The sequence below is a fragment of the Muntiacus reevesi genome, chromosome 20, assembly GCF_963930625.1.
Source record: "Muntiacus reevesi chromosome 20, mMunRee1.1, whole genome shotgun sequence".
In the NCBI taxonomy this organism is placed as follows: Eukaryota; Metazoa; Chordata; class Mammalia; order Artiodactyla; family Cervidae; genus Muntiacus; species Muntiacus reevesi.
Genome location: NC_089268.1, coordinates 19522139 through 19666317, shown reverse-complemented (window position 1 = coordinate 19666317; position 144179 = coordinate 19522139). Strand labels below are relative to the sequence as shown.

The window sequence follows — 144179 nt, the reverse complement described above, 5'->3', positions numbered from 1 at the left end:
CCTCAGAGCAACTAAGACCATGTACCACAACTACCGAGCCTCTGCTCTAGAGCCTGTGCTCTGCAACAAGAGAAGCCACTGCAGTGAGAAGCCCTCGCACCACAACAAAGAGTGCCTCCCGCTCACCGCAGCTGGACAGGGCCCGTGCAGAGCCATGAAGACCCAGTGTAGCCAGAAATAAATAAATAAATAAAATTATATTTTTAAAAGTAATAGCTGTTAGGCATGTGTATCAATTAGGATGCATTTGGCTGCAAGTAATAGAAGTCTTACTTGGAGATTTAAATAATAAAATTGTAATGATCTCACATCATAATAGCAAACCGTTATGCAATACTTACTGCCTACCAGCATTTGTTCTCTATGTTTTCTTCAGTTTAGTCCTAACATCCTTCCTACAAGGGAAGTGCTGTATGGTCCCCAAATTACAGATGAGGAAACTGAGCTTCAGAAAAGTTAAGCAGTTTGCCCAAGATCAAGGGAGTGATAGAGCCAGGACTTGACTCGTTCCAAGGTGGTGTGGTCACAGGTTCTAGAGCCAGGACTTGACTCGTTCCCAGGCGGTGTGGTCACAGGCTCTACCCTCTCCTGCTGCTTTTCATGATGGAGGTTGAGGTCTGGGTTAGACAGGAGCTCAGCAACATCAGAGTGCTGAGTCAGCATCTCTACGATTTCCTTAGCCTTCCCCTCAAGGCCACCATAGCTCCGTGCCCCTCTCCCCTGCCCAACAGCTCCCGGATTAGAAAGCTGTGGGTGGAGGACACAAGCCTTTTCCTCATGCTACCTTCCCTTTTGCCAGGAAGGAAAACCTCTTCCCAAAGCACCCAGAGAGTTCCTCTTACATCTCATTGACTGTAATAGGGTCTCACAGCGTCCCCACACCAACCCTGCAAAGGGAAGTAGGGTGGCCGTGAAGAGCTGGTTTCAGTTGAAACAGTTTTTGTCTCTGAGAACTTAACATGCTGTCACCTAAATAAAACCAGCCTCGTCATCTGGAGGAAATGGGGATGGATGGTTGGTAGATCCCCCCAGGACTGGTGCAACATGGGGAAAATGGCAAAATAATAGCAAATTGCATTGAGTGCTATGGAGGACCCATGCAGGATGGTGTGGTACATATTTAAAGAAGGGATCTCACTTGGAAGAGTCAAGGAAGACCACCAATGGTCACATTTAAACTGAGACCTGGAAGGTGAGAAGGAATTAGCCAATGACCAAATGGGGAGAATGTTGTAGGCACAAGGAACCATTTGTGTAACAGGTTCTGAAGTGGGAAAAAAGATTCACTTATTTAGTGACGTGAAAGTCGCTCAGTCATGTCCAACTCTTTGTGACCCCATGGACTATACAGTCCATGGAATTTTCCAGGCCAGAATACTGGAGTGGGTAGCCTTTACCTTCTCCAGGAGATCTTCCCAACCCAGGGACCAAGCCCAGGTCTCCCACATTGCAGGCAGATTCTTAACCAGCTGAGCCACAAGGGAAGCCCTTCGCTTATTTAAGGAATCCAGAGAGAGCAGTGTGCCTGAAGCATAGGAAGGAAAGGAGAAAGCTGAGGGCCAGAGCAGGCAGAGCCCTGTGGGCCATGGTGAGGAGGTCAGCTTTTCTCCCAAGAGCAGCAAGAATCTACCAGTGGGTTTCCCAGGCTGCAGACAGCCAGCCTTTGGGTGGAAAGAAGAGGTGGTCTTTTAGCAGAAGGCAAACGTGTCAAGAAAGAAAATAAAAGCTAAAAGACTATATGGGATGGTCTCTTGAATTTTAACCAAAGAATTATTCATAAAGTGCTTAAATCTTCCAAAGGACACAGGAACTGTAATGACTGGGCTATTTTAAAGCCATGTATGTCTATGTCTGTGTCTTTGTGTATGTGTGTATATGTTCCAGAAAATCCTTGGTAATTTTAAGCACTAATAAAAAGAAAAGATACTCCGGAATTTTAGGAGACTTGAAACAGCTTGCACAGTTAAAATCCACCCTCAAACCCAACACCCACACACTTCCTGATAAATGTCTGCTGGAAAACAATTCATATCAAAGCCATACCTGAGTAAGAATGGGAGGGGTCAGTTGAGCTTGGATGGCCATCCACAGACACCAGACAAGGCAAACGACGGGGCCTGGGTGGCCCAGAGAATCATGCAGGAGGGCTAATGCTGCTCCCCAACAAACATGAATATAGAGTCCTCCACCCCATGACGCATGAAAAGTTCAGTGAGAGTTTGACGATATTACGCCAGGATTTCTGGAAGCCAAGTAAAAACGACCTTGAAAATAAACCACATGCTGCTGCTAATTAATCTTAGTTCCTGGCTCTTTCCAATCAGACCCTGAACTATAATCCATCTTCATTACACTTCTTTTAAAGCAAAAACGGTGCATTTCCGCATGTCTAATTAAGGAAGGAACATTATAAGGCCTTGGGTCATAAGTCTCTTTCTGTCATATGTGCACACATCTGCTACACACACACACACACACACACACACACACATACACATACAAATGTTTTAAGAACCCTTTATGGACTGTTTATTTGCAATCACAGGCAGGCCACTCTAGAGCCCAGGGATGAATGAGATAGCTAAACTGCGTGCCATCATAGTTGTGTCAGCCACTGAGCCCTCCTCACTCATGTCCCTACCTTGCACACATGTATCACAATATTGCCATGTACACACCTAGTGGGCAGCCTTGGGTTCAGAAGAGGGCTGCCTGCCCCCAGCTCCAGGAGATGAAGTAGGATTAGCCTGAGTTGGGAGTGGCAATCCAGGGCCCTTTGACACTGATTGGTTTTAAGGTGACGTTTAACCCACTTTTTCTGACCAATTAGACAAAAGGAGAGGTCTGTGAGAGTTTCTGGGAAAGATTCTTTTCTATGATTAAAAAAAAAAAAAATGAACCTTGAATGTAGTTGGGTGTATGAGAGTGAGATGCTTGTCTCTGCCACAGCCAGTATAGTGAAAAACTAGTGACCATAGAGAGAAAACTTTCCTACTTGTGTGGAACTACCAAAGATGTGACTTTGAAAGTTTGGAGAACTTGGGGAGAAAGTGTTGGGTATAAGTTGTGCTATCTCTGAGGACCTGTCTGGTTATCATTGTCTAACTACATGATTTTGACTTGGGATCCCAAGTCAGGTTAGAATGGTTCAAAACTCAGCTTTGAGTTGGACTACACCTCGTAGGTGGGAACCAAAGTCATGTTTGAGAGTCTAGTGATAGATGTTTCCCAGCTTGAGATGGGTCCTTTCCACTGACACATTCCTCACCCCCATTTCCATCACCTCCTCCACAACCCTAAATGAAAAATAGGTATGGTAAATTTTCATTTTCCCAATTGTTGATGGGATTTCCCAGTTGACTCAGTGGTAAAGAATCCGCCAACCAAGCAAGAGACCTGGTCTCTATCCCTGGTTGGGAAGATCTCCTGGAAAAGGAAATGTCAACCCACTCCAGTATTTTTGCCTGGGAATTCCTCTGGACAGAGGAGCCTGGCAGGCTACACAGTCCATGGAGTCGCAAAAGAGTTGGACACATCTTAGCAACCAAACAACTGTTGATGTTTAGAGGGTTCCTCCAAGCCTCACAAATATTTTATTCACCTAAGCCCATGTATCAATATCTATTGACCCTTAAGGGGCCTCTGAGATTAATTGAAGTCTCACTCTCATTCATCCCATCCTCTCTGTCTGAAACCCATCCACACCTCTTCATCCCCTATTTACTGCTACAGTTTGTATCCTGGAAGAACCCTTAATTCCAATCTGAGCCTAAATTACACCAACAGTTACACATCATGAAGAGAGATTCACCAGCCCTTGAATTTCCTGCCTGGAAAATTTAACAATCCATCCATACGACCCCCACCCCCATCACATGACCAGCTCAGCTCAGGACTAGTTCATTCACATTAAAAGAATATACACCCTGGCAGTTTAGAAGGTGTTGATGATGTCTTCTTAGAGACTATATTCACACACATATATTTGTGTGTGTTCACATGCACAGCATGGGATCTTCAAAGCCAGGCAGGAGAAAGGGGGCTGTTGAACTGCCAACAAGTTAAGTTACAATTTAAAGGGACGATCCCTCACTAGACAGATGAGAAGCTAAATCCCAAGAAGGCAAAGGTCTTGGCCAACATCCCAAATCTCCATGCTTAAAATAAGTGAAAACAAGTGAGTTAATAGTGGTGTTAAGGATGCTGGTTTCCTGTGTAGTAAAGTGGTAGGAATGACTTTGTACATTATCCAAGGTCAAGCCTGGCTGATGTGGCGGAATTTCACAGAGCACCATAGACACCTCTTGGGTGACTCCCTGGAACGCCCCTTCAGAGGCGGACACGGCCAGACATTTCAAGGCGAACCCCAAAGGTCATGACTCCGTTACGTGATCTGCCCACTGGTCACAGCCATGGAAGGATGCATGACGCAAAGTGGATCAGAGACAGTCTACTTCCCCAAAATTTGAACCTGTATCAGCACACACTGGCCAGCAATCTTTGAGGCTGGGTGATCTTAACGGGAGCCTACCGAAGAGAAGATCCAGAAACTCCAGCTGCTGAGCCATTGAGGGCAGCCCCATTTCATTCCAGATCTTAATTGTTCAAGTCTTCCCTTGAGTTGTGAAGTACCCCATAGTCCCTCTAAACAATTATCATTTTTCTTTGCTTAAGCTAATCAGAGGGAGTTTCTGTAGCATGCAACCAAAAATCAAAACATCAAAAAAGCTTAACTAGCAGAATGACAAGCTTAGTGTTCCATGGACAGAGCATCTGAGAGTTCCATGGAGTGGAATTACACAGAGTCACGTGTCTTTAAGTCCCCCAGGGCTGTTTACTGGGGCAAATAAATTAATTAAATGAATAAGGCTATAAAGCATCTCCAACTCAAGGTTTTAAAGAACAGCGTTGGGTTTTATTGAGAATACTTAACACTGTACATAAACAGTGTCCCAAATGGATGACATTTTTGTCTAGACAATGATTAAGTTCAGAAGGCAAACACTAGGGAATGGGTCACTCATTCAGAGACCTTGGGCCAAATGTCTGGACTCCAAATCCAGGGTTCTATCCCTGTCCCAAGCACTGCAGGCCCACAAGACAGGAGACTGGATCTTTGGTCTTTATTCCATCACAAACTCGCCCTCTAGCCAGAAATAAGCCATTCTGTCTCTCTGGAAACAATTTCCTCCTCTGTAAAATGGGAGTGTAGAGATCAATTACTTCTAAGTTCCCTCATAACTACAAAATCCCCCAGTTCTATTAAACCAGTCATTAGAAATCTGTTTATTCATATTTAGGTACTGATTCCAAAAGTGGCCTTTCTGGAGCTCATTGAATGGGTTATGTCTCAAAACAGATCATGGGTTTTTTTTAATATTTATATATTTGACTGTGCCAGGTCTTTGTTGCGGCATGCAGGATCTTTTAGCTGTGGCAGGTGAGATCTAGTTCCCTGACCAGGAATCAAACCTGGGCCCGCTGCCCTGGGAGCATGGAGTCTTAGCCAATGAACCACCAGGGAAGACCCCATCCTCAGTTTCTTGGTAAATTCCCATAGGTGAGTCTCGATGCTTGCTCTCAGCTGAACTGGGAAGAAAACAGAAAAGGAACTTTTTCTGCATTATGTCCAGAGGATAAAAGAGGGTGGTCTGCAATGTGATTCAGAGTGCGGAGATCTGGAGAAACCCAAAAGGAAGGGACGGGGACAGTCTCCTTTGCCCTCAGAGAGCGGGGTGACTTCTTGGAGGCTGGTTTCCTCACCACCTCAAGCTGCTTGTGCCAGTTTTATGAAAGAAAGAATGTCATCCCAGAGAGAGTGTGGCCCCAACACTCAGCAGGAGGAATTCTGGAAGGTTCTGTTGCTATGTGCACCCCACAAGGAAGATTCCACCAGGACACTCAGCGGGTGGCTCCTTCACTCACGTGCTAGGCTTCCTGCTCACACTCAGCCAAACCTGAAAGGCTGGAGCCCTAGCTCTGGGTACATTTGCACTGAGAGAAGCAAACCTGCCGCCATGAGGCAGACGTGCGGAGAGCGGGGCACTCCCTGCTTCTTAGCGCAGGAGAGAGCCGGTCTGACTCCCACCTTCCTAATGAACAAAGGCTGCCTGGGTGCACACCGTGGGCACGTGCTGTGCTTTAGGGTCTCGTGGGCTCGTGGTGGAGACAGGATGGGATGATGCAGCGGTAAGGCAATCAGGGGACGGAAGCTGTCTCCACATTGAGCGCCCAGCAAGGTGATGTCCCGTTACTCAGACAAGGGGAGCTGTACCTGGACACGTTTTCTTCTTCTGAGGTGGGCGGCGTCCTGGTCACCTGGCCCATGGGGACAGGAACCGGCCTGACCAGATACAGCTTCAAAGGGCATTTCCGGCAGGGGCCAGCCCGAATGGCCCAGAGGATGGGGAGCCCCAGGGCATAGAGATCCCCACCAGGGCCATCAAGTGCCAGCTCCAGCACTTTTCAGAAAGACCCCCACCAAGCTCCAGGGCGGGCAAGGACACAGCCCCCAGAGAGATGGTAACCACACCATTGCACTTCATTACAGAGATTTACGGGAGGCCAGGGAGTAGGCCTTCCACGTGGAGCTCTCTCCCCTATGAGTAATAAAAAACGCCCCAACACGAGAGTCAGCTGTGCTCTATGTTAGGAGTTTTCCATCTGCCCTCAGCCTCTGAGGCTCCGCCAAGTCCCATAAAGTAGACAAAGGTCTCCAGGCTCAGGAGCCACGGAAGGAGAGTCAGCAGCAGCCAGAGCAGCCAGCCCAGGGAACAGGAGGAATATAAGCAGCATCAGTCCGGCCATCCCTGAATCTCCCCAGCCTCCCTCAAGGGGATCTGGGGCCATTCAAAGCTCTCCAGGGTCGTGATTTTCAAAGTGTGGTCCCCGGACCAGCAGCTAGAAAGGCAAAGTCTCAGGCCTCGCCCCAGGCCTCCTGCATCTGTGACTCCCGGACTTAGACTGGCAATTTGGAGCTGTGTGTTAGTCAGCATAGGCTTACTCTGTGGTACCAAAATCTCAGGGCCATGAACACCTACAAGCTTGTCCCTCCCTCCTAGATCCTTCCTCATGGGACACAGAAAGAGAAGGAAAAAAGGAGTCTAGGAGAGAAGACACAATGGAGTCCTAATAACTGAAGCTGAATCACTCACTCACTGCTGGAACATGTGAAGGAGTAAACAAATGAGACAAAATAAGAAAGGGACTGAGGGGATGAGGGGAGGATGGGCCTGGCTCTCCTCTGCCTCCCTGGTGTCATCTAAGTCCCTCGGCAGCAAGGAGTAGAGAGATGGGACTTCCCTGGTAGTTCAGCGTTTAAGACTCCGTGCTTCCACTGCTGGGAGCACAGGTTCGATCCCTGACCAGGGAACTAAGATCCCACATGATGCTCAGGGAGGCCAAATAGTAGGAAATGAAACAAAAAAGGAGCAGACAGCCCACTGGACGCAGGGTCAGCGGGGCTGTGGTGGTGTCCCGGCTCTGCCATCAACCTTGCTGTGTGGCTCTGGACAGGTGTGAAGTAATAGAAACAAATATATCAGTGTCTGTCCCTGGTTCCTGGAACAGAGCTCCTAAAATCCTTGTAATTTTCTGAGCCACAGGAGCATCTTTTGTTCTAACAAGGTGACTGTTAGCCGTCTCCTGGATGGGGGCTGAACCCAGGAAGACCACATCGTTTGAAGGTTGGAACTTACAGCCCCACATCTCATCTTCTGGACTGGGGAGGGGGCTGGAAGTTGAATTAATAATCAATGTGGTGAAACTTCCATTAAAGTCCCGGAAGTACAGAGTTTAGAGAGCTTCTGGGTTGCTGAACCCATGAAGGTACAGGTGGGACTCCAAGTCCCTCCCATAATCCGCCCTGTGTATCTCATCTTTGAGAACCTTTATCATATCCTCTATTATACAATAAACTGATAAACATAAGTGTTTCTCTAAATTTTGTGAGCTGTTCTAGCAAATGATTGAACCCAGGTAAGGGGCTGTGGGAACGCTGATTTATAGTCAATTGGTCAGAAGTACAGGTGACGACCTGAACTTCGACTGGAGTCTGAAGCGAGCCCTTGCTTGTGGCTTTGGATGCTAACTCCAGGGAGAATATGTTAGAGCTGACCTGAAAGGTGGGACACTCGGCTGGAGTCAGAGACGTAGGGGCTGGGGAAGGAAACATCCACACATCTGATGAGCAGAAGTGTCAGTACTTGCCTGTGGCTCAGCGGTAAAGAATCCGCCTGCCAATGCAGGAGATGTGGGTTCGATCCCTGGATCAGGAAGATCTCCTGGAGGAGGGCATGGCAACCCACTCCAGTATTCTTGCCTGGAGAATTCCATGGACAGATGGGCGTGTCGGGCTACAGTCCATGGGGTCGCAGAGTTGGACATGACTTAGCAATGAGCACAGGGTCAGTGCAGTAGGAGCAGAGAGTCAAGGAAGAGACCTTTCTCTTTACAATAAATGGCTTCCCTTCCCCAGGTTTCTGCTTTCTTAACAGTAGACGGATACAGCTGGACTATCAGAAAACAAGCCCTGGCACTTCCCTGGTGCTCCAGTGGTTAAGACTCCACACTTCCAATGCAGGGGGCAGGGGTTCAATCCCTGGTCAGGGAATTAAGATCCCACATACTACATGGTACAGTCAGAATATACATACATATACATATACATATATATATATACATATACATATACATATATATATATATATATTTTAAGTGTTTGGAAAACAAGTCCTAACACTCTGTCAATCCACAACCATCCACAATCAGGAAGAAGCCACCAGGTGAGTGCACAGTTGGGTTTTCAGAGGAGTGAGTATAAAGATGTGTATTTGGGGAAAATGACCAAATTTTCTATATTAGTCATCAGTTATGACTCAAGAATTCCCAAGAATAATGGTCAATATGTTCTTTGCCCCAAAAGGCAGACTTCACTTGAAGGGATACTAGAAATTGAAGCTCTCCTGGTTCAAGCGCCTGGCAGGGGGTGTGCTTGGAGGGAGCTGGAGAGCGAGCAGAGGAGGGCCCCGGGCCTTCGTTTACTGCATCCCATGCACCCTGCACCCCTCCCCCTGCCCCAGGACCCAGGGAACCACCCCTGGGCTACCTCCATGCCCACGTGCCCTCTGGCCTCTGGTTGGGTTCAGCCACGAGAGGCCCGGGCAGGAGCAGAGCACAGGAGAGAGTGAGGCTTGGGGCCCCCCAGTGGTAACAGCGGGGCTGTCCTAACACAATCCCCATCACTCCCCTACACCCACACCTCCCCACGGAAACCCTCCCCTCATGTCCTATTCTTAGCGTGCTACCAGTTTCCCATGGGAATGATGGGAAAGGCCACCGATGATGCAGATGGACTAAAGAGAAGGGCCTCCCGGCCGGGGGCAAAAAAATTAGAGGGGCAAGTGGGAGAAGCATGAGGGTCTGCTGAGCTAGAGAGGGCTGATCCTGGGGGTCACAGACCTGCTCCCCAGGCCCTGAACCATGAGATCAAGGGGAAAGTCTCCATCAGCAGAACACGGGTCTGTGACCACCATGAGAAGATGTCATGCAGACAGGCCCCTGCCCTTGGAGCTGCCCCTCCCCAGGACATCAGCTGCAGACAGCCTAAGGGGGTACGTCTGGCTGTACAACCCGGCCCTCCCACCCTCACCGCCACCCCTGGACCAGGCATGGACAACTGACCCAAGGGAGCCAGTCGTATTTACTCCAACTAGGAATTGGAGACCCAGCTGATGAGACAGGCAGGAACCGACAGATCTGATAGGATGCAGGCTATCACCTCGGTTGTAAACTTATTAAAGTGATCACTCTGGAAGGGGATAAAGACCAAAAACACAGGAGGAGGGGTGTGTTGGGAGTTAGGGATTAGCAGATGCAAACTGTTACATAAAGAATGGATAGACAACAAGGTCCTACTATGCAGCACAGGAAACTATATTCAATATTCTAGGATAAACTATAATAGAAAAAATATGAAAAAGAATGTGTATATATGTATAAATGAATCACTTTGCTGCATAGCAGAAATTAATATGACAGTGTAATCCACTATACTGCAATTTGTTTAAAAATGTAAAAATAAATAAAATTTTAAATAAATAACTCCAAAAAAAGACCAAAATTATAATGCAAGACAAAATGTGAGATAGAGCCAGGATCATTTACTAGAAATAGTTGGGATTCTACCCATGTCCTTTTATAAAGAATAAAATACATATATAATTTTTAAATACATTATATTTTAATATGTTAATATTTCTGCATTATATAATTATATTTATGTATATAACTGATATATATAAACTATATAATTTGTTCCTAGACTTTCCAAAATAGATTCTCCAAGCAGCCAGTTGCTAGAAGTGAGTGGGTGTGCGGGGAAAGACCCTCAGGTTTACCAAGCACTGCTCTGCTCCAGGTTCGATGCCAGGTGTTGTATGTAAGTGTTATTATTTAGTCCTCACAACCCCCTGAAAGTGACAATAATCTCCCTCATTTTGGAGTCCAGAGTCTGGGGCTCAGAGAGGGGGGAGGCTGCAAGAGGTCGTTGAGCTCCTCCGGTGTGCCCAGCCTGGCTCTTCATGTCTGTGGACAAAGCTGACCAAGCCCCGCTCCCTCGGAATCCGCACTGCTGTGAACGAGGGGCAAGGACTAAACACCACGACCGTGTGACCCCCTTGGCTGGTGCCTGTTATGAAAAGGCATCCGGAGCGGCAAGCAAGGGGCATGGACTGGATGTGCCCAGAGTGGGGTGGGTGCAGCAAAAGAAGGGTTTCAGTGGTGCCAACTGAATCTGGATTGTGGGGAGGTGAGCATGTGAGCCACACAGCCCTCTGGGCAAGAGCATCCCAGCAAACAGGAGCCGGACATGCAGGGCCAGAGGCCGGTGGAGGAGCCACAGGGAAATCAGTGCATCTGGCCCAGAGCGAGCAAAGGAGGGAACTAGGAAATGAGGTCAGAGATACAGGGGCCAGAGCAGGGTGGCACCCTCGGAGGGTCCCAGAGCTGAGGAGCGACCGGGTCTAACAAGGTCCAGCTTGGGTTTTTCAGCATCCCTGGGCGGCTCTGCAGAGAGTAGATGGAAGGAGGCACATAGGAGGCTGCTGCAGCAACCTGGGAGAGAAATGAATGCGCTGGCAAGGCTGAGTGAGGGCTGGGGAAGCGATGAAAAGTGGTCGGATGCTGGATGCAGTCTAAAGACAGATGCAACAGGAGGTGCACACAGACTGGATGTGAGCGAGAGAGAGAGAGCAAAGTCAAGAATGAGTGAGGAGGTTTTGGTGTGGCAATTGGGAAGAGGGTGTCTCAGCTCCCCATTGCTATGAGACAAACAACCCCAAATCTCAGGGGCATGAAACAGCCACTTGTGTTGATTGTGGGTTTGTGAGTCGGGAGTCAGGAAAAAGCTGGTTGGGTGGTTTGTCTCTGCTCCATGCAGTCCAGCTGGGAGGCTGGGAAATGGCACCACATCTCAGATGGCTGCTTCACTCATGCTGACCGCTCCTTGGTCTGTCTGTCTGTCTATCTGTTTCTCTCTCAAACGTACACAGAGAGAGAGAGAGAGAGAGAGAGCATAGTAGACCCTGGGGAGTCTTCTTACATGGCAGCTCCCCTCCATGGGTTGTGAACTGCACAAGGCTATTTAAGGGCTATATCCCAAACTGGCACATTGTCCCTCCCACCCTATTCTATTACTCAAAGGGATCACAGGGCCTGGTCCATTTCAAGGCGATGGAAAATTAACTCTAGTTTTTTGGGGGGCAGGCAGCATGTGTGATCCCCAACCAGGGATCGAACCCGCCCTTCCTGCATTGGCCGCACAGAGTCGTAACCTCTGGACCACCAGGGAAGTCCTTAACTCTACTTCTTAATGAAGATCACACTGCAAAAGAACACATGGAATGGTAGATATCATCGTAATCATCTTTGGAAAATATAATCTGGCACAGATGGCGTTAGTATTTTCTAAGACTAGGAGGGCAGCACAGGTGAGGAGTTGTTATTTAGTCGCTAAGTCATGTCCAGCTCTTTTGCGACCCCATGGACTGTAGCTCACCAGACTCTGCTGTCTATGGGATTCCCCAGACAAGAATACTGGAGTGGGTTACCATTTCCTTCTCCAGGGGATCTTCACAACCCAAGGATAGAACCCTCACCTCCTGCATTAGCAGGCAGATTCTTTACCCACTGATCCACCAGGGAAGCCCATACAGATGAGGACATGAGAGCTCAGTTTCAGACGTATTGAGTTTGACGTGGCCGTTGGTTACCTAAGCAGAGATGGAGGCTAAAGCCCCAAATCTGCATTTACCCGCCCACCCAGCCGCCCATCCATCTGCCAGTGTTTGGGGAACAACTTTTGACCTTTCAGTGGCCGAGCAGTTTCACAGAACTTTCTCCTGGGGAGGACGAGAGATGGAGATGAAAGGAGAGACCAAGACAGCTTCCTCCCAGGCAACTTCAGGCCCTTCATGGTTATAATAAACCTTTCTGCTGGCTCCATCCAAGGCCCCAGCACCAAGGTGTTGTAAAAAAAAAAAAAGAAAGAAAAAAGAGGCTCAGAGTCAATGAGAGGCAGCTGGTTGAAGCATTTCCCAGTTTCTCATATGACTCATAAATTTGTTACATGGTGAGGAAATTCCCTGAAAGCTTTTTGGCAGGCTCATCCAGTCTGACCAGTAGCTAAGAAACACATAACCTTCCAGTTAAGAGAAGGAAAGAAAACATACAAGGCTTTGACACCAGGCTTAAATGGAGGGTCACTCTAAAAGCTTTCCTTCCACCGAGTTCACAACAGCTTTCTGGGAGAGATGGGAGATTTATTAGGAAGCTTGCAGTTATAACCAGACTTTAAATGGTAGATGGATCATGGGGAGAGGTGTGTGTGTGTGTGTGTGTGTATGAATGCATCCACATGCCTTAAAGTATAAGGCCTGGCTGAGATAGATAAAAAGAGAATTCGTTCCCTGAAAGACCTTTCTCCATTTACTGAGAATGCATAGCCCCAGGCACACAGACGTCCAGCCTACCCTTAGTGAAGTCAGGGCCAGGACAGAGGCAAATTATGAAGTCAGCCCCACCTCTCCTATCACTGCCCTCAGAGAAACACTGCCCTTTCTAGGGGCTCATATTCCAGTGGTAGAGACAGCATCAGTCTCTTTACCCAGGATGTGTTATTGTTGCTCTTAAGTCGCTAAGTTGTGTCTGACTCTTTTGCGACCCCATGGACTGTAGTCCACCAGGCTCCTCTGTCCATGGGATTTCCCAGGCAAGAATACTGGGGTGGGTTGTCATTTCCTTCTCCAGGGCATCTTCCTTACCCAGGGATCCAACCCTTGTCTCCTGCATTGGCAAGCAGATTCTTTATCGCTGAGCCACCAGGAAAGCCCACCCAAGATGGAACTTCAGGCAAACTGCCTCACCTATCTGTTAGAAGCCAGGATGATGATTAGCTTGGGGAAGGAGGGTGGGGCCGTGCCCAGAAGGGGCACGAGGGGGCGGGCATTCCTGGGGCACCGCTAATGTTCCACATCTTCTGGGTGGTGGTCGTCAGAGGTGTTCACTTTGTGCTAATCTATCAGTATTTTCAATCAAATCTAGTGACTCAATTATTTTTAGACAAGTAGCATACTACTTGATATCTGGCAGCACATGAGTGTCAACCGATCCCGTCTCCCAGTTTCTGAGGCAGAACTCTCTCCATAGAATGTGTTCTCTATATGTATGTTATACTTCTATTAAAAGTCAGTTTTTTTCAAATACCTTTTCTACATGCTCCTCTATTTCCTCATCTAGGGATAGAAATAAACACCTCTTGCTTTATGGAAGTGTGGCAAGGATTAGAGATATTGACAGAAAGTGTCTAGCATGATATCATCATGTAGTAGACACTGCAGATGACAAATTGTGCTCAGGTGTTGATCTCCTGTGATAGGAAAGGCTTGTCACAATAAACCATGGCGTCCACTGCCCTGCCCTCTCATCCACTCCCAACCATTAACTCCAAAGTGTCTGTCGATTGTTTGGCACTGGTGTTAGTTTCAGCAGAAGGAGAAGGGGGAGGCAGAGGATGAGATGGTTAGATAGTATCACTGACTCAATGGACTTGAATTTGAGCAAACTTCGGGAGATAGTGAAGGACAGGGAAGCCTGGCATGCTACAGTTCCTGGGGTTGCAAGGAGTGGGACACGACTAAGCAACCGAACAATAACAATTATTGTCAAGGTTAGATTTTCAGAATTAAAATCAGTAAGCCAATTATTAGGAATGAAGGGGAAAAATAAGGGTTTGAACATATTGGTTACTTACATTGTATTAAAAAAATAGGAACCTTTGAAAACCCAGTGGGTGTTGCCAATGTTGAATAAAAAACAGTGAAAAAGAGTGGATATAGGTATAACTGATTCACTTTGCTGAATAGCAGGAACTAACACAACACTGTAAATCAACTATACTCCAATAAAAAAAAATTTTTTAATGCAAAGAAAACAAAGGAAGCAGTGGGGATAGTCTAGTGGAAAGAATTTCTTGTGTAGGGACTTCCCTACAAATCCAGTGGTTAAGGTTCCATACTTCTACCGCTGGAGGTGTGAGTTCCATCCTCAGTCAGAGGAACTAAGATCTCACAAGCCTTGAGGCATGGCCAAAAAAAAAAAATTTCTTTTGCAAGGGCTTGGAGACATGGAGGCAAGAAAGGGCCTGAAACACACAGAGACAGTGGAAGAGCATTAATCAGAGCAGAAACTGATGGACACAAGGGTGGATAGGTGTTGTTGTTCAGTTGCTAAGTCATGGCCAGCTCCTTGCAACCCGATGGACTGCAGCACACCAGGCTCCTCTGCCTTTCACTATCTCCCAGAGTTTGCTCAAAATCATGTCCACTGAGTCAGTGATACTATTTAACCATCTCATCTTCTGCCACCCCCTCATCCTTTTGCCTTCAATCTCTCCCAGCATCAGGGTCTTTTCCAATGAGCTGGTTCTTCGCATCAAGTGGCCAAAGTATTGGAGCCTCTACTTCAGCATCAGTCCTTCCAATGAATATTCAGGGTTGATTTCCTGGTACAGAGTTTGGATTTTCCTCTGAAGGCAGTGGGAGAGATTCTGGGTTTTCAAATAAGTGTCAGGACCAGAGCTTCATTTCAGAAAGAAAACAGGGTGGTAAGTGAAGACTGAGGGGAGGGGGCAGGGTCAGGAGATGCTTAAATCACTTTTTTTATGTGGTAACATAGGCATATAAAATTTACCATGTTAGGTATTTTTAGTGTGCAGTTCATTACTGGTTCAGTGCAGTGCAATGCAGTTCTGTTGGTCTATTCACATTATTGTACAACACATCCCCAGAACTTTTTCATCTTGCAAAACTAAAACTCTATACCCATTGATCAACCAGTCAATCCTAAAGGAAATCAACCCTGAATATTCATTGGAAGGTCTGATGCTGAAACTCCAATACTTTGGCCATCTGATGCAAAGAACCAACTCATTGGAAAGATTGGGAGCAGGAGGAAAGGGGGCAGACAGAGGATGAGATAGTTAGATGGCATCACTGATTCAATGGACATGAGTTTGAGGAAACTCCGGGAGATAGTGAAGAACAGGGAAGCCTGGAGTGCTTCGGTCCATGAGGTCACAAAGAGCTGGACACAAGCTTAGTGACTGAACAATAAATACCCATTGAATGACAACTCCCCTTCCTCCCTCAGATCACTTTGATAAGACGTTGATTTACCAGATGTGGGTTAAGGAGGAGGGAGGCGCAAGGGGTGACTCCCAGATTTGGGGGTTAGTAGACTGGTGAGACAGAGAAGGCAATGGCACCCGACTCCTGTACTCTTGCCTGGAAATCCCATGGATGAAGGAGCCTGGTAGGCTGCAGTCCATGGGGTCGCTACGAGTCGGACATGACTGAGCGACTTCACTTTCACTTTTCACTTTCACACATTGGAGAAGGAAATGGCAACCCACTCCAGTGTTCTTGCCTTGAGAATCCCAGGGATGGGGGAGCCTGGTGGGCTGCCGTCTATGGGGTCGCACAGAGTCGGACACGACTGAAGTGACTTAGCAGCAGATTGGTGAGATGGTGGTGCCATTAACCACTTCCAGATACATAGGATACTTCAGTTATCTATCGCTCATAAGCCATCCCAAAACTTAGTGACTTAAAACAGCACAGATTCATTATTGCTCAGGATTTGGAGGGTGAGCTGGACGCTTCCTTTGCTGCTGGATCTGGGCTCACTGGCTGGGCTGCCTTCAGCTGGAGGGTCCGTTGGGCTGGCACATCCAAGCTGGCCTCACTTGCGAGCCTGGCAGTGGGCACTGGCTCTCAATCAGGGCACCTCCATTCTCAGCCCCTCTCATCCTCCAACAGGCTGGACTGGCTTCCTCGCGTGGCAGCTGGCTTTTCTTAAAGACTAGGCTTCAGAACTCTCACAAAGTCAATTCTGCCACATTCTATCCATCAAAGCAAGCCCCAAGGCCAGCCCAGATTTGGAGAAGGGGAGCTAGACTCCACCCTGGACAGAAGCTGCAAAGGAGGTGGGGCCATAAAAAAAAGGGGGGGCCAAGTTTAGCAGAGAAAACAAGTTTATGGTCATAGAGAATAGAAGAGAAATTAACATTAACGCAGAGGAAGAGAACTCCCAACCCAAAGGGAACCACAGCACTTAAAGGAATTGAAAAGATAGATAGAAGGGCCTCCCTGGTAGCCCAGGGGTTGAGAATCCTCCTTGCGATTCAGGGGACACCAGTTCGATCCCTGGTCTGGGAAGAGTCCACATGCTGTGGAGCAACTAAGCCCATGTGCCACTACTTCTGAGCCTGTGCTCTAGAGCCCGCGAGCTGCAACTGCCGCGTCCACACGCCACAATCTGTGATCACCGCAATAAGAAGCCTGCATACCACAACTGGAGAGCAGCCCCTGCTCTCCACAACTGGAGAAAACCCACGCGCAGCAGTGACGCTCCAGTGCAGCCAAAAAGAAAGTAAATAAATATTTTTAAATGAAATATACTTTCTTTAAAAAAAAAAAAAAAAGGAAAGAAAAGATGGACCCAAAGACAAAATAAGGTAACTTGAGTAGAAAGTCCCAAGGGAAATCTCTGTTCTAGAAGCCGAGAGGAGAGAGTTGTTGACAGAATCCTATGCTGCCAAGATATTGAGCTGCATGCAGTTTGCCTTTAAAAAAAAAAAAAGAATTATTAGGCATGGTGACTGCAAAGACCCCAATGAACATGTTGAGAGCCTCAAGGCAGAGTGAGAAGAAAAGACACGCGACGGCTCTGGCTGGTGAGCCCGAAGGCACTCTGTCTACACACCCAGGACATCACACCCATGCATGGAGATGCTGAGATTGACTCTTCTGGCAATAGGATTATTCTTCCCCGCCCCATTGACCAGTAGGCTCCTGACCGGCTTTGGCCAATAGGATGTAGACAGAGTCATATGTTAGGATGTAGACGGAGTTGTATGTGCCACATCTGGGCAGAAGTGTGAGAGCCACAAGGGGGCCCCAGTGCTCTCTTCCCACCCCCCACACCGGGAGTCCCGCACGGAGACTGCTCCTTCAGCCTGGATCCCAGAGGAACAGACAGTGTCACAGCCAACCTGCTGCTGACATGGGGGCTATTTCTGTAAACCACTGGGATGGCGGGGCTGTTCGTTAACATAGCATAACCTGGCAAAAGCTGACTGATAGGATACTCAGTGAATCCAATCAACTTGAGACAAATTGATGGGAGCCCAGAATTGGGAGTGCTTAAGTACAATTGCACCCCCAATTCTGGGCTCTCATCCATTGGACGTGTAATCATTCTTGATCACCCCAAATCCTAGGCTCTCATCAATTTCTTTCAAGTTGATAGGATTCAGTTGGTGACTCAGATGGTAAAGAATCTGCCTCCCAATGCAGGATACCCGGGTTTGACTCCTGGGTGGGGAAGATCCCCTGGAGAAGGGAATGGCTAACCACTCCAGTATTCTTGCCTGGAGAATTCCATGGACAGAGGAGCCTGGTGGGCTACAGCCCATGGGGTCACAAAGAGTAGGACATGACTGAACGACTAATACTTTCACATTTTTTTTCCCCAAGATTGAACGACTAACACTTTCACGTTTTTTTTTCCCCAAGTATGTTTGAGGTGATGGTCAAAAAGGAGCCCCAGAGAAGGAAACGTTTGTTCTAAACCTTGAAGTCTGGTCAGAGCTTAAAGAAGAAGCAGGACTTCCCTGGTGGACCAGTGGTTAAGAATCTGACTTGTAACGCATGGAACTCAGGTTCAATCCCTGGTAGGGGAACTAAGAATTCCACATGCCTTGGGGCAACTAAGCCTGTGCACCCATATGTCACAATGAAAGACCCCATGTGCTGAAACTAAGACCTGACTCACCAAATAAATACTTTTTAATAATTTTAATAAATTTAAAATTTAATAAATAATGAAGGAAGAGGCATGGGGGGATGTGGGGTGAAAATGTCCTAATAATCAAGACCACGGATACCTGGGTTCTTTTTTTATGTTATAACTTCTGCAGAAAAAGTTTCTACTTCCTACAAATCATTGTTTTATAGCATGCTTTGGTTCTCTCTTGAAATACACTTCAAAACCTGTAACCACAAACAGGGGCAGCGTATGAATGGCTTGGTCCAACCCAGGCAGGGCAAGAAGGTCCAAACAAAAGTGGGGTTTCAGAGCCGAGAAAACAGAGAGGGATATGAAAAGAGTTCCAGATTGTTGCCTGCAAAACAATTCTCCTTTTAAAAGACAGACATCTGACACCCAGGAGACATTCATCCATAGAAGCTGAGCCCCCTTGGGAATATAGAATTAAGGTCTTGCGGGGGTGGGAGGGTAGCTTGACAGGGCTTCCTATGGTTCCGCTGACAGCCTCTCCCTCCCTCCTCAGGGCCTAGATGACTTCAAAATGAAGCAGGAAAAGGCAAGCTGTGAACAGGTTGGGTTTAAGCCGTGTGGAATTCTGAGGCTGAACCAAACCCTTGGAATGGAGAGTATGTTCCAAGGTTTTGGGTGAGCAGCTTAGGTGGGGATGAATGTGAGCATGCGTATGTATGTGTGTACACACACACACACACACACACACACACACATGTTCAATTTAGCAAAGGAAGTCAAGGCAAATAGTTTAATCACAACCATCCCTGGGGGCAATTTGGAATAATTTTCTCATTAGAGACTATAGCGTGCAGCATGACTAATGTTCAATCAGACAGTAGCTTCCCGCCCCTCACTCATTGCCATTATTCGCTGGCTCTGATTAATGGGGGAGGAGAGTCTGTCCTTCCTCTCGGGGCAGGGATGGTGGTGATAGTCCAGTGATGGAGAGGGGGTGGTGGGGAAGGGGAGATTTTTTTTTTCGAATATAAACATGAGAAATAAAATAATGGGACCCCTCAGGGCTTGAAGCAGACCTGATTAAAGCTGGAGGCAGAATCAACGCCCCCCCCTCCCGGGGGGACCAAGATGCCAAGAAGGCAGGGCTACCCTCTGCACACTCCATCCCGATGGAGGCAGGGTTGGGAACCCCTTTCTCCCTTTGCCTCCATTATTCCTCTCCGCTCTCCTCAGCTGTCTCCCTCTCTGTCCCCAGGCCTCTCCTCCTGTCTTTTCCCCCATTCACAGCGTCCCTCACTGTGTCTGTTCCTGGCTGCATGGTACTCACTGTCTCTTTTCTCTGCCTACCCTGGTGGGATATGTGTGTGAATTCTGGGCCCGGGGCTGTTAGTTTGAGGAAGCCCAGCTTCCATGCTCTCCTTTCAAAACTGCAGCCCGAGGACATCCCTGACAGTCCAGTAGCTAAGACTCTGCTCTCCCAGGTTTGAACCCTGGTCGGGGAACTAGATCCCACATGCTGCAACTAGGCATTCACAGGCCGCAGCTAAAAACCCCACATGCCATGGGGTCGTGACAAAGATCTCAAGTGTGCCACAGCTAAGAGCTGGCACAGCCAAATAAATATCTTTTAGGAAAACTGCAGCCCGTGACGTTCTTATTAAAAGGGCTCTCGGTAATTTCTAGAACTTTGCTCCTCCAGGTGTTGTTCGTGGACCAGCATCGGCATCACCTGTTGCTGGTCAGAAACACAGACTCTGAAGCGCCTCCTCAAACCTACTGAATCAGAACCGGCACTTTGTCAAGACCCTCAGGGGATTCGTATGCACAGCAAAATCTGAGATGGGATAGCCTCACTCCTCACGTCAGAGGAGGTGCCTGAGGCCCAGAGTGACACGGCTCATCCAAGTTAAAGATTGTCACAGCTGCAAACCCAGGACCCCTGATTCACTGCAGTCCACACCTCCCCCCCGGTAATAAGAAGCTCTACTGTGGTCGAGGTGCCTCTCATTTTAAGATAAGCAGTTTTCAGATGTCTCCTTCAGAGGTCACTTTAGAGGTCTGCCCCCCAAAACACGGGCTTCCCTGGTGGCTCAGATAATAAAGAATTTGCCTGCAATGTAAGAGACGCAGGTTTGATCCCTGGGTGGGGAAGATGCCCTGGAAAAGAAAATAGCTACCCACTCCAGTATTCTTGCTGGGATAATCCCATGGTCTGTGGAATCTGGCAGGCTATAGTCCATGGGATCGCAAAGAGTCTGACATGACTAAGCACCTAACACTTTCACCTTCTTCTTTCCCTAAAACATTCACTTTGCAGGGGCACCTGGAGGTCTGGAGTTGCAAAGTCTCTAAAATATTTACACACTGCAAACATCCCTGTTCTCCAAGTGCACTAAGTTATGGGCCTTCAGAAAACCTAATAATGCACACATGCTCTGATGCCCCAGCGGAGTGCAGCACAGGCTGCACCTGTTTTCAGACCATGACAGAGACCAAAAAAATTCAGAGCTTGGTTCTTGTCCCCAAGAAATGTTCATTCCCAAGGCCGATCACCTGCCCCAAAAGATACGCAAGCCTCAAGTCAGGATGGCGGAGTCCCCAGGTGCCATACACACGTGTGTATAATTATGCCCATTTACAAAGGCTTGCCATTTCCTTCTTCAGGGGATCTTCCCAACCCAAGTATCAAACCCAAGTCTCCTGCATTGCAGGCAGATTCTTTACTGCTAAGTCACCAGGGAAGCCCCTCCTGGAAGTTGCCTGGGGGCCAACGCCTCCTTCCATGCCCCAGTTTTCCCAATGTAAAAAGGCATCAGGAGGGAGTGACTCAAGGTGGCATCCTCTTTCCTCCCTCCCAGGAATGTGAGGTTTAGTGCAGGGGTCCTCAAACTCCAGGCCTTGGATTGCTACCTCCTGTCAGATCCGTGATGGTATTAGATTAAAGTGCACAATAAATGTAATGCACTTGAATTATCCCAAAGTCATTTTTCCCACTCCCAGTTCAGTTCAGTTCAGTCGCTCAGTCGTGTCCAACTCTTTGTGATCCCATGAACTGCAGCACGCCAGGCCTCCCTGTCCATCACCAACTCCCAGAGTCCACCCAAACCCATGTCCGTCGAGTCGATGATGCCATCCAACCATCTCATCCTCTGTCGTCCCAGAGGCACAGGTAAACGCTGGGGTCTGCTGAGTTTTGATTTTCATTAAATAGTGCTCAAGGCCTCAAAGTTTTTCCAGGAAGCCTCTCTTCCAAGAATCAGAGGCACAAGAGCACAGCCGTAACCCTCACAGCCACCCCAGCTCCTGCAGGCTGGGGTGCGAGGTGAGACATTGATGCCAAAAAAACCACTCCAGACCACTGGTTCCCACCAAAGCCGCTGGACAAGTCCATACATTCAAGCTCAGATGCAAAGGTCGGGGGGGGCACCCATGAGGTGAGGTTAGCCCCCCACTCCCTTCACTCTCACAACACCTCGCACTCCATTTAAGCAGCTGCCCTTCCCCTCAACACACCCATCCAGAACCTCCAGGCCCCCCAGCTGCCTGGACACCCACCTGCACTTCATGGGGCGCTCAGCAGCCCTCACAATCCATCAGAGACTAGAGTAACCACCAGTTAGTGAGGGACTGCCCTTTTACCTGCCTCATTCAAGGTAATTACCGCAAAGTCACAACTTTAAAACAGCATTTCAGCTCTAAATGGAGAGTTGGACAGTGGGAGGCCAGTGGGAGAGGCGGGTGGAGCAGGCAGGATCCAGCAGGGACAGCAATCCGCAGCTGGAGGTCAGTTCTCAGGCTCTGAACGGGGCAGGGAAGTGGCCCTCAGGGGAAAACAGGCCCCAGTCCTGCCCTGCCCTCACTGGCAGCAGGACTTTGGGCAAGTATCTCCCCAATGTGAGCCCCAGGCTCCTTTCCTTGCCCAGAAGGGACTAGCAGGTTCTGAAAGGCTGTTCCCCCACCAGCCCCACACACTTCAGATCCTGAATCACCTGGGCTCTGAGCCTCCAGCTATGTGAACTCCCCACGGGAGCTCTGACGTGGCTTCCAGGGCCCCTGTGTCTCTCCTCCCTCCCAGGTACCCATCCACTCAATGCCTTTAACATCTCCCCTCACAGACCACCCCCAGGAACTGATGGAGGAGAGCAAAGTGGTCACCTGGATGCAGGTCACTCAGCTCAACCACCATCTCTCCCAGGAGTCCAATCTCTGACTTTGAAGACTAGATGAAATGGAAGATGTGAACATGACTGGCATCTTGAGCTATCTCTTCCTCTTCAGGGTAAGGACCCTCCTTATTCCTTCATCTTTTCATCCCCCTACAGTTTCTAGGGCCATTCCAAAAGATATTTGCTGGATGGATGAAGGGATGGATGGATGGGTGGACAGATGGATGGATGGGTGGACAGATGGGTGGGTGGGTGGGTGTATGGATGGGTGGGTGGGTGGGTAGATGGATGAAAGGATAGATGGATGGACAGGTGAATGACTGGATGGATGGATGGATGGATGGATGGATGAGTGAGTGAGTCAGTGGCCCCTAAACTGGGAGACTACAGCAGGCATGCTGCCAGGCAGAAGACAAAGAAGCATTGGCTGCCAAACCCAATGAGTAGTCAGGCCCACTGCAGACAAGGCCTGGCAGTTGAATCCAGATAAAATCTTCGATCAGCAATCTGTTTGGAAACCAATATGAATATTTGCCATTAAATCCATATCAATCTGTTTCCCAAGGCCTCTTTGCACAGTAAGGGGCACCTTTGCTGTCTGAGGCCCCAGTCATCTTTCCCAGTCAGCTCTTCAAATCAAGCTCTGCAGCCACAATGGTGAGGCACAGGAAGACATAAGAAGAAGGAACTCAGATGGGGGTGGGATGGGGGTTCAGCAGCCACTGGCCTCCTGGGGCAGCCAGGCCCCAGGCTCTCTGGACCCACCTACATGGAAAGGCCTGAGTGGGCTGCAGCATCATGGCCTCTGGCTCACACTGGTTCCCACTCTGAGCCTCAGTGTCCTGAACCAGCTGGCCTCTGGGAGCCCTCCGAGCTCTGACACTGGGTATGCTATGGGCACATCTGGTGCTTACAGTGATTATGGTCAAAGTGCCCACCAGACTGGAGGTCAGTGATGGATACACTGCAACTGTGTCCCCTTGACTCCTCCCATTCCCCTTAAAAAGCCTCCAGATACTCAAGATGCTAACTAAGGAAATCTAGCTGCTCAGGCGTGGTCCAGACCGTAGCATGGCCACCACCTGAGAGCTCGTTAGAAATGCAGAATCTCAGGTAACCATCCCAGACCAACTGGATAGGGCTCCCCCATTTTAACACAATCCCCTTGGCACATGCACACACAAAGAAGTGGGGTCTTGGGCACTCTGATCCCAGGAGGAGGCTGCCATGAGGATGTTCATTTGAAGCACAAATGTAACCAGGCATCCTGTTTGGTTTTATGTCATGTTGTTTGTTTGCTTGCTAAATCTGGCTAATCTAAACCCAGAACAACCTTTGGATGAGCAAGCAGTGAATATGTCATTATCCCTACTCTGCCGAGAGGAAAGAGAAGTCTGGGACTTTCCACTGTGCCCACACTCCCAGAGCCGGTGAGTGATGGAGTTGGTACAGGACCTTGGGTTTCAGATTCCAGCCTGTCCCTTCCCCACACCAACAGCTCCTCATCTGCCCCAGCAGAGAACTTACTAAAAATAAGAATGAGATGGAAGAGACAGGGACGCACCCAAACTGATGGTGGGGCCTTAAAGGGAAACAGGAAGGCTGTGTTTCTGTCTCACACACCTTCAAATTGTCTGACTGGTTCTCCTTGGGAATGCCTTGCTTTTGTGATTTTTTTAAATTATTTATTTATTTGCTTTTTGTCTGTGCCATGGGGCATGTGGGAACCTTAGTTCCCCGACCGGGGATCAACCCTTCCCCCTGCACTGGAAGTGCAGTCTCAATCACTGGATGGCCAGGGAAGTCCCACTTTTGTGGTTTTTAAAACAAAGGAAATAAATGAGCAAATGCACTCCATTGAGTCAGGGACAGGAGGTGGGTGGGTTTGGGGGAGTGGAACCCAGCACAAGAGAACAAACTATTTCAAAGTCTCCTCTGGAGCTTTTTCACACACCCGGGAACCCAGCTCAAGGAAGCAATCAGACATGCAGACAAAGATTCCTTTATGTACAGCCTGTACAAACCATGCTTTCAAAAAATATTGAATGTCACGAGAAAATGCTCATGATGCTCAAAAGGAAAAGGACACCAAAGTGAGTGTGTGTTACTGTTACTGTTCCAGAAAGGAATGTATGTATAATGCTAAAGATTAGAGTTGTGCAGAAATGTTCCGTGTGATTTGGGGAGGGAGAAACCATTACGGTTGATACTTTCTTAATTCTCTAAATGTTCTCAATAAACACGCAGCCTTCAAGATTTTTTGAAATAAAAATAAACATGCTTATTGGGACTTCCCTAGTGGTCCAGAGGTTAAGACTCAAAGCTTCCAATGCAGGGGGCATAGGTTCAATCCCTTGTCAGGGAACTAAGACCCATATACCTTGTGGCAAGGTCAAGAAGAGAAAAAGATACTTGAATCCGACCTCAGACTGAACCAGAATCACTGAAGGCTGTGAATCCCAGAAATCCAGACTTCTAAAGCATTTGGGTGTCCTCCATGCCTACACCATGCCAGTGCTTTAAATCTTCACTAACAGACAGTAAGGAGATCCAACCAGTCCATCCTAAAGGAAATCAGTCCTAAACATTCTTTGGAAGGACTGATGCTGAAGCTGAAGCTTCAATACTTTGGCCACCTAATAAGAACTGACTCACTGGAAAAGACCCTGATGCTGGGAAAGATTGAAGGCAGGAGAAGAAGGGGACAACAGAGGATGAGATGGTTGGATGGCATTATCTATTCGATGGACATGAATTTGAGCAAGCTCCAGGAGTTGGTGATGGACAGGAAAGCCTGGAATGCTGCAGTCCATGGGGTCGCAAAGAGTTGGACACGACTGAGCAATGAACTGAACTGAACAACCCAGACCAGAAAAGGTCCAGCTCCTACCCGTGCAAGACTCCAGCCACCTGACTCCAACCACCTCCAGGTGGTTCTCAGGAAGGAATGGCTGGGCAGAGAAGGGAGCCTGTGGGCGAGGACGTGCACCTCCCAGGCAAATGCTCACCAGCATGTGACTTCCTCTGACTTGAAAGAGAACAGAGCTCTGTGGTTCTATGGAAATCACTTTGCAAATGAAAAACAGGGCCTTGGAGGCAGCCAGCCCCACAGCACATCCCTGGAGCCCCTCGTTTGGAAACACAGTTATAGCCAAACAGGTGGCGCCACCCTTCTTGTAACTCAGTCAGAATCTTCTCTACAGTTCACACGTCGCTCGGTCACGGGGCCCGCCATTTTGGATTTTGGACGCCATTTTGGACGTCAGTCCAGGACGTCCTTGTGCTTCAAAAGTGGAAAGGTGCTTGGACACCATGATACCAAGTCGATGATTAGATCAGGAATCACGTTAGCCAGGGGTCTAGTGGCACTCAGACTGAACGGGAGGCGGAAGAGACCAGCTTGGCTGGCTGAGAACAGGTTGCCCGGGAGGTCTCCTCCCACCTTGGTGTTGCTTCCCTGCCCCTCTGTCTCCCCCTCTCCCTCCCCCAAAGTGCCCAGACCTCCTCCTGAAGGTTCCACCATATCTGGGCCCCAATGAAGATCTGTTTTAGTCAAATGCCCTTTCTTTTTTTTTTTTTTTTTTATTTACTTATTTTTGGCTGTGCTGGGTTTTCCTTGTTACATGCGGGTTTTCTCTAGTTTCGATGCTCAGACTTCTCATTGCATTGGCTTCTCTTGTGGACCATGGACTCTAGAGCTCAGGCTCAGTAGTTGCAGCACCCAGATTCAGTGGCTCCACAACAAGTGGGATCTTCTTGGACCAGGGATCCAACAAACGTCTCCTGTATTGGCAGGCGGATTCTTAAGCACTGGAACACCAGGGAAGTCCAAAATTCCCTCTTTCTAAATCAATCTTGTCCCCCAAACTTCTAACCCCTCAATGGGCAGGACTCAACTACCTACTAAACAGGCAGAAAGTGATTAGATGAATTCACCTGAAGGTGACGAACCAGTGGACTGACCCCTGTGAGCCACATGAAATGCATGAGCCGTGGAGAACGTCTTGGCTCCCGATCTCACTGGGAGTTGAGACGCCTGTGTCCCCCCGAAGGGGTTGGGAAGACAGTGAGGTCCTTCAGGATGACTTCCGCCATCAAGGAAGGATGCTGCTTCGAGGGCCTGCCTCTGTGAACACCAGCAGACCTGGAGCCCTGAGGAGCGACTCAGGGGGCAATTACATCAGCACAGGACGCCTTTGTTTTGAGCTGAGGCTGGTTTTCCCACAAGCAACTGAAATAAATTAGAGCGTTTTCAACGAGGGCGGTTGAAAGCGGCACTCTTGGAAAAATCTCAGCAGCTGGCCTTTATTGGATTATAACTAGGAGCAAAACACCCCAAACCACACAATCGCCTGCAAAGGGGGGAAAGAAATCAAATCAAATGCAACATTGTTGTAGGCCCTGGAAAATGTTTCCCCAGGAGAACCAGCTTGGGAACCTGGTCAATGTTCTCTAGCTGGGCTGCTCAGGGAGACAGACACTGCTCCGCGGGGGTCAGACGCAGTTTGTCTACATGCAGGCGGCCAGAGACACCAACAGACAGCCACACACAGGCTGGCCGGGGACGGAACAGGCGCCCTGGGGCAGGCTGCCGCCTTGGGGTGCGCAGAGGCCCCAAGAGAGGGTCCCCCTTGCAGAGGCCTGGGACAACACCCTCTTTGCCAAGTCTTTAAACACAGGTGCAACCGCCCTGCTTGTGGGGTGAGCAAATCCCACTGGGTCCTGGAAGCCATAGGTGGGTACATTCCCTATGGAAGCCTGTGGAGGCATTAAATCCATTGTTGAGCACCTGGCTGGGAGATGAGAAAGCTGGGTTGTTCTAACCCGGTGACTGCCTGGCTCTATGAGTTCAAGGAAGTATGTGCATTTCTCTGATCCTCAGTTCTCTCATCCACAAAATGGGTACTATCATATTTGTCCTTTTCTTTCCAGAGTGGAGGAGGAGGGTTGTTTAGAAACCTCTAGCAAGAAGCAAAGGGGGACAGATATGAGAACAGGTTGTGGGGGAGGAGGATGGGGATGGGTCAGGAAGGGAAAGAGGGAACTCTGTGGGACAAATGTCCTGTATTTTGATGGATCAGGGGAGCTCCGTGAGTACATGCATTTGTCAAAATTGACCAAAGTGTACATTGAAGATCTGTGCGTCCCGCTACACGTAAATTATACCCCAGTTATTCAAGATGAGAAGCAAAACTGGACAAATGAAAGCTACCATCAAGGGAGCGCTACTAGCCTGCTGTGTACAGGACAATCTCAAGCAAATAAAGTCTCACTTCGCCCTCGGATAGCTTATTTTGAAGTTCAGGTTCAATAGTTTCAGAAAACACATATGTTTGTGTCTAGTTCCAACTGGTTTGGTCGGTATTTAAGAAAAAAAAAAAAACATTAGTTCAATTCAGAGTTCAGTCAAAAAATAATAATATTTGGATTCGGTTTTGGGTTCGGTGAATCAAGGCAGTGTTTTTCCAATTCGGGGTCATGGTTCGGTTCAGTTGAAGTTCTTGTTAGAACAGCCCAGAGTGGGGCTCAGCCCCTGGGACATGGCCAGCCTGGCCCACTAGCCATTGTCCACACAACTTCAGCCTTTCCAGATCAGCATCGGTCAAAGAAGTCCTTTCCAGCCTCCTTGCTGAGCCTTCCAAAAAAGTGAAACTAGAACTGAAGAGAAAAAGAAAATAGCAAAATTTGTTGGCTCTGTAAAAACCAAATTTGGTCTACAGTCTGGCACACATGCAAACATGGGCAAGAGGTGGGAGCTGGCCCCTAAGACGCTGCCACCCAGCCAGAGGAAGAAAAAAGTAATCATGACATCCGGGCAGTTTATGTCCTCTGGCTGGGTGGGAGCTGCTATGCCTTCTTGCAGGTGGCAAAACCCAGGGCAGGGTGTGTGGCTCCCCCAGGTCCACACACACAGCAGGCAGGTAGGAGAAGTCTGTCCAGATCACCCCAACCAGAGGGACTGGCTCCTTCTAAAACCCCCACCACACCGTCTGGACTCTGTAAGTCCCAACAGACACACATGTGGGGTCAGGGCTTTCTTCTTCAGACTTAGCATTTTTTGCTTGAGAGGAAGGCTCCCAACTTCTGTTTCCAATGCGCTCGGCAGGAACAAACACTACGGGCAGAAGACAGAGCTCACAACACTGGCAGAGGTCTCCAGGGATGCTTGTCAGTGCTATGGGAATAAATATCAGGGGAGTCGACAAAGGCAAGGGCCATCTCTCCACCTGGCTTTCTCTTGCTGCCCTCTTTTCTCCAACCTGGCTCATCCCATCCAGGCTCTGACCACAGAACAAAACCCAGAAGCCCAGGCCCCTACCTTCTACCTTTTAGCCCCTGCTCACCTCGTCCCCCACTGTCTCCACCTTGCTCACTACTCCCCAGGCAGCCTGGGGCTTTCATGCCTCTGTGCATTTGCTATTTCTTTGTCCCTGAGGCCCTTCTTCCTCTTTATCTTCCTGAGTAACTTCTCCTGGGTGCTTCCCAGGCAGAGCTAACCCACTCTGTATACAGAGGGGAGCCAGGTGCAGAGAGCATCACCAGGTCTCAGATACTTCCAGCTTCACTCCTAGGCCCACTCATGCCCAGTACTCTCCTCCTTTCTGATGAATTCTCTCCCAAAGGGCTTCTCCATCCCTGACACAAACAGGCCTCTGTTGGCAAGACCGCCATGTACAGTTGTGCAGTTTGTGCACTGCACAAAGGGATCCAGCAGCAGGAGCTAGTGGGGACTTAACTCCACTTGCAAACTGTGCTGCTGAGAGCTGTGCCCACCCAGAGGGGATGCTTTTCTCTAACTCTTGCCTGAAAAGGCAGCAGCAGCTCCATTCAGCAGACACATACAGATCCCAGGAGCAGAGAGTTGACACCTTGAGCAACTGGTTCAATAAGCTTGTCGCTCATCCTGGGTGCAGTGATTTTCAAGAGGATTTTCGAGAGGACGAGAGAGCTAGGGCTTATCTCTGTAGCACTATCCTGAGCCCTGCACCCAGCCTGGCTCACAAGAGTCAGTTCTACCGAATGAATCTGCTGCTGCTAAGTCACTTCAGTCGTGTCCGACTCTGTGCGATCCCATAGATGGCAGCCCACCAGGCTCCCCTGTCCCTAGGATTCTTCAGGCAAGAACACTGGCGTGGGTTGCCATTTCCTTCTCCAATGCATGAAAGTGAAAGTGAAGTTGCTCAGTCGTGTCTGACTCTTCACGACCCCATGGACTGCAGCCTACCAGGCTCCTCCGCCCATGGGATTTTCCAGGCAAGAGTACTGGAGTGGGGTGCCATCTCCTTCTCCGACCCAATGAATCTAAAACTATGTAAATCACTTCATTTGGGTTTTCATGCTCAGGTTGAGTATTTCTGCAACTTCTGTGTCAGAATCTGATAGCATTTCAAGATGAGCTATGAAGGTGGCTGAGGCCGCTCCAGGTTGCCCAGCAAGGGAGACCACAGTGAGCTTCCATCAAGGGTCTGCTCCTTCCTGCCCACCCCACCCTTGCCCAGCACAGCCAGACAGGCGGAGTCGGAGCCCCTGGGTTCCCCTACCCAGGGCCTGAGCTCACCGGGCTTGGGGCTTTTATTCTTGTACTAGAGGATATTCTAGATAAATGTCTGGGCTCCAGGGAGGGTAGAGGAAGTCATCCCAGGGCCTTTTTGGTGGTGTGGCCTGGCCTCTCTCCATCTGGTGGTATCAAGCCTTGTCAGCCCAAACGTGCTTCCTCGGCCTGACTCCGTGTGCACTTCTCTGCTGCCTTGCGCCCTGCCTTCCAGAACCACCCAAGTCCCATCTCCAGCCAGTTTCCAAACAGGCTGCCTCCCCAGAACTCCAAGCCCTTAAGGAGCTCCTGGGCTGCCGCCCCAGCTCAGGCAACCACCGTAGCCCACGGTGTAATTATCTGTGCCCACGACACACGGCTGCCTACCGTCTGGGCCTCACAGACTGGCCAGTGAAAGCCGCTGCTCGGCTCCCCACCTCAGAGGCATCAGGAACCAGGGGGTGCAGAGAAACACGCCCATCAAGTGGACCTGCTTTCAAACACTGGTTGCTCCCTTCCCATCTGAGGCGTGGGGCAGCTTTTTTGGGGCCTCTCTGACCCTCAGTATCTTCTTCTGTACAGTGGGCATGATAAAATGACCATCGATGTGGAGTAAGAGAGATAATGCCTAAAAAGTAGCTGGTACCCAGTTAGGATGATGGAGTTGTTCCCGCTGCCCTGGAGTTTCCGGGTTTTAGCACCAAAGTCTTGCATCCTAGGAACTCCTCCCTTGCTAGACAAAGGTGGTCACCCTATAACCCCATTCAGGTGAACCATTTCCTTTTCTCTTAATATTCAGAGAAATGACTGAAAACCTGAGCAAGACCCTAGGGACCACCTCTGGAGACTGTGAAGGAGATGGACTCTGTCCACCAGACCTTGGCTGGGCCCCTTCGCTGTTACACTTACTAACTGCCCTTCCTGATCCCATCTGCCTTCTGGATTATCAAGTCCCAGGCCCCTCCTTCTGGGCACCCACCCCAGCGGCTCCCAGGGCAGAGCAGGCAGAGGTACCCTGGGGACCAGCCCCTGAGTGATGCCACACGCACTGACCAGTCTGCATGAAGTCCTCCTCTACCTGCACCTTTCCAGCCTTTCGGGGGAAAGAGGAGAGGGCATTTCACTCCTTTGCTTAGGCAGAAATTGTGGGGGAGGGATTGGGAATGCGAGCGGTGAGGCGCAGGTTTCTAACCCCGTCCCTTTAGAAGCAAACCCTGGGAGGCGGGCACAGAGCCTGCGCGCCCGGCCCTCCGCTGGGGCAGCAGTGACACCTACTGGCCGGGGCCGCGGTGGCTGCGTCAGCCCTGTGCGGCCCTCTCGGAATTTTCTGAGTGCCACTGTTTTGTTGCCCCAGGGAGCCTCCCTTGGACCCTCACTGGCCGCAGAGGGGAGGCTGAGCCCGCCTGAGTCCTGGCCCTGGGACAGCATCAGGGCACGCAGCCCCTGGGGTGAGGGCGCCACAGCCAGGCAACTGGGCTGCAGATGCTCACAGAGCCGGGGCCTTGCGGTCTTGGGGAGGGAAGGACCAGGGGTCTGGGGAGACCAGCTCTCAGGGGCCGGGTCTCCCACAGCCTCGAAGCCACAAACACCCTCCCCCCATTCACCCATTTCCTCTTCAAAGCTCTCCCAGTGACCCTAGACCCTATCTTTTCTCCCAGGACACTTCTTGTGACAAAGAACCTGCACTGTCCCCGAATCTTCATTTTCTCTGTGCCTCAGTTCTAGACCCGGTAGCTGGTTTTCTTCTCAGGGCTTCCTCCAGAAATCATCATTTTGGCTGTTCATGAGCGGGCCGGGAGGGTGCCTCCCAGCCTGCAGCCACAAGGCCGTGTTGAGGTGGGGACGCTGGCCATCCGCTGCCTCCCCAGGTGGCTAAGGGCCACGGCCCGCACTCCAGCCTCCCAACAGCAGCTGTTCAAAGGTGAGGCCTGAGACTTCCCTGGTGGTACAGTAGGAATCCGCCTGCTGGTTCAGGAGACACGGGCTCAGCCCCTGGTCTGGGAAGACTCCACGTGCTGTGCGGCAACTAAGCCAGCACACCACGATGACTGAGCCAGCTCTCCAGAGCCCGCGAGCCTCAACTACTGAAGCCCGTTGTGCTCCGCGATGGGAAGCCACCGCGACGAGAAGCCCATGCACCGTGACCAAGTGTAGCCCCCGCTCTCCGCAACTAGAAAAAGCCCACAAGCAGCAACAAAGAACTAGCGCCGCCAAAAATAAAAATAAATAAACATTTTTTAAAAGGTGAGGCCTCAGCAATATCACAGACCATCCTGTGCCTCTGAGGTGAATGACTGATAAAAGATGCTATTCCCATTGGACAGATGGGGAAACTGAGGCTTGGGACAGTGAGGCGCCTAGTCCAGGGCCTCACAGCTCATTTCCACTGTTCAGTGCTATGCTTTAGGCTCCTGGAAGAAGTCATAGGTATGACTCGGAATGCCAAGACATCAAAAAGAAAAACTGAGCACACTTTAAATATTCATCAGTAGGGGGGCTAGCTACATAAATAATGCATATCCACTCAATGGGATACTATAGAATACTACACTCATCTTAAAAAGTAGATTTAGAGAATTTCCTGGTGGTCCAGTGGTTAGGACTCAGCACTTCACTGCCATGGCCGGGGTTCAGTCCCTGGTCAAGGAACTAAGATTCCACAAGTAGATTTACATAAATTTACGCTACTACTTTGTACACACACACATATACACATATATATGCAGATTACAAAGCAATATACTATTACCAGTCAAGGTCCTGCAAAACCAGAGGGGAGTGGTTTGAGGAGTGTTTAATAAAAGAGTTTCTCTATTGGGCATGGCCGCTGGGATATTTATTCCCAGCTTCCCTGGTGGTTCAGACAATAAAGAGTTGGCCTGCAATGTTCAAGACCCAGGAGACCCAGGCTGGATCCCTGGGTTGGGAAGATACCATGGAGAAGGAAATGGCGACCCACTTGGGTATTCTTGCCTAGAGAATTCCATGGACAGAGGAGCCTGGCAGGCTACAGTCCATGGGGTCACAAAGAGTTGAAAAAATAATAATAATAAAAGAACTTCTTTATGGGGTGTAACATGAGTTTGGGTAAATTCCGGGAGTTGGTGATGGACAGGGAGGCCTGGCGTGCTGCAGTCCACAGGGTCGCAAAGAGTCGGACACGACTGAGTGACTGAACTGAACTGAACTGATGGGGTGTAAAGGATGATGAAGCATACGGGAGCCAGTAGCCATTTCCGAGGATGAAGGGTGAGGGAGAAGGCAGTCATGGGAATCCGAGGGGAGAAGCTCCTGACGTGAGTTCTGCCCCACAGTGCAGCCAGTCGAGGGCTGCAGCCAGTGTTTGACCTGCCAGAGAGAGAGAACCAGCCAGGGAATAAATATTCCAGTGGCCACACCCATCCCCTACAGAGGCAGAGCATCCATCAGGGCAGCGGGGAGTGGGTCTGGGGGAGCACCCAGGAAGAGACCCACACAGGTTGGACACATGTGAAAATGTCCAAAAGGATACCCAGCAAAGTGTAAAGTTTTAAGAGTGTTCATTACTGGGGGAGGGAGCCAGAATTGCAGGAAGTAGGGGAAATGACATTTTGACATTTTACTTCCTATGTTGCTGTATCTGAATTTATAAGAACTGCCAGGTATAAAGGGTTTCCCAGGTGGCTCAGTGGTAATGAATCTGCCTGCCAAGCAGGAGATGCAAATTCAATCCCTGGGTTGGGAAGATCCTCTGGAAAGGAAATGGCAACCACTCCAGTAGTCTTGCCTGGGGAATCCCAGGGACAGAAGAGCCTGGTGGAGGCTATAGTCCATGGAGTTTCAAAAGAGCCGGACACATCTTAGCGACTAAACAGCAACAGCAGCAGCCAAAGATAAAACAGATAATCTCCAACGATAAGTTAAGTGTTGCATTTGGGGAACTGCTTATAGAATTCAGTGAGCTTGAGACTTCCCTGGTGGTCCGTAGTTAAGACTTTGTGCTTCCACTGCAGGGGGCACAGATTCTATCCCTGGTTGGGAAATGGTTGTTTTACAGTCACTTTGATTTACAGCCAAAGCATACCAAAAAAAGAAAAAAATTCGGTGAGCTTGATGGAAGAGACTTACAGGAGAAAGAGGGTCACCTTCTTCAAGAGGTCTGCCTGATTCCCACCTCCCTCATCTCTTCTTGCTCAGAGCTCCAGGGGCAAGGATTGGAGCTCAGGTTGGACTGTTCTGGATGGTTCCACTTCAACCAGGCGTGTGTATATCCTTGGCCAGACAGTGGCCACCTCAAAGTCCTTGCCAGCAGCCCAGCACTGGGCACAAGGGTGTTGGCTGGCAAATACGCAGTCATGACAGATGGAACATGCCAGCTCTCTGTCACCAGCGGGGTGACCTGGGCTGTGCGTCATTAACTGCAGAGCCCTCTTCTCTCAGGTGCAAGGATTGATGGAGGCCTTGCTCACCTCCTGGGGCTGTGGTGAATTGGAAACATTCTGAAACAGCAAAAGCACATGTAAACCCAACGTGTCAGGAGTAACACGCTTGGCTTCATGCACCTTTGCAAATGCTTTTCTTTTCATTATTTTTTTTTAAAGTGTGTTTAAGAAGAGTGATCACCTCTCCTCATTTCCTGCCCTCTCCCCTTCCAAGGGGCAGAGACGTTTCATTCAGAGTTGCAGATTCTGTTTCCGTCTGGAGGAGGCAGGCCTCAGGGGAATGGCCCCCGTTAGGAATTTATACCGGCTGGGAAATAGAATCCAGTGTTTTCCAGCCATCATTTAGCAAAGAGTTGTCATCGGAATGGTTCCCTCCCGCCTCCCTCCCTCCCAGCCCCCGCCAAGGAACGACATGGTGACTTCGTAGTTATGAACAAGCAAATCTGCGAAAACTTAGGAGGCCTCGGCTGAACCAAAACGTTTTTCAAAGAAACACTTTCCAGCCCAAGAAAGGTAATATCCTGGAGGGCTGCCTGCCTTCCTGCAATTAACTAGAATACCACCCAACGGCGCTTTTGTTGGCTACCATTTCCCATGGAAATACCTCAAATGCTTTTCCTCCTGGTGGTTGAGCAACTAGAGACATGGAAACAGACAGGGGCCCGAAAATGGGACCTTTGTCTCTTTCCTGTTCAAGCCACAGAAGGGCAGCCGGGACCAGCAAGCCCTTCCTCCGCCACCCACCGCAGCCCAGGCGCCTGGGCAAGGGGCGAGGGGCCTGGCTCCCGGGTGGGCTCTGGAGGCCAGGGGCCTGAGGGAGGTGCAGGGCAGGGAGAGGAAGGGATGCTATCTTGAGGAAAGGTGGGGGGTTGAGGCTCTACCTAATGTGCTTTCAAGGGCAGCCCCATTGAGAGGCACCAGTTCTGTGCCCTTGACCAAGTGACTGCACCTTCGAAGCCCCCAAACCTCCACTTCCCCATCTGTTAGTTTGGCGAGGGGGGGTGCTGGGTGTGGGGGAGGGGGGGTGGATGGGGCGGGAACCTTCCAGGGTTGTTGCAGAGCTGAAATGAGGTGACGGTCTGCAAGTTCCTGACATGCCTGGTTTTTATGGCATTCTCTGGGTTAAAGCACTACCCTCTCCAGCTGCTCCTCTGTCTCCTTTGGAAATAGAAATGCTCCAGGAAAGGATGACCTTGGAGGGTCTCCAGGAGACTGTCAGGAAAAGGAAAGGGGCTGGTGATGCCAGTCAGAGGGAGCCAAAGGCGACGTGTCAGAAAACCAAGCTACAAAGGAGCGCATCTCCCTTATCAGGGCCAGTGGCAGAGAGGTTTCCCCCAGGCAAGTTTTGGGGCACCTGAGCCCCCCAGACGCCTAGAAAATGCCGCCTCTGGTGCAAGGACTGCAGGAGCCTCCTGTCCCCTGGCCTGGGTGTCTACAGGTGCCATCGGGGTTCCACCACTAACAAGGTCCAGAAGGGGGGCTGACGTGAAGGTCATGCCCCTCCAACTTCACGCCTGCCCTGCGCTTCCCTCGAGGACCCCAGCATCTGCCCACTGCCGCCTTCCCAGACCGTCCCCTCTTCTGGTCTGCTGCAGCCCTGATGCTGGGTTAGGGGCTCCGGGCCCTTGTCCATCCAGTGCGGCCTGACCCATGCCGAGAGGAGCCCTGCCCAAGTGCTCTGTCCAGCTGCACTGTCTGCCCCTGAAATGACGGCACGGCTGTTCATTTCCTTAAGCAGGAAATAGACAATTTTTTGAAGGATAGTTGATCTATAACATTAGACTAGTTTCAAGCATACAGCATAGTCGCTCAGTATTTTTACAGATTATTCTCTGTTCGAAGTTATTGTAAGATAATGACTATAATCCCCTGTACCCTATAATATGTCCTTGTGGCTTATTTATTTTATAGTAGTTTGTACCTCTTAATCCCCTGCCCCTATTTTGCCCTTCTCCACGCTCCTTTCCCCACTGGAGACCACTAGTTTGTTTTCTGTATCTGAGTCTGTTTCTGTTTTGCTCTATACATTTGTTTGTATGATTTTTTAGATTCCATATACATGGAATGTATATTCCACATATACATGATATCATACAGTATTTGTCTTTCTCTGACTTACTTCCCTAAGCATAGTATTCTCTAGGTCCATCAATGTTGCTGCAAATGGCAGAATTTCATTCTTTTTATGACTGAGTAACATTCCATTGTGTATATATACCACATCTTCTTCTTCCATGCATCTGTTTCAGGCACGCATCATTATGATTCAATACATTACAAAATGATCAACATAATAAAGTCTAGTTACCATCTGTCACCATGTTATTATAATATTATTGACTACATTCCCTATGTTGTACATTACATGTCAGCAACATTTTTTTATTATTAAATTTTTAAGTTAATTAATTAATTTAGTTTTGACTGTGCTGGGTCTTTGCTGGGTGGGCTTTTCTCTGTTTGCAGCAAGTGGAGGCTATTCTCTAATTGCAGTGCTCAGGCATCTCACTGCCTTGGCTTCTCTTGTTGTGAAGCACAGGCTCTAGGGCAAGCAGGCTTCAGTAGTTGTGACTCCCTGGCTCTAAAGCACAGGCTCAACAGCTGTGGCACCCAGGCTTAGTTGCTCTAAGGCATGCTGGATCCTCCCAGATCAGGGATGAAACCTGCATCTCCTGCATGGCAGGCGGATTCTTTACAAATGAACCACCAGAGAAGCCCCACTTATTTATTTTATAATGGAAAATCTGTATCTTTTAATCCCCTTCATCTATTTCACCCTAATCCCTACCCCTCTCCCCTCTGTCAACCACTAGTTTGTTTTCTGTATCCATGAGTCTGGTTTTTAAAGTATAATTTGGTCAGAAAATAACAAATTTGCTAACTGAATTGCATTTTTTTTAACTGCATGTATATGTGTGTCTGTGAATATCAATTCCTAGTCCTACCCAATAAACAAGTGGGTTAGATTTTCACAAATGCCGTCTTGCTAAATGTATGACTCTGCATCCCATTTTCCTCAGTAACTTCTTTCAGCTGTTGCACAGCAATTCCTCTTGAGACCTTCCCACATCCCATGCATTTTCCCTACTAATAGACATTCAGGTTGCTCCCCTGTACACAAGCTGAAGAGTTTCCCCTGGGTATAAATGCAGACATAGAATTCTTGAGCAGCAAGATACACACATTTTCTATTTTACCAGGTTTTGTTGAGTCTCTCCCTCTGTCAGTGTCTGAGATTATTATTTTTCTTTTGATCCTCAATACTTGATAGGATTAGACTAATATTTTCAGTCTAATGAGTGAAAGTGGTATCCCAGTGTTGCTTTAATTTCCCTAATTACAGGTGTGGTTAGGCATCTTTCCTGTGAATTAGTCAGTGAGAGGGCTTCTTCTGTAACCAGTTCATATCTTTTTTTCTATTAAGTCACCTGTCTTTTTCTTTAATTGGAGGAGTTCTTTATGAAGACTGGTTACCCTCTTTTGCCTTATATGTAGATTACAAATTTGTTCCTTGTCTTTTCAGTTTTCTGTGTCATCTCTGGCCACCCTGAAAATGACATCAAATTGTTCTTTTTCTTCATGGTTGGACACTGGGGCAGTGACTAAAAGCAGCCTCCATACCTAAGTTCTTGAAGATGATTTTCTATTTTTTTCTAATAGTTTCAGGACTTAATCTTCAAGTTAACTCCTTATGGCATCTGGAATTTATTTGTGTGAGCGGTGTTGGGGGGAACACAAGGCAAGGAGACACACAGAAGCGGCTTTAGGAGACAGGATCGCAGCCACCAAAAATAACAGTACAGGGGTTTCCCTGGAGGTCCAGTAGGTAAGAATCCACCTTCCAAGGCAGAGGATGCAGGTTCGATCCCTGGTCAGGACACTAAGATCCCACATGCCACAGGGCAACGAAGCCCACGAACCACAGCTACTCAGCTTGCGCCCTGGAACCCACGTGCCACAGCTAGAGAGAAGCCTCATGCTGCCCCTAGAGAAGCCCAGATGCCACAACTAAGACCCCATGCAGCCAAATAAATACGTGAATATTAAAAATAATATCAGTAAAGGAAAAAGTAATGGCATGAAAAGATTTACCGTATTATACATTTTTAAAGCCAATGACAAATTGCACATACATTAGTCTTGCACTTTTACTAAACGATATGCACATTTTTGAAGAATGTATCAGATCAGCCTCCTCCCTCCTGGTGGTCCTCATCTCCCACCAGTGTTTGCTTTCGCCTCCACCCAATCCCACGATTGGTCTTTTCTAGCCTCTGGGAAAAGAAGAACTGCTTCCTAAGAATCATCCTTTGACCTTTGCTCATTAATAAGATGGCCAGTTGACCTCGGACAGCCCAGTTTCCCTTGACTTCTCAACTATTTCAGGCACCTCTCCTCACTTAGCATATTTGATACCCATAGTGAATCACAGTTCCCGGTAGCGCTAGTGGTAAAGAGCCCCCCTGCCAATGCAGGAGACATAAGAGACATGGGTTTGATCCCTGGGTCGGGAAGATCCCCTGGAGGAGGAAATGACAACCCACTCCAGTATTCTTCCCCGGAGAATTCCTTGGACAGAGAAGCCTGGCAAGCTGCAGTCCGTAGGGCCACAAAGAGTCGACAAGACTGCAGTGACTTAACAACAAAAACTTTTTACATACTAAAACATTGATTGATCTAACATTTGCATATGTCAAACAAAAATATTACAACACACCATCTACACTTATACTGTTTAATTTTTTAGTATTTTCTTGCCCATTCTACACAGCATGTGGGATCTTAGTTACCCAACCAGGGATCAAACCCATGCCGCTCACACTGGAAGTGCAGCGTCTTAACCACTGGACCACCAGGGAAGTTCTTTCACTGTATAATTTTTGAATACAAATAAAAACTCCAAACGGTCACAGTGTCAGAACTGAGCTAAATTGTAGGACACCCAGTGGGTGTCTGGAGACTTAGAGAACTGGCTGACGTGGCAGGGAGAAAACTACACATTTGGTGCCATAAATGTAAGTAGAAACAATGCAGAAAGAGTGATGGACACCCCCTCTCATTTTAAGAACATGTCTCTGACATTTCTGCTTCTGCCCCTCTGGCCAAAACTGAGAGACATAGCTTTTTTATAAGGGCTTTGAAAACTGACTGTTAAAGAGTGCTGAGAATGTTCACTGAGAGAGTGGTAGTTATTTTGGAAAAATGCAAAACAGGCTTAGAGGCTAGGCCATGTGTAGGAAGTTTGGGGTTTGTAACTTTGGATTCCTTTTCTAAGCAATGTGGGGAATTTATTTGTAAGACAAGTGCATTAGCCGGGATTAAGTTCAGCTGTAACAGAACACCCCAGAGTTAACAGTGGTTTCGTTTTGTACCCCATTCCTGACTGTATGTAATGACAGTGAAACCTCCCGCTGACTGGAGGCCCACTGTGTACCGGGCGAGGTCCCAGATACTTTGATTTAACCTTCACAAGACCCTATCAAGGAGCTCCCCCACTTTACAGGTGAGAGACTGAAGCTCAGGGAAGGTAAGTAACTTGCCCAAGGTCACACAGCTCCTTTGAGGTCAAGCCTTCATGAATCCAAAGCTCTTTCCACCCCACTGCCCGGCCCCCAGGGGACGACAGGTGCCAGCCAGCTGTCTCCCCCATCAGCCTACAGAGGAGGGACAACACCCAGCTTCCGTGCCATCCACAGAAGCACATTTTCCCAGACCGGCTTTCAGAACATATGTGTTAATGGTTGAAAATGAAAACTGAAACGTGTTTCCACACTCATCACCACAGTTCTCTGTTAATTTGTTTAAATCCCACAGAACAACATATTTTGGTTGTGCCTCTGGCTCACCAAGTACAACTAATCCACTGACTCAGATAGAAGCCGATGCCAAGGACATGTGGGTCAAGTCACCGGGGATAGTGGGTCCGCAGGCGCTCTGGGCCTCCCCAGCCAGCGCCGCCCCCTCCACAGACCTCGCTGCAGCTCCGAACCTGGTGTGAGGCTCTCTCTAGGTTCCTCCTCCATAAGCTCCAGTCAAGAGGTCATGAAGAGCCCAGGGAACAGGAAAGCTTTGCCGGTTGTGGGCGCTCGGCAGCTCACCAACCACACCAGCCTGACTCTCAATGTGGTCCTTCAGGAGAGCAGGCAGAGCTGCCTTTCAACAACAGAAGTTAAGTTCAGAGACATCAAGTAACTTGCCCTACGTCATACAGCCTAAATACAACAGAGGCAAGACTTTAAACCCAGAACTTCTGATTCTGAGAACACGGTGTGATCCCGTTCCCTGGAAGGTCCTCCCCAATGCTTCCCCCTTTCCCATACCCGGCTGTCAGGCAGTCATTTCCAGAGTGAAGGCTCATCCTGTCGGTGTGGGTACCAGGCGTGGGGAGCTGGGGTTTGTGGTCCAGAGGCACCTAGAGATGAGAGGGGAAGAGAGAAACACAGAGAGACAGATTGAGGGAGCAGTCTTCATTCTGGGCAGAAGACATGGTTCAAGAAGTCTAGATTCTAGCTAAGGAGCAAAAACAAGACACAGGAAGAAATCGAGAAGGAGGTGGAAAATACACGAGACCAAACACACATCAGTACCGCAGGTGACAGAGAAGGGCTGAGTGGGGAGGCTGGGCTGGAGCCGGGCTGGCTGGGTTTGGACGGAGCCTGGGAGGAGGATGGAGGGAAGACCAGCTGGGTGAGCAGGGGAGGGCCCTCCACGCTGGGTGCGGGGCAGCATCGTACCCCAAGGTGTAGCTGTTGCCAGGATGAATCGAATCCGTGGACGAACGTCTAGATTGTTTCCAGTCTTTCACGTAAGCAATATGTACTGGATTTCCCTTGCGTTGTCAGATAAATCTCCTAGGAAGACAGGGGTTTTCCTGTAGGAAGACGGCCTCGGAGCTGCTCTTCTGTTTCTCCCCAGCTCAGGGACGTGGTCATCTGCACCCTGATCGTGTATTTGAGGAAATGCAGGGAAATGAAGGTTTTATAAGCAATTCTAACCTTTCAAAGTGTATCAGAGCTGTAAATTCCACACTGACTCAACTATAGCGAACAACCACTTTCTCCTTCATGTGCTTCGGGAAAACATCCAGGTTTTCAGATGGATTGGTATTTGCAGGGCTTATTTAGAAGGTATGGGAGGACACTGTCCTCCAGAAGTGACCTACACATCCCCAGGCCTAAGAGGGTGAAGCAGCTGCCAGGCTGGGAACTGAGCAGTCACAGATGGGGGCTGGATCGTGACAGCCTTTTAGACTGTGGCCAAATTAATCGAGGAATCATTGTTTCCAGGGACTGGGAGGAGTGGGGATTGGGGAGGTGTTGTTTGTTGGGTTTAGAGCTACAGTTTTGCAGAATGAAGAAGTTCATCGAACTTCCCTGATGGTACAGTGGATACGAATTTGCCTGCCAATGCAGGGGACACAGGTGTGATCCCTTGTCCAGAAGGATTCCACATGCAGAGCAACTAAACCCGAGCACTACAACTGCTGAAGCCTGGACACCCTAAAGCCTGTGCTCCACAAGCCACCGCGATGGGAAGCCTGCTCACTGCAACCAGAGAACAGCCCTGCTCGCCACGAGGGAAAGCCCGCGCGCAGCAGTGAAGACTAGAACAGCCAAGCTTAAATACTTTTTTAAAAAATGGAAAGTGAAGATTTTTTTTTAAAGTTCATCTTGCACATTGCACAACATGAATACACACCAAACACTGCTGTACATTTGAAAATGGTTGAAATGATAAATTTTGTGTTATGTATTTTAAAAAGACCAGCCCACAGACATAGGATTATTTCTTAGACACTATTTTACTTACACACAAGAGAACCAATCAACAGTGCTAACAAGTTACAAGAAAAAAACTTTCCCTTAGTGACCGAGAAAAACTGCAGGACGAGGTGCTTTGAGTTTTAGGCAGGAAATCAGACACATTTTCTATGTGCAAACCCTTACATTAAATGTTGAGCTATACAAGAATGCAAATACCATTGTGTCTTAAAATATCATTTTGCTGAACTGCCAAACTAAGGTTTTGTTACACAAAACAGTCGGCATCAGGGTTTATTTCAGACCTGTTAAAAAGCAATACTTTTAAGTTTAGCAATACTAAACTTCTATGGCATCATATTTTGATACCATTAAAAAAGCTCACTGATGCCATGTTCACCCCTGAGTTCTCTTCTAAAGGGAATAATACACACATTATGAGAAGTGCAGGGAGATGAGTGTATTTTTTGCTGTGGATATTGTTGTTTAATTTTGTTGCTGCTTTAACTAAATGAGCAGTCGTGAAGCATTCTGTCTTCCAAGTCCCATAAGCAATTCAGAATTGCACTGTCGCCCTTTCCAACACACAAGCACACTGCCAGTCAGAGACAGACACCATCCTTGCATGACGAGACCACTAGTGTTAGCATCTGTCCAGCATGATGCAGAGCAGACAGTGATACTGGGTCTTCTGGCTCCAGACTCAGTACATGGCCCGCAGCTTCTTGCCACTTAAAGAGGAAATGGGCAGAGATATCTTTGTTCACTTTCTTTTTTGCCTTTTTTTTTTTTGGCTGCACTGCACAGCATGTGGAATTTTAGTTCCCTGATCAAGGATCAAACCCACGCTCCCTGCACTGGTCCAGAGTCTTAACCACTGGACCACTAGGGAAGCCCAACCCTTATTTTACTTTCTATCTTTTAAAGTATCACAGAGTCAAAAGGTACAACCACCTAAGCTTAGGGAAAACCATGCATACCCTTCCTGTGCAGTTCAGTTGTGAATTAAAAATAAATTACTGCATCTTAGCAGCTGACATGCCTTTCAACTCCACATGACTTTCAAGAATAGCACGGCACAACAGAACTCTCCTGATGGTGGAAATGTAGCTATTGAACATAGGGTAATGTAGGTAGGGTAAGCAAATGTAAATTCACATAATTTTGCTTAGATTTATGTAAATTTGATCAAAATGTTCGTTTTAACTGCTGTATGTAGCGAGTGTCCATGTCAGACAGCAAAGTTTTAGGAGAACCAGCACAGTTCTGAATCTTCATTCTTTCTTGGATTTGTCCACCTCTTTCTCAAAGTACCAACTTGGGAACTAAGGTTACAGCAAGAGCCCTTGTTCTCCCCATCCTCACCCCTAACTCCCTCTGCCCTTGCTACCATTCCCCCTTCTACCCAAGTTCTCTAGAGGCTTCCAGGACCAAATATTATTTCTAATAACAGAGTTCTCTCACTCCAGTTATAATCGCAAATCTCTCTGGGGAGAAAGTCTTAGAGCAAAACAAATGGCCTATCCAAAGCTTTCAGAAATTACTTTTTAAAAAACTCTTTGGAGTGGACGATGCAGGGAAATGAAATAAGTATCACGTTGGTTTAAGTAAGTTATCACATATGCCCCATGAGCTTCAGGGCATGTTTTGAGAAGGTTTTTTTTCCTCCAGCTCCCAAATAACGGACAAATTGTTGATATAATGAGTGATCGAAGGAAGGGCTGGTTGGCAGCCTTTAGAGCAGGAAGGCCTCTGCAGGGAGGAGAATATTAATCAACGTTTCCCGAGACCAGGGGGCAACCAGGAGAAAAACAAGCATCTCCTTCATGTATAAGGCAGCCCCTGGACACGGTTCCAGCAGTGCTTCCCAAATTTTAATGTGCATGTAGGCCACCACGGGGGGAGTCCTGTTAAAATGCAGGTTCACACTTAGCAGCAGCGGGAGGGGGTGCTGGTGGTACTGTAGATGCGGGTGCAGAGACCACACTGCACAGTGAGCCTCTAGGCCTCGAAGCTCCTGAGGTCCGCTCAGAACATCTGGTAGTTGGCCGCCAGAACCCTGACTCCCAGCCCACTCCTGCCTGCCAAGGGCTTGTTTCTCTTGAAATGATCGGCTTGAAGCCTGTCTCCGAGGAATTCACTCCTGCTTTGTAAACTCACCTTCAGCAACCAGAAATCAAAAGACCTTTTCAAAGTTGTCAGAAGCCATCATACAGGACCAAACATATTAGGACCAGAGCCCCGAGAGACCAGTGGGAGGCAGCAGTCTGGGTGAATGCGACTGCTCCACAAATTCAGACCAGCCCACGAGGGACGCTGCTCTGAGGCCTGAGAATCACGGGAGCACCTGGGAGCACAAATCTAACCTCCATACTGCATTCTGGTTTCACTGATAATAACATTGATGTTTTCATTTATTTCTTCTTGCTCCCTACTATGGTTCACTTAATTCAGCCTTAACTGGGGATGAAATTGGTACCATCTGCCCTTTCAAACCATCTATCTCCATCTACAAAGTGCAGGTAATGAGCACACACACTTTCCAGTTTTGTGAGGATAAGTTAGGGCACAGAGGGGTTCAGCGCTGTCCACAGCATGACAGCTGCTTACTAACAGCCAGCTGTTGTTATAGGTATTTTATGATGTTTGTTCCATGAATAAGTAACGATCGATCTCCAATAACAATCTCCTTCTTAACCTCCACACCCAATGCCCGCTTGACATCTCCACCAGAAGCAAACCTTTCATCTTTTCTTCAAAAACTGGGAAAATTTTTGGAGAAAATTCATTCACCATGTTGTCAGAGACAACTAACCCATCACCATTTTTTGCCTCCATATCCAAGCACTTTTCAGTTCTGACTTCTCAAAGCCTCTTGAATCCACCCTCTTCTGTCTCCACTGTTCATACCTTGTCACCTGTTCTTAGACTCCTTCCATCAATATCTTCTCATCGATCTTTCTGCCTTGGCCTCTGTCCTTTCCAGTCCCATTACATGAACTGTCTCCAAGTCAGTCTTTCCCAAGCACCAATGGAGGTTTCAAAACAATCCCAATAAGCAGTTCCAAAGAGCTTTTTTTAAAGCAGTGGCAGCATTGTTGGAAAAGGGGCATGACTTCTTAGGCAAATACTTGGGGAAAGGCCTCACACACACCCTGATGTTTATGAAATTGTTCCACAATCAGTGTGGTGCTTTACAGCCACATCACAGGTAGTTAGAGACGCTGATCTTCACTTCCTCATCCACACTCAGGGACCTTCCTACAGTAGCTCAGTCTATTGAGGGAGATTTCAGTCTCAGGTGGATGAACCTATTTCTCAAAGAGCACTGGTTTTGTTTAGGTTTTTCCCTCTACGTGTTTGCTGTGGTTTTGTCATTAAGCAAAATTTTTTATATTATTTCCTCATTATCTGCTAGGGATGTTGTTTACTCACTAAGTCTTGTCCTACTCTTTTGGGACCCCCATGGATTTTAGCCCACTAGGTTCCCTTGTCCATGAATTCTCCAGGCAAGAATACTGGAGTGGGTTGCCATTTTCTTCTCCAGGGGATCTTCCCAACCCAGGGATCAAACCCACGTCTCCTGTGTCCTCTGTATTGCAGGTGGATTCTTTACCACTGAGTTACTAGGGAAGTCCCAAGAGGAATGTTAGAACCTAGTATTATTTTGGAATCCATCTAGTTCCAAGTTCAGCAGTAAAGAATCCGCCTGTAATGCAGGAGACATAGGTTCAATCCCTGGGTCCTGAAGATCCCCTGAAGGAGGGCATGGCAACCCACTCCAGTATTTTTGCCTGGAGAATCCCATTGACAAAGGAGCCTGACAAGCCACAGTCCATAGGGTCGCAAAGAGCCGGATGGGGCAGAGCACATACAGACTAGTTCAAAGCAAGGATTCTCAAAGAAGCAAGTTCACTTGAAAATAATGATGACATCTTAGAATGAACATGTTCTATTTTTCAGATTTGATGGTCCCTCAGGAGAAGGAACTGGTAACCCACTCCAGTATTTTTGCCTGGAGAATCCCAGGGATGGAGGAGCCTGGTGGGCTGCTGTCTACAGGGTCGTATACACGCGGAGAAGGAAATGGCAACCCACTTCAGTATTCTTGCCTGGAGAATCCCAGGGACGGGGGAGCCTGGTGGGTTGCCGTCTATGGGGTTGCACAGAGTCGGACACTTAGCAACAGCAGCAGTTAAAAGCAACTCCTCCATTTAACCACGAGATGGCATTTGGGCCCTGGCATGCTGAGCCAACCAGCTCAAATTTCAGACCACACTCCATGGGCCCTGACAGAGTCAGTTGGAATTTGGAAGAGGTATGCCACCACTTCCCTAACCAACCATAACCGCATGTCACTTCAGGACTGATTCCTATTAAAGGCAAGAACAAAATATCGGGTTGGCCCCAAAGTTCTTTCGGGTTTTTCCATAAGATATTATGGGAAAAAATGAGTGAATCTTTTGGTCAACCCAATACTTGATTAACCATCAAGCCAATAGTGGAAAATAAAATCAAACAGGTAACTAAGAAAATAAGTCCACACAAGAGTCTCTAAGTCGTGATTCCCCTAGACTCATTCTCTAGTTCCAGCCCACCTTCTTCTGAAAATGATGGCTTCTGCCAGGTTAAATGCCCCCAAAGCCCTCTAGTTTACTGCCTGTTCGTATCTGCAGGCTCATTACTGCTAAGATCCCCATCTTCCCTCCAAGCTCAATTCTCCAAAGTGCCATCAAAGGAAGTTCATCCATGTAGGTTCCACCTAACCCACCAAGCAGAGAAACGGCTCACTCCTGCCAGACCAAAACCAAATTAAACATGGCTGCCACTCTCCTCCCCCACAATCTTATGAATCAATTCTGAACTTTGGGGGCAGACACTAGACACCTCTACAGAGGTTAAAAACTTCTAGTCTAGATTTCTCAAGCAAGCAAGTCCTAAACCTGGACAGGTTTTCTTCACCTCTCCTTCCTCAGGTAAAAAGTTTTAAATCACAGAACTACAGTTGGCAAACCTGACCATTTTTGTTTGAAGTTCTCTTTTGGACTAATTGAAAAACCATCACCCATATATTTTTTTAATTTTTTGTTTTCAGTTTTTTAAATAAATTTGTTTAGTTTTGGCTGTGCTGGGTCTTTGTTGGTGTGCATGAACTTCTCTAGTTACAGACAGTGGGAGCTACTCTTCATTGAGTGTGTGGGCTTCTCATTGCAGTGGCTTCTCTTGTTGTGGAGCACGGGCTATAGGACATGGAGGCTTAGTTGCTCCATGGCATGTGGGATCTTCCCAGACCAGAGATTGAACCTATGTCCCCTGCATTGGCAGGCAGACTCCCAACCACTGGACCACTGGGAAAGTCCACACCCACATATTTTGAACAGTTCTACTCTCAGTCAAATATTAAGTTTCTCTGCAACGGCTACTCTGGAAGCAGAGAGTAAATTATATGTTTGTTAGTCACTCAGTCGTGTCCTACTCTTTGTGACCCGATAGACTGTAGCCTATCAGGCTCCTCTGTCCATGGAATTCTCCAGGCAAGAACACTGAAGTGGGTTGCCATGCCCTTCTCCAGGGGGCATGATTAAAGATTAAAATTATATGTTTAGTCTTCCAGTAATCCATCATACACCTCCTAGAGGCAAGCCACATGCATGGCTTTTAAAATCTGGTCCAGCTTGTTTTTTAACCACTTCATTACAGCATGAGAATCTTTGAGTACATTGAACCGAATATTCTCAGGGGAAGCGGGGCTGGGCAGAGACAGAACATCAAGTGATGTCTGGTGAAAAAGGATGACAACTGCTTTCCCATGAATTTGATTTCAAAGAGTATCAGCAGAAGATATACTCCCAAGATATAGAAAGAACCTCTATAATTATTCATGAATCAAAAAGGGAGATTCACCTTCTGCCAATGCAGGGTACATGGGTTTGGCCCCTGGTTCAGGAAGATTCCACATGCTGCGGGGCAACTAAACTCGTGCACCACAACTGAGCCGGTAAGTCCTAGAGCCCATGCTCTGCAACGAGAGAAGCCACCACAATGGGAAGCCGAGGCACCACAACTAGAACAGCCCTGACTTGTCGCAAGTAGAGAAAGCCTGTATGCGGCAACAAAGACCCAGCACAGCCAAAATATATAAATATATTTTTTAAAAGGTAGATTCATGTGTTCCAATAAAATTTTATTTACAAAAAGAGGTATGGGCCATAGTCTGCTTTAAAAACAGGCCTCAAAGGATTAAACTGATCTGAAAGTAAATTCACTATCTGCTAGAATAAAGGCCAAAATAAAGAAAGCAAGAGCCAGCAATATAACATTCAAAATGTAGGCCCATCCTTCGTAGGTACAAGACCTACAAAGAACTGGAAAATGACCTTCTAAGAGAAAAATCATTGAGTAGAAGTTGACTCAGAAATGACAAATGATGGAATTAGCAGATAAGGACATTTTGAAAGCTATTTATAGTAAACAATTACATACAGAATGAATGGACAAGGAAACTATGCTCAATGTCCTGAGATAAACCATAATGGAAAGGAATATAAAAAAGAATGTATAACTGAGTCACTTTGCTGGGCAGCAAAAATTAACACAACATTGTAAATCAATTATCCTTCAATAAAAAATAAAAATAATAAATTAATGATGCATCTCCCAACACACAAAAAAAAGCTATTATAAATTTTCAATGGAGTATAAGCTACAAAAATATTGAATCACCATGCTGTACAGCTGAAACTAATATAGTAAATCAACTATACGTCAATGAGAATTATATTAAAACATTTTAAACTAAAAGCTATTATAAACATGCTCTTGATGCTCAAGAATGTAAAGGAAAATACAAATACTGTGAGAGAAAGGACGTAAAAAAGAACAAAATGAAACCACTAAAGACAATGAAATATCTGAAACGAAAATTAACTGAAAAGGAACATTAATTTTTAAAAAGTAGATACTGCAGAAAAAAAGATCAGTAAACTTGAAAAACAACAATAGAATTTATACAGGAGGAAGAACAGAGAAGAAAAGAAGTAAGTTTTTAAAAGGAACAGAACCTCAGTGACCTATGGAGTATCAAGATGTCTAAGAGACATGCCTGCCACAAACAACATGATGAAAACTACTCTAAGGATAGAGAGGTTAAAGGTAAAAGGACAGAAAAGACACACAATGACACAGTATCAGACAAAACAGGCTCCAGGACAACACTGCCCGATATAAAGGACATTTCACAATGACAATTGTCAAGAGACAATTCAAAAAGACATAATAATCCTAAATGTGAATGCAGAAAGACGCAAAAATGGACGGACCTAAAAGGAGGCATATATGCAAACCCACAATTATAGTTGGTGATTTCAATATATCTCTCTCAGCAACTTATAGAAGTGGAGAGAAAAAAGCAATTAAGGATTTAGGAAACTTGAGCTCCACCGATGAATGTGACCTAACTGGCATTTATAGAACATTACAGCCTGCAGAATACACATTATTTTCAAGTGAACAGGGAACATTCACCCAGACCATGTGGTGGGCTATAAAACAAGCTTTAATAAATCTAAAAGGATTGAAATCATTCAGAGTATGTTCTCAAACCACAATGGAATTAAATTATAAATCAATAACAAAAGAATTAGAACAGTGCTTAGCAGCAGAAATATAATGCAAGCCACACATGTAATTTTAAATTTTCTACTAGCCACATTTTAAAAAGTAAAAACAGGTGGACTTAATTCTAATAATGTTTTATTTAACCCACTCTATCAAAAATATTCGCATTTCAACATGTAAGCAATATTTAAAAGTTGAGATAGTTTATATTTTTTCCATAGTTAAGTGTTCAAAATCCAGTAAGTTACTTAGAGCACAACTCGATTTAAACCAGGCACATCTCGAGTGCTCAATAGTCACACTTGGCTAGTGGCTTCCACACTAGATAGCACAACTCTACAGGGCAGGTTAACAAATACATTAGAGCTGGTATTATAATTTTTAAAAGACTTTTGTTTAATGCAGACCATTTTTAAAGTCTTTAGTGAATTTGTTAAAGTATTGTTTCTGCTTTATGTTTTGGTTTTTTGGCCATCAAGCATGTAGAATCTCAGCTCCCTGACCAGGGATCAAACCTGTACCCCCTACGCTGGAAGGGCAAGTTTTAACCACTGGACCATCAGGGAAGACTCGAGGCTGGTAATTTTAATACCAACCTATGGTAAGTTATTGTCCATGGGATTCTCCAGGTAAGAATACTGAAGTGGATTGCCATGCCCTCCTCCAGAGATCTTCCCGACCCGGGGCTTGAATCTGCATCTCTTACCCCTCTCCTGGATTGGCAGGCAGGTTCTTTACCACTAGCACCACCTGGGAAGCCCCATAATAAGTTATTGTACTCCTCCCCCACTCCCCCATACCCAAAGGAAAAAAATCTTGCCTTGAAACAGACTTTTGAAACATTTAGGCCTATCTTAAAAAATATTAACACATCAATCATTGAGGTTTGCCAATTTGTCTTTAAACTTTTACTCTCTCACTCACCCACTACCCCAGTGGGCAAAACACCTCCCAATTTCAGCCATCAATCTCAGATTGATCCACCACTCTTTCCTTGAATACCTGTTGGCTACTTTGGGGTTCTCCTGTTCTTAGGTCTGTCAGATGCCCCAATGCCTCCCTTTTATTTTCCCTGCAAAGATACAAAAGCAAACAGGTCATTTGCCTCCTAGTGGTTTATCTCCACTCACACATACTCTGGAGTCCATGGGGATAGCTTGTCATCTCATTATGTTGAAAGCATTGTCCAGAGGCTTGGGGCTGCTACATTTTTATGTGGAGAGTAAAAAAATTCAAAAATATAAAAAATAATCTACCATTCCAAAACGTGATATTCTAAGCATATGCATGTATTACTGATAAAACCAAAAATTTTAAGGACAGAGTATTGTCTGAACTCCTCTCTTGGCTTCATTTCTGGGTGCAAATGTAGAGTTCAGTTCAGTCGTGTCCAACTCTTTGCGACCCCATGGACCGCAGTGTGTCAGGCTTCCCTGTCCATCACCAACTCCCAGAGCTTGCTCAAACTAACGTCCATCAAGTCAGTGATGCCATCCAACCATCTCATCCTCTGTCGTCCCCTCCTCCCCCTGCCTTCAATCCTTCCCAGGATCAGGGTCTTTACCAAATGAGTCAGTTCTTCACATCAGGTGGTCAAAGTATTGGAACTTCAGCTTCAGCATCAGTCCTTGTAATGAATTTTCAGGACTGATTTCCTTTAGGACTGGTTTGATCTCCTTGGACTCTCAAGTCTTCTCCAACACCACAGTTCAAATGCATCAACTCTTTGGCACTCAGCTTTCTTTATGGTCCAACTCTCACATCCATACGTGACTACGGAAAAAACCATAGCTTTGACTAGATGGACCTTTGTTGGCAAAGTAATGTCTCTGCTTTTTAATATGCTGTCTAGGTTTGCAAATGTGGAGTAAAGAGGACACAAAAAAAGATAGAGGAGTGAAGGAGGAAGAAGAGGGAATCAAGGTAATACTTCGAACAAATGGCCTAAGGCCAAGGGGCTGGGCAGAGATGAAAACCATGGATTCAAATCTAAAGATTACCCATCAGGGACAAGAAGATGAATAAAGTAGCTCTGAATAGTGAAATAGGACACATACACTGGAGATTCTCCAGAGACATAAAGGTGTTATTAATGGAATTAAAAGTGGTTCTGACAACAGCTTCACTCTTTACTCAGCTGCTAAGATAAATACAGGCTTGAGGAGAAAAGCCTGGAAAACAATGGGCTATTGAGCCAGGTCAAATTCACCCTTTTGCACTGCCATGCGATACTGGAGTTGCAGCCTATAAACATTCCTCCTTCACCGGTGACACATTATTAGCACTGTCAGCAGGAGGCACTGGTGGGGCACTCTAAGTGCAAGCAACTTCACTCCCAGTTCTGCTGCTTTTCTTTCTTGTTCCTTACACATCATTGTCAGCATGTGGCTTTCTTGCCAGCAGGAGGCTTCTTGGCCAGTGGTACACACTCTCCGGAATTCAGCCAGTCACTCAAGGGGCAGGCTCCCTCCACTTGTCACAGGCATCCCAGCAAGTGACTTCCTAGCAAGTTTCCCCAACACTCTGCCTGCCACCTTAAACTGTGGCACTTCAAGCAAATTTCTCCACCCAGTGAGCCCACCACAGTGTCTTCAATGAGATCTGAATTCAGCTTTGGGGGAGGAGGGAAAGGGCTCTTTCAAAAGTTTGCTCCTTCCTCAGGGGCTCTCTCAGTCTACAAGTAGTGGCTGCTCCCTACATCTGCTATTCAGGTATTCTTTAGAGACGTCAGCCCCTCTTAGCGGTTAATCCCGTTAAGCTATGCTGCAGATTGTGATGTCAACTTTTTGCAACCCCATGGACTGGAGCCCACTAGGTTTCTACATCCATGGGACGTTCTAGGCAAAGATACTTAAGTGGACAGCCATTTCCTCCTCCAGGGGATCGTCTCGACCCAGGGATTGAACCCACGTCTCCTGCATTGGTAGGTGGATTCTTCACCACTGAGCCACCTGTAGTTCATAATTCTTCATACTGAATGTTAACTGTTCAAATTACTGGTATTTCAAATTACTGGTATTTCCTTCTTCTGAATGATCCTGAACCTTAAATGATAACACAATCATTGGTAAAATTTACAAGAGGATGTAAATTCTTCTTTTTTTGAGGATATATTTTTTAAATTGCTAAGAAAATTAAAACAAGGAAATTAGAGTCCATTTAGGAAATTAAAGGAATCAGTGAGAAAGCACAAAATAGGATCACAGAACACCAAAGTCAGTAATTAACATAAAAGCAATTGGATTAGATTTCCTATTAAAATGCAGAGACTCTCCAAATGAGTTGAAATATAAAATCCAATAAGACACAACTAGAAATTATATGAAAGCTAAATATAACAGGATAGGTAACAATTTATCAAGCAAATATAAACAAAGAGGACAAATATTCTAATATCAAAGAAAGTAAAATTCGAGGCAAAAAGCTTAAGTAGGACACAAAGAATAACATTAGTAAGTCTTCCTTATGAATTGTACCTAACAGACACAGGTATTTATATACTAACAGTATCAAAACACACAAAGCAAAAGCTAGACAAGATGAAACTGAGAGAAATAACTATAATAGGAGACTCTAAGACAATATTATTAGTCTACAGTCGTTTATTAAAAAAATAAAATGAAAATTGAATTAAAGTGGTTGAACAAATACACATTCACCTCTGTCACACACAAATTGAATAAACTTTCATTCAAGACACCCACAGAACACTCTTTAAAAATGCTAGGCCCCCAAACCTCAATAAATTCTTAAAAAAAGAAACCAAATAAGCCATATTTACTGTCAAGGTAAATATTTTACAAGTAGCACACAAAAAAAATTTTTTTTAAAGGCAAATCACACAGAAATTTTAAAATATTCTTAGCTATTAAACCAAAACACAAAGATAAACTACTTAGAAAACAAGACACATTATTATAGCTGGGATGTGAACATACTTGAAATTGGAGATAAGGAAAAGCCTTGAACATATTCAATTGTATATAAACAAAAAATATCAGATTTAAAAAGTTACAGGGAAAAAAATCTAGAGCAAACAAAGGAAATAATAAACACAAAATGAGAAAGTAGTACATTTTAAAACAAAGTCATAATTGATAAACAAATCCAGTTTTCTTTTTTAAGAGAAAAAAGATACCTTTAGAAAGTCTAATCAAGGAAAAGAAAATGGTAGAACTAAGAAAAGATAAATTTCTTACAAGTATCAAGTTTAATAGAAAAGAGACTTTTATTCTCTATTAAAAGTATCGAATGTGTTAAATTTCAACAAAATGAAAAGTTTTCTGGAAAAGTATAAATTACTTAAATTTAGTAGATAGTAAACGCAAAAGAAGAAATACATTTTAAAACAAAAAACTTTTTAAATTTTAAAAACATACAAATAGCCACAAAAGAAACTGGAGTTATCAAGAATTTATTTCCTAAAAAGTCTGAACTCAAAAGTTTTATAAGCACAGTTCTTCAATTTTTCATGAAACAAATCACTCTCATGCTATAATGTAACTGCTTAACATACAGTAAAATATATACAGGTATCCTATTCACTTTACAGAGCTAGCAAAATGCCTAACTCAAAACCTAGACGCTAGCCCAAAAGCCCAAACTCTCATGTAAAAAGGCAGATTTTCCTAAATGAAATATTAGCCAATTGAATTCTATAGTAGCAATAGGGCAGTCACATTTTAGAAGAAATTAATTCTGAAGGACATCCCACATTTCAAAACTAGTCTTCCCAGGGAAACTAACATAAAGATAGAGGATGCATGGTTGGAGAGTATAAGTCTACAATCATTGTAGTGTACTTTTTTCTTCGAGACTGCTTTTTCTTATCTCATCATTATTTCTAATATTTCAAAGAGGGCTCTCACTATTCATAGTGGTGGTTTCTTTTGGGTCTTCATCACTTTAATTTCTGTCCCAAAGTTACTGAAACTTGAACATGCTTTTGATCACTAGTTTTAACACCACCACAGAATGAACGCATGTTTAAGAGAATACAATGAAAGTGAATGTTAGAACAGCCACCCAGCATTGCCCTCAGAGGATGCTGGTAAAGAATCCCAGGCATTACAGGACACTGACAAAAGACAATGGCACATCTGCTTATTATTAACAGCGAAAGCTGTACTGCTAAGGGTCAACATCAGGAGCAGTTGACAGAGCCAAACTGCCAGCTTTGAAATTATGCAATTCTTGATCATTTTTTAGGGTACAAGTATGTGTATTACTTCAAATTTTGAGAACAAAGTTAACTATTAATATTATTTGATCAGTTATTTGTAAACCACATAACTCAAGCTCACATAAGTAAACTAATATTTTTTTTAAAAAATTCTTCTTTACTTAACTGACCTAATTCCAGGAGTTCAAAGATGGTTAGAAAAATCTATCAAAGCATCATCAACAAATCAAATGGGGAAAAAAAAAAAAAAACTAAACTGTATGATCATCTTAAGACATACCCAATATGTATATTTGACAAAATTTCAGAGCTATTTCTAATTCTTTAAAATCTAAAAAAAGGGTATTTCTTTTCTAAAGAAAACAATATCTGACTCAAAACAGCCAACCTACAGGTAAAAACACTATGGACATACCCATTAAAACCAGAAATATAATAAGAATGTCTACCACCATCATCATCATGATTATTGAACATTTCAGCCACCAAAACGTGCAATAAAAATTAAAACTATTAAAAGAAACAACATTATCAATATCCACAAAGGATGTCAAAATATTTCCTTAAAAAAACCATGTGAAGTTACTGAAAAAAGTACTAGAATATGAGGTGACTAAAAAAGTCAAAAAAGTGACTAGATATGAGGAAAATACAAATATATTTATAAAGACTATAGAATCATTACTGCTCAAATTCTTCCAACCTATCTCCATCAGGACTGGCTCTACCCTAGTTTGAGTCATTATTGTTGTTTGCCTCGATTACTGCACCAGGCTCCCATGTTTAACCAGCTTCCTTATCTCCAGCCTGGTGAGACATACCGTATATGCACAGGATAAATCTGATTGTGTCATTACTTTGCATAGAATCTTCTCATAGCTTCTCATCACAGAATAAGATCCAAGTTCCTTACCATTGCCTCCTATATGGCCCTATCCAGCAAGGTATCCCATACAAATGCCATTGTTAACACTCGTCACACTGTCTTCCTTTCTGCTCCTCAAATACACCAAAGGCGCTTTTTGCTAGAGCTTTACTCTGCTGGTACTGCTGTTCCCTGAAACCTCACAAAGATGGCTCCTTTTAAGATGCCAAATACAGCTAATGTGATCTTCCAGCCTAGAGTAGTCAGTCAGTCACTATGTCCCGTCACCCTATTTTAACTCTCTCCATTGAATCTAAAGTTCATGATTTGATACCTGCCCCTGTTTGGTACTTATTGCCATTAACGTCACCTCTGTGAGAGCAAGAACTTTGTCTTAATAACACGTCATCTCTAAAACTTAAATAAGTCCCGGTGTGTAAGAAGAGTCATTCTTCTTCCCTGAATTTTCACTGTCAGTCATTCTTAACAGACTGTAAACTCCATAAAACCAGAAGGCTGTCTATTTTAGTCGCTATCTCCAGGACTCAGACACTGGCTAGACAGTTAACAATATCTGATGAATGAATGAATAAATGAATGAATCCCTCATCTGCTCCCTTTAATCCCTAGCAGTCTAAGATTAAGCAAACTTTTCTGGTGAGTCCAAGATATCACTGGCTTATTTTGAACTTGTAGCCAAATAATGATTTCATATGAATTATTATAGTTAGATCTTTCCACCTCTACACACTCCCCAAATTCTACACTTGTGTGATTGACTTGTTAAGATAAACATTGAGCTTTAATAAAATTTGGTAGTATGGTTGGAATTAATCTTTAAAATGCCTTTGTCAAAAAACTATTTACAAGAAAATAACAAGTCAAGAAAAATTAAATCTTTTGAGTCCTAATCCAGTCCTATCTGTGTAAGTAGCTGGGCAGAGAGGAGACCTGCCGATTGTTATACTGGGGAAAAAAAACAAAACTGAGGTATTAAAAAGTTAACCCTTCTTGTCAGTGTATAGAGAAATGATCATCCTATGCAAAAATGGTCAAAACTAACAAAGCCACAAAAGGATTGCCTCTTAAGGATTTAAATTAAGATACAGGATTGCCATTTTTATTATCCAAGAGTTACTCATTATCTGCTGGTTTGTGGGCACTCTAAGTATCTATTTCAAACAAAAGGCTACATTCTCAATTTTTTATATTTTGTTTTTATTCAAGAGTTTACTCACAGGCAGCACTTTAAAATCAGGCTTTTAAAATTAAAGGCCAAAACTAAAAAAATTTGCAAATAAGACACTGCTAAAAGAATGATCGTCTTAATAATTTAAACCCTAAAATGTCCTGTGGAATTAAAGTCTTTACACATAAATGCGTAAGATTGGTATCATTTAAAATAAGCAATCGAAAAACCACAGATGGCGGGCAAATTTGTCAATGAAGATAAAGAGCAGTTTCAGCCCTCCAGGGTCTGAACACCAGCCATTAATTCAGCTGTGAGGGAATATGCATCAAAATTTGGCCTTTAAAGTCTCTTTCTCCAACAGCAAATCAGCGTATCTATGCTGAAGTTCCTTTTCTCTTTCCTGCTGTCGCTGAACATCTTCTTTTAGACACTTGAAGAAATAAAAACATTAATTATTTCATAGGTAAGCACACTGAAAATTAAAAATATCTTATGGTACTTTATAATCTTATAAACAGCTGAGTTAGGTCAACACTTTCAAGAGTTAAGTATTCCCCAAAGAGAAATAAAAATAGCAACTACTTTTGCTATAAAACCAGTGCTGTGGCCACTCTTTGATTTGGTCATACATTTGCTAGCATTTGTAAAATTTCTGCTATCTCAAATAAATAAGCCATCACTGTCCTATGAACACCCACCATGCACTTAAATAAAGCCCTGGCTGCCGTTTAACTGGGTATGGACTTTCATGCACATTTGGCAAATAAAATTAAACCAAATCTGGCCAAAGGATTTGACGCTCTAGGATGACTAGCTATATTCTCAGCATTCTAAATTACAAAACAAAAAGACATCGGTTTAATTACTTCAGAAAGCTGTATGAATGGGATGCAATTAAGTTTCAGAGGGGGAAATCATAGGGTTACTTATTCTATTTCATAGTGTATCTACATGGAAAACAAAAAACTAGTAAAGGAAAAGTCTCTGTGTATCCACAATGGCCTGGCCTATCCATCTACACACAGGCCATTCTACAAAAGAAAGTCAAAAATCTTAGGCTTTCATTGAAAAAAAGCCAGACAATGTCAAATGCAAACAATAGCCTGCACAGGCAGGAAAAAAAGGGAAACCCTGATTATTCTTCGGAGCTCTCTTTCTAAGCAGGACTGCAAGGCAATAATGGTACCTCTAGCCTCCGGGGAATAGCAGAATCTTCATGTTTCTTGAGTTCTTCAAAAGTGCGTAACTCCAAGTAAGCCTGCTCAATCTGGTCCCACAAGTCATTCAGCTGCTTCATGAGCCCCATCGCACGAGACTGGTAACCCCCAAGCAGGATTTTCATCTTCTTTTCCATCTTCGCAGCTCTCTTGGCTTCTGTCGTCATGTGACCCCTGTTTATCTGGGGGCCAGGGGAAGATCACATCATGAGAAAAGCAGGCCAATAATAGGACAAAGGCACGACTGCTCATCTACTGCCTCAAAGCAAAAGTACAGCAGATGCGATCCACATCTTATCACCTATGACATTTTTCACACAACCAGAGCAAAGCCACCTGGCCTTCCCAGGAGCTTGGAGGGCTACAGTTCATAGAGTTGCAAAGAGTTGGACATGCCTGAAGCAACTCAGCATGCACAAAGACCAAAGAATCCTAAAATCTATATGGAACCATATACGCCAGATCCAGAATACCAAAGCAATCCTGAGGAGAAAGAACAAAGCAGAAGGCATAACCCTCTCAGAGTTCGGACAATATTACAAAGCTACAGTAACCAAAACAGCATTGGTATTGGCACAAAAACACACAAAAGGATCAGTGAAACAGAATAGAGAGCCCAGAAACAAACTCATACACCTACAATTAATCTTCGACAAAGGCGGCAAGAATAAGGCAAAGACAGTCGCTTTAGCAAGTGGTCTTGGGAAAGTTGGACAGCCACAAGTAAATAAGACAAAGACAGTCGCGTTAGCAAGCAGTCTTGGGAAAGTTGGACAGCCACAAGTAAATGAGTGAAGTCAAAAAACACCCTCATGCCTTATACAAAAATAAGCTCAAAATTTAAGAGCTTAAAAGACTTAAAGATAAGACATGATACCATAAAACTCCTAGAAGAGAACACAGGTAAAACATTCTCTGACATAAATCATACTCATGTTTTCTTAGGTCAGTCTCCCAAGGCAATAGAAACAAAAGCAAAAATAAGCAAATGGGACCAAATCAAACTTTTAAGCCTTTACAGAGCAAAAGAAATCATAAGCAAAATGAAAAGACAAACTAAGGACTGGGAGAAAATATTTGCAAATGATCTGACTGTCAAGGGCTTAATTTCCAAAATATGCAAGAAGCTCACATAACTTAATAGCAAAAATAAAAATAAAAAATAAAAAAATGAACAGAAGACCCAAATAGACATTTCTCCAAAACAGACTTACAGGTGGCTAAGAGGCACATAAAAACACTCATCATCACTAATTATTGAAGAAATGCAAGTCAAACCTACAATGAGGTACCAACTGGTCAAAATGGCCATCACTAAAATGTCTACAAATAACATGCTGAAGAGGATGTAGAGAAAGAGAACCCTCCTCCTACACTGTTCGTGGGAATGTAACCTGATGCAGCACTATGGAAAACAGTATGAAGGTTCTTCAAAAAACTAAAAACAGAGGTGCCATATGACCTAGCAGTCCCGCTCCTGGGCACATATCTGTGACAAAATCCTAATTCAAAAAGATACATGCACCCTTATGTTCACAGCAGCACAGTTCACAATAACCAAGACATGGAAAGAACCTAAATGTCCACGGACATATCAATGGATAAAGGAGATACCGTATATCTACACCTATATCTCTATCTATATATACACACACACGCACGATGCAATACCACTCAGCCACTAAAGGGCGAGATGATGCCACCTGCGGCAACATGGATGGACCTAGCGATTATCACAGTAAGCAAAGCAAGTCTGAAAGAAAAAGACAGATACCATACGATACCACTTATATGTGGAATCTCAAATATGACACAAATGAACTTACCTATGAAACAGAAACAGACGCACAGACATAAAGAAGAGATGTGTGGTTGCCAGGGGAGGGGCAGGAGGAGGATGCACTGGGAGTTTGGGGTTAGCAGATACAAAATACTATGTATAGAATGGACAAATAACCAGATCATACTCTATAGCACAGGGAGCTATATTCAATATCCTGTAATAAATCACAATGGAAAAGGAAAAAAAAGTACATTATTCTTATACTTCAACTACCATAATACAAAATTAGGCTTAAGAAGGGTTTCTCTTATACTTGAACAGTTTTACAGCTTAGTCCCAAATAAGTTATTCATAATAACTTCACCCATGATCCAAACTCAAAGCAGGCTTGAGTTTCACAGTATGGGTAAAACTAATTTCTACCTCCAAAAATAACTCCTGCTATCATTAATCCTGGGACTGGCAGTTTTGGGGGCTAGCAGCGATATATCTTCACCATCTGTATCTCAAAAATGCACTTCTATATATTATATATCAAGCACATTTTAAATAACTGAATAATATTCAATTAATATACCACAGCTGTGATCAAAACAATCCCCTCAAAAGTACAAAATTACTAGATTATTATAAAGTTATAATCTTAAACTTGGCATAAAACCCATAAAGGAGAGAATATCACATTTGGCAACAATAACAAAAATATTTTTAACTTTTGAGGAGCAAAAAGACTCCATAAAAAAAAAAAGACTCCATAAAATTAAGAGAAATAACAATTTTCCTATTAAATATGTACACTGTGCACAAGTGGGTTGCCTCTCAGATGATTCTAAAATTAGGTGAAAAAAATTTAGAGTGTATATATTCAAAAAGAACTGGAGAGGGACACTTAGCAGGAGGTTTCAACAAAATTCTAGAGCTGCTACAGAGAAAGCCTCAGTTTAGAGGGTACAAGGAAAAGTTGAGAAGCAGCAGGCTGTGATGCAGAATTCCATTAGTATAACACCTTCTCTGGGTGTACTTTCTACATCCCACAATGTCATCACTTCACCATGATCTGCAAATACTTGTTTCCATCAACACTTGTAATTGTGAGGTCAAAGCTTCAGGAATACTTATTAAATCTCTGTCAATTTCTTTGTGTCCATTTCTCCCTGCAACTTCCTTCCTCTCTCCTACCACCATCCAAACTGATTCCATCAAGTGACTTCTAAAAGCAATCAAAGCTAAGTAGTTTCAGGATAACATATACCCAAATGATATTCTGTAATTCACAATAACATAATTGAGAGTACCCTGTAACAAGGGAGACAAGTGTGACAATTTTTTTTTTTTGACAATTTTTTTTCTAAAATACTAAATGGGGGGGAATAAGTAGAAATGGTACCATGGGAAAATACTGTCAAATATACAATATTGATAAGAAAATTGTTCATAAGATATTTTCTTAAATATTTAGAAACCATATAATCACCAAAACAAATATATAGCTTTCCATTAAACATTTACTTCAAAGCATTACGTCTGATATAAAAATAAACATGTCGATCTCAATGCTTTCTTTTTTTTAAGAATATGTAAGAATATCAAGAAATGCCATGTTCCCCAAAATATAAAGTACACTTCTACTGGAAAAGTAGTACTTCATATCTATCCATCTCCAGGTTACTTTATTGAAGCCAAAGTCAAATAAGCCCAGGGCAGAGGGGGTGGCAGGGAAGGGTCATGTTGTATGTGTCCCTTAAGAACATGAAATGGATCTAAAATTAATTAACATAAAGCTCATTTAAAGCCATTCCTATCTTCAACATTTTATAAAAGTTACAGTAACCTTTTATTCCTCTGCAGTGCACTTAAAGACTAAATCCATTAATAAATAATGTCCTTTATAAAAGAGCCATTTTCCTCCAACAGATAACAAATAAAAATGAGTTCCGCAGCAAAGATACATCTACTGAGAGTCAGGAAATACTGGAACAAGGCAGTAGTGCCATGGACTGAACTCAGTTGAGTCACTCAGCTGTGTTGAGTTGATGTAGGTTATTTAACCTCTGTATTTCCATTTCTCCATCAATAAAATGGCAGTTATCACTAAAAGTTACTATATACAGTACAGAAAAGCCCTTAGCCGCCCAGTAATATCTGGCACAAAGCAAGCAGTCCACAAATGCTAGCTCTGATTACAATTATTATAGGCTCTAAGAGGTTAACCATTTTGTTCTCCTCTCTAATGGACCAAGGGACTATGGATGACAATTTAAAACCCTCTTTTAAATTTCAACTTTAATTTTTAAAATGACAGAGATCTCTTCCTGGGAATAAAGCAAGGAAAAGACAGCTGTTTCTTAAGTGAGTAGTCTGCCTCTTCAGGACCACCACACCAAGTAACACGTACTGGAGTACATCTTTTTAGCCCAATGCTCCTCAACCCCAGCTAACTTAAAAGGGGCTTCCTAGCAGCTAAGATGGTTATGAATCTGCCTGCAATGTAAGAGACCCCAGTTCAATTCCTAGGCCAGGAAGATCCCCTGGGGAAGGGACAGGTTACCCACTCCAGTATTCTTGGGCTTCCCGGGTGGCTCAGCTGTGAAGAATCTGCCTACAAAGCGGGAGACCTGGGTTTGATCCCTGGGTTGGGAAGATCCCCTGAAGAAGGGAAAGACTACCCACTCCAGTATTCAGGCCTGGAGAATTCCATGGACTGTATAATCCACGTGATTGCAGAGTTGGACATGACTGAGTGACATGTATGTATGTAAATTTAAGAAGTTAACTGTAGAGTTTTTAAAATCTATCAGTGCAGAGACTCTTATTTACATGGTCTCAGACTACTGTATTTTTAAAGCCCCCAGATGGCAGGAGGCAATTAGGATGGAGAATTCTGTTTCAGCCACTGTCATTACTGAACTAGGTGTCAGCTGTTTTCTCTTAACCAGGCCTACCAGAATGTCCTCATTTCCAAAAATAAGTGAACTAAATCCATAAGTTAGTTGCATCAAGTTCCTGATACTATAATTCAGTGTGTTCCAACAATAGCAACATTAGACACTCTATTAACATGTGGATTCAAATACACATTCCAAAAACCTTAACAGCAAAGAATTTCAATATATGCAGTGCTTTTTAAAAAAATTAGTCACATAAATTATCATTTTTCATTGGCTAAGATAATTCAATTAGCTATACACTGCACGCCATGGAAATTCAATTTCCAATTTGGTGTAACAACATACACTTAGCCTCAGAAAGTGTTTAATTAGTCATCAAGGCACATTTAGTATGACTGGTACCTTATATCTGGGAATTACCTCACCTCACACAGTTGAGTCATTTATTATTCCCAAAACACCAAAGATTTTAAAACTGCAAAGCTTCCATTTAATGTGAACAATTTTATTTAATTTAGCTCAAGCTTTATTAAAGTCTTCTGGCTCAAATACTGTGCTAAGATTTCAGGCAAATATGGAAATAAATTATACAAAAAATTAAAGTACAGAAAAAAAAATTTAGTCAGTTAACTATATGAAAGTCAGTGAAAGTATCAGTCGTGTCAGTTTGCGGCCCTATGGACTGTACCCTTCAGGCTCCTTTGTCCGTGGAATTCTCTAGGTAAAAATGCTGGAGTGGGTAGCCATTCCTTTCTCCAGGGATCTTCCCAACCCAGAGATGGAACCTGGGTCTCCTGCAATGCAGGCAGATTCTTTACTGTCTGAGCCACCATGAAAGCCCCAAATAACTATATGTTAGTACAAAAATATAAAGAAGAAACATATAAAGTATATGTAAATATACCTTAAATGTAAAGAAAGGAATACAGCTTTTAATACTCAATTCTAGCTTATCTTACCTCTGCCATCTGATTATTCAAATGTAAAGGATGATATCCACATATTTCGTAAAATGCTTGACCTATGACTGCTCAATACATTTTCGGAGGGAAAAAAACTAACCTATAAAGTCTGGCCTTTTTCTAGCCAGTAAATCTCAAGCATGAACCACACATGCATACATGGAACACATCTACCTTGAATCAGCCTCAGCTCCCTCACCGTACACTCATACACAGAAACAACATTAAAGTCCAACAGAGTATAAGAACTTCTTTAAAAAATATACAGAATCAAGAAGAACCAGGTTCTGACTTAACCTGATTAATATTTTAAGCCCTTTTTAAAATATAAGTAAGCGCTAGCAACTGCCCTGAAGGACAACTTATTTTCAACAAAAAAGTACTGATTTAGGGAGCTTATACTACTCCTTACCAAAAGAACCAAAAGTTCTTCCAAAAACTGATTTCAAACCACTGCATTTATAGTTGATTTACCAAAAGTTGTCAAAAAATTTTTTTCAAATCCTTAACTGCACTTAGAGACATACTTTAAAGTCTTAAAACAACTAACAAACTTAGTAATGGAATTAGGATTAAATACTTTGTTCACTTGTCACCAGACAAGCCTCCCAAATATGATTATAATGGAAGTTTGTGTTTAAATATGTATCAGCACAAAATTTCTAATGATTTTAAATAAAGTTCACTATAACTATTAGGATTTTAAAGTAGGACAACACGTGATATAATTAAAGCTGACTACATCCAAAATGAAAGTGTAAAATTCAATTCAAGAAGAGATGAATGAGAATATATCTACATATAAATGTATAGGGGACCAAGCTGACAAATTTCATGCATCATAATTCTGTTTTACGATATGATGTCTGGAATTTGTTTCAAATTGCGGAGAAGGGGAAATGACATGAAATAAGAGTGGCTATGAGCTGATGGCTGTCACAGCTGGGTGATAACACACTAGGACTCATTACACCAGTCTACTTTAGGATATATTTAAAAATTCCCACAATAAAAATTTTTCTAAAATTCAAACTCAGTGTCTACTCCAAAGGATAACTATTTTGTTAAGACTATACACCACAAACCATGAAACATCAATATAATGGAAACATAAAAATTTTAAAGTATGCCAACTGTTTCAACATGCCAAAAGGTACAAATGAAATGTTAAAATCCAATTACGTAAAATTCATTTATATGTAACAAAATCTGAGTCTTAGAGTATTATTCAAATCTCTCTCCTAAAATCGACCCATGTCTCGTATTTCAGACATTCATCAAAATTTACAGAGCAGAAACTTAGCCACCCTCTTATTCAAGGTAAAGTTACTTCTCAGTACCTTATACTATCAAGTCTAACTAAGCTACCACTAAGAGTGATAATGAGCCACCTTACCTGGTGGCTCAGCAGTGAAGAATCCACCTGCCATGCAGGAGACCAGGGTTCAATCCTGAGTCAGGAAGAACACCTGGAGGAGGAAATGGCAACCCACTCCAGTATTCTTGCCTCAGAAATCCATGGACAGAGGAGCCTGGTGGGTTACAATCCACGAGGTCACAAAAGAGTCCGACACAAATTAGCGACTAAACAAGAGTGATATGAACCTTGGAGACTTGGGAGAGGATTCCTATCCACTAAAATTTACCAACTGTAAGGCAAACAGTATCTTATTTCATCTTACATTATTTCAAGCTCACACTTTCATGAGATAAAAACTATCACCCAAATTTTACAAGTAAGAAAAATCTGAGACTCAGAGAGGTTAAGTAACTTGCCCTAGGCTACACAGTCACTAAGAGATGAAGTTCTGCCATTGTGTCTACTTGGAAGCCCAACACCAGGTTACACTGCAGCTCAACCACATGTCCTCTCTGCCTCAGCCCGGGAAATGCAAACTTGCCTGAAGAAATTCGTGCTGTGGTGCTAGACGGCTTAACGCCACCAGACAGTTCACGGAAAAATTATTCTAGACACACATAAACAAGACCTCAATTAATGAACTTCCCCATCATTCCTTCCCTGATTTAGACATTAACCTGTATGTAGCCACTTGTAAGAATTTTATTTGACACTGGAGAAAAGCTTTCAATTTCCCCAGTTTACATTTTTTAGTTCTGAATTCTTTTATTCTTAACAAGCTACCAAAATACAGGAAAAACATCTCTCAGAAATATTTTATGGGGAAAAAAAGTTTAACAACTTTTTGAGAAGCTGGGTAGAATATAACTAGAATTATTAGAGATTTCCCCAAAACCAACCTTTTGCCACAGGCTTTAAAAGAGTACAAGCGATCGGGGTTTTGTATTGTTTTTTTTTGAATGGTACTTATAATATTATACTATTAAATGAACAGAGTAGTACATAGTGATCCCAATTTAGTTTTAAAGATATGTGTGGCTGTACATATATCTTTTTCTATCATATTTAATCTGATATATACACACCCCAAGATGTTTAATGTGATTACACTTGAATGGTAGGCTTTTCTCTTTTTTTTAATTTAAAATTTTCTACAAAGTACTGGTATTATTTTTAGAAAAAACGCCTACAAATGTTATTTTTTAAATGCATAGAAGAGAAACTGTCTTAAAAAGACTGGCCAGAGACCAATGGAAAACTGATGGTCCCCAGGAGATGAATCAGTGGAACCATAAGTGTTTCCTCGGGTCATTACAAAAGGGAGCTGTATGGGACTTATAAAAGTGTAATTGTTCCTCTCAAACTCACTAAGTTTGTTAAGGTTACTAGGCTTAAGTAACTCCAAAATAAACACATTATCCTTGGGTCTCCAATACTGTCCTCAGTTAAAAGTCTGTTACAGTGAGGTTCAGAAACATTAAGAGCATCCCTCACTGAAATTCTTGCTTGGGGACCCAGATAATAACCTTATACCACTGGAAAAACAGGTTTCAGAATACTTAAAATAAACATAAAGTTAATGGCAGCTCCACTTCCTAGTCAACATGATCCTATAGTAGTAAAGGTGTGACTCAACCATCGAAATGTTTGCAGACAAGAGCTCACAAATGATCCTCCTGTCATCTCTACACTGCTCATTAGCATTGTTTTAGCAGCAAGCCATCTCACTATTGATGAGATGCAAGTAAAACTGAGTGATTATTGTCAGCATCTATCAGTTAGCAACCATCAGACTGCATCCCTAAAAAGCAAGCTAAAGCAATAAGGCAAAACCTTACTAAACGCGTTTCCAAGAAGAGAAATGTACCAATAAAGCAATGCCAAGAGCATTTTTACATTTGCATAAGTTAGGAAATGAAACCCAACAACTACAAGAAACAAATTCAACTCAACACTGAGAAATAAGGAAAGCAACACCATTGTTATCACAAGAGATCTCTGGTCTAGCTTCCAGAGTTGCCACTAGAAACAACCAAGAAATCTGTTAATGCCTTTAAGGGTGATGGCAGAGAGCAGAACTTGAGAACTGAAAATGTTCCAAGTACTGAGGACTTCTTGCCTGTCACCGCACACCACCCCACACACACACAGGAGCCTAAGTGTAAGCCTGCCGAGACACAACAACATACCATCCCTCCACCCTCAACTGCACACCAACTTCATCCTTACCCTAGGTCTTAAGGGGAGTTTTATCCTGTGTAAAAATAAATGACGATCACCGAGAAAACAGGATCCATTGTGCAGCCAATTTTGCTGAAATATAACCATCCGGAAAAGTCAGGGGTCCCCATATAAGTTCTACAAACACACTGAGAAGGATTTTAAATGTGTTATCTGTGTTCTTTAAGTTACTTTATTTCCAAGAAGTCAATGTTACATAGTATTTCTTGACTAAATTGACTGTGCCAGTAAAATACAGGGAGAAGTATTACTTCTGGACCTAGTTTCCACCTCTAAGGAAAGCCTTTCCATTTTTACAGCTAACATGACAAAATCTACTTTTCAGCCAAACTTCCTCAACACAGCAGTTTAGATACAATTTCAAATACTATTAAATTTAATGGCAGGCCTAAATTCAGACTTCTCATTTCACTTTTGCACCTACTGGAAATTATTTCACTCAAAATAATTATGTCTTCAGACGATTTCCTATTTCCACTTAAAGTGGAAACAAATTAGAACACTTCAAATTCTATCTGTACTTCCCAAATACAGTAATGACTCATTTATCTGGCATCATCGGAAAATAAGGCTCTCCACGTTAAGTGTTTTCCAGATAAATGAAGTCCAGAGGAGCAGAAAGCTCATCCGCCTGCTTCCCTGCTGTATCCCCAGGGCCGAGAGTAGGGGCTGGCACAAAGTGGACGCTCAGTAACACACACTGAATGTGTGATTAAATAAAGGCCTAACGTTCTTTTACTTCCAACCGTTTGATGAAAGTTCTTCTACACTGGCCATCTGGCCATCCTTCTTTTTCTGTTTTATAAAAACACGGCACTGAACAGAACTTAAGCTTTTCTTATTAATTGGAGTATCCCCATAAACAGCAAACATGCTACACTCCTACCTTACACCTATAATGCCCTCAGGAGCTATTCAAATAACAAGGCCTTTTGCCACCATATTTAAATGGCCTCAACATGCTGCGTTTTCATAACTTTTCCTTTTCTGTTATTAGCTGTCATTTCTGCTTGCAGGTGCTGCCATATTTTACACACAGATGTCTGGTAAAGTTCCAAAATTAATACTATCTCCTAAGCAGAATAAAATACGTGGACTTGGTTAGTCTTTCCCACTTGCTTCTGACCTGTGACTATCTTCTGATTCTATTTATTTAATGGACTCCTTGTACCAGCCAAAACATTCTACATAAAATCTGAGATGGTTCTACTAGTTTTAAATGAGAATCTTAAAGATTTTAAGTTCTAAGTTTCAAATACTAATCATGAGTAATGGCTTGAAGACTAGCTCCAATATAAACCTCAGGGCATATTTTTTTAACCCATTTAGGAGACACCCAGGACGACAAAGCCGGAGTTCCCCTCGCTTGCTACGGGGTGACAGGGTCCTAATTTAGAGTCACTGCTGCAGAGTGCACGGCAGCAGAGCTCAAGCACACGGGCGGTCATGGACTGTGCTCAGCACGGCAAGGCACATCGCCCTGAACCTAGAGTGGAAGGATAATTTAAGTTCAGCCTTAAGTTTATATAATACAACTAGAGTTTCTTCCCCACAACAAACTTTGAATAATGTTTATAATTTAGCAATCAACTGAAATGATGAAAGAATTACCACAATTGAAATAAAATATTTATGTATTTCAAATCAGGAGAACTGTGTCTTCAAAAACTAAAATAAGCTAAGACAAACCTAGTTCTGAATTAGGGATGGATACAAATAAAATGGGGGATTTGTTTATTTGTGCTTTCGAGTCTCTTTTCTTCTTTTTAAAGATTTAATGAACTTTCATTTGAAATAAGCAGAGTTTACTAAATTAAAGGATTTGATTATGTGTTCTTTAAAAGTAACTAGCTGAGTAAACATTAACGCAAGTTATCCAGGAGTCAAGAAAAGAAAAATTACTTCAGACTGTTTTATGAATATTTTTCCAAAATCACCAATCCTTCAGCAAAAATAGTTCAACGGAAGATTTCGGTTCCTGGTACTGAACTGAACAAAGAGAACCACATGTTTCTAATGGCTGCTCATAAACGACCCAAATAAATCTCCAGAAGAACAGCAGTGGTTCTCTCTGTATTTTTCCCTTCAAAACTCACAAGACCAATTCAACACAGAAATAAAAATTACTGTACTTTATGGCACCACTCACTTTGTGACACATTTATTTGCTGTCATGAAAGTTAGTGCCTCAACAAAGTAAATGAGATTTGGGGGAAAACCTTTTTTCATATTTTAAACAGCACAAAATGTCCTTACCATTTGAGCAATAAAGAGTTTGCCCACCTCAAATGAGATTTTCAAACAAAGTGAGAGACCTAAGCATTTATATATAAAGGTTACAAGGAAGCTTTCCAAATAGCTTTCCAATCAATTATGATGCTGACCTTAGAACAGAATTACACTGCTAACTACCACTTATCAGAAATTAAGCCTACACAACACAAAAAAACTTAAATTTAACCACTGATGTTCTTTTTACTTTCCCTGACTTTGTGAATTAAAACATGGAGCAACAGCACACCCTGCTGGAAGTCAGTAACACAGCTAGAGTAACCAGTAGCAATGGACTCTTAAAATTTGACCTAAGATGAAAATCACTTCAGGAAGAAACTCTGATCTCCCACCAAATGATAAAAGAAGTTCACAAGCATTACCATTAGGTGCCTAGACATGTGACCTTAGAGGTAAAATTAAAAATTAACTAAAGGATACTGTTTTTTCCAGCTCATTTCCCTAGCTCCACACAGCCCCAACCACTCCAAATGACTTCACTATTTTTAATTTTAACCCTAAATAAAATATATTCAAATCCACTTTCTGCAAAGAGAAACTGATAATCACATAAGAGGAATTTGAAGCCACTTTCTGCACGTGACTGCCTGAAGCACCCCTTTCTACTTCCCATCCCAAGATATCTTAGCCTCAGAAACATCCCTGAAGACCATCATTAAGAATTCACAAGGCAGCCTAGCAGTCCATGAACCACAATTTACATATCACTGGCAAAATTCCTACACAGATTCTGGAATTCAAAACATGCAGGCTATATTAAGAAACCACATGCTATGAAATTCTTATTGAGTACCTTTCAACATTTTCACAGACGTGAAAAATCATGGAAGCCACTGTCTAAGTAATCCAGCTCAGCGCTCTCCCTGTAGCAAACTCACAGGAATCGGAGAGTGTGCAGAAAGGTACTGAGGTTTTTTAAGTGTGCCCTCTTGGTTACAGAAAGAAAGCTCCCTGGTGCACTGATCTCCCTCCTTAGAGAAATTGCCATTTCAGCACTCATCTACATTGTTCTCAGTGACCAGTGTTCACTTTTTGGCTCCTTGCTCCCACATGTAAAAGGTTCTGACTGACCAGCGGTCCACTTAGAGCTCTCTTTATCACAAAGCCCAGCCTTCCTGAGAAACCAATGCAGATCAAACACTTCAGTGCAGTGCAGTTTTTTCTCAAGAAATTCAAAAACCATTACCTTACATCTATTTTTCTGAAGATGTCTCCAAAGGTATGAGTTTGATTCATCATTTCAATCAAAGTACACATTTAAGGTTGAATATTAAAAGAATACCAACCTCAAGCCTCTTTTCCAGCGACTCGATTCTGTCCTTTTTGCTAGCAAGGTTGGCCCGGGTGTAGCGGCTCTGCCCAGGAAGATACAAAACTTGACTGTAGCACTCTTCCCACACCTGGTTATAAGCTTCACTTGAGAGTTCTCCGTGGCTCATACCTTGTTTGACCACTTCCATCTCCTGTACCAGAACATCCTGAGCCTGTTCACAATAATAATTTCAGTAAGCTTGAGTACTAGAGACACCTGCCATCAGTAGAAAGTTTTAGAAGACCAGTCTTTCCCTCCCTGGGCAAAAGCAATCAGCTTTGGTTGACTAACTGTTTTTTGGAAGGGGGTTATAAAAATCTAAGTGAAACAAATTAAGAAGCCTAGAAGTCAATGTGGATTGATCTGAAGAGTCAAGCATCCATGTATTAACCCCAATAATATAAACATTCCTTGCCTTCACTCATTAAAACAGCAGCTACCATTTCTCAGGTGTCTACTATGTGTCAGGAACTGGACTGAAAAGTTTTACCTATTTTATCTCCAAACAGCATACCACTCTTACAAAGCAGTCAACATTAACCTCACTAAAGTTCATAAAGCTCATGAAGTTCATTAACCTCATTACAGTTCACGAAGCAAAGGCTCAGAGAGGTTAAACAATTTGTTCAAAAACACAACACCAGTAAGCAGAAGAGACAGGCTCACACCCAAACCAAAGGTGACCACTGCGTGGGGGTGCTCCTTCCACTCACCATCAACCCCAACACTTCCGACTTCCCAGTACAGTGAAGGAGAATTAGGCGGGGTTTTTTCCCTTTTTTGACACATGCCTTTTTTCTCATCTGAAAGAATGTCCCTGACATTACCAGAGAATAGGACTGGAAGCACAGATCAAATAATGACAGATCACAGACCAGTTGCTGGTCACTAGAAAAGATATGGTTTAAGATGATAGAATGAAGATGGAATTGGACAAGTGGAGTCCAATCACAGCTTTAGCATTTAAATAGCTATCTGAACTTGCTGAACTTATGTAAGCCTATTTCTCATCTGGAGAGGGGAGATAATACCTAACATGTTTGTTATGAGGATTAAGTGATACAGCAAGACACAAAGAGCCAGCCCAGCACCAGACACACAGACTCCTTCAGCATACCACATGAACTCTTTCCAGCCCTTTGCTTCATGGCTCATGAAAAACCAACAATTACTTTCTGTGCTTTATAGAAAGCTCTCAATCATTCCAGGAACATCAGAAAATAAACACAGACCAAAACATAAGAAAAATCAAGATAAATAACAAGCATATGAAAAAAATTTAAACCAAAAAAAGGCAGGGGGAAACCATGTCTACAGACTATAAAGAACGGATCCTTTTAAATGATACCTCTTAGGGGAAATAATGGAAACAAACCAATTTTAGCACACTTAATGACAACTGGGCACTTTATTATCAGTGAAATGGTATTTCACTCTGAAACTGCACATGGTAAAAATTGACAAATTTAGCTCTTATAATAATTAGGAGAAAGTACAGCTAAGTTCCAATGAAACTGTGCCTAAAGAATCTAAGTAAAAAAAAAAAGAATCTGCTAAGTAAATAGTTGCTTCAAATTTTTCAGAACACAGGGGACTATAAACAGATAAATAAAATACAGAAGAATGAACTACTTTGTAATGGTTTCAAATAAAATTCTAAACCGCTACATACAATTATTATTTTCAAAACATGCATTAGAATCTGTCCCTTACAGAACTTCTATTAGTAACAATGTGATCTTTGTTTCAGGTTTCCATATATACAATAAATTTAGGAAGACTGATTTCCTCAAATCTATCTTCTCCTCATATTTTCACTCTAACAAGAGGAAACTGTTCAAGCAATGAATTCATTATCTAATTCTCAACAGAGGGCAGCTTCCATGGCACTTACTAAAAGACAGCAACTCAAAGTTACTCAGAAGCAAACTGAAACAGAAATCCAAACCCTCTTCCTCTATTTTCTAAAAATTCTGTAATAAACATGTATCACTTATACAGTACGAAAACGGGAAAGTAAGAAAGAGAGAAGGCAAGTACAAGAGAGACAAGAGACAGAAGAATCTGGTTTCCTCCTAAGTCAGCCCATTCTAACGGACAGGTACTTCACTGCCCCTCAGAATGAAAGACTAAAGAAAGAAGACTTCAATAAAAGACCACTCTTCTTCCAACCATGACACTAACTCTCCTTTCCTGTATCACTGTACAGATTTCTAGTCACAATCACAGCTGTTTGCTCTGTCAAAGCAGAAAGAATAAAATGCATATGGAGGGAGAGGTAGGACAGACGTTATACAAGAAAACATTTCTTTATTTCCTTATCCACAAGGGTAGGGGGAAACCATTACAGAGAAATAAATGCAGTAAATGGTATTTCCTTTCTGTGACTAGATGAAAGGTTTAATCTGTAAATATTTTAATACATTCTTATTTTTTCATAGTATTCTAAGTTAAGTGATGTTTAAGTATTAAAGGCAATCCCACTCTATTTAGAGACAGCAGAATTAAAGCCAGAAAATGGCAACTGTAGCAACAATCAATGAGGCACACAAAAAACGCCCTGCCATCAAAACCAGTGTCTATCATTGAACATTGTGGAGGGAGAGGGGAGGGGAGAGGGGAGGATGTCCTCTTCATAACATTTAACATGAAAATTTCTCTCTTAACCATATATTTCTGTTGTTTATAAACATCAATATGGGAAAATATGTTCATGTTTGTCCATGATATACAGTATCTAAAAAATACTTAAATCTTGAGACAAAAATACTCAATGATACCTTTTTCAGCTCTTCCTTGGAGAATTTCTCATAAGGGTTATGTTCCAGATAGGCGATGTGCTCTGCATTATTGGTACCAAATCCTACAGTTTTTCCTTTTTTATTTCCAGATGGCTCATAAGGGTGATGTAGAAGGTCATAATGAAGCATCGTGATCATTTCCTTTTTGATCAGTTCTTCACTTTTCTGTAAATCTGTTAGAGGTGGTTCTACATTTAAGGGTCTTAGAATTGTTTCATTTACCTAAAATTTTAAAACACGTACAATTACTAAACATAATACTGCAACATACTAATGGTACTACTTCTAGCAATGAATTAAATACAGGCACACTTTGTTTTACTGTGCTTCACTTAACTGAAACTTGCAGACGAGGTGTTTTTCTTTTCATAAACTGAAAGCTCATGGCAACACTGAATTGAGCAAATATACTGGCACCATTTTTTCCACAACATTTGCTCATTTTGTCTATGTCACACTGGCAATTCTTGCAATATTTCAAACATTTTTTTCATTACTACTCTATCTGCTATGGTGAGCTGTGATCATTAATGCTACTACTGCAAAAAGATTATGACTCAGGATCAGAAGCTTAGATGATAATTAGCACTTTTTTAGCTATAAAGTATCTTTAATTAAGGTATGTACATTAAGTACATTAAAGAATGTACTTTTCTTAGACACACCACGACTGCACACTTAAAAAACTACAGTTTAGTATAAATATAACTACTACGCACAAGGAAACAGAACAATTCGCACTTTACTGAGTGACAAGCATTTCACTGCAGTGGCCTGGAACCAACCTGCAATATCTCCGAGGTATACCTAAAGCAGTTTAACATTTTCAAAAGAAATTATTTTCTTTTTTCTTTCAAAATTCTTATTTGTACCAGTGAAGCATTTCAAAGACTGGATCTGGGAACTGCTTTACTATATTCCAGAAAGTAGATGAAATGTTGTTTTATAGACTTTATGAATAATATAAAAAACATCAATCACATAAAAAGAAACTTAAAACTTCCTAAGGCAGAAATTCTAATACTTACTTCTGATGGTCTTGGCAGATCCTTCTGGACAGCTTTGTGCATTCGTTTCATTTCCTTTACACGCTCTGCATCTCGTATGGCCTAAAAAAATTATTTTTATAACCGTTTTTACAGCTATACAGTATCTGACACATTTCAGTAAAGGTGAAAACACTTTCGTCTATAAGAACGTGTATGTTCAAGAGCTAAAGCTGTAGTAATTTGTATAAGTTTGTAGAAAGGCAATGTAACGCCACTGAAATTAGCCAGGCTATTCATTCTCTTGTTACAGCACAAACTAAGAACTTCCAACAGTTACTAGAAGCATTATCCGGATTTGCATGGCTCCCTCAATCAGATAATCATTCTTTTCTTGTCTAAAAGACCAAATCCTAAACTTAGAGGGGATGCTTCCAATTATCCCTCCTGCAATACAACCTTTCCCTTCCACCTCAGATGCTACTGATTTTTTATTTAAAAAGCCAGCCAGCAAGGGTGCTGTTTTATGACTTAAATTATGAATAATGTGGGTTAACACAAGAGAACTTCAAACCATTTTTTAGAATAAATGTAGCTCAAAATAGCTAAGAGAATTAAATTCATAAAGTATTATCATATATCCCTCACCAAAAAGCACATTCATGTGGTTTCTCTCTAAAGCATGACTTCCATCACTCCAATCCCTAGAAATGATTCAATTTCTAAAAACATCCCAAAATGGGCTGCTAAAAGAAGTTCTGAAGTGGATCACATGATCTCAGTTTTAGTTCAAGTTTTACCACTTTCAAGACACGAGACCTGGGAAAGTTAACTTAATTCACCTGAGTTTCCGCATTTCTAAAATGAACCTGATACCTATCCTACTTATATCACCTGGTTGTTATGTACATATGAAAAGTAATTAACTAGAAAGTATATTAGTACAAGGTGTTACTAATTTTATTCTGATGCACTCTAAATTTCCAAATCCACATTTTAAAAATTTCTTTCATTGGAGGATAATTACTTTACAATACTGTGTTGGCGTCTGCCATACAACTCACATCAGCCATAAATATACATGTTCCCTCCCTCTTGAACAACCCCCCCAGCCCATCCCACTCCTCTAGGTTGTCACAGAGCACCGTGTTGAGCTCCCTGCATTACCCACAACTGCCCATTAGTTTACACTGATGAAGAAACAAATCAATCAACCAACAAATCAATCAATAAGATGTACTTGTTTTAAGACTGGTCAATAACATCTTTTCTTGGCAAGAGTGAAAGCAATGTCTAAAAGACTACTTACACATATTTTAAAGGACCATAATGAATTTGAGAGAGGATATTTAAACTGTGACCTATATGATTATACACTTTAAGAACACCTATCAAGATTGATCTAAGTAATTTCCTTTAGTGCAATTTTTTTCAATACTGAAAAAAAAACACTAAGTAGAGATCTTGAGACATGTTAACAGTTGCCACCCACCTGCTTCCGTGCATCCACATCAGCAGCATCTTCAATATAAGTATCATCTATTTCACGCTCTTCCAGTTCCTTCTCAGCATTTTCTGGTAGAACAATTTCAAAGTCATTCTTAGGAGCAGGAAGACCCAACAATCCTAAACGGAGGTGTTCACGAGATTCTCTTTCCTGTAGAAAAAAATTAGTCCTCAATTTATACACATTAAAATACTCAACTAATATTGTATAAGAGTTTCTAAAATACAATTAGCCTAATTTTAATTCTAGAAAAATGATCCCTAACTTAAGGGTTGAGACAAGATTTTGTTTAATTTCTATCTCTACTTCTTCCCTACATTAAGACCAATCATAAAAACTTTGGGGGGAAAAAAAAAACTTTGATTTGTGGTCAATGAATTTACTCTGGGATAGTCTAATAGCAGGTTTGAGAATTATACCTCTGCAGGGCAAAAAAACAAGAAGTTCTTTAGGATTTCCTTTTAAGGATTTCTGAAATTTAATAGGAAATGAAAGAACAAGTTCAAAAGTAAACTTGTCCTTGGATAAATGAAACCTAATCTGAAAAGACTGCTGAATTTGTGTGTATGATTCTTTTTCATGCAAATAACAGGTCATATGCAAGCCAAAGAGCTCATACTTCCAAACAGCTCATACTTCCTCAAAGCGCCTAGTACCCAAAGTCTTCCCCAGTCCATCCTCAGCTCACCTGTCTGTCTCATTCCCCACTGGTCCAACACATATGTGCAAGATGGGAAGACCAAGTGAGCTGCTATGTCCAGAACATGCTCCACATTTACTCATGTTGTGATCTCCACATGGGACAGCCCCCCACCTACTTCTGAGCATACCTCCTTCAAGGAAGGCTTTCCTAGTACCCACCCAACAAATGTGATTTCTTTCTTTCTTCGGCCACCCTAAGCACACTGGTTTTACTCAAAGGGCTTTATTGTGTTCTTATATTACAATTATTTTTGGATTTGGTTTAATACTGCCAATCTCTCCAGAGCATAAACTATTCTTTAAGACAAGGGACATCTTTACTCAACATTCAATCCCATGAAGTGTCCAGATCTGTGTTTTATACACATTAGATTCTTTACTTGTTTAATTCCTATATAGCCATTCAGAGTCAGCATTACATGATATCAATCTGGACATTTAAAAAAATTCTCAACTAACCAAATCTATACATGAAGTTAGAATTAATTTGTAAACTAGAAGCAAACCACCATTGGAACTCATTTTTAAAAATCTCACAATGACCTTCCATGGCATAAATAAAAAGGCTCAACAGTAATGTAATAAAAGCAATAACATGATCAAAAATAAAACTGTAACTTTTATAATTAGCTTTCTACATCACCTTGAAAAACATACAGAAGAAAAACTTCACTAAGGTCAACAATGAACATCAAATTAACTTGGCTCTGATACCTTGACCGTCCTTCTAAAAGTACAAAGGCAAACAGAGGAATCAAAGTTCAAAATCTAATTCATGAGGCCTTCAAAATTCATACCTTATTTTACAAAAACAGGAAAAAAAAATCAGTGTACCATTCAGGAAGCTAAACTATTAATTAGTAAATGATAAAAATTAAAAATCACTGAAGATACAAGGAACATTAATATCAGCATAATCAATACTGAAAAATAAATTAAGAATAAGAAAAAGTAGGCTAGTAAGACCAAAAGGTTTCCCTTTTCAAGTCCTACAAATCATGTTCCTTTTCTAGTGTCTGCAAGTGTAGAGAATCTGAAGGCATATGAAATATGCACTGACAAGGGGGAAAATTTTATTTTGGTACCCTTGAGATTTTAACATTTTTTAAAGACTACTTAAAGAGAACTGACACATACCATCTGCTTCACATAAGAGGGATCACTGTAGTCTGCCATTCCATCCTCAGGATTAATGTTTAACTTGTCTCGAAGAGGAGTTCTACCCGGGGTGGCGTTAATAACTGGTTTGGGAGTTGTCCCACTCCGGGGAGTCAGCCCTTCAGATCCATGAGAAGGAGTTCTAGAAAGACAGAAATTCTAGTTAATGAAAGTGTCAATTTTACTTGAATTGTGCTTCCAAATATTTTTCACATAAATTATTTTATAAGAAAAGAAATATTCCTAAAATTCTGTCTCCCTATCTGGTTTTAAGTTAGACCTCTAGGTTAAAACAAAGGTTTGGTTCAGCTAACTCAGTATTTACACACAGTGTATTTATTTTAATGACTTCAAATAAAGTCATGATAGCTAGTAATTTTTTACCTTATTAACTAGGTCCATAAAACATTTTTCAACCTTTTCTTAACACATCAGGGTGGCTAAGAACACACAGTAGTCAGAGAGGTTGCCCACCACACTTAAGACCCCAAACGACTCTTACTGAGTTCAGTATCTTCAACTTATTATTTGTCTTCTCCCTGCCTACAGCTGTTGGCCATCAGATTCTCATCACAGGTATGCATACTTCAAGTCTGTTTGAAAACCAAACACCAGACTTAGGATCACATCTAAATATGAATTGTTCTGAGTTAGGTCTAAGAACCTCTCAGAAATAAAAGCCATAAACTTCATATCATACAGTTTAAATGTCCAAAGCCTTGGACTTCTCTGGTATTCCAGTGGTTCAGAATCTGCCTGCCAAAGCAGAGAACACAGGTGCAAACCCTGGTCCAGGAGAATCCCACGTGCCTTGGGGCAACTGAGTCCATGCACCACAAGAGAAGCTACCACAGTGAGAAGCCCATGGACCACAATTAGAGAGTAGCCCCAATTGCTGCAACAAGAGAAAGCCCTCGCATATCAGTGAAGACCCAATGCAGCCAAAAATAAATAATTTTCTTTTTATATGTTCAAAGACTGTTGTTTTTTTGATTACTTCCTGAATCCTGGCTGTGTTCCAGACAGGTGATGCTGCCAGAGAGCTGTTCTCAGAGGTGAGGTGAGGTGCTACCATATAAGACGTGATTCCTGCCCCCAAGGAGCTCACAATCTAGTTGAAAAACAAGACATACATGGGAGAAAGAGGGATTAGGCTCTCTTGCAAGCCTTGCAAAAGTGCTATGTCACATTAGGTTTTCGCTGCCAATGTTCTTGATCCTGCTGTCATGCATAGCTATAACAGTCAGAAAAGCTTCACATACTTAAACCACCAGTAAGAGGACAGATTTTAAAATTAATAGTAAACCCCACATATTTCTAACCTTAAAAGTTCAAATTCTATTTTAATACAAGTTGTTTCTATAGTATTTCTTCTTTAAAAACAGTAGCTTAAAGCAAAAGAAGTTAAAAAAAAAAAGAAGTATAAACAAATACTGAACTCTAGTCAATTATTTATACGACAAAGAAGTGTTTAGGGTGAAATGTAAAGATACCCACAGCTTGCTTTGAAATGTATTTAAATATGATAGGCTGATGGCTGGATAGATACATGATAAAGCAAACACAATAAAATATAAACCACTGAATCAAATAGTGAGTATATGGATGTTTGCTTTACCATTCTTACCATACTCTCTAAATGTTATACATTTTCATAATAAAATGTTGGGGAACAAGCAACAGTAATACATGCATAAAAAGGATTACAATTTTTATAAAAGACACCAAATTTTCATTAATAATGGATGGATCTACTTCTTAAGTCAGATTAAAAGTATTCACAAATAAGGTGACAGCACCCGAAACTCTGAAAAAAGGAGGAAGGTTCATGTATTTCACTAGTTTCTAAATACCATAATGTTATCTGCTTCTATGAATGAGGGGAACTCTAAAAACAAGATAAACACTAATTTCCATTTTCTGTCAACATTTCTAAAGCAAACACATTGTCCAAGTCCTCGGATTCAGGTTTTTCTAAAGCAGAAATCAGTTGTTTATTTACAATACCTGAATGGGGTAGAAAGGACTGTGTTTGGAGTCTGTACAACCTGCCGCTGTGGTGTCACACCTGAGAAGTCGCTCTCATGCAAAGGGGTGTTGAGTCCGCCTTTTAATGGGGTGTCCACGTTGGTCAGAGCCATGAGGTTTTGGGCTTCCTGATTAACAAGATAGTAAACAAGCATGTTTTAACAGTTTAGACAGGACAGCAAATCCCTCTCTTATAGTCCTACTACACAAAAAGCTAGTAGAATTCTTACATATTTTCTCAGTGAAAACCAGGAGAGAAAATGATATTGAACCATGGAAGAATTCAATACTTAACCATTCTTTCTGACATTAACATGTCAGAAGTTTTGAAATAAAGTTTTATATGTCAAGAAATGTGTATGTGATTGTGTCCTCACATACAAAATTACCATTACCCAACAACTTTTCCTATTACCCGTGCCAAGCCTCTTTATATGAAGAACTAAGAATTCAACTTTCCCAATATGAGCTTGGGTTAAACATCAGAACACCTAGTCTGGCTTTATCATGAATTCTTTATCCAGTCTTCATTAGACTCTCTGAGTCTCACTTTCTTCCATTGTGAGGTTAAAATGTTCCCAACCGGTCTACTTCATAAGAAAACTCAAGAAGACAGATTACTTTCTGAAGTCTTGCTTGACCTCTTCAGGTAGGACTGACATGCTCTCTTTACAGTCCCTCTACTATAACCCTGCACTCATTACTAACACAGCACCCACAACTCCTAATCGCCAGTTCAGGGTCTGTGGCAGGCTACACTCTCCATAGAGTCACAACCGTAATTCTCATCTCACATGCTCTTCTTACAATCCAACTCTGATGCTCCAACCACTGAACTATACATTATAAAAGGATAAACTGCATCTTAAAAAAAAATATATATATATATTTATATATATACACACACACACACACACACACACACATGTGCTTCCCTGGTGTCTCAGACAGTAAAGAAACTGCCTGCAATGCAGGAGATATGGGTTCTGTCCCTGGGTTGAGAAGACTCCCTGGAGAAGGAAATGGCAACCCACTCCCATATTCCTGCCTGGTAAATTCCATGAATAGAGGAGCCTGGTGAGTTATACAGTCCATGGGGTTGCAAAGAGTCAGACACAACTGAAGCGATTTAGCATGCATAACACAAGTCTAATTAAAAAAAAGAGAGAGAGTTCAGAAATTTAAAATATGACAGTAGAAATTTTAAAACTGTATGAAGGTAAAATTCAGAAAATCTCCTAGCAATGAATCAAAAAAGTCAATTAAGACAGAAAATCAGAGAAGAAAATCGAAATAAAGCAATGAAGGGGAGCAAATTTTTTTAATTTTCAAAATAACTTACCAGAATTGAAAGTCATGAGTCTACAGAATGAAAAGACTCACCAAGTACCTAGTACAGCGATTAAAAATAAAGCCACATCAAGAAATATACATGTGAAAAAGAGGTCATATAAGCTTCCAGTGGAAGGAAAAAACCAGGTATTCTATTAACCTTAACAGCACAAGTCAGAAGACCCTGGAACACTGCCTTCAAAGCTGTGAACAAAAACCCTTTCAATCTGGAATTCTATACCCAGCTGTACGATCAATCAAATAAGAGAGTAAAACAGTGATCTGCAGATATTCAAGACTTAAAAATTCCATGTCCCATGAAACCTTCCTCAGAAAGCTACCTACAGATATGACTCACTAAAAGGGAGCCAACCAAGAAAGTGAGAGACATGGGAGCCAGGAAAGAGGAGACCCAAGGGAAAACTTCCCAGGGTGACAGTGAAGGAACAGCAAGAGAACAAGCCATAAACAAGATCTAAGGAGTGATCAGTTCAGACGAGAACATTCAGAAATTCTGGGAAAGACTTCAAGTGCTGAAAAAGATAAAAATACCTAAAATTTTACCAGATTACAGGAGACTGACAGTTAATAAAGTCCAGATCCAGAAATGAATTTGTGCCAAGTAATCAAAAATCTTAGCAACTAAGTAAAACAAGTACTAATCCAAAGAAAAACAAAATACTATGCAGTGGAATAATTATAAGACACTTTGTAGGTCAGCAGTGAATGCAGTTTACATAGTCACAAGTGAGTGTGAAAGTTGCTCAGTCATGTCTGACTCTCTGCAACCCCAAGGACTGTATCCTGACAGACTCCTCTGTCCATGGGGTTCTCCAGGCAAGAACCCTGGAGAGGGTTGCTATGCCCTCCTCCAGGGGATCTTCCTGGCCCAGGGATGGAATCTGAGTCTCCTGCATTCCAGGCAGATTCTTTATATGAGCCACCAGGAAAGCCCTACATAGTCATAAGGTAAACCATAAATATAGAGCTAACCAAAATTATGATTAACTACAATGGAAGATGGGAAAATGGAGAGTGTGGATGCACAGTAGAGGCAGAGGGCATGAGAGCGCCAAATGTTCAAATTCTAAGTGGAAAAAAAATGCTTTAAACTGAAAATAAAACCAACATGAAACAAGTGTCTTAGCATTACAGTGGTGAAAACAAAGAGCTGTCACTGATAACTCTAGAAAGCAGGCAGTGAGGGGCACTGTTTTCTTACAAAGCCTTATAGGACTGTTTGACTACTGAATCAAGACCTTAAGATTATATTTGACTCTTAGAAAACTGAGATATAAGGAGTGCTGAAAGACTCAATAGTATTCTGTTAGGCCTGTCTATTGCCTGGCATGCTAACACCCTAGGAACACAGAGAGGTGTACACCCTATGTGTTAAGGAGCGAGGGAAACAGTACTAAAGGCCGTCTATGCCATGCAAAGTATAGAATCAAAGGAAGTTTTAAAAATTACTGTAAAAAAAAAATTACTGACTATAGGGAACTCTCCTGGTGGCCCAGTGGTTAAGAATCCACCTTGCAATGCAGACTACACAGATTTAATCCCTGATTGGGGGAACTATCATCCCATGTGCCACAGAGCAAGCAAGCCTGCTCACCCCAATTACGGAGCCCACGAGACTAAACTAGCGAATCGGTGTGCTGCAATGAAAGATGCTGTGTGCTGCAACTAGGACCAAGCACAGCCAAATAAATAAAATTACTAACTACACACATCTGATTTTTTTCCCAGGACTGCTAGGCAATGTGTAATTTTTAAATGCTGTGCTTTACTGACAAGATTTAGCTTTCCTATCATGGAAATCTCTAGCAGCTATGCATTCAGGACTGTTTCAAACTGCTTACACTAAGAGACACAAAACCAAACCTTTTAGTCTTCTCCTTTATACTACTTTTTAAGGACAGGAAACAAAGTGAAAGGTTCATGCTACCATGTGGCAGCCCACCTGCAGAATTCTGTCCTGGGAAGCTGGAGACAAAGTGAAAGGCTCATGGTACCACGTGGCAGCCTACCTGCAGAATTCTGTCCTGGGAAGCTGGAAACAAAGTGAAAGGCTCATTCTACCATGTGGCAGCCCACCTGCAGAATTCTGTCCTGGGAAGCTGGAGACAAAGTGAAAGGCTCATGGTACCACGTGGCAGCCTACCTGCAGAATTCTGTCCTGGGAAGCTGGAAACAAAGTGAAAGGCTCATTCTACCATGTGGCAGCCCACCTGCAGAATTCTGTCCTGGGAAGCTGGAGACAAAGTGAAAGGCTCATGCTACCACGTGGCAGCCTACCTGCAGAATTCTGTCCTGGGAAGCTGGCGTCCGTGGTGTTCTCAGAGCGATGCTGTTGTTGGTGACATTGTACTCAGACAAGAGAGTGCTGGAAGCCGAGTTTGTTATGCCAGATTCCTCGGCAGTCTGACGCGCAATTTCACTCGCTTGGCCTACTTTTACAACTTCTTGGAGTTCTGCATCTGAAATCTGAAGATAACAGTTATCATAGTAGCAATATTTAACCAGAGAATACTACAGCTTAAAATGTCCACATTCTAGAAAGATGAACCGCTGAGTACACAGAGGTTCACTGTACTACTCTTTATGTGTGGGTTTGAAAATTTCCATAATATTAAGTTTTTTTAAGTGTTCCCTATATAAAGTAGGGGGGAAATTCCATACATGATACAGTACCAAACTGTATTCTTCTATTCCCATACTAAAATTCTCTCAAAACAATATATTAATAAATCAAGACCATAAATTAATAGTGTTTGTACAAAACCATTTAGCAATTGGGGGGGCATACTAAAAATGAATTAAAATATCACGCAGAGTCCACTGAGCCACAAAAATCCCTAAGAAAATCAAAAGGTGTTATCTCTGTGATTTTACCAAAATAAATATCTTAAGAACTAAAAAAAAAAAAAAAGTTACAGGCAAAATTCCAATTGAAGAAATATCACCACTACAAATGATAGCATCTGACAAAACTATTTTATGTTTATACCCAAGAATTTTATATTAATGCAGCCAGGGCATTCATTTGGCTAAAGAAGCTGCTCAAACCTCCTAAATCCATCCTCTGCTCCATTAAACTGTCCAATTCTACAGAGCTGTACTCATCAGAATGCAAGAAAAGCTTATCCAAAATCCCCATGTTTCTGACCAACCACAATTCAGCCACAGGAACAGAGCCTACAATGAGCTGAATGAATTTTTTTTCTCCACAACTCCCACACTAATTCTCACAGTTACTGTCTCAAAAAGAGAAAAATGACACAACCAAACATCCCCTAAAAGACAGTCACCTGAAATCCACAAGGCCAGATACCACCATCACCAGCTACAAAAGAACAGGCCTGAAGCCCCAGTCTACTGACAAATTGCTAAGAGCTGACAATTAATTACTAAACCAGCATATGAGAAGTTCAAGGCCTAATATTTCTTCAGGGTACCAAGCACCTAAAAGAAAGCCTGGCACACAGACCTGCTAACATTTCCTGAGAAAATGTATAAATGCATGTGAATTCACACAATGAAAAACCTACTTTCATCAGATTACCTGAGGGGCAGGAAGTACTAGTTTGCTCCTCTTTTTAGTAAATTCAGAAACACCACTAGTTTGAAGAATAGCTGATGGTAAATCAGATTCTTTTTTCCTTTTCAAATGCTGCTTGTCTTTTTTCCTATCTCGTCCTTCTTTTTCACTGTCACGGATCAAGGTAGAGAACAAATTTTTCAGTTACTTATAGGCAATAACGTTAAAGGCCATATAAACAGTCATATACTCTGAACAAAATAATCCCTTCTTATGAAAAGTACTAATAAATTGACAAAACTATATACAGTAAGGTGTTTCTTTTTCCTATACATTACTTAACTACTATGTTCAAGAGGAATATAGAATAGCAATAGAATTATTAAGAAAAGATACACTAAGTAATTTAGTACTAAATATTAAAACTGTGTAATTATAAAGACTATGATGATAAGCAAAATGTTTATAAGCAAAATATTACATATAACGTGAAAAGAAAACCATAAAACTACTCCTAAAAAAAAAAAAACTACTCCTATATCATGACTACATTCATACAAAAATATGTGTTTGTACATAGGAAAATGATAAAGTATACAAAAAGGGAAACGAAGGGAACAAAATTAAAACACTGGTTTTAAATTTTCCTTTAAAACTAATCTTCAATTGTTTGACACCATTTTTTTTTAAGGATAGTTAAGTTCTGACAAATGACATCAGAGAGTTGTTAGGGTGTAGTGCCAGGCTCAAGGTCATTTTCTAAAGGACCAGGAATGCTCCCTTCCCTCTGCATGTCACCCTTCTCCTCTATCTAGTGCACTTCATCCAAATGACTTTTTCTTCTCCCATCTTTTTATCTGTTTATTTACCTAAAACAAGGTGCTAATCTGAAAAACAAATACAACGGAGTACATTCAAGAAAATCCTGATCCACCCTGGCTGACATCTGTTGTTTACTAACAATTCATGTCTACGGAAATATAGAAGGCCACTGAGGGGGTGGAAAACTAAAAATCTTTGATAAGCATAGGAGGTTTTTCCCACATTCAGATATAAGATTTAAAGAAACTCTAAAAATCCATATAAATAAGCAAAATCCTTTGCATTCTAAGACACCTGATAAAAATACATATTGACCCCATTAGATGAAAAGATTTAAGAATGAACTGGTAATGGTCATTTCTTCCTTTTAATTTCATCTTAAGAAAAACAAGATAAAATTTTCACTAAGAAAAAAAAAAGCAGACCAGGTTTTTGACATATTCCTTCAGGCCATTAGTGAAATAACTAATCGGGTTACCAAATGTTAAGTCTGTGACTCAGTGAGTAGACAGTTCACTAACAGCCAAGGACTGACATTTCAAGAAATGCAAACAGTATTCTGTGCTAAAAATATCACAGCTAGGGTCACCGGTTTTCTCAGAAAGGTGAATCCATTAAATAGGTAAAAGCATTATGTAAGTCACATTGTGCTGACTAAGAAAAATCTGGCTCTGACAATAATATCTGGCCCTCCATAAAATTCCTACTATACTTTTCCATTTACAAAACCAGAAAGGCAACTTACGATCTCAGCTCCCCATCAAGATCCTGTTGTCTTAACTTTCTGAAATCAGCATCAAGAGTCTGGTAGTTTTCCTCAGAAGTATCATAAAAACCTAGAGCTGGCTTTTTTTCAAACGGAATTTCAGCATTATAATCAACTCCTCTTTTCTTTTTTCTTTTCTTCTGAATTTCTATGCCGGCTGCTCGAAGTTCTCGTCTCTTTTGGAGGGCAGCAAGACGCCTGAAGAAAAAGAACACAAGATCACCTTGAAAATCATACACCACGGGGAAGGGATGGCTCATCCAACACAGTTAAGAAAGCTGTCCAGTCATTTGGGGAAAAAATATTTACTTAAATTCTCACCTCACACCATGCACAAAAATCAACTCCAGTTATGATTTAAAGGTACACATATATATTAGAGCAAAGAGAAAAGCAGAAAGAACTATAAGTAAATATGTATCTAATCTCTGGATGGGAATATACTCACTTAATATCAATGAAATGATGGGCAAAGGAAAAAAATCAACAGCTTTGAATTTTAAATTTTATATCTCTGTAGCACCATTTAAAAAATCATAAAACAGTATCAAAAGGTAAATAGTAGGGAAAAAATTTGCAATTAGTATTAGGAATGGTTAGATATAAAAGAATCCAGGCAAGTTTTTTAAAATGCATCTCAAGGGAAAAAAGCAGAAGGAAAGACAGTTCACTAAGTAAACAATGCTAACAGCTAAAATGACAAATACTCAAACTACCGCACAATTGCACTCATCTCACACGCTAGTAAAGTGATGCTTAAAATTGTTCAAGTCAGGCTTCAGCAATACGTGAGCCATGAACTTCCAGATGTTCAAGCTGGTTTTGGAAAAGGCAGAGGAACCAGAGATCAAATAGCCAATATCCACTGGATCATCAAAAAAGCAAGAGTTCCAGAAAAACATCTATTTCTGCTTTATTGACTATGCCAAAGCCTTTGACTGTTTGGATCACAATAAACTATGGAAAATTCTGAAAGAGATGGGAATACCAGACCACCTGACCTGCCTCTTGAGAAACCTGTATGCAGGTCAGGAAGCAACAGTTAGAAATGGACACGGAACAACAGACTGGTTCCAAACAGGAAAAGGAGTCAAGGCTGTATACTGTCACCCTGCTTATTTAACTTACATACAGAGTACATCATGAGAAATGCTGGGCTGGAGGAAGAACAAGCTGGAATCAAGATTGGCAGATAACCTCAGATATGCAGATGACACCACCCTTATGGCAGAAAATGAAGAAGAACTAAAGAGCCTCTTGATGAAAGTGAAAGAGGAGAGTGAAAAAGTTGGCTTAAGCTCAACATTCAGAAAACTAAGATCATGGCATCTGGTCCCATCACTTCATGGCAAATAGATGGCGAAACAGTGGCTGACTTTATTTTTCTGGGCTCCAAAAATCACTGCAGATGGTGATTGCAGCCATGAAATTAAAAGACGCTTACTCCTTGGAAGGAGAGTTATGACCAACCTAGATAGCATATTAAAAAGCAGAGACATTACTTTGCCAACAAAGGTCTATCCAGTCAAGGCTATGGTTTTTCCATTGGTCATGTATGGATGTGAGAGTTGGACTATAAAGAAAGCTGAGTGCAGAAGAATTGAAGCTTTTGAACTGTGATATTGGAGAAGACTCTTGAGAGTCCCTTAGACTGCAAGGAGATCCAACCAGTTCATGCTAAAGGAGATCAGTCCTGGGTGTTCATTGGTAGGACTGATGTTGAAGCTGAAACTCCAATACTTTGGCCACCTGAGGCAAAGAGCTGACTCATTTGAAAAGACCCTGATGCTGAGAAAGAACGCGGCCAGGAGGAGAAGGGGACAACAGAGGATAAGATGGTTGGATGGCATCACCAACTCAATGGACATGGGTTTGGGTGGACTCCAGGAGTTGGTGATGGACAGGGAGGCCTGGTGTGCTGCGGTTCATGGGGTCGCAAAGAGTCAGACACAACTGAGTGACTGAACTGAACTGAAAATGACAAAGTGTACTTTAAAAATTGAAGAATCACAAATTAAATCAAGTACCATTTCTGCATACCTAATAAATTGTTGTTGTTCAGTCACTAAGTCATGATGCACTCTTTGTCACCCCACAAACTGCAGCGTATCAGGTTTCCCTATCCTTCACTATCTCCCAGAGTTTGCTCAAACTCATGTCCATTGAGTCAGTGATGCCACCCAACCATCTCGTCCTCTGTTGTCTTCTCCTCCTGCCCTCAATTTTTCCTAGCATCAGGGTCTTTTCTGAAGAATCGGCTCTTTGCATCAGGTGGTCAAAGTACTGGAGGTTCAGCTGGGGCTTTCCTGGTGGCTCAGACAGTAGAGAACCTGCCTGCAATGCAGGAGACCAGATCCCAGTCGGGAAGATCCCCTGGAGGAGGGCACAGCAACCCATTCCAGTATTTTTGGCTGGAGAATTCTATGCACAGAGGAGCCTGGCCAGCTACAGTCCAGGGTCGAAAAGAGCTGGACACAACTAAGTGACTAACATTTTCCTATCTAATAAACAGCATTCAGTTTTTACTTTGTTTTAATGGCAAAGGTGTAAAAAACGGACAGCCTCCTACACTGGTAATGAAAAGTATAGTGGTATAGCTTTCCGCCAAGAGAATTTAGAAACACACATTAAAACTCTTAAGTTTTTTACATTTTTTTAACCCAGCAATTTCACTCTTCAGCCTTCAGTCTAAGGAAATACAGACATGAACAAGGCATTACCTACAAGACTGTTAATCAAGTACTGTTCAGAACAGTGGATAGACGCAACCTAAACATCTAACAATAAGAAATTAGTCAAGATAATTTATAACATAGCAATAAGATAGACTATTATACAGCCTCTAAATAGTCTTTTAAGAAATCTGTAAATCTACTCTGACATGAAAAGATGCTCAAGACACACTGTTGGTTAAAAAAAAAAATGTTACAAAGTTTACATGCTATGGAGCAACATGGAAGATATGAAGGATGTCCACCCAAAGAGTAACAGTGATAATCACAGGAGGCTGAAATTTCACTTAAATTTTACTTTATCCTTTGCACTTTCTCGAGATGCTATAATGTTAATGATTTAATGATTAGAAAAGTTATTCACAATATTAAACAGGGGAAAAATCAAGTTATGAAACAATTTTTAGGAGCAATTTCAGACTCATTCCCCAGCAAAACTGACATAAATTAGTAAAAAAAAAAGAAAAAGAAAGAAAAAAAAGACTTAAGTCTTTGGAAAGGATCCTAAAGGAGATACATCAAATGAAGAAACATTTATTCAAGAAAATCTCCAAAAATTTGATAAGAAAACTGAGAGCCTGTTGTATTCGAATCAAGACCCACTTCCTCTTCTCTTCCCGCCCTCCAGCTCCCAGCTCAGGGAGACAGAAACTCCACTCCACACTGGTACAGACATGAACACAGGGCTCTCTCTCCCCTCCAGCTCCTTGGGTTTCATTCCGAGAGGCAGGACCTCAGCATTTCTCATCCCGCCTCCAGGGAAGCACTGCAGAGGCCAAGTCCAGACCCAGTCACTGAGAAGGACAGGCTTCCTCCCGCCCAGAGGCTCTGCCTTGGGCACAGTGCTGCTGAGGACACTGGAGCCCCAGGAGTCCTTGCTGGGCCTGTGGCATGAGGGATCCACACGAGGGGAGGCAAGCCAAGGAGATCCGGGGCGGCTGCCCACCCCACCCCCGACACTGAGCACTCAGCTTCTAAAGTGGGGTGTCACGCAGGAACAAGTACATCAGAGCCTATGGGACAGAATAGAGAATTCCAAGCTCTCCCCAAAGAAAGTGACTTTCATTTGCAACAGGAAATGAAGAGGCTCAGGCCTCAGGGCACTCTCAAAAACAGTAGAAGTTGTGATGAAAAGGCAACTGATATCTGATAGATTCTTTGGAGATACAGCTAAACTGCAGGCCTACTACAGTCTGCCAGAATCAATCCCTTTCAAAAAGTGGGAGAAGCCTTCCTGGGATGAGAACAAATATCAAACACTGACCTCAGAAACTATCCCTTCAAAGAAGCCAAAGTTTCTTTGGATCAGTTTGTGGAGCAATTTATGCCTCAAGACATTGCTGAAACCAATACAGCAATAAGCTGGCAGTCGGTAGAGTCTAACAGCTGGGTGTACCCAGGGAAAAAGATGTCAAAGCAAGTCTGGTCAAAATCACCTCATCCCCAGGCGGCTATGGCCACACCCAAGACTGCCCCCACGAAGAACATCATCAAAGGCTTCACATTTCTGGGGGAGGAAAGGGGAGGACAGACTTCCCTAAAATAATCCTGCCTGCTAGTCACTAACAAGTGAACAAGCGGTCACAAGAGTGGATGGGCGTGGGGGGCCCTTTGCCGGTTGTCCAGTGGACAATTCACAAGGTGATCCAACTCACATGGTGGTCGAACTCACATGGTTAAAAGGCTCAAAAAACTGAGTCCCCAAACCACCATGGACAAAAATGGAAAAACAATTTTTTTTAACCTTACTCACATTACTCAACCCTAAACAGTAAGCAAAATAGAAAGGTGACTGAGACTGGGCAGAAAACTTAGTACCTCCTCTTAGTGTCTGTTCACTGTCCCAGGTCAATCACACTCCCACCATAAGTAACTCTTCTGGGCTAGTGCTTGGTCAGCTCTGCCAAAAAGCATCCTCTGGCAAGAAAGAATCCTTCATCCCAGGACCTGATATTTCACGGTCATTACCGAGGAAACCATCAGCACAATGCTAGTCATCAGGTCAGGAAATACTTCTCAGCTTAAGGACCAAAAAGGCAGTTATGGAGGCTGGGGAGGTTACTTCAAAGCCTGAATTCCAAAATCTAATAAGCTTTCATAAAGTTCAGGTTTTCCCCTTTACCCACTTCATCTTGGCTTCCAGACCATTAGGAATGAAGTCAATAATGGATATGGATCTAACCAAAAAGAAGAGGAAAGTGGAGAAAACCTTGAGCAGAGGGCAATATTTAATTTCACTCATTTTTTAAATAAAAATTTCTATGACAGCCTAAAACGTGGTTTAAGGCTCATTTACTCCCTCCAAGTTCAGATGGGCTTCCTATTTCACAGCCGGTGCCTTCCCAACACTAATCAACGAGAGTAACTAATGGCAGTCATGCCAAAGGCACGGAGCCCAGTGTGTCCTCCAGCCATCTGACTGCAAGATGGCTACAACAAATAAAGCTCTCCTACGCTAAGAGAATACACCACACCAAGACACATACGTACGTCTATACCTGGGCATTACTTCTGCCACGTCTTACAAAATTTTTTTAAACATGTATTTTGGGGCTTCCCCGGTGGCTCCCTAGTAAAGAATCTGCCTGCCAATGCAGGAGACACAGGTATGATCCCTGGTCCAAGAGGACTCCACATGCCACGGAGCAACTAAGCCCATGCGCCACAAGTACTGAGCCTATGCTTTAGAGTCCGGGAGCCCCAACTACTGAAGCCCACACGCCCTAGAGCCTGCGTTCCCCAATAAGAGAAGCCACTGCAATGAGAAGCCTGTGCGCTGCAACTAGAGAAGCCCCCACTTACCACAACTAGCGAAAAGGTCCTCGCAGCAATGAAGACCCAGAGCAGTCAAAATTAAAAATAACTGATTTTAAATGTATTTTTTCTATAACTACTCTGAAATGGTTAGAAAGATATACAAAAGATTTTTCCAAAGCAATAAGGAAGTTAAGCACTATTACCAAAACTGGAATGAGTCAACTCTAATTGTCATTCACCAAACAGGGCTGATGAAGTTTTACCGGACCTAAGGATGCACAGACTAAGTGGTCAACTATGGATGGAAGCAACCATACCTTGCTTCTTCCAGCTGTTTCTCTCTTGCTTTCCTCTTGGCTTTCTTTCCTTGAGTATTAGCCAGGCGGGCTCTAGCTTCAGAAAGCATCTCCAATTCATCTGCAAAAATAGAGAGAAAATTAACTTCTCCAACAGAAGCAAGATGAGAGATGTACCCTAGTGCTTAAGATGAGAAAACCCATCAATATAACCATTATATGGTGCAGCATAAAGGAAACAGCTTGGGTTTTGAAACCAGAGGTATCTAAGTTAAAAATCATGTCCATGACTCACTAGTTATGTGACTCTGAGATAACAACATCTCACCATTTACAAAATAGGAATTCCTACTTCACAGAGATGTTGAGACGAACTAACCAAAATGAAGTAGGCAAAGCATCCAGCAAATATTCACTGAACAATGGCTATAATTATTATGTCCTCTACTATCATCAACTATCTGGTACAGCACAAACTGTGAAATATTATAAAAGCTATTATTTAATTTTAAGGGGACTGATAATCTTCAGTATCATTTTTTCTTGATTTTTCTCGCTCAGAACTATTTCTCTTCTCCAGTACATTTTCCATAGTTTCCCAGAGTAGAATACAGTTCATTACTGATAACTTGGAGCAATTCCTATACAAGGGTGTCCAATGAAATCACAAGCGAACTTTAAAAAACGAAAATCTCAGATTCCAGGATTACCCTACCCTCCATTCCCCTTCCCCAGTTTACTGAGTCAGATCTCCTGGGGAGGCCCTGGTACCTGTATTTTTTAATGTTCACCATTTGACAGTGATGCAGCCAGCCCAGCCCCAATATGCCTTTGGGAACCACCACCTTCAAGTTTTTAAATTAAAAACTCAACAAATATTCACTGGAATGCTCACAACAGCCCTGTGAAGTAAGGCAGACACTATTACTCTACATCTGACAGGAAACAGAATCAAAGTTCAGAGAGATTATATGACTCACCCAAAGTCAAAGAGCTTAATACTTGGCAGATATGGCACTAAGCTAAAGTCTAGTTCCTCTGATTCCTGATTCAATGTCTCAAAAAGGCATCATAAGTCTCCCTCATGGTACTACAGAGCTGCCTTTTCATGAAACTCAAACTACTTGTCTGAAGCAAGAAAGTAGTTAATAGGAGCACTGGACCCCAAATCCAGACTTCTCATTCCTCAGAAAAGGAAAGACAACAGAGTCCTAAAGAGCTTACCTCTAGCCACCAGAAAATGTTCAGGAATATCACACTGCTTAACTAAGTGAACTAAAACATTAAAAGATAAAGGGACAGTATCCAAAAAAAGCAATTACCCTACAACAGAAGGTTGGACGCATTTGGAAAGAGACTTAGAGTAACAACTGCAGACAGAACCTCAGTTCTAAAAAGTCAGAGAAGTTTGGAAGAGAACTCAGGTAAAAGAAAGCCTGAGGAGTCTATGGTTACCAAAGAAATAAATTCCTCACAAAAGTACACTTACCCTCATCCATGTCAATCGGATCAGGCCGTGCTGGCTTTGTTTCTGGATTTGGATCTATTTCTCCAGGCTTAAGCTTTCGTGGATCATCTGTTGTTTCCTCTTCATTGTCTCTCTGGGCAGCTTTATCCCTAGAAATGAACCCAGAGTAATCAATCACACCACCACACCATTCAGTCTTAGAAATACCAGGTTCCCTAGTGCTAGCACTCTTTCTTTCAAAAATCCAATGGATGAGCATTAACAAAATAAAGCATTTCTTTATTGCTTCACCTACAAGAGATGGTTTTAAATTTCTAATTTCAGTGGTTCCACTCACCATGAAATAGCATCAAAGATGTTTCCTAAATCACAAATGCAGTAGAGCTACACAAAAAAGCTTTTAGTGGAACAACTAACATGTTCCAATGGTTAACTCTCAGCAGTGTAATTATGGGTGATTTTTATTTGCTTTTTTAATTTTTTCCCCTAATTTCTATGAACATGTATGATTTGTGTAATATGTTTAAATTAATCTTTTAAAAAGTATATAACTGGAGACATAATCTTGATCAACCACATGAGATCTGGAATGTACTATCCAACAGCTTTAGTACCTCTGGCTTTATTCAGATCTTCAACTAATGTTTAAAGATAGAAAATGCTAAAAGTTTATTCAGCCTCATTCAGAAGATATACACACATTTTAGTACCATTTTTGGAGGTTCACTTACAGAAGAAATTCATAGTGTTCCAAACACTGGGCAGCTGTTCTGCCAATGATTGGAGCAATGGTCCTCCACTGAGTTGGCATCAACTTGGCCAAGTGCAGGAGTTTTTCCTCTTCTTCTCTGGACCACTCTGTTTTCTTAATGCTTGGATCCAGCCACTCATACCTATTTAAAAGACATCATCTCATACTTTAATCAGTCACCCAGCATGAATATTTACATTTTAGACATACTAACTTCTAGCATTTGAAATATGCAAGCTAACTCTCATCCTTCAATCACAAAAGATGTTCTTTTTTACAACACACTATTCCCTATTAAACTTATCCCATTCCAAATACTCTATTTCACTAAATTCTACTATATTTTAATTATGCAAGGTTAGTAATGCTTTAAAAAGGTAACCTGACTGAAACATGATAATATGCCTTCCTTCTCAACTATCAACTGCTGTCATTCACCTTATACTTTATTAGAGGTATCAAAATTATTTGCAAATAAGATAAAACTACCTCATATTTTCATAGTGCTTCCAGTTTTTATAGTACTTTCTCATGTTTTGATTTCTTACACCTTGGCTTATTTCTGAAGCATTTGACTTATACTCACTAAACACTTTTCAACACTATATGTTTTTGTGTGGTGAGTTTAAGTAAAACCACTATTGTCATAGCTGTCTTTCCTAATGCCCCACCTGACCCAACTTTTCCATCCAGTCTTCCTAGCTGGGGAAGCCTGCAAACAATATATAAGCCTTACCAAACATGGGGATAGGAGCTTAACTCCACCTAAGAGAAGCAGAAATCAGAACCACTTACACAGGCTGAGGACCATCTTCCTCACTGTGGGCCAATCTCTACGTTCTGATCCTTTCCCCTACTCAGGTGCCAAGGAAATTAGGTCGCTTATACAATCCAAAATATGATCCTAGTACCACATGGGTCATTGCTGGGGCCAGATCACTCACGCCAAAAACACATGTAAAGAATTTAATGTGTCCACTGCCCTTTAACCACAGATATAATGCTGGGGTACATTATAGTCTGGGGAACCAAATATGTAATGTTTCAACCATTAATGAGGAAACTCAATTACTGAAAGCTAGCCTAGAAAAATAACAAACATTTCTCATTTATGTCTTTGGGAAAGTAAGTTCTAAAACAATAAACTTACAAACTTTTGGAATACAATCCTTTTATAAGCTGGGGTCCATCTGTACCCAAAATTAGTTTTATTTCATGCTTCACAAAGCATTCTCAAACATTAACTCATTTGAGCCTCTCATCTCCATGAGTTAGGGCCAAGTGTCCTACCACTGGAGGACAATAACGGAAGAAGGGAGGGGACAGAAAATGGCTTACCTAAGACCACAAAGGAAGCAAAAGACAGCTAATTCTTACAATGAAATTCCCAACTCCCTCTCCCTACTTTCTGTTACATCACAATGCCTGCTTTTCTTTGGTAAGGTTCAAAGAAATGACATTTTCCTCATCATAATGAAGGTCATTTTGTGTTTTCCACTCATTAGCTGATACATACCATCTGGCTTTGCACTGCTTTGCTGACTTTCTATGCAGCAGTGAGGCAATCCTAGACCACTGGTTTTTCCCATATTTCATCACCGCCGCTTTCAGAATTTCATCCTAAAATTTTTCAAAGGAGAACAATGTATTCATTCACAAAACTCCAAGTGAGAAAAGACAAGATTTAAATTAACTCTAACTGGGTTGTGCTAGGGAGAAAGAGATATAAACATGCACATATATCCTAAATTTAAAACGATAGTATAAAACTTCATTACAATAATAAAAATTTAAAAAAACAGCAACCCAGAATCAACAAAATGAAAGAAATTAAGAACTCCCTTAGAAGGCCATCCTACCCTCCCTTACACACAACCCCTCCCCCAATCCTATCCAAAAATTGGGAGTGGGTACAGCCCAATGTGAGAAATCCTACTTGACAGAGATTTTAAAAAGGATTCTCCAATGTGTGGATGTTAGTCTCTTAAAAAGATTATGGCTCATTCATTTACTCATTCACTCAAAAAACACCAGCCTTTTATCAGGTCTTGTGTATCAACACTTGGGGAAACAGGATAAAACAGGACACACCCAGCCCTCAAAAAGTTAAGACTCAAGTGAATCCAATTTCCAATTCAGGCTTCCCAATTTATGAACAGCATTTTCTCTCCAGTCCCACTGCCCCCACTCTGACCTAAGAATCCACATCTCAGGTCTAACCTAAGAAATAAGTATTTCTCCCCTAAGTCACCAGTCAACTCTGCCTCTAATTTCGCCCAGTCTCTAGATACTACTTCACCAGGGCACCCATTCCAATAAGGAATTTGCCAATCCCAAGGGAGCCGGTCAGGCTAAACCACAGACATCAGAGAATCAGAGCCATAGATGAATGCACTTGAGGCATTTTACTTTTAGGCTTTTTTCCCCACAATGAACTTGAGCTATATGCCTCATATGTGAGCCACTCCGCGCCACTCCACACCCCTAACATCTGAGACTCAAGGACTTGCAGGGCTTTGGCCACAGCATCAGAATCCTGCTGTTACTTGATTTGGTACATCTGTCTCTCCCTCAGAAGTCATCTCTTTTCCAACTGAAACAGCCTGCTCCCCTGTGTGCAAGCTGTGAGGCAAGGTTCTCACTGACTTAATTTCTAACTTTGTTGCAGTACTGCTATACTTAATCACATCTTCAACTAAGTATATACTACAGTTATCTACCCTACCAGATCCATTCAGCAAAATTTCCCAAGCAAACTTTGTTTGGCTCTGTCTCGGGTTCTAAAGATAAAGAGATTTGATCCTGCCCACTTGCAGTGCTGCCTACTGGGGAAAAGAAACAGCAGCTAGTATTTTATGAAAGATTACTATGTGCCAGACTCTGTTCTAAATATTCCAAATGTAGTGACTCATTTAATTCCGAGAAATAAGTATTATTATCATCCCCATTAGAAAACTGAGTCTCTGAGAGGTTGACAATCCCAGCATCACACAGGATGTGATGCTTGCAAAAAAAGAAAAACACAAAAGCAAACCATAACAAATGGATGAAACAGGTGTCCAGGGACCACTGCGGGTGCAACTACTTTTTACCAGATGACCAGGCAAAAATTCCAGAAGAGTTTCTGAACTGTTTTTGAAGGAAGGTCAGAAAGATGCCAAACAGGAGGAGGATACTCCAAGAACGTGAAAGATGTAAAAAGAGAGTGTGCTAGAGAAACTGACAAGTTCAGTGCACTATAAACAGAAACTGCACTAAAACATTGTTTCTATTTTAGTCCTCTACTGTTCTTTGGTTCACCAATGGCACTATCCACTACATTTCTGGAAGCAAAGAGACTACGGTAGGCCTATCTGGTTACTATCCAAGATTAAGCGGAAGAGACAGGCCTTGGGTGACGGGAAGGCGGACAAGTTACGCCGCGGTTAACAGATGACCGCGGGGACAACCGGGTATTTAGGACCTGGCACTCAAACTGCTTCCCCTCTGCAAGGAAGGAAAGAACAAAGTTGTGGCCACAGCACCTCTTCATTTTTGAATAGCAAAGAGAGTCGCGGTGCCTCGGATGAGGAACCGGGGTGGGGGAGCGGAGCTTAGAAGACCGACTATCGCGATTGTCCTGTGTCCCCCTCCCACTGTGAGTTCACCACGGCGGAGGGCGCGTCAGTTCAACAAATGTTCACTGAGGGCCTAACGAGTGCCTAGCAGGTAATCAAGCGGTTAAATCACGGTCCCTGTCCTTGAGATGGTCAGATAACTGAGGACCAGGCACAGGGTAAAGGCCCCGCGCCGCTCCCCACGCAGACCCTGAAGGCATCCTCCTCGCCTCCCGGACCTCTGCGCGCGTGCGCACCCGCAGCCGGAGGGGCGGAGGGCAGCGGACGGCGGGAAAAGAGGACTTACCTCGGTATTCCTCCACACGCCCCCCTTGATCATAATTCGAGGCATCTTGGCGGCGGGGTGTCTCGGCAAACGGCCGAGCGGAGCTTCCGAGAAGTAGTAACGGCGCGGCGGCCACGGGACCCAAAGCCGCCACTTCCTCCAAGCGCGACCTTCTGCTTTGAAGAGCTCTGCGCAAGCGCGGGGGCGGGGTGAGGAAAGAGCAGGAGTAGCAAGTCTCGCGAGAACTGGAGTGACTGGAAGGAAATAATTCGTGCCTCGATGGTAAAGCTCCACTCTAGGAAGACTGACAGAAAACCATCAAACCACTCTAGCCAAAGGACTCAAAGCCGCGCGCATGCCCAAAATAGATTGGAAGAAACCACGGCTTTCGCGAGACGTTGGCTCTTGGCTGGGAATGTAGGCCTGGGATTGGTCGTGACGTCACGTTGTGGCAGAGAATGGGAACGTCTCGCCTGTAGAGTTTAAGCTCAGCTGGTCTAAAAATAGCGTTGATAATTTATTAATTTACCACTTTATTAAGCATTCAACGACCAGGAATTTATTCAAAGAATATTCATGAAGAGGCAATAGCTTATTTAAATCTAAATTTCCTAATCTGCAAAATGGAGATAATAGTGCCAACTTCATAGGGTTGTCCTAAGGATTAAATAAAGGTTTCCTTGGAGGCTCAGATGGCGAAAGAATCTGCCTGCAATGCGGAAGACCCGGGTTCTATCCCTGAATGGAAAAGATCCTCTGGAGAAGGAAATGGCCACCCACTCCAGTATTCTTGCCTGGAGAATTCCATAGACAAGAGGAGTCTGGAGGGGTAGAGAACATGGGGTCGCAAAGTGGCACACGACTGAGCAACTAACAAGGATTAAATGAGATCGTAAACCATCGTAGTATCTGATACATAAGTGCTCACCAAAATGGCAACTGTTATTGCGAGAAGCGCAAGCCCAGGTAATCAGAGGTTGTCCCAGAAACGGTCATGTCAGAGTTTTCCATTTATTGCTCTTCAGTCTACGTGGATTAATATTAATAGCAGAGAGCTACCGTTGATAGGCGCTGGTATTAGGCCAACTTGATCAGGGTTGAAATCTTGGCTCCTTCATCAGTAATAATCATGCTGAATCTCAGTATCCTCATTTGAAAAGTGGAGTTGACAGTTCCTACCTCATAAATCTGACAGGCAAATTAGTTGAGACCAAAAACGAAGTGAGATAGGGATTGCTAAACTGCGATTCCACCTCACTTGGTTTCCTTCTCCATTGAAAAACATCTCTGTGGAGCTAGTCCTGGAAGGGACGTAAATATTCAGGGGACTGGGATACACCCTACATATCTAACTAACTTCTTTCTCTTTATATTTATTCATTTTCCCCTTTGCCTCTTCTGAAAAAGCTACAGAACTTTCTGATTATATATATTTTTTGCCATGAAATGGAAACTTGTATTAATAAAATCACTACTTTGTTAAGAGGACACAGTGTCAGATTATGAAGAACACACAGACTTTGCCGTTTGTCGTGTAAGATGTCAGTCCACTCCTGTCTCTGCTGTCAGCTGGCTGTGTGACTGGTGACAAACCATTTTCTATCTCTGGACCTCTGTTGGCAGTGCTCTTCTGTCGGATTCGTGACCATTACTTCCTCCCCACCCCAGCCTCAACATCCACTCAGTTGCAGTCGTCATAGTTTGTCTCTCTGTCACACACACATTGGCCAATTGGGCTGATCAAAGCTGAGCCAGTTAAGTCTCCTCCCCAGGAATTCCGACACTGAAACCTAGAAGAGGCGGGTCTCTCTGCTAGCCAATGAATCTCTAACATGTGGCACCCTGGAGTTGTCTGCCACCATGTTTTGTACAATGTAGAGTAAGAAGGGAGGAAAGTGGGTCCCAGGTGCATTGAGAGAAGCAGAGAGGAGGGTACAGAAGGACAGAGGTAGGTGTTGGCTGTGCCGCTGTTCCTGGATGCAACCTGTTGCTTAGTCCTTGGTGCATCCCTGTCCTTGAGTTCTAATGATTACTTCCCCTTTTGGCTTTAGCCAGTTAGAGTTGGGTTTCTGTTATTTATAAGCCAGATTCCTAGCTTATCCAGAGTTGAACCTATCCTCTCTCAAAAGCCATTTCAGATCTAACATCCCAAGAGCCTTCTCCTGGGCAGAGAAGCCCTATTAAAAGTTCCCCAACACACCCTTGAATGCATGCATGTCCCAGTGAAATTCTAATATCCCTTTTTTTTTTAACCATCAAGAAACTGTGCAAGAAAGGGTGAAAATTAGGGTCAAAAGCCTGTGACAACCCCAAGGTATGGCAAGGGGCTAGGGGTAGCCACCCTCATCATCTTCATCATCTCCCCAAATAAGGATATAGAATTTAAGCAGAAATACTCTGATGCTTTGCAAATATAATTTCAAGACAGGTCCTCCAGCCCTGCCCTCCATCTACCAGATTGCCACCCATAAGCTCCTCCCTGGGCGTCCAGTTACTACAAAATGGAATTCCATGCATCCTAAATGCTAGTAATCCATACCATAATGTTAACCATGGTTAATCATCTAAATTGGCTTGAGTTTCACTTACCCCAATACTCCCTTGGGGTATATCAGTTGTAGCTTGTAATTTTTTTCTCACTCATCTTCATGATTGTTATTTCTGGGGTGCCCTGGGATGCCCGGGTGCTTCAGATTTACATTTCTCACAGGAGATTGATTTTTTTCCCCACACTTATACACCAGATCCCAAACTCACATGCCCAGTTACATCCTGAACAGTTCCACTTGGATGTGTCATAGGTTTCTCAAATTCAGCTTCCAAAAATTGAGCTCCTGTGAAAGTCCTGGTGGTCCAGTGGTTCAGACTCTGTGCTTTCACTGCAAGCGCCTGGGTTTACTCCAGGAACTAAGATCCCACAAGCTGCATGGTCAGTTCAATGCAGTTCAGTCGCTCAGTTGTGTCTGACTCTTTGAGACCCCATGAATCGCAGCACGCCAGGCCTCCCTGTCCATCACCAACTCCCAGAGTTTACTCAAACTCATGTCCATCGAGTCGGTGATGCCATCCAGCCATCTCATCCTCTGTCGTCCCCTTCTCCTCCGGCCCCCAGTCTCTCCCAGCATCAGGGTCTTTTCCAATGAGTCAACTCTTCGCATGAGATGGCCAAAGTATTGGAGTTTCAGCTTCAGCATCAGTCCTTCCAATGAACACCCAGGACTGATCTCCTTTAGCATGGACTGGTTGGATCTCCTTGCAGTCTAAGGGGCTTTCAAGAGTCTTCTCCAACACCACAGTTCAAAAGCATCAATTCTTCGGCACTCAGCTTTCCCTGTAGTCCAACTCTCACATCCATACATGACCACTGGAAAAATCATAGCCTTGACTAGACCGACCTTTGTTGGCAAAGTAATGTCTCTGCTTTTTAATAGCTATCTGGTTGGTCATAACTTTCCTTCCAAGGAGTAAGCGTCTTTTAATTTCATGGCTGCAATCACCATCTGCAGTGATTTTTGGAGCCCAAAAAAATAAAGTCAGTCACTGTTTCCACTGTTTCGCCATCTATTTGCCATGAAGTGATGGGACCAGATGCCATGATCTTAGTTTTCTGAATGTTGAGTTTTAAGCCAACTTTTTCACTCTCCTCTTTCACTTTCATCAAGCAGCTTTTTAGTTCCTCTTCAGTTGCATGGTGGAGACAAAAAAAAAAAAAAATTGAGCTTCCTCTAGAAAACCTATACTTCTCCAGTATTCCTTATTTCAGGGGATAGCACAGGGCTGGCATGTATGGTTGGGTTAGTGGTTCATTGCACAAGGGACAAATAGAGGCTGAAATCTAGCTTGCGCACTGCTCATGAAGTAGTGCATCCACGGGATCGTGTCCATCAAGAGAGCATCTTTCTGTAGGTGAGCGAAGACACTATATGGTCTGGACACCACCTGTTGCCACTTTCCCTTCTCTCATACTTTTCTCCTACTCGTATCCAAGTCATCCCAGAGTCTTGCCATTTTCATCTCCAGTTCCTCTCCTATGTGCCACCTCTGTTCTGTGTTTCCAGATAGAGCAAATAAAAATACAGAGTTCCCAGTTAAATTTGAATTTCAAATAGTCAGTGATTTTTAGCATAATTATGCCCCATGCCTTCCTTCTGTCCTCTCTTTCCAAAAGAACCCTAGTTTTTTTCTCCAGCCCACGCTCCACTCAGCCAAGAGAACACATTTCTAGGCAGATGGTCACACCCATGCTCACACCATCACCACTAGAAGCTGCCCCCACACCCTCTCTGTATTTGCTGGACTCAGACACATTTCTTCAGAAAACAAGCCATTGGGATTTGGGGCTTCTTATTTGATATGAGGCTGGGTCTCTCCATGTGCACCACAAAATGTTTAGTTTTCATGGATTTCTTACAAAGTCCAGATTTGGGAACCTCAAGTCAGTAGTGGCCACCCCACACCCCAGGGAGGCTCAGGCCATAACCCCTGTGGAGTTGCCTGGTGTTGGAAGAACACAAGACATCCCAAGTGGGCTCCCAGTCTTTCCCCAGAGTCCACTCAAACTTGGCCAGTAGATGCACTAAATCAGCGTCAGAACTTCTAACTACAAGGGATGATGGGGCTGGGGGGTTCCTTTAGTGCATTTCAGGCCCAAATGGGAAGAAAGGTCTCAGGACAAAAAGATGTGAGAGGTCCAAGGCAGGGGACCAAAGGGAGAAGGGATGAGTCAAAGGAGACAGTCAAGGGAGAGAGGAGTGAGTCTGGTCAAGGGAGAAGGAATGAGTCCAAAGACTCCGTGGAGGCAGCGCCTTGCCCTTCTCAGGGGCTTGGCCCAGGACTTGGGTGCCCTGCACTCGGAGGCTACTCCCAGATGTCACCCCTGCACAGTTAGCTGGTTCTTGTGAACCACCAGATTACCCTTGACCTTAGGAGAAGTACTAAGAAGTCAGTTACCATTGACCATTCTGAAGTATAATAGGTATGTAGGAGTAAAGAGATATGATGCCTGTTACTCTCAGATAACTGAGCAAAACAACAATAGTAATAATATGAGAAAAAGAGTGTGTACGCCTTTGGACAAACATTAACTACTGTAGATTCTAAGTGAAGAATATGTAGATGTTTGTTGTACGATTCTCAAAACTTTTATATCAGTAAAGTTTTCAAAATACAAGTGAAGGGAATTCCCTGGTGGTCCAGTGGTTAGAACTCCGAGCTTTCACGGCCGAGAGCCGGAGTTCAGTCCTTGGTCGGGGAACTAAGATCCCACAAATGGCGCGGCGCAGCCAAAAAATAATAACAATGTTTAAAAAGGCAAACCACAGTGATTTTGCATCCAAGTCAAACATTTGATTTAGAACAGTTGCACTAACAGAAGCAATCAACAGGAAAAGGCTCTCCAGGGGCCAGTCAGTGCCTGCTTCCTGGACCTGTTTCTGTTCAGGACTGTCTTGGAAAGTCCAAAGAACCTGTGGATAGAGGCACAGTTAAAGGCTGTGCTCCATCACAAGACCAACAGTTCTTGAACATATACTTGACAGCAACCCACAGCCGTGACATCTGCCCAGGGGCCACCTCGGGGCAAAGGATACCATCCACTCTGGGAGAGGCTCTGCCTCTCTCCTCTCCATTGTGAAGCCTCTCAAAAGCCTGCTCTTCCGGGCTTGCCTTCGGTTGTTATGCTATTTTTTGAAAGTCCTTTGACCCACCAGGAGGTAGCAAACTGTGTAGCAAGGAGATCGCTGGCTGCCAGTCGTCAAGCTCTTCGACTTCTCTTATCTCGCTCTTCAGCATGTTGGCCTTGTCCTTCACCCAGAAAGGCAAGCTGTGGGAAGAAAACAACACCGGAATCCGCCTGATGCAAATTTGCAAACACCTTCAGGAGATAAGGTCCTCCATCCTCCAAAAGTAAGAAGGCCTCCAATTCTAGAGACCAGGTGTCAATGTCAAGCACCATATTGGGACTTCCCTGGTGGTCCAATGGTTAAGAATCTGTCTTCCATACAAGGGACGAGGGTTAATCCAAGTCAGAGAACCAAGATTCCTTATGCCTTGCAACTAAGCTAGCGAGCCTCAACTACTGAGCCTACATGCTCTGGAAGCTGCGTGCCATAACTAGAGAGAAGCTTGAGCTCTGCAATAAAAGATTTTGCATGCCACAACTAAGACCTGATGCAGCCAAATAAATAAATATTTTTTAAAAACCCGTCATATTAGTTGTCGTCACTGTCCCTGCCTCAAACCCATGCCTCTTTTGTGTCCCTCTCTGCCCAGGAATCTGAGCCCTGTAGCCTGCATCAGCTTGACTCCTCCCTGCTGCCACCTTTGAGTTGGGCTTGGCTAGTAGGAAGCACCCACAGGAGATCAGAAGGTGCAAAGACATAGACTGAGATGTGTCTTACTGAGCTCCTTGACTCCCACCCCATCTCCTGAGGTACCCCAGTTCTGGAGCAGCTGTATTCTCCATGGCCACAGCATCTTTACAGAAGCCCTTCTCCATTCTCTCACAGTTCTGTGAACCATGAGCCCTTCTCCTGCTGTTCAGACCTAGACGTTAGTAACAGTTTCCCACTGGTGGGAGTCCCTGGGTGCTTCACCCTCCCATGTGAGTTCCCACAACCTGGTCACTCATTGGTAAACAGTCCTTTCATTAAACTGTCTCCAGAATCCCAGCAAAGTTTCCCTTCTGCTTTCTGCTGGGACCTCAGCTAATACAGATACCGGGCATCCTCCCAGGTCTGTTGAGATTTGAAAAGGGCATACGCTGAGCTGTGCTGTGTGTGATCCAAGAGGTCTTAGGAAGTCTGGCTCCTGGGATGAGTCAGAGCAGGAAGATGAAGAATGCTTTCATCTTTTGGCTGCTGGAATTTTCACATTTGGGGGGAGAAATGCATTATGATTGAGAAAACACCCTGATAAACCTGCTGAAAGTAAGGAAGTCTCTGTAAGAAGACAGAGGAGGATTACCACATGTAGGAATAGATGGGATAGCATTTAAAGCTGACAACACAATAATAATATTGGTTGTTCAGGTTTTTCATAACATCTTGTATAAAAATCCAAACAAACTTTTTGGCCAACCCACTAGAAGCCCAGCTTAAAAAATCAAGGCAAAAAGTAGTATAGGAAGATATCAGTATAAAGAACCAGTAGAACAAAAAACACAAGCATTCCTAAACATCCAAAGAAATAATTTTTTAACTTTTGTTGAAATAAAATGGTGAAAGACTCAGGGTAAATATAATATACATAACACATGTAACAAACTATTCTGACAGAATTTAAATCAAGTCTGTCAAATCAATAAAGGCAAGTGACCCTAAATCACCTCTTAGAGAAACTACTTTTCAAATTGACTCACAGAGAAAAATCCAGTTCTGTTTCTGAGAGAAAGACGTAAAACACAGTCATTTGAAAGTCTAAGAATGGGCAAAAGCATATTAGTCAAATGCAAACAAAACAAAGTAAGAGTTGTAATCTTAATATCTGGCTAGGTATAACACAGGATAAAATGCATTAAATGAGAAAAAACAAAGATATTTTTGCAATGCTAAAGGCTACTAGTAATAAAGACAGAAACACACTAATATTTGGACATTTTAACACACCAACTCTTAGTCCAAGGGGACCAAATGAGCGATCAAGTGGACAAAAATGGGTAAGAAAAAAGTAGGGACTAAACAATAAACAATAAGATAAATTTTCTGGGTGTGTATCTAAATTTGCATTCTGACCAAATAGAATGTACTTTCTTTTTTAAAAATATATATTTACTTATTTATTTATTTGGCTGAATTGAGTCTTAGTTGCAGCTCATGGGCTTAGCTGCTCCACATTACGTGGGATCTTACCAGTTCCCCAACCAGACATCAACCCCACATCTCCTACATTGCAAGGTGGATTCTTAACCAGTGGACCACCAGGAAAGTCCCTAGAATGCACTTTAAAATTCATATGGAAAGAGTCCCAAAACTGAATGTATATTAGCTCACAAGAAAACTATGATAAATTCCATAAAATAAAAATAACAAAAACAATATTTTCTGATCACAAGGTAATACAAGTAAGAATGAATTACAAAATAAAAGCCAAAAAGCTCTCCTACCTAGAAAATCTCCCTATTAAGGAATTCTTTAGTCAAAAGGGAACTATCAGTGGGAATGACAGAATTCTTCAAAAAATAAAGATAACCTACATATCAAAATATTTTGGTTCAGAATGGAGCAGAGCTAAACTATTAGATCAGAAGAATGAGAACTTCCCTGGTGGTCCAGTAGTTGGGACTCCACATTACCAATGCAGGGGGACCCAGGTTCAATCCCTGGTCAGGGAACTAGATTTCACAGGCTGGAACTAAGAGTTTGCATGTAGCAACTAAAGATCCCACGTGCTGTAACTAAAAGATTCAGCACAGCCAAATAAATAAAAACAAATATTTTTTTAAAAGAAAAAATCAGAGGAATGATACTTTCCTCAAATACAAAAATACTAGCTTACTCTATGCCTCTTCAAACTCTTAACCATCCTCCCTGGCTGCACTTATTTAAGTATATGTCTTTTCTTTCCCAACAAACTCTTGTGTTTTGGAAAGCAGGGACCCTGACTGTTTCTCCACATAAAACCCCTCATGGTGCACGCCTAGAATAACACATGGCATCTGGCAGTCTGTCAATCATATCTATTGAAGATGTAAGCAGCCGAGTGGCTAGACTCCACAGACACTTGACCTTCAAAACCAGAAGCCCTCCATTCAAACCGCCTCACCCAACTACCAGGATTCAAAAGGTCCCTATGCCTCAGGTGTCTATGAGCTCCTCCATAGGAGAAAACAAAGAATTGATGTGTTCATAAAGATGGGATGATATGGAATATGTTGAGATAACTCACTTGGGGATTTGTGGAAGAGGCTCAAGTGGAATAAACGTATCAAATTTCTTTTCATAAGGCACTCTGAAAATCAGAAAAGACAACCATCAGATTGGTATGGCTTCTATGGCAAAGACATCAATACTTCATTGTGTTCAATACAGTGTCTTATTTTATTGTTTTAATTGCCATGTATAGGCTTCAAAACCATTAAGGGCCATAATTCTTAGTATTTTTTTATCGCTTTTTGTAAACATCATTAAAACAAACATGATTAATTTTTATTGAGGTATATAGTTGATTTACAATATGTTTAAAGTGGATACATAGTGATATATGATTATTAAAGGTTATACTCCATTCGTAGTTATTATAAAATATTGGTTATAGTCCCTGTAGTTTATATTCTTGTAGCTTATTTATTTTAAACATAGTAGTTTGTACCTCTCAGTCCCCACCTCTATCTTGCCCCTCTCCAACACCCTCTCCCTACTAGTCACCATTAGTTTCTTCTCTATATCTGTGAGTCTTTCTGTTTTGTTATATTTACTTTTTAGTTTGTTTTACTTTTTAGATTCCATATGTCAGTGATATCATAAAGTATTTGTCTTTCTTTTTTTAATATATTTATTTAATACTTATTTATTTAGTTGCAGCTCATAGGATCTTTAGTTGTGGCATGTGGGATCTAGTTCCCTGACAGGGATTGAACCTGGGCCCCTCGGCATTGGGAGCATGGAGTCTTAGCCACTGGGCCATCAGGGAAGTCTCCAGTATTTGTCTTTCTATATTTGACTTATTTCACTAAGCATAATACCTCCAAGTTTATCCATGTTGTTGCAAATGACAAAATTTCACTTTTTATGCTGGAGTATCACTCCATTGTATATATATATATATATATATATGTACATATATATAACACACATATATATATTATATATATATAAACATCTTGTTTATCTATTCATTTGCTGAGATTGTTTCCATATCCTGGTTATTGTAAATAACTGCTGCTATAAGCATTGGGGCGCATGTATTCAAATTAGTGGTTTTGTTTTCTTCGGGACATGACTAATTTTCTAAAATATTTTTAATGTACTACACCAACTATTTTTCTTTTAACTTAATGACCTTCCCTTTCTTGTCAATGCTTAGTTCCAAGTGTAAGTCAACCCTACTAACCAACAATGTGATTCAGAATGAAAATTGAAGCCTTCATATGTGTGGTAATAATAATAGGAACAAAATTAGCAACCACCTTTTTGTAGTCAAGATCCTGTGTATGATCTCAGTTACACACATGCATATATATACATACACTAAGGAAATAGACGTGGACTTTTTTTAGAAATTTTCACCAACTATGTCTTGTTGAGATTCGATCCTTGCAAAATATAATTTATATGTAGCAGAGAGAAATACAATTCCTTTAAAGTTCACTAAATAATGCTAGTATTAACATACACTTACATTGAAAAATTCACTGGTGGGAGAGTTGATCCTGCTTTGTGGAAGCCTTTACTCTGTTCTGGATACATATATGGATTATCTCCTGGAGTTAACTTGGGGATTCCATTCCTGGGGTCAAGAACTGTGAATGGTGTTTAAAAACAAAATCATAAAAAGAGCTGAAGATGGTCCACAGATTTGCTCTAAGTATTGACATGACAATGGAAATAGGATAATTTAGTGTTTTATCATTAGGTACATATAGGTGTGTTAAATGTTCTGTTTATGATTGTTTCACCTTGAGGAGATGAAAAGTGTGAGCCTGAAATAAAGTAAAAGTAAAAAATAAATTTAAAAAACAGATTAAAAAACTTTTTAAAAGTGTGAGCCTATGTTTAAGACATTTTTTTTAAAGGTGTTATGATTACTTTACCCTGGGAAAGAACAATAACTTAGGTTTGGATGGAATGGTTTGGTTTAAAATGAATGATGAATCAAAAGGTATCTGTAATGATGAGCATAAACTCTGACTTGAAATCTTTTCATTGCTAAGCATTAGTGTATTTTGAATCCCTGAATTCCTCAGGGATTAGAGGCGATTTTAACTGGGGCTCTGCCTCTCTGATTGGATCTCAACTAAAAAGGGTCCTGGCTCCTCCTTCTGACTCAAAGACTAGGACAGGGGTTTCCCTGGTGGCGCAGTGGATAAAATCTGCCTACCAATGCAGGGGACATGGGTTTGATCTGTGGTCCAGGAAGATTCCACATGCTGTGGAGCAACTAAGCCCGTGTGCCGTAACTATTGAGTCTGTGCTCTAGAGGCTCGGGGCTGCAACTGCTGAGCCCATGTGCCACAATTACTGAAGCCCTAGCCCGTGCTCCACATGAGAAGCCACCAGAATGAGAAGCCCGTGCACTGCAACTAGAGAGTAGCCCCTTCTCACTGAAACTGGGGGAAAGCTCGTGCAGCAACAAAGACCCAGCACAGCCAAAAATAAAATAATTAATTAAAAAAAAGAAAAGACGGAGGTGGTGCAGCAGTGGGAGGTGGCAGCAGTGGAGTAAACACTGCTTACTCAGCCCATGCTCTGACACCCGACCCAGCCCCTTCCAATGCCCCAGGAACAAGAAACTAACCACATGAGTTCATAGGAAGTCAGGCTGGTACGGGAAGGTCATTTAAACGTGCACCTCCAACACCAGATGCATCTCCTAAGAAAATAATCCTGGTCTGCAAGACTGCCTTGCACAATCCTACACCCAACAAACAGGACTCCTTTTAAAATTTTTATTTATTTTGAAAGTTTTTTTATATATTTGTATTTATTTAGCTGGGCCAGGTCTTGGCCGTGGCACTTGGGAATCTTCAATCTTTTTTGCAGCATGTGGGATCTAGTTTCCTGACCAGGGATTGAACCCAGGCCCCTGCTTTGGGAACACGGAGTCTTAGCAACTGGACCATCAGGGAAGTCTCTCATTTACTTTGTTTTTTGGCTGTGCTAGGTCTTGGTTGCTGCGCGGGCTTTTCTCTAGTTGCAGTGCTCGGGCTTCTGTTGTTTCAGCTCCTGGGCTCTAGAACTCAATAGATGTGGTACAAGGACTTAGCTGCTTAGTTGCTCTGCAGCATGTGGGATCTTCCCAGGCCAGGGATGGAACCCATGTCTCCTGTATTAGTAGGCGGACTCTTTAACACTGAGCCACCAAGGAAGCCCTCGTCGTCTACTTTTAATATATACTTGCAGTTGTCCCTGTTCTGGCCAGTGTGACAAAGAAGAAGTCTCCCAAGGACCATATGGGAAAACTTTTCTTCCTTCTAAAAGGGGAAGGCAACAGCAGATTTTCCTTTTTTATGTCTTTAGTACAATTAAGATGCTTAGAATTACAACAATTATCTTGTAACTATAAGGGGACAAGCATCAAGACAAAAAAATTCAACATAACGAAGAATGGTAATACATCAAAAAATCCAAAATGAGCCTGTAACTTTGATGACATCATTGGACAACCAGACCAAATAGGTCACCTAGATACCAAAGCTTCTTGTTAATTACTTTAAAGATACCTTACAATTTAAGTCTCTGATGATTTGATTTTTCTCTTACTTGTGGCCAAAAGCATGCCTAAGTAATAGACAGCTAAACTTAGCCCCTTCTTGGTTTTTCTCAGTTGTTCCAGATTTAAACCAGTTTAATGAATACTTGCTGTTCCTCCCTAGGATTGCATCTCAGGAGTGAGAAGTTAGAAAGTGCACAGCAGGCTTACATGACATCAGGATCTATGAGAAGGCTCTGGGTCCTGGGTCACCATCTGCAAACCACACGGGTACCTGCTGCTCTCTGAGAGCTGGCATCTATTTCTGTTGTCTACTAAAATGGGCCATCTAGTCTGATCCTCTGAAGCCATCCCTGTCTGCCATGCATCAGGTGAAACACGCATTTATTCCCATATGACTCCTGGCTTGGTGGCTGACAGTGGACCCTACGGCGGCCTCCAGGCATTCCAGCTGTATAACCAGTTCTCCTGGCTTGTTCGCTTGCTCTCTCTCTCTCTTTCTCTCTGTCCTAAGCTCCACAGTCTTTACAGGGCACAGAAATGCTGCTATTCATCCATATCTCCTGGATGGATGAGACCCTCAGGGGACTTTCTCTCCAAACATTGCCCAGATCACCATTGTCTGCGCACAGTCAGGAGAGATGCCACTTCATCTGGAAGCTCAAGGTCTTCCCCCAGCCACCCTGTGAGGCAGAAGCCCCAACTAGACTCACGCCCCCTCAGCCACTAGATTTTGATCTCAGGAGTTGGATAGGACACAGAACTCCTCAAAATCCCCGTATCAGTGACTACTTTCTCACCTCCTCTAGTCTGGCTTTTGGGGTATTCTCTATCCATGCAAGGGCTTCCCTGGGGACTCAGTGGTAAAGAATCCACCTGCCAATGCAGGAGACATGGGTTCAATCCCTGGGTCAAGAAGATGCCCTGGAGGAGGAAATGGCAACCCATTCCAGTATTCTTGCCTAAAAAATCCCATGGACAGAGGAGCCTAGAGAGCTACAGTCCATAGGGTCGGGCAAGAGTTTGACATGACTTAGCAAGTAAATAACAACTACCCAAGGAAAAGCCTTGGTTTTCAAAACTACTTGTCTCTGCTGTGAGTTTAAAAGTCTATTTTAAAACTCAAAAAAAACCCCGAGAAGTTTCTATTTCTTTCTCTTTGTATACTGGAGTGGGTAGCCTTTCCCCTCTCCAGGGGCTCTTCCCAACCCAGGGATCAAACCCAGGTCTCCCACACTGCAGGCAGATTCTTTACCAGCTGAGCCACCAGGGCAAGCCAACAATCCTGGAGTGGGTGGCATATACCTTCTCCAGCGGATCTTCCCAGGAATTGAACTGGGGTTGCCCGCATTGCACACAGATTCTTTACCAGCTGAGCTACCAGAGAAGCCCTATTTTCCTATGACAGCAATCTTATTCTTCCCTGAAGCACCTGCTGACTCCTATACAGGTATTTCTTAGAAGCGTGTGCCATAAATGGTCCCTTGGTATTCAGAAATTCTTTAGGGTCTTTCAATAAACTTATAATGGCTAAGTTGGAACAGAGAACTCACCAAATCACCAGCTGAGGAGATATATGTATACACTTCCTTATCACATCTACCTTTCATTAAATCAGCTACAAAACAACAACACACACTGAAGCTAAGGTTTACAGGATGTTTTCCTTGTAAAGAATCGAAAATACGATTTAAATGCATGTGACAAGCAGCATCTAATTGAAACATGAATTCTTTTCCTCGGACTTCAATGGAGGTTTCTATTAATAAGTATCCGAGACAACTTATCTGATGACTTAAATATCACATTAGCATTTTATGAAACTCAGAGAAAAACAAAAATGTGGATCAGCATATGGTGTGAATTCTTTGCCAAAAAGTGCAGCCTGCCAACCATCCCCTTGTTTTTCCTATTTTCCTGGCTGCAGCTGGATGACACAGTGACCCCCTAGGTCTGCCCCAGCCACACAATGCTGGGCCGCCAGAATGACAACTCACGAGTATTCTGGGGCATTGCACAATGAAGATTCAGGAGGAAAACGTTACCATATTTCTTTCTCCCAAGGCTCTTGTCCACTATCCTCTCTGACAGAGACCTCCTATTGCCGAGGAAGACCCCGTTAAAGAAACACTGCTTTCCAACATGGTAGGTGTGGATGTTGCTGCTAAACCTTGGATAAAATGTCCACTCAGGACGCTGCCCATCTTCTGCAAGACATCAGAAATGCTTCCATCAGCACTGCTCCCAGCCTCACAGTGTAGCTGGATAACAAAATAGTATGAAGCCCCACCCCCACCCCCAGGTCTCTCTGGCTATGCAGCGTGTATCAATGTGTGTAGTTCGGTAATTCTAAATCAGGGGCAGTGTTAACCTCTATGGGACTAGGCACAAAAGAAGGGAAGTAGAGAGAAAGCTATCTAAGAGGGCTCTTCTTTGTTTCCTTTTTACCTTCCCTTTCAAAAATAAAGCCAGTTTTATGGTTGGAAGTGATGTATGGGTTAGGAAGCTCAGAGACAGTTTTACAAACATCTGTGAGCCAATCTTCACTCTAATAAATGTGTAGGAATAGAAAGCCCATCAGGGGAAGGGCTGGAACACCCATGGCATCTTAACCAGATGGCACATGCACAGGCTACAGAAACCCAGAGAGATGCAATGTGTTTAGGACCAAGGAGAAAGGCTGCTCTGAGACCTCAGGCTAGCTACTGGACTTCTCAGCGCCTCTGTTTCTTTGTCCGACCCTTTTCCTATAAAACTGCTCAAGTCATTTTAAACAGTAAAAGATCTCCTACAGCTTACAGCTCTAGGGTTGCTTAAGAAACTCTTGTCTCCTTGGTGGCCGTGAAGGACCAGAGGCTTTGGAGGCAGGCATGTTTGAGTTCTAATCCCATCCCTTCACTTCCTAACTATGTGTGCTTGTGGGGGTGACTGAATCTCTCCAGCCTCAGTTTCCTTCTGTGTAAAACAGGTAGGTCTGTATTAGCCACACAGGTCTATATGTATTGACACAGAAAGAATCCATGATCTATTTATACTTTGAGTGAAAACAATACTTTGAAAATAATTTGTGTACTACTTTCTATCAGTGAAAATATTGTGGTATATTACAATCCATAAATATATATATGTAAAACATATATATGTTTATATGTATACAAATATATTTCAAATACATATACATTTACATTTCAAAATTCTCGAAGAATAGATATCAAACTCTTCACAGCTATGGAGCAGAATAGGGGGATGATTAGAAAATATTGGGGAAGGGGTTTTCATACTCTACATGTTTCTTTATTATTTTAATATTTTATTATAGTACTTTTATGTTTATAAGGCATTATTTTTGCAAAACATATAACAGTAGCTGCCCCGCAGAGTTGTGAGAATTAGAGATGAAGTATGTTGAGTGCCAGGTACCTAGTGGATCTTCTGTGAATGGCACCCAACAGTGTGGCAGCCTTCTGCAAAGACCCTGGGCATGGAGACAATGGAAGAGGACCTATGATCTACTTACTTGTCTGCAACTTGAGCAGGCTGAATTCCTGGGGATATTTATCCTTTTGGACTTCAGACAATGAAGTTTCAGAGGAGTGATCAGAATGTGAGGAGGAGGATTTCAGATCCAACTCTGCAGCAGGGCTGGAAAGGAAGCAGAAGGATGAAAATGTCAATGTGCTTAAATTGGAAGTTACAACCTGATCTTACATCTCTTACACTAGAATTGCCCTCATGTATGAAAACTAGGACTACTCTTCACTAAAAGTCCAAGAGCATATAATTTATTTATTCACAATTTGAGGGGATTGAAATAAATTCCAAAGATACATGCTTAAAGGCAGTTTGGTGTTCAAAAGTTAAATATAGAATTATCATATAACCCAGAAATTCCACTCCTGGCATACACCTAAACATTAGGCTGAATAAAAGAAGCCAAACACAAAGACCATATATTGGTGACTCCACTTATATGAAATATCCAGAACAGGTAAATCCACAGAGATAAAATTAATGGTTATCCAGGGCTGGAGGGATAGGGGACATGAGGGTGACAGGTTTCTTTAAGGAGGCAATAAAAATGTCCTAAAATTGATTGTGATAATGGTTGTATTATTAAACTGGTGAATTACATGGTATATGAATTATGCTTCAACTAAAACTGCTACCAAAAAATGCATGTCCAATAAAATCATTAAATGGAAATAAAAAATCAATCAGTATAAAGAAAAGAGAAAGAAATAATCAAAAACAAGCCTCGACTGAAATGGCTATAACAGACCACTATGTTTAGTACGGAACTTCCTGGCAGTTAAAAATGCCTGCAATGAGCTATTGTGGGCATCAACAGAAAAAGCCATCACTTCTGGTCTTAGTGGCCTAGCATTTGATAGATGGCCTTGGACAATGCTTTCAGGTAGAGTTATCTGTTATCAAGTCATAGGATCTTTTTTTATAATATTATGTCACCCTGATATTGGAATCATTTCAAACCAACTTCATGTTGATCATTTTGTTTGCTACTGACAAAAAAATCCTGTTACTATAGGTGGGGCCAGTAGCATCATTTCCATTTGCAAAGGAAGTGAGCCCTCAAAGAAACTCACAAAGCACATCCTAGAGAGGGGCCGAGCTGGATCTGCAGGTTAACTCTGGACTACGTTGCCTAAAAATCAAAAGAACCCTGGGTCCATAATTCGCAGTCTTGCATAGTCCAACTTCAGTTTTAAGTAAACAGTCCCATACTAATGTCTTTGAACTTCCATAGTGTGCAGATAAAGCAAAAGAGCCAACAACTCAGAGTCCACCCTCCCAATTCCAAATGTATGATAACTTTGACACTGGGTGATATATGGCTCTCCTAAATACTTTTTATATATTTGGGTTTGCTGAATTAACTGTTTAGAAAACATTGCCAAGATAAAGGAAACATTCCAAAAGAACTTTAGGACTATATAACCTACTTGTTTCACTCGACAAACACGTATCTGATTACATTTTGGGACAAGCATTGCTCTAGACACTGGGGATCCAAACAGTCCCTGCTCTCAGGGGCTTAGGGTCAAGGGGAAGAGGACATGGACAGATAAACAGGTGACTGTGAAAGAGTGGGTAAATGCAGAGTTGGAAAAAACAGGTTTTGCAAGAAAGTAGTATAATATGATCTTAACTGTGAAAAATAATTACATATTTCCATGCATAAGAAATAGATTTTTCTTTCATGCATATAAAAAACGTTAACACCAATTCTCTAAGAGATGAGATCACCGTGGTGGTTGTTTTTTATACTGTTTTTTATATTTTCAAAATTCCTATAATGAACTTAAGTAACTTTGTTTTTTAATTTAATTATGTGTTTATGGCTGTGCTGGGTATCTGGTGCGACACAGGCTTTTCTCCAGCTGTGGCTTCTTCACTGAGGTGACTTCTCTCGTTGCGCAGCACAGGCTCCAGGGCTCAGTCCTTGCAGTTCCCCGACTCTAGGACTGCACGTGGACTCAGTCCAACTGCACATGGACTCAGCAGTTGGAGTGCAAGGGTTTAGTCGCTCCCTGGTATGTAGGCTCTTCCTGGACCAGGGATTGAACCCATGTCCCTTGCATTAACAGGAGGATTCTTCACCACTGAGCCACCATGGAAACCACTAAATTACCTTCCTTACAACAAAAACTGTTAGAAAAAGTTTTTTTAAGACTTTGTATCATAAGAAATCAAACAGAGCAAAGTATATAAAACAGCACAGTGTTACAAATACTTATAAAGCCAACATTCAAGACAAGAAATAACACATGGCCAGCCCTTTCCTCCCACTCCCCGGAAACCATCTGTGTCCCTTTCCCAGAGAGGTAACCACAGTCCTGACTCTTGACTGTCACAGTAACCATTTCTTTGCTGTCCTTTAAGAGTTTACCACCAGAACTTCCTTGGTGGTCCAGGGGTTAAGAACCTGCCTTCCAATGCAGGGAACACAGATTTGGTCCCTGGTCAGGAAACTAAAGTCCCACACGCCCTGGGGCAACCAAGCCCACACGCCACAAGGAATATCCATGTGCCACAACTAAGACACAATGCAGTCAAAAACAAAAATGACATAAATGAATATTTTTTAAAAGGTTTACCACCTGTGTGTATATATTTGTATTCCTAAAAATATGTAGTTTAATTTCACCTTCATAATAGCCAGCCCTTGCACAGTCTGTGTTTTATGCCAAGGAGTCTTCTAATCACTTTATTTGTATTACCTCATTTCATCCTCACAACAATCTCCTGAAGTATTACCCTCTCTCCATTTTGCAGATAAGAAAGCTGAGGCCCAGGGAGGTGAAGTAATTTGCCCAAATTCACACAGATACCAACTGACAGAGTGAGATGTGAACCCAGACTGCCTCCGGAATCCATGCTCTTGTAAACACGTCATACTCCCTCTCAGACTGTTGGTCCCTTGGTTAGAATTGACCCCAATGTTTACGGCTCTTCCCTGGACCCTTACTTACTCTAGGTGGACAAGGCCTCTGCAAGGGCTGAGAGGCTTACCGACACTCAGACCTGTTGCGGTAGATGAAGGGCTGACCCTTCTGCCAGATGATGTTACGTTGGCAAAGCATCCCTTAGATTCCAGAAGATCATTGTGCTTGGTATCTGAAACACACAGATATCGCCACTGGATTACATTCATGAAACTACCTCCCACTCGATCTTGTTCCCCAGATGGTAAATAATTTCTTTAAAAAAAAAAAAACTATAAGAACATTCTCAGAAATAAGAGTCAGACTTCTCTGATGCTGGAGTACATTTTTAGAATGACTGCTGTCCCACCTACCATTTCATGATTCACATGTGTGGCATCTACTGGGCACCTCTGCAAATTCCCACCACCCATCAGTGGGACTACCCCTTAGCCAGGTTCTATTCATTTCCTATCAACTCCCCCTCAAATCCATTTACCAAGTGAATCACATCCTTCCCACACTTGTCAAGTCCCAACTCTATTACCAAACACCTCACTCTTAAGAGGACTTTGCCTGTGACTCTATAAAGTTTAAAGTTTAAATTCTACAAAATCTGTCCTCTCACAATACCCCCATGCTGGAGTTTCTCAGGGTAAGAACTGTTGCATCAGAGTTACCTTAGAGGCCTGTTAAAAGTACAGATTCCCAGGATAAAGAAGATGTGATACATAAATACAATGGAATATTACTCAAGCCATTAGAGAAAATGAAATAACATCATTTGCAGCAACATGGATGGGCCTGGAGATTGTCATATGAGTGAAGTCAGACATCCCTTATAAAAACGTGGAGTCTAAAAAAAGAATGATACAAATGAACTTATTTACAAAACAGAAACAGACTTACAGACTTAGAGAAAAAATTTATCACTGCTAGTAGTCTAACCCTTATGAATATACAGTGGAAGTGAGAAACAGATTTAAGGGACTAGATCTGATAGACAGAGAGCCTGATGAACTATGGAAGGAGGTTCGTGACATTGTACAGGAGACAGAGATCAAGACCATCCCCATGGAAAACAAATGCAAAAAGGCAAAATGGTTGTCTGAGGAGGCCTTACAAATAGCTGTGAAAAGAAGAGAAGCAAAAAGCAAAGGAGAAAAGGAAAGATATTCCCATTTGAATGCAGAGTTCCAAAGAATAGCCAGGAGAGATAAGAAAGCCTTCCTCAGCGATCAATGCAAAGCAATAGAGGAAAACAATAGAATGGGAAAGACTAGAGATCTCTTCAAGAAAATTAGAGATACCAAGGGAACATTTCATGCAAAGATGGGCTCAATAAAGGACAGAAATGGTATGGACCTAACAGAAGCAGAAGATATTAAGAAGAGGTGGCAAGAATACACAGAAAAACTGTACAAAAAAGATCTTCACGACCCAGATAATCACAATGGTGTGATCACTCACCTAGAGCTAGACATCCTGGAATGTGAAGTCAAGTGGGCCTTAGAAAGCATCACTACGAGCAAAGCTAGTCGATGTGATGGAATTCCGTTGAGCTATTTCAAATCCTGAAAGATGATGCTGTGAGAGATGATTGCTGCACTCAATATGCCAGCAAATTTGGAAAACTCAGCAGTGGCCACAGGACTGGAAAAGGTCAGTTTTCACTCCAATCCCTAAGAAAGGCAATCCCAAAGAATGCTCAAACTACTGCACAATTGCACTCATCTCACACACTAGTAAAGTAATGCTCAAAATTCTCCAAGCCAGGCTTCAGCATTATGCGAACCGAGAACTTCCAGATGTTCAAGCTGGTTTTAGAAAATGCAGAGGAACCAGAGATCAAATTGCCAATATCCGCTGGATCATCAAAAAAGCAAGAGAGTTCCAGAAAAACATCTATTTCTGCTTTATTGACTACGCCAAAGCCTTCGACTGTGTGGATCACAATAAACTGTGGAAAATTCTGAAGATGGGAATACCAGATCACCTGACCTGCCTCTTGAGAAACCTGTATGCAGGTCAGGAAGCAACAGGTAGAACTGGACATGGAACAACATACTGGTTCCAAATAGGAAAAGGAGTACATCAAGGGTGTATATTGTAACCCTGCTTATTTAACTTATATGCAGAGTACATCATGAGAAACACTGGTCTGGAAGAAGCACAAGCTGGAATTAAGATTGCCGGGAGAAATATCAATAACCTCAGATATGCAGATGACACCACCCTTATGGCAGAAGGTGAAGAGGAACTAAAGAGCCTCTTGATGAAAGTGAAAGAGGAGAGTGAAAAAGTTGGCTTAAAGCTCTACATTCAGAAAACTAAGATCATGGCATCTGGTCCCATCACCTCATGGGAAATAGATGGGGAGAGGGTGGAAACAGTGTCAGACTTTATTTTTTGGGGCTCCAAAATCACTGCAGATGGTGACTGCAGCCATGAAATTAAAAGACGCTTACTCCTTGGAAGGAAAATTATGACCAACCTAGATAGCATATTAAAAAGCAGAGACATTACTTTGCCATGTAATGGCAAGATCCGTCTGGTCAAGGCTATGGTTTTTCCAGTGGTCATGTATGGATGTGAGAGTTGGACTGTGAAGAGAGCTGAGCGCCGAAAAATTGATGCTTTTGAACTGTGGTGTTGGAGAAGACTCTTGAGAGTCCCTTGGACTGCAAGGAGATCCAACCAGTCCATCCTGAAGGAGAGCAGTCCTGGGTGTTCACTGGAAGGACTGATGCTGAAGCTGAAACTCCAATACTTTGGCCACCTCATTTGAAGAGTTGACTCATTGGAAAAGACCCTGATGCTGGGAGGGATTGGGGGCAGGAGGAGAAGGGGATGACAGAGGATGAGATGGCTGGATGGCATCACCGACTCAGTGGGCATGAGTTTGAGTAATCTCTGGGAGTTGGTAATGGACAGGGAGGCCTGGCATGCTGCAATTCATGGGGTCGCAAAGAGTCGGACACGACTGAGCAACCGAACTGAACTGACTGACTGACTGGGGCAAAATGGGGGACGGGATCGTTAGGGAGTCTGGGATGAACACTGCTATATTTAAATTGGATAACCAACAAGGACCTACTGTATAGCCCAGGAAAGACTGCTCCATGATATGTGGCAGCCTGGGACGGGAGGCGAGTTTAGAATAGACACATATATTTGTATGGCTGAGTCCCTTTGCCGTCCACCTGGAACTATCACATTGTTAATTGGCTATACTCCAATATAAAATTAAAAGTTTTTTTAAAAAGAAAAAAATACTCGTCATCTAATTAGTGACGCGCATGAATGGATGAACGAGATAAAAAAAAAAATAAATAAATAAAAAGAAAAAAATATATAGATTACCAGAATAAATGGAAAAAAGGGGGTGCTAAAATAGACATGAGTTTGAGTAAACTCCGGGAGTCGGTGATGGACAGGGAGGCCTGGCGTGCTGCTGTTCATGGGGTCGCAAAGAGTTGGACACGACTGAGCGACTGAACTGAACTGAACTGAACTGAAAATAGATAACTAACAAGGACCTGCTGTAAAGTACAGGGAACTCTGCTCAATACTCTGTAATAATCGAAATGGGAAAAGAATTTTAACAAGAGTAAATACATGTCTGTGTATAACTGACTCACTTTGCTATACACCTGAAACTAATACAACATTGTTCATCAACTACACTCCAATATAAAAATTAAAATTAAAATATAAAATATAAATTTTATAAAAATTAAAATTAATATAAAAAATTAAATGGGGGTGTGGGAGAAAAAATAACATAAAACATTAAAAAATAAGAAATAAATCAAAAATACCGATTCCCAAATCCCATTACAGACCCATCAAACTGGAATCTTGGTCAGTGAATCCTGGGAATCCATATTTTGAAGAACCCTCACTCCCTCAGTAGTTCTTAGGTTCATGTCTGGCAGTGAAATTCCTCCTCTTCAAGCCCAGTTCCATCACTGCACTCATCTATCCTTCTCCTCTTCTTGATTCTCCACATGCATCCAATGATGAGAATCAACTTGGGACACTTGTTCAACATGCAGATTCCGGGGCTCTACGGGGAGGGGGGGGCGGCAACTCAGGAATGTGTATGTTTAAGAAGCACCTCGGGTGATTCTCAGAGCCAGCCAAGTGTGGGAAGAGCTGTTTTGGCACAAGGCCCTGAGCCATGACTTGGAGGAGGGCATGGCAGCCCACCCCAGTATTCTTGCCTGGAGAATCCCAATGAACAGAGGAGCCTGGCGGGCTGCAGTCCACGAGGTCGCAAAGAGCTGGACATGACTGAGCGACTAAGCACAGCGTGGCATGCAGCCTAGGGCAGCCCTCCGTACATGAGGGCCGACTGGTTGCTTGAGGGGTGACTAGTTGGGATGGAGTGGGACCCAGTGGAGGGCAGAGCTGTGAAGAAAGAGCACAAGTCTCCAGCAGCCCCAGATATGGAGCCACAATATGGTATCAAGAACATAATACAGACCACACTCTCTGACCACATGCAATACTATTAAAAATCAATAACAAAAAGACAGCCAAAAAAAAAAAAAAAAAAGACAGCCAAAAAACACCCATAAGCTCGGAAACTCAAACCACATCTCCAAACATTTCACATAATAGAAGAGAGCATAATGTGACTTATGAGGTACTTAATGATCAATGACATAAGTACAATATATTTCAAAACTTGTAGATTCAACTAAAGCAGTAATTAGAACCGAGAGCCTTAAATGCATACACTGTATTTTACTGAATGTAAGACACCATCAGTTGTAAAAACATTATTATTTTATGGGCCACAAAGAACAGAGGCTGCCAGTTAAATTATGACACATGCTTTATCATTTTGGACTTTTATATTTATTGAAGAATCCTTTTAGACTTACTTAGGTATAGATTTTAATCCTGTGCATATTTAAATAAGGAAAATAAAAGCAAAATGAAATGGCTAAAAGCACTCGTGGGGCTTTCCAGATGGTGCTAGTAGTAAAGAATTGCCTGTCAATGTGGGATACGCAAGAGACTCGGGATTGATCCCTAGGTCAGGAAGATCCCCTGGAGTAGGAAGTGGCAACCCACTCTAGTATTCTTACCTGGAAAAATCCATGGACAGAGGAAAGGAGTCGGACAAGACTAAGCGACTGAGCACAAGGCATTCTTAAACCTTACGCACATTCAAAAGTCTTATTATTGAATCACTTTTCACCTCAATCCCTAATGTCCACATTTTCCACCAAAATTGATCTCAATGCAAGAAGAATGTAGGTGACAGAGCATTTCTTAAGTGCCTCTGGAATTTTCTTCCAAACCACAGACACACCTCTACGTTATTCAGTGCTCATCCAGCAAAGTGTATACCAACTACTTCACAGGGGCTACTGGGCCCATGGCACTGGTAAGACCCATCCAACTTCAGAGACACAAGCTGTGAAAAATGTCCATCTTACAAGTGATAGGTTATAGTGTCAGAAAACAAAGATTCTAAAATTAATGACCTAAACTTTCAATTCAAGATATAAGGGGGAAAAGACAAATGCCTCAAAATGATAAGGAAAGAAATAATAAAATAAAAGCAGAAATGAATGAAATAAAGATGATTATCAGAATTAGCAGTTCATGAAAAAAATTTAAAATGTAGATAAAGTTCAAGAAAAAATTTTTAATATAAGTAAACAGTATAAGAAATGAAAAAGAGGCCATAATTACAAATAAAACAGAAATAATTTTACCCATAAAGAAATTGAGTACCAGAAATATCAAATAACTTGCACAAGTTTACAGAGCAATGGAGTATAATGCATAAAATGTAGTTTAGGGTCTTCCCTGGAGGTACACTGGTTAAGACTCTGAGCTTCCACTGCAAGGGGCATGGGTTTGATCCTTGGTTGGGGAACTAAGATCCCCACGTACTACACAGTGCAGCCAAAAAACCAAAACAACAAAAAATGTAATTTAATGTTGCAATAATCATGATGGAACTGACACAAACCCTGACAGGTAAATCAATAGAACAAAACAGCAAATGTAGCTAGAATAAAATTTTATGTGATAGTAGTGGCATTTTATCACAGTGAAGAAAGAATGGATCATTCAAAAAAATATTTCTGTAACAACTAATTAACCATTTGGAATAAAAATAAAATTAAACCTCCCTTATCCCTAAATAAATTTCAAATGAATTATAAATTTCAATACAAAAATTAAAAGATGTATCTGAAAAAATAATAAGTGAATGTTTAAATAATGTTAGAGTGGGGAAGTTACTTCTAAGAAAGGTATCAAATACAGGGGAAAAAAAAGATGCACAGATTTGAATACACACACATTTAAAACTTTCATAGCAAACTATAAATAGATTCATAACATACAGGATATAAAAAGAGCTAATAATCATGACAAAGCATGAGTTTTTAAAAATTTATAAGATGAAAATCTTATACCCAACAGGAAAAAAAAATGAGCAAAAGACATAATTAGGTAATTCACTAAACACACACATATAGACAATGTATGTTTGGGGAAAAAAATTCATCCTTACATTAGTAAAAGAGCTGAACTTAAAATAAGATGTTATTATTATTTGCTATCCATTTACAAATACCTAAGGCTGGCACAGCTTGGAGGAATGACATTCTTGTACACTGCTGATGAAAAAATCTCCATCTTACTGAAGAGTAATTTGCCCATTTATGTCCTCCAAAATCTATGAGAAGGGCTCTTTCATTCCAAGGTTCTACTTTCAGTAACATATCTCTGATAAGGGTATAAAATGTATATATAAAGATGCAGAAAGGATCCAAATATGTAAAGGAAAAAATAAGATTAAGAGCAGAGATGTCTTCTGGGTTGAGCCTCATATCAGTTTTGAGTTACTTATCATAGCATTTACTTATGATAATACTTGCCGTAGGTTTTAACAGGGACTGCCTTTTCTAAATAGTTCACATTGTATATTGTATTCAGCCACTAGGGGGACTGGCGAATTCACCAAAGCAAGGATTGTTTGCTAAGGATGGTATCAGAGGGGGCCCTCTCACAAGTTTTGGGGTTTGTTTTATTTTGAGAGGTAAAATGTAAATATATTATGCAACCCTAAGCAGCAAGCCAGTGAAATCATATCTACAAATTCAGCCTATTTCCCTGTTTACTTAAGAAGTTTTGTGATGGCAACATTCTGGAAAGCAGCCTGCAGCTGCCTAACAGCAGACTCTGCAGACTTTGACCAGCAAGGGCCAGAAGAGGGATCTGTCTGCTCAACTGGCACTTTCTCCAGAACCGGCTGACTTCTGGGAATTCCTAGAAGAACCTCAGCCTCAAACATGACCTGGAGACACTTAAGCCTGACCCCAGGCGGCCTCTCCACATCTCCTCAGGTGGGAGAAGAGGACTGGAAATGCAAGTCTGAACCTTCCCATTCTGCTATTGATGCCTCCACTATGTAGAGTAACATCAAGTTACTTTCAGCAAGTCAGTGACCTGTTGTGCCCAGCTCACAATGCTGGCCCCACCTCTCTATCTAGCACTGTAGCCTGAGACATGGTAAGTTAAAGAACATCCTTCTTGAAAGGGTCACCATTTATCATGCTCATTGTTACTCAAATGCAAAAGATATCCAGTGAGCCATGAACTTGAAAATCCTAAGTCAAAACACTTCGAGACAAAAAAAAAAAAAAAAAGATGGTCCAACCTAAGAGAAAGTTTTGATGACTAGAAAGGAATTGAGGGGGGGAAAAAATCTGTTTCAGAAGAAAGTCTGTCTCTTTGGTACCATCTGTGAAATTCACAATAATTATTTCCGTTAGGCAGGAATAACACCTTACGTAACCAAGGCACTTTCACAAGGCTTGTCATCTCAGCTGAGTTACACAATAGCACTGTCTGGCGGGGAGAAAATAATATAGCAAGCCAAGTTAGCTTCTTGTGAATACTCTTTAACCAAACACTCGGTTTCCAATCCCTGTTTATCTGCTCGACAAATGAACGAAAGATTTAGGACAGTGGTTTTTAACCCTTTTTTGAATCACAGACTCCCCCCCAAGAAATAAAGAAAATCTTGGGTCCTCTCTGCTGGAAAAATGCATACACACCCAGAGTTGTGCACTCAGTCTATGCTGGTTCATGGATCCATGTTCCTTTCCTTACTGAAACCTGTGGACTCCATGTGAAGCTGAGCTCAGATGTGGTCTCCTGAGTAGACACACCTCTCCAGCAGAAAAGGAAGTCATGGGTCTCTGGTTAATGTGGCGTGGCAACCTCAGGGGCTGGTGTTCTTCCAGGAGCCCTAACCTAGAAACCTGAAACCCTTTTACCCACCCTTAAAATAGCAGCATCATTCTTCAGGCCTGGTCAACCTGAAAACTGCAGAACATTCTGGAGCTTAAAGCTAGAATCCCAGAACCTTTTTCTCCTTGCTGAACTAGCCACATTGGGCAATTAGTGGCTCTAATTTCTACTGCTCCGCTGGCCCTGCTTGTAAGAAAAAGTGAAAGTCTGAGTCACTCAGTGGTGTCCGACTCTTTGCCACCCCATGGATGGCAGCACACCAAGCCCCTCTGTCCATGGGATTCTCCAGGCAAGAATACTGGAGTGACAACATGTCATTCCCTTCTCCAAGAGATCTTCCCAACCTAGGGATTGAACCACAGTCATTGTGGGCAGATTCTTTACCGTCAAAGGCACCAGGGAAGCCCCAGTTGTGGGTAGGTAGTAAATCATACCGCCACCGTCTCCCTGCATTTGTAAATGGAGGGATCACAGACCTGGAATACAGAAGACCAAAGACCAAGCTCTAATGGGTAGCGATGGAACGTTCTACACTCTCTTTTTGCGGCATGAAGGCTACCCACTTACATGTACTCACTCGGGGGTTTTCTGAGAGATTGTGGATGTTTTGCTCCACAGCACTGTTCTTTAAAGGCAAATGTACCCCTAAACATTCTCTTCAGCCATAAAAATCAATCACAGAGCACCCATCCACTGTTTAATTTAAACCTTTCATTAAAGTGTTCCTCATTTCTACCTGAGCTGTCCCATCCAAAGAACAGTGCCACAAATCTGATACATGAGCAAAGAGAAAGAAAAAGAGGGGGCCTGGGTTTGGAGACGGGAAGACTCATGTCAAATCCCAGCTTTATCATGTATTGACTCACACACTGGGCAGGTCAAACCTACGTCCTCCTTCATTCTTTGTAATATACCTCTCGGTGAGATATATTAGGAGATCCAGGGAGGTCATTTGTGAGAACTTCTGCTTCGATGCTGCTCTCTGCCGTACCAGATCTTGGGTTAATATAGACAGTATCAATACAACTAGTCCCTATTACAGGGTCCCAAACTAGCCTTCTTTTAAACGTCAAACGATAGCTTCTGGCTCAGTGTACTTAGCTGGGGCAACCAAATCCCAGTCAGCCCTCCTGGTTTTTTAAACTCAACTGTATCTCTTCTCTCCCGTGGTGATGTCAGAGTCTCCTTTGTCTTGAACCTTCTTCAGGTCTCCGCTGTGGAGGGAGCGGAGACGACAGCCCCCAGGACCGCTTCCAGCGTCCATGGACTCAGCCGTGCAGAGGCTGATTTAAATATTAAAAAGCGAGCCGGAGACAAAGAAAAGACCTTTGTTTTAAAAAAAAAAAAAAAAAAAAAAAAAAGTATCAGTCAAAGGAAGCAGAAACTTCAGGGGCCACTGAAAGTCGAGAGGGCAGGCCGGCCTCTTGGTCAAGGCTTCCCTCGCTTTCTCTGACTGGGCGTTTCCGGGTTCGGAGCTCCCGGCCCTGGCCCCGCCCACCGAGAGGCCCCTTCCCTTCCTCCGCTGGGTGGTCCACCCCTGCCCCCGCGGGGGCCTGGCTCTACGCTCCGAGGCCTCCAAGGAGGATACGGCCGCCATCGACGCACCAACCCCAACCGGCAGCCGAACTGCAGGCCGAGGATCCGGGAGCCAAGGGCAAGAGGGACGCCGCGGCCACCTGCCTCAGCCGCGGAGGCGCGTTCCGGGGTCGCCAGGACACCGGCCCAGCCACGCGCGCCGCCGCCTCCCGCCAGGCGGTGCTTCCGGTCCCCGTGGCTTCCCCCGGCTCTCTGAGCCGCCGCACGTGATGGAGTCTTTTGAAGGAGCAAAACCGGAGTCTCTAGCCCTGTCGGGGCGTGGTGGGCAAGGACCACTGAAAAAGTGGCTTTGTGTTTATGATTTTTTTTTTTTCTTTTTCTTTTTAAGAACTGTGGGGACTTTCCTGATGGTCCAGTTGCTAAGATTCCCGCGCTGCCAATGCAGGGAGCCTGGGTTCCATCCCTGATCAGGGAACTGTGAGAGGCAACTAAGACCCGGTGCAGCCAAGTAAACAAATAATTTTTTTTTTTAATTGTGGTTCTTCTCCAGGCAATTTTCATTTTCGGGACTCTAGCCTCTGGTGGCAGTGAACGATGAGCCCTCCACAAAGCTTGCAGATGCCGTCTTACAACTGGCATTGATTGGACAAGATCACCTAACACTTCAGAGCGTCTTTTCTGGGCCAGGCGCCCTGGTGGATGTTATCTTACTTAAGCAGCCAGCTGCATTTTTCAAAATAGAAAGCTGAGTTTGAGCAAGGGCTTGCTCAAGGTCACCCAGAAAACTGAGATTCATTTCCAAGTTTTCTCACTCCAAATCTACCACTCTGTCCATCATACCAACTTAAATTTATCTTACTTAACTCTTATCAGCAGCTAATCAATCTTGCAGGCAAACCTTCTCTCCGACTCTAGTTTAAGTCCCTCAGTTCAAATCCTGATACAATTTTTCCCTTGGTGAAGTGGAAAAAAATTAGACTGTGTTTTTATTTTAATAAAATTTTTACTGATTATAAAACAAAAAAGTAGTCATTCTAGAAACCTTGAAAAAAAATTTAAAAGTATTGTTGCCCAGCTAACATTAAGATACTGCGATGCCAGGAAGGCAGAGATTTTTGTCTGTTTTGTTCACTGCTATACACCAAGCACGTAGCACAGTGCCTGGCACATATAGGCACTCAATAATCACTGTTTAACAAATAAATGGGTGGATGGACTATTGATTTAAATGGCCTGAGCTGAGCTTCTCCCTCTTCTGTTTTCATCCTCTTGGAAAGAGACCAGGTCTCTAACCTACACCATCAGGTTTCCAGACATCAGGACAGACAGCAGAGCCCAAACCCTCTCATCCTAGACGAGCCCTGCGTACTGTAACTCCTAAACTTTCCCTTACTCTGCAGCTTTAAAGCCTCCTGGGCCACTTTGCGTTCATCCCCTGGGCAAGTTTTAGATGCCTCCCATCCTGGGCTGAGGTCTGGCAGGGCATGGGAGTCACCCTAAGAAGTTCTTGGGGGCAGCGGAGCTCCAGAAGCTGCCTGGCTGCCACAATTCAGCAGTAGAGGTGAGGGTTTGGATGCTCGGTGTATCCAGAAGCTCAAGGCCTCCTGAAGCTCCTGGAAAAGCCTGTGGGGCCATCCAGCAAAAAGGGTTTATCTGGGGACTCTCACCAGCATCCTCTCTCTTGGCTGCATCCCCCCAGATCAAACCTGGCACAGAGGTCACTGCAGAACCCATACGGAAACAGAGGGTTGATGCAGAAAGCGGACCGATCTTGGGTCCCTGAAATCAACCTTCTCAAGAGCTGTAGGGCCCTACTTGCAGCTCTGCAGCCTGGGATCCTGCTGTGCCATGAGCTGGGTCTGAATGAGCTGGCGGAGGGAGGAGGGGTCCTGAATGAGCGGGGTTGGGATCCCAGGGCCATCACTAGCACATATAGGGTTTAGTGCCTAAATAGGGTTTTTTTTTTAATCGATGTTTCTGTGGGTCATAAGTTGTTGTATATCAACATTTTCATGATCCAACCTAACCATAAAAGGCAAATGCTTCTAGGAGGTTCCATGGTGAGGTGGAAGGAAGGTGAGCTAGACCTTAGCCCCAGCAACCCCTCTGCCCTGCAGAACCTCACCTTACAGACTGGGGGCTCAGCTCTGAGAAGGGACGGCAGAGCGAGGCAGTTGGTGGGAAGAGGTAAACCTGGCAGGTGTTGCAGACACTGGTTAGGGAGGGCCAGTTCTGGTTTTTGCTTGGCCTGCTATGAATCCAGACCCTTTAGAACAAATAGTGAGGCAGGTATAGGAACCAGGTGGGTGCGTGCTTAGTCGCTTCAGTCATGTCAGACTCTTTGCAACCCTATGGACTGTGGCCCGCCACGCACTGTCCATGGGATTCTCTAGGCAAGAATACTGGAGTGGGGTGCCATGCCCTCCTCCAAGGGATCTTCCTGACCCAGGGATTGAACCCTCATCTCTTCCATCTCCTGCATTGGCAGGTGAGTTCCTTACCACCAGCGCCACCTGGGAAGCCCAAGAACCAGGTGCCTAGGGAATTACAGAAAACCAGACAGCAGAGGGGGAATCAAATAAATTCTACCCCTGTTCCTTTGGGGTCTTTAGCAGAACACAGGGAAGAAACCTGATTCTAGAAGGACGGCATTGTGTGACAGTCAAGCAGTCAGGGGCATGGTAAAATGCTTCTTGTGTCTGATAAACCTCAAGAGTTTCCATCTAAATTGGGTGGGGGGTGCTTAAACATTAACTCTCCCCCCAGTTGCATGGCAAACAGTGCATATATGGGAACCTCTTTTCTGCAATGTCAAGAAGTCCCCACAAACCCATCTGACATGCATGTCCCACAAACACACACCAGAGGGCAGTGTAAACCAGGACATGAGGAAAAAAATCTCAGAGCCTCCTACAAAGAGGGCGCTGGGGAAATGGGTGTTGGGTGGATTACTGATGCACCGTTTTCTTTGAAATCTTTCAGTGGTAGACAGAGGGGACCTAGCAAATGTGGTTGGGAGGGAGCATTTGTATCTCAGAACCTGCTACCACCACCAGCTCCTAGACCCTCAAGGACTTCCTATCAGGTCAGGTCAGGAAACAGCTTCCAAGCACCTCCCATGTGCGAGGCACTGTGCTAGAGGCAGGGATTTGGAAGTGAGTAAAACCCAGTCCCTTCTCCAACTGAGCGCCTATGATGTGCCCATCTCTTTACATTCCTTATCCCATTTGACACTCACAACGGCAAAGTGCTGTAAGAATCATCCCCATTTTACAGATGATGAAAAACAGACTCAGAGGGGGTAAGATACTAGTCCCACTTAGGGCATGCTAAGTCGCTGCAGTTGTGTCCGACTCTGCGACCCTATGGACTGTGGCCCATCAGGCTCCTCTGTCCATGGGATTCTCCAGCAAGAATATTAAGGTGGGTTGCCATGCCCTCCTCCAGGGGATCTTCCCGACCCAGGGATCGAATCCTTGTCTCAAGTCTCCTACATTGGCAGACAGGTTCCTTACCACTAGTGCTACCTGGGAAGCCCACTAGTCCCACTAGTAACTGGCAAAATTGAAGTTTAAACCAGGTCTGTCTAGATTCAGAGCTGGGGCCCTCACTGCTGTGAACCTCCGTTCTAAAAAAAATTCATTTATGTATTTATTTGGCAGCTCCAGTTCTTAGTTGCCTCATGTGGGATCTAGGATCTTTGTTGCAGTATTTGGGATCTAGTTCCCTGACCTGGGATCGAAGCCAGGTCCCCTACGTTGGGATCTTGAAGTCTTAGCCACGGGACCACCAGGAAGTCCCCAGGAGCCTTCTTAGTGTGTGCGCTCCCAAGGTGACCAAGCGGATTAATGAATAAACACATGTAAAGCGCTTAGCACACCCTGCCCATGGTAAGAAGCCAAGAAGTGTGCACTTTTGTTAAGAGCACTTCCTTCTGTGACTGCTTTCTCTAACTGTGAAGTGCCAACTCAAATCTGAAGCAAGGGGCGCTGAACAGCATCTGGCCTGTTCTATCAGAGAATGGCGAAGAGAGAAAACAGTAGATGTGATTTGCACTTCTGCAGGTTGCAGCCCTGGTGGTCCAGTGGCTAAGACTCTGAGTTCCCAATGTAAGGGGTGTGGGGTTTGATCCCTGGTCAGGAAACAATCTCACATATCGAAACTAGACTTCACGTGCCACAGCTAAGAGTTTGCATGCCGAAACCAAAACCTCATTCCACAGTGAAGATTGAAGCTCCTGAGTGCCTCAGCTAGGACCTGTCACAGCCAAGTATATAAATACTTTTTTTAAAAAAGACATACTCAGGAATGTTCTGTCCTTAAATCACTCATATTTTTATTATTCTTTTTTTGCTGGTTTTATTTTTTATACAATTTTTAAAGGCTACACTCCACTTGGAGCTATCACATTAATACTGGCTATACTCCCCCGTGTATACAACACAGCCTTGTAGCTTCTCTTACACCCAACAGCTGGTACCGCCCCCCCCCCCTCACCGCTGGTCACCACTAGTCTGTTGTCTCTATCTGCAGTCTGCTTCTTTCTTGTTATTTTCACTAGTTGGTATTTTTTAGATTCTTTTATTGCTCCATTGACACAATGTGACCATAAGCCGAGGTAGAGCCCCAAACTGGAAGTCTAGACAGGTTAGGAATCAAACCAGTACTTCCTGGAAACCTCTCAGATGTTGGCAACAATGAACAAAGACAGCAAAAAGGTGCAGTGCTCATCAGAGGCACAGGGGATGTGTGTGTGTGTGTGTGTGTGTGTGTGTGTGTGTGTGCACGCACACACACACATGTGCATGCATGTACTCCTCTATCCCGAACTGCAGCTGCAGCATGCCTTTATCTCTTGTCCACCTCATTCTTCTACTCAGAGGCCTTTCCCTACCTCCTGTCTCCTCAGACCCCACCACCACTTCCTTCCTTACTCATATGTCAGCCACCTACTTCACTTGCCCTTTTTCTCTCTGCTTCCACATTTTGGTCTTTGTATGAGTCAGCTATTGCCACAGTACTGCTCTGTAACAAACTTCCCCCAAACTCAGTGACCTACAGCAAGTATATATGCTTATCACTCATGAGTCTAGAGGTAAGCTAACCTCAGTCTCCTTCAGGCTGCAGGTCAGATTGGCTCCAGGGTGTCCCTGAGATTCAGCTTCATTCCTCAGGTTTTGTCTCATTCTCCTGGGGCCCATAGCTCCCCAAGAAATGTTCTTCTTTTTTTAGTATTTATTTTTAATTTATTTATTTGGCTGCACTGGGTCTTGGTTGCAGCATGAGAGATCTTCCTTGTGGCATGCAGAATCTTCAGCTGCAGCACTTGAACTCGTGAGTGGTGGCCTGTGGGATCTAGTTCCCTGACTAGGGATTGAACCCAGGTCCCCTGCATTGGGAGCTTGGAGTCCTAGACACTGGACCACCAGGGAAGTCTGCACGAGACATGTTCTTCTCATGTCAAATGCCATAAGCATGAGAGGGGTGTATAAATTAGCACACTGCCCCTTCCACCCATATTCTCTTGGCCAAAGCAAATTACTTGGGGAAACTCAAAATCATTGAAGTGAGGACGTGTACTCCATCCACACCTGGTGGGGAACAATACAGAGTCCTATGGTACAGGGCGTGGATGTATAATCCCAGTACAGGGAGGGCCTGATAAACTGAGAGCAATATCATTTCATCCCATGAGTTTCATGTGCATCCTCAACAGTTCCCCCAAAACTTCCATGGGGTTAGGAGGCTGTTTGTCTTTGTTACCGTACAAAATATCTTCCTCTTCAGTCATCTCCAGCTCCTATAAGAATCTGTGGTCCATTTTTCTGACGTCTGCACTGCTCACTGGTTCATGAAATGGGGCTCTGGCAAGAGTAAGGCCTTGGCTGCAGGACTCCCTGCTTCCTCCACACCAAACGGCCTTGTGATGTTCATGCTCTAGAGTAAGGCGTGGACATGTCCTTCCAACACACTCCAATATTTTCGAATTCCTATTCTGCTTTTTCATTTTCCAGAAATATTCTAAATTAGATGTGCCTTTCTCCTGGATGAAACAGGCCTTGATGACTTCCAGATGTTCCTTCCTCATCTAGACAGGATTCAGATTCAGGGAAGGGGTCAGGTCAGAAAGAGGCATGACTGCATACTTAACACATTTTGATTTTAAACAGACACTCTTGGATACAAAGCCCTCAGATTCAGAAGAGTCGGAGCAGAGGAAGGAACGTTCAGAAATCATCATGATGGAAGCAGCATCCTTCAAACAGGGCTTAGATTTATTCTAAAAGATGGCATTCGCATCACCGCTGAGCACTCAATCGAATGCACTTAGGGGGAAGGAACCCACTTATTACTGTGACGGGCTCGGGAAGTTAACTGTGAATGTGGCAGCTCTTATTACTCACACTGGAGGCTGTGGTCTGACACTGAGACATTAGTTGCCTAGCAGTTTCTCATGGGGATGACAGAAAATAAGAGAAAAAATCCATGAGAACAGTCTTCAAGGCACCATGGCTAGCTGGGGACTGCCATCACGCAGGTAGACATTCATAAACTTGCACTGAATAAAAAGGAGTGGACGACACACGGTGTCCGGTCTTGGGACCACAGCCAGTCCACTTCATACTAAAGTCCACAGCCATACAGGAGGTCCCTGGAGTGGCCAAGTTTATAGAGACAGAAGGAAGAATGGTGGTTACCAGGGGCTGGAGTGGGGGACAGGGCATTGTTCTTTAATCGGTACAGAGTTGCACAACAACATAACTGAACTTGATGCCAATGAATCATATACTGTATTTAAGAATGGCTAAAATAATAAATGTTATGCATATTTTACAATAAACATGTTTTTAAAGTCAGTGACCACCAGAAAAATCTATCTAGCAGTTCACCTAAGTGGACTTTTCTACAACTATGGTGTATTTCAATGACTTTAAAAAAATTATTTAATTGTTGACACAATTTGTAACAGTTAATTTACAGTTACTGCAAAATACTGGCTATATTCTCCATGTTGTACAATGCATCCTTGAGTCTGTCTTATACCCAGCAGTTTGTACCTTCCACTCCCCCACCACTGCACAGCTCGTGGGATCTTGGCTCCCCGACCAGGAATTGAACCCACACCACAGCAATGGAAGTGTCAACTTCTAACCACTGGATTGCAAAGGAATTCCGTTCAATGAACTTTTTAAACAACAAAGAAATAACTACAAAAATGAGAGCTAGAAATAAACGCTGTGCGACCTTATAGTTGCCTGTACGCACTGCTATATTTAAAGTGGATAACTAAAAAAGAATATAAATAAATAAATAAATAAAGTGGATAACCAACAAGGACCTACTGTATAGCACAGGAAACTCTGCTCACTGGCAGCCTGGATGGGAGGGTAACTCAGGGGAGAATGGATCCATGTATATGCAGGGCTGAGTCCCTTCCATGTTCACCTGAAACCATCACAACATTGTTGACTGGCTATAGTACTGTTCGTTGCTCAGTCGTGGCCTACTCTGTGAGACTCCATGGACTGCAGCCTTGCCAGGCTCCTCTGTCCATGGAATTCTCCAGGCAAGAATACTGAGTGGGTATCCATTCCCTTCTCCAGGGAATCTTCCTGTCCCAGAGATCAAACTAGGGTCTCCTGCACTGCAAGCAGATTCTTTACCACCTGAGCCACCAGAGACGCCCCATAAAATAAAAAGGTTTTTTTTTTTTTAAAGAAAAGAAGTGCTGAGAAGACAATCAAATCAAGTAAAACAACAGAGCATGAAGGAGGGAGAGGCAGAGCTCAGGACATGGCACTTGCTAGGCTATGCTATGGATTTCATTCTCTATTAACATCAGGAAGCAATTTTATACCTTTTTTTTTAGGGAGAGATTAGATTAAAACTCAGGTATGTGGTACAGCATGCCAAATAGTTACTACTCAACATATTTATCTATTATTTGAAAGAGGACAGTGTTAACTCATCCAGGATAAATCAAAGCCTTCTCATTTATAATTGAAATTCAAAATTTTAGCAAAATTCAAGAGATTTTTGTTTTGGTATTTTATTTATTCCATTGTTAGTATTTTTCTTTTTAATCTGGTCACAAAGTTTTGCATAAAATGCAATCAATCTTTATTAAAAATCAAATAAAAAATCAAATAAAATACTAATATGTATATATATTGGGCTTCCTGGTGGCTCAGATGGTAAAGAATCCAGCTGCAATGCAGGAGACCTGGGTTCGATCCCTGGGTTGGGAAGATATCCTGGAGGAGGGCATGGCAACCCACCCCAGTATTCTTGCCTGGAGAATCCCATGGACAGAGAAGCCTGGTGGGCTGCAGTCCGTGGGGTCGCAAAGAGTCAGACACGACTGAGCGACTAAGCACAGTGCAGCACATGTATACATATGTGTGTGTACATATGTGTGTGTGTACAGTTATACATGTCTATGTATGTGTATGCACGTGTGTGAAAGAAAATAATTTTCCTTAAAACAAAATTAAAGGCAATGCTTTTAACTCTATCAGCATAAACGGCTTTGACTAAAATCAGCTAAAATTAAAGCCAGGTCTTAACTTTGGGGACTGAAGGGGCAAGAAAAATGTCTGGAGCGAGACTCTAAGGAAGCCAGCCTGAAACCACCATTTGGGGAAAGAGTTCTCGTGACCGCCCGGCTCCACTTCTCCTTGCTTCTCCTCTGTGTTCTACGAGTCACCCCCAGTACCATAATCTGGACTCTTTTCCGGAGTTCTACTCTCTGGGGGAAAGAAAACATCAGCTGTCTGTCAGGCATCAATATTTCTGCAAGCCTGCTCCAAAGTCTTTAATTACTGACTCTCTCTGTCTGCCAAGCGCCATCTAATACCTCCAATTTGTCATCCTCACAGTCCCCTGCTAGGGGAAGGGTAACATCACCATCCACAGCACTGACAGCCAGACTTCGATAATTAGCCCGTCATCCGTCAGCCTGTCACTGAGGACGAGGAAGAGACAGAGAGAGAAAGAGGGGGGGTGGGGAGCGCTGACCCTGCTTCCTGCGGGCACCGCTTCAATTTCTCAGGCTCCTGGCTACTTCTGCTTTTACCACTATTGAAAGATGAAAGAAAAGACCTTGAGAAAGAATAGATACTTGTATAGGTGTAACTGAATCACTGTGCTATACACCTGAAACTAACACAACAGTGTTAATCAACTATACTCCAATATAAAATTTTTAGTAAAAAATTAAAAATAGGACTTCCCTGGTGGCTCAGTGGTGAAGGATCTGCCTGCCCATGCAGGAGAGACGCAGGTTCGATCCCTGGTCCAGGAAGATTCCACATACTGCGGAATGACTAAGCCCGGGTGCTGCAACTATTGAGCCTGTGCCCCAGAGCCTGGGAGCTGTAACTACTAAAGCCCACATGCTTTAGAGCCTGTGCTCTGCAACAAGAGGGGCCATTGCATTAAGAAGACCATGGATCGCAACTAGAGAGTAGCCCCCACTCACCGAAACTAGGGAAAAGCCCTCGCAGCAATGAAGACCCAGCACAGCCAAAAATAAACAAATGCTGTTGTTTAGTAGCTAAGTCATCTCTGATTCTTTGCAATCCCATGGACTGCAGCACATTAGGCCTCCCTGTCCCTCACTATCTCCCGGAGTTTGCCCAAGTTCATGTCCATTGAATTGGTGATGCCACTCCAACCACCTCATCCTCTGCCACTCTCTTCTCTTCTGCCTTCAATCTTTCCCAGCATTAGGGTCTTTTCCAGTGAGTCGGCTATTCCCATCAGGTGGCCAAAGTATTGGAGCTTCAGCATCAGCATCAGTTTTTCCAATGAATATTCAGGGTTGATCTCCTTTAGGATGGACTGGTTTGATCTCCTTGTACTCCAAGGGATTCTCAAGAGTCTTCTCCAGCACCACAGTTCAAAAGCATCAACTCTTCATTGCTCAGCCTTTTTTATGGTCCAACTCACATCTCTACTTGACTCCTGGAAATACCATAGCTTTGACTTTATGGACCTTTGCCAGCTAAGGGATGTCTTTACTTTTTTAGAAATAAAATTTGAAAAAATAAAGATGAAAGAAAAGGCATTCAGCTGAAACCCTCTGATTGCTGGAAAGTATATCCTAGGGAGTATTTTCTAACCCACATCCCAAGAGAGCACCATGACCACCCAAGGTTATCAGGAGTCTCTCTCAAAGAAGCGAGGAGCTTGAAACCAGAAGAAAAGATGAAAGGGGGAAACTCAAGGTGTCATTTCCTTGGCTCATGTCTCTCAAGGCAGAGAAGTTTCTGAACGAGCTTTTCAGGTCCAACCTCCATAAGACACAAGTACTTGTCTCTTTAAAGAAAACTTCACCCTGCCAAGAGCGGGAACAGCAGCCAGCAAACCTGATTGCTCCTCCTAAGAGCCTTCCCTGATGCTCAAGTCAGGGCAGGGTGTGTGCCCATCAGCTTGATCACTTTTATACCCACTTGCTCATCAGTCCATGTTCCCGAGCCCAACTGTCAGCTCCCTGAGGACAAGGGCGCCATCAGCCTTGCCTGGCATGAAGTAGTTTTTCCATAAATATTTGTGCAACTGAACTGAATTTACATCCTCTCTTTATCACATCAACCAAAGCGGAGTATGTTCTTTTTTCTGCTAGCATTTCGAAAGTTTCTGGGGATGTTTCCAAATAATTAAAATTGCTCCCATTAGGCCTCAAAACTTGTTATTGAATTATTTCTAAAATGCTCTGAATATTTCCTTGACTTATTAACAAAATACAGCAAACATAATGTAGCCTCTCCTTGATATCCTGGGTGTGTTCATCAGCTTGTGAGTTTGTCCACACTAAGAGCTTCAACAAGAAAGCTGGTTTCTCTCCCATATGACAGTGCAGGAATGAACAGTCCAGGATGCCCTTGGTGACTCCACAGGGTCGGGGACCCAAGTTCTTTACATCCTTTGCTGTAACCCCTGGGTGTTTCCCTGTCCCCCGAGACCGTATCCCAGCCCATGAGAGGAGCCGCAAAAGGGCAGAGCTTGCTGATCTGGTCATCCCACTTCTGCTCCTAGCCCAAGGGCTACACGGCCAAGCCTCGCAGTACGAGACCCAGTGGCGTGGTCCATAGAAAACCTGGGGATTCCATTACTAAGAGAAGGGAAAACTGAATATTAGGGACGGTATCTGCCACAACCATCTTGATAAACGGAATCATGCTCTTCTATTGTGCCCTGCTGTGGTTCCTGAAAGGACAGCTGAAGTGTGCGAGAATGACTCATTAGCAGAGACCAGACTGCTGGAGGTGACTGGTTCCTCAGACCCCACTAGGTCCCCAGTCTGTCTCCCGATGTTATACACATGCTTCTAGTGGCCCTAATTCTTGATCTGCCGAGAGTGAGAAAACCAAACACTATAACTGTTTAGAATTGTATGTGCTAAACACACACACATACACACATCAGATGGGAGGTGCGTAGACATGGTTAATAAGATGGGCCTTGGAGCCCAGTTGTGTGGGTTCAAATTCCTGATTACCATTCATTGTGTGTGACCTTAAGCAAGTCACTTAACCTCTCTCAGTTTTTTCATCTGTAAAATGGGAATAACAATAGTAACTTACTTCATTGGGCTGTTATGAGGACTAGATAAGTTTTTATATATAAAGTAGCTTACCTGGTATACAGCATAAGCCCAATAAGGGACAGCTATCATTATTAATATGAAGTAAGTTACTGATTTCACAGGTCAAGTGGCAAAGACACTCATTTGGTTTTTTTGTTGGTGGTGGTGGTGTTTTTGCTTTTGTTTTATTTCTTTTTTGGTCGTGCCACTTGGCCTGCAGCCCCTAAGTGAATGCATCAAGTCCTAATAACCACGCACCAGTGAATCCCCAAACCACTAGGGAATTCTCAACTCTCCTTTGAAGTAAGCTTTATGAGCTCTAGGGCAGTACCTTTCACTGCTCACTCACCCCCAGGATCTGGGCTAAAGCCGCTGGAAGCCAGAGGGCCAGAGAAATGGAGTGTCATGGTGAACTGGAATCAGCTTGAATTTTGATATGTTTTATCTCACTCACATCCTGCATGCATTTTTAATGGCGTCTCAAAGACGAGCACAGGAAGCCAAAAGCAAAGGCAAATTGCATTAACGACAAGATTCCTGATTCTGTGTTTACTTTTTCACTCTGCAGACATCCTTACAGACAGACAGTGGCTGGCCCCATTTCAGGAAGGGATAATGGAAACCTGTGTTCTAATTTATTAAACACTTACCGCAGAAAGCGCTTCTCATCATATGTCTGTAGACCAAAGGCAGAGTGACCAACTCTGTCCCTAAAAGCCTGAACGACAAGAAGCAAGGAAACCACAGGGAACTGAGACCCTCTGGTGAATGATCGGAGTTGCAGCCAGGAGCCACAGCCATTACAGGATGCCAGTCTTTTAGGATGTGTTCTTGGAGACAACATACTTTTGCATCCCCAAATCCCACAGATAGTCAGGGTCTACCCAAATACCTCTGTGAAAGGGGGAAGAGAAGATGACAAACTTAACTGTGTAGAATACATGTGCATGTGTCCATGCATGCTTCAGTCGTGTCCGGCTCTTTGAGACCCCATGGACTGTAGCCTGCCAGACTCCTCTGTCCATGGGATTCTCCAAGCAAGAATACTGGAGTGAGCTGTCATTTCCTACTCCAGAGGATCTTCCCAACCCAGGGATCCAACCCACATCTCTTATGTCTCCTGCATTGGCCAGCAGGTTCTTTACCACTACCACCACCTGGGAAGCCCTTAGAATACACATAAAACAGAAGACAAGAGAGGTGTTTTCTGGCAGTCTAGTGGTTAAGACTCAGTGCTTTCACCGCTTATGGCCCAGGGTTCAGTCCCTGATCAGGACAATGAGATCCTGCAAGCTGTGAGTTGGCAGCCAAAATAAAAATTTTAAGTAAAAAAGCAAAGAGAAGTAAAACTAGCATCAAAATAAAGCACCTTGATGGCAGAGTCACATGCATGATAAGACACACGTGCATTATTAAGACACAGAGTCCCAGCTTCCACAGCAGAGTGCTGGTCTTTGAAATTCCGATTAATCAGGGAATGCCAACACCTTAAAATTTCCTGTCTTGATGTGTTCCAAGGAACTGGACTGAATTGTCTCATGTTAACTTATAGCCTCTTATTTTACATTTTAGTTGTTAATTTTTTGGTAGGAAATGCACTCACACCACCTGCAAACACCATAAAAAGACAGCTCAGCTGGTAAAGAATCCACCTGCAAAGTGGGAGACCCCACTTTGATTCCTGGGTCGGGATAGGTTACCCACTCCAGTATTCTTGGGCTTCCCTGGTGGCTCAGATGGATAAGGAATCCTCCTGCAATGTGGGAGACCTGGGTTCAATCCCTAGGTTGGGAAGATCCCCCTGGAGGAAGGCTCCAGAATTCTTGCCTGGAGAATCCCCAAGGACAGAGGAGCCTGGCAGACTACAGTCCATGGGGTCACAAAGCGTTGGACACGACTAAGCAACAAGCACACACAGCCTGCCAAACCAGAACTCTGAAAAAGTAGACAAAGAGGGGCTTTCCTCGTGGTCCGGTGGTTAAGAATCTGCCTGCTAATGCAGGGCACATGCGTTCGATCCCTGGTCCAAAAAGATTCCACGTGTCACAGGGCAACTAAGCCCGTGGGCCACGACTACTAAGCCCACGTTTTAGAGCCCATTAAACAAGAGAAGCTTGTGCACCTCAACTAGAGAGTAGCCCCCACTTGCTGCAACTAGAGGAAGCCCGAGCGCAGAGGCGAAGACTCAGCACAGGCAAGAGTAAAAAAATAAATAAATTTTAAAGTAGACAAGGAAAGCCTCCTTCCCACTGTATCCATGACTGGGACGGGCCCCACCTCCCCTGCTCCCGCAAAACCACTGCTCTTCCTTCGTATTCCTTTCAGAGCGCTACAGGCAAATACAGATGTGCGTTTTTTCCCATCCGTTGTACACAGCAATAGCGTACACTCACACCACTCTTTTCACTTTTGGAGATCTTTTCATAGCATTTCATACAGAATTTCTTTATTCCAGGTTCTCTCAAGGAAGGAAAAAACACTATACATGAACCTCTGGCCTTGGTCAACTCTGACAGGAGAATGGATTCTTTTTTAAAAAAAAAAATTGAAGTACAGTTGATTTAAAATATTGTGCTAGTTTCAGGCATACAGCAAAGTGATTCAGTTATACATATATTTTTGAAAATTATTTTCCATTATAGGTTATTATAAGACATTGAATACAGTTCCTGTGCTATACAGTAAAATCCTTATTGTTTATCTATTTTATGTGTAATAGCTTTTTTAAGCCCATACTCCTATTAATCCCTCCCCTGCTTTCTCATTTGGTAATTATAAAGGTAACTATTTAAGTTTGCTTTCTCTGTGAGTCTGTGTCCGTTTTGTACACAGAGTCATTTGTATTATATTTTAGATTCCACATGTAAGTGATATCACATGTGATTTGTCCTTCTCTGTCTGATTTAACTTCACTAAGTATAATATTCTCAAGGACTATCTATGTTACTACAAATGGTGATTTTTGATTATTTGTATGGATAATATTTCATGTACACATACCACACCTTATTTACTTATTTGTTTGTGCTGGGTCTTAGCTGTGTCACATGAGGTCTTCAATCTTCCTTGCAGCATGTGCTATTTTTTTAGTTGCTGCCTGAGAACTCTTAGTTGCAACATGTGGGATCTAGTTCCCTGACCAAGGATTGAACCCAGGTCCCCTGCATTAGGAGCCAGGAGTCTTAACTGCTGGACCACCAGGGAAGTCTCTGTACCACATCTTCTAAAAGATCAAAACTAACTCAAAAAGATACATGCATCCCAATGTTCACAGCAGCAATATTTAGAATAGCCAAGACATGGAAGCAACCCAAGTGCCCATCATCAGATGACTGGCTTGAGAATGGATTCTTAATTGAGAAGCCCCTAGGAAAGCTGCCCAGACACTTCCCTCAGTGAGCACCGCTGGCTAGTCAAGCACACGGCTAAGCCACAGGGCTGGGCACCTTGATATGCTCCCTATATCTTTAGTGTATCCTTTAGCTCCCTATATCTTAGAGTATCCTTGATATGCTCCCTGTATATATCTTCCCTCTGCACAAAAGCATCTCGGGCCCATGACACAACCCCATCACTCACAACCACGCTTAAATGAAACTGTTTACTCTTCAGCTGCTTTGCAATACACATGCTCTTCTTCTGAAATTAGAGAAATGTGTAATAAACACTGCTGCTGCTGCTAAGTCACTTCAGTTGTGTACGACTCTTTGCCACCCCATGAATTGTAGCCCGCCAGGCTCCTCTGTCCATGGGATTCTCCAGGCAAGAATACTGGAGTAGGTGGCCATGTCCTCCTCCAGGGGATCCTCCCGACCCAGGGATCGAACCTGCATCTCTATGTCTCCTGCATTGGCAGGCAGGTTCTTTACCACTAGCACCACCTGAGAAGCCTGTAATAAATACTACTTTTTTAAAAAAAATCAGTATATAAGTGACGGTGCTCTGTTACACATGACCTGCAACTTTTGAGTCCTTTTCCCCACTGTCTAAAATAAATGCCTCTAAATTCATTCTTTTTTTTTTATTTTTTGCCAGGCTTTACAGTTTACCGGATCTCATTTCCCCGACCAGCAACTGAACCCATGTCCTCAGCAGTGAAAGTATGGAGTCCTAACCACGAGACCACCAGGGAATTCCCTCATCCTATTTCTGATGCATTTCACAGTCAGTTGCAGATATCAGAACACTTTACCCCAACAGTTCAATATGCATATCAACTAGATTCAATATTGCTTTAGTTTTTTTTAAATTATAAACCATACAATTTTTAACTGATGCATAGTTAAATCGATTTACAATGTTGCGTTAATTCCTGCTCTAGAGCAAAGTGATGCAGTGTACATAGATTTATTCTTTTTCATATTCTTTTCCATCAGGATTTATCACAGGATACTGAGTATTGTTCCCTGTGCTATACAGTAGGACCATGTAGTTTATCCATTCTATACAGACTAGTTGGCATCTGCTAATTCCAACCTCCCCAATCCCCCTCCCCCAACCCCTCCCTATTTGCAACCACAAGTCTGTTCTCTGTGTCTGTGAGTCTGTTTCTGTTCACTGTGAAATGTTTTGACATGAGTTTTGACAAACACTTACAATACCTCAGTAAGCCAAGACTGCTGTTGTTCTCTTTTCTATATGCCAATTAGGTAAAGACTGCTCTGCTAGGGGCTACAGCTAAGATGATGAGCAAATAGCCCATAAGACTCAACAGTAGAGGTCCTGCTTTCACTCAAGGATTCACCGTAGGACAGAGTGCAGAGAAAAATGCCACGCTCCAAGCTATCAGAAGTCCAGCTGGGAAGGGTAAACGGGAGACAGGAAAAACTCACAGGATTAAAATCCAAACAGACCCACAGAGACCAGAAACCCTGAAAAGGGTCTGAATTAAATAGTCTGAGTACTTAACTGGCTGTTTATTTCTACCACCATCTTTTCTACTTTCTTAGCACCTCCTGCCCCCAGCCACAGATTATTTTATGTACTTCTGACTCTTGCTACCGGTGGCATGCAAAGGTATGGCTAAGAAGTCATGGAAGGGCTTCCCTGGTAGCTCAGTGGTGAAGAATCTGTCTGCCAGTGCAGGAGACATGGGTTTGATCCCTGGTCTGGGAAGATCCCACATGCCGCAGAGCAACTCAGCTCCTGTGCCACAACCTCTGAGCCTGTGCTCTGGGGCCTGGGAGCCACAACTACTGAAGCCCGTGTGCCCTAGATCCAATGCTCTGCAACAGGAGAAGCCACTTCAATGAGGAGCCTCAGCACCAAACTAGAGAGTTACCC

At 43.1% G+C, this 144179-nt stretch overlaps 2 protein-coding genes across 2 annotated transcripts; both read right to left on the bottom strand.

The window, feature by feature from the left end:
* Positions 1-53625: 53625 nt before the first annotated feature.
* CDC5L (cell division cycle 5 like) lies at positions 53626-98863 on the bottom strand. The gene is made up of 16 exons (XM_065912307.1): positions 98694-98863; positions 96307-96410; positions 94771-94932; positions 94061-94188; positions 92593-92692; positions 86766-86984; positions 85223-85367; positions 83956-84144; positions 80305-80453; positions 78277-78439; positions 76423-76587; positions 74973-75053; positions 73924-74166; positions 71118-71315; positions 58275-58487; positions 53626-57518 (listed from the first exon to the last, which is right to left on the bottom strand). Exons 1-16 carry the CDS (start codon positions 98736-98738, stop codon positions 57414-57416), a joined length of 2409 nt encoding a protein of 802 aa, XP_065768379.1. The 5' UTR covers positions 98739-98863; the 3' UTR covers positions 53626-57413.
* A 5245-nt stretch (positions 98864-104108) lies between these two features.
* Positions 104109-127466, bottom strand: SPATS1 (spermatogenesis associated serine rich 1). The gene is made up of 9 exons (XM_065913315.1): positions 127376-127466; positions 126920-127096; positions 117530-117674; positions 114556-114680; positions 113084-113245; positions 109008-109128; positions 107556-107618; positions 104378-104493; positions 104109-104137 (listed from the first exon to the last, which is right to left on the bottom strand). Exons 2-9 carry the CDS (start codon positions 127032-127034, stop codon positions 104109-104111), a joined length of 876 nt encoding a protein of 291 aa, XP_065769387.1. The 5' UTR covers positions 127035-127096; positions 127376-127466.
* Positions 127467-144179: the final 16713 nt, after the last annotated feature.

Bases quoted from the DNA above. Each gene is read 5' to 3' on its own strand.
- CDC5L (XM_065912307.1), bottom strand. From the start codon at position 98,738: ATGCCTCGAATTATGATCAAGGGGGGCGTGTGGAGGAATACCGAG. The intron at 80,454-83,955 runs GTAGGCTGCCAC...CTTGTTAATCAG, and splicing joins CCCAGGACAGAATTCTGCAG to GAAGCCCAAAACCTCATGGC. The intron at 75,054-76,422 runs GTGGGTGGCAAC...TAATTTTTTTAG, and splicing joins ATGTGGATGCACGGAAGCAG to GCCATACGAGATGCAGAGCG.
- SPATS1 (XM_065913315.1), bottom strand. From the start codon at position 127,034: ATGGACGCTGGAAGCGGTCCTGGGGGCTGTCGTCTCCGCTCCCTCCAC. The intron at 107,619-109,007 runs GTAAGTGTATGT...TCTGATTTTCAG, and splicing joins CCACCAGTGAATTTTTCAAT to AGTGCCTTATGAAAAGAAAT. The intron at 104,494-107,555 runs GTGAGTTATCTC...TTCTTCCCACAG, and splicing joins CCTCTTCCACAAATCCCCAA to CTTGCCTTTCTGGGTGAAGG.